The sequence below is a fragment of the Barbus barbus genome (assembly GCF_936440315.1).
Source record: "Barbus barbus genome assembly, chromosome: 20".
In the NCBI taxonomy this organism is placed as follows: Eukaryota; Metazoa; Chordata; class Actinopteri; order Cypriniformes; family Cyprinidae; genus Barbus; species Barbus barbus.
In genome coordinates, this window is record NC_136748.1 from 28,137,656 (window position 1) to 28,263,175 (window position 125,520).

General features: G+C 36.8%; 11 protein-coding genes and 1 pseudogene across 16 annotated transcripts; 8 read left to right on the forward strand and 4 right to left on the reverse strand.

Annotated features, from left to right (window-relative positions):
• Positions 1-11,639: 11,639 nt before the first annotated feature.
• On the forward strand, positions 11,640-16,785 carry LOC306886600 (centromere protein O-like). Its single transcript, XM_079443855.1, has 6 exons — positions 11,640-11,799; positions 12,796-12,944; positions 13,119-13,257; positions 13,353-13,621; positions 14,074-14,236; positions 15,222-16,785. Exons 1-6 carry the CDS (start codon positions 11,769-11,771, stop codon positions 15,329-15,331), a joined length of 861 nt encoding a protein of 286 aa, XP_079299981.1. The 5' UTR covers positions 11,640-11,768; the 3' UTR covers positions 15,332-16,785.
• A 393-nt stretch (positions 16,786-17,178) lies between these two features.
• tp53i3 (tumor protein p53 inducible protein 3) lies at positions 17,179-20,136 on the forward strand. Its single transcript, XM_079442841.1, is given in 8 exon segments — positions 17,179-17,257; positions 17,610-17,653; positions 17,848-17,947; positions 17,950-17,969; positions 18,036-18,306; positions 19,187-19,399; positions 19,487-19,683; positions 19,793-20,136. Coding segments are annotated over 7 exon segments (1,002 nt in total). The 5' UTR covers positions 17,179-17,257; positions 17,610-17,635; the 3' UTR covers positions 19,976-20,136.
• An 868-nt stretch (positions 20,137-21,004) lies between these two features.
• Positions 21,005-26,742, forward strand: LOC306885917 (dnaJ homolog subfamily C member 5-like). 5 transcript variants are annotated; one of them, XR_013785582.1, is made up of 8 exons: positions 21,005-21,208; positions 21,615-21,748; positions 21,839-22,052; positions 22,839-22,995; positions 23,131-23,187; positions 23,600-23,641; positions 23,795-24,481; positions 24,528-26,742. XR_013785582.1 is itself a non-coding variant. In XM_079442732.1 (7 exons), exons 2-7 carry the CDS (start codon positions 21,636-21,638, stop codon positions 23,815-23,817), a joined length of 630 nt encoding a protein of 209 aa, XP_079298858.1. In that variant the 5' UTR covers positions 21,005-21,208; positions 21,615-21,635; the 3' UTR covers positions 23,818-26,742. The 5 variants fall into 5 exon arrangements, 2 of the variants coding, with proteins under 2 accessions (XP_079298858.1, XP_079298859.1); XR_013785583.1 differs by having other exon boundaries at positions 23,771-24,481; positions 24,528-26,740; XR_013785584.1 differs by having other exon boundaries at positions 23,771-24,066; positions 24,699-25,368.
• Positions 26,743-27,617: 875 nt separating this feature from the next.
• On the reverse strand, positions 27,618-29,312 carry LOC306886778 (putative deoxyribonuclease TATDN3; the record flags this gene model as incomplete). The annotated part of the gene is made up of 7 exons (XM_079444085.1): positions 27,618-27,761; positions 27,830-27,910; positions 28,263-28,375; positions 28,460-28,515; positions 28,605-28,699; positions 28,991-29,053; positions 29,307-29,312. The coding sequence occupies 7 exons, from the start codon at positions 29,310-29,312 to the stop codon at positions 27,618-27,620; spliced, it is 558 nt and encodes a 185-aa protein (XP_079300211.1).
• A 491-nt stretch (positions 29,313-29,803) lies between these two features.
• On the forward strand, positions 29,804-36,844 carry LOC306886707 (plasma alpha-L-fucosidase-like). Its single transcript, XM_079444036.1, has 7 exons — positions 29,804-30,065; positions 30,893-31,080; positions 31,515-31,854; positions 32,481-32,691; positions 33,538-33,728; positions 34,011-34,116; positions 34,922-36,844. Exons 1-7 carry the CDS (start codon positions 29,872-29,874, stop codon positions 35,057-35,059), a joined length of 1,368 nt encoding a protein of 455 aa, XP_079300162.1. The 5' UTR covers positions 29,804-29,871; the 3' UTR covers positions 35,060-36,844.
• An 8,944-nt stretch (positions 36,845-45,788) lies between these two features.
• On the forward strand, positions 45,789-57,069 carry LOC306886168 (transcription factor HIVEP2-like). Its single transcript, XM_079443075.1, has 8 exons — positions 45,789-45,990; positions 47,790-47,881; positions 48,031-52,233; positions 52,341-52,483; positions 52,575-52,750; positions 52,826-52,921; positions 53,100-53,806; positions 54,761-57,069. Exons 3-8 carry the CDS (start codon positions 48,295-48,297, stop codon positions 55,193-55,195), a joined length of 5,496 nt encoding a protein of 1,831 aa, XP_079299201.1. The 5' UTR covers positions 45,789-45,990; positions 47,790-47,881; positions 48,031-48,294; the 3' UTR covers positions 55,196-57,069.
• Positions 57,070-58,770: 1,701 nt separating this feature from the next.
• LOC306885972 (gap junction epsilon-1 protein-like) lies at positions 58,771-60,638 on the reverse strand (annotated as a pseudogene). The gene is made up of 3 exons: positions 60,600-60,638; positions 59,825-60,007; positions 58,771-59,160 (listed from the first exon to the last, which is right to left on the reverse strand). The product of its transcript is annotated as a gap junction epsilon-1 protein-like (transcript).
• A 2,199-nt stretch (positions 60,639-62,837) lies between these two features.
• On the forward strand, positions 62,838-70,994 carry LOC306886238 (beta-taxilin-like). The gene is made up of 10 exons (XM_079443188.1): positions 62,838-62,931; positions 64,790-65,009; positions 65,144-65,235; positions 66,010-66,180; positions 66,464-66,658; positions 67,676-67,795; positions 67,991-68,065; positions 68,145-68,237; positions 69,042-69,137; positions 69,460-70,994. The coding sequence occupies exons 2-10, from the start codon at positions 64,802-64,804 to the stop codon at positions 70,000-70,002; spliced, it is 1,593 nt and encodes a 530-aa protein (XP_079299314.1). The 5' UTR covers positions 62,838-62,931; positions 64,790-64,801; the 3' UTR covers positions 70,003-70,994.
• Positions 70,995-71,919: 925 nt separating this feature from the next.
• slc22a3 (solute carrier family 22 member 3) lies at positions 71,920-78,080 on the forward strand. The gene is made up of 11 exons (XM_079443174.1): positions 71,920-72,597; positions 73,142-73,245; positions 73,374-73,528; positions 74,134-74,302; positions 74,462-74,579; positions 75,259-75,365; positions 75,512-75,726; positions 75,812-75,920; positions 76,761-76,873; positions 76,961-77,060; positions 77,137-78,080. The coding sequence occupies exons 1-11, from the start codon at positions 72,205-72,207 to the stop codon at positions 77,216-77,218; spliced, it is 1,665 nt and encodes a 554-aa protein (XP_079299300.1). The 5' UTR covers positions 71,920-72,204; the 3' UTR covers positions 77,219-78,080.
• Positions 71,923-90,853, forward strand: afdnb (afadin, adherens junction formation factor b). The gene is made up of 22 exons (XM_079443173.1): positions 71,923-71,997; positions 79,314-79,423; positions 79,530-79,678; positions 80,348-80,410; positions 80,495-80,682; positions 80,794-80,939; positions 81,026-81,120; positions 82,789-83,051; positions 83,198-83,341; positions 84,347-84,542; positions 84,641-84,732; positions 84,957-85,031; positions 85,520-85,585; positions 85,665-85,738; positions 85,859-85,977; positions 87,598-87,795; positions 87,869-87,948; positions 88,049-88,207; positions 88,914-89,630; positions 89,711-89,786; positions 89,874-89,934; positions 90,326-90,853. Exons 5-22 carry the CDS (start codon positions 80,614-80,616, stop codon positions 90,441-90,443), a joined length of 2,748 nt encoding a protein of 915 aa, XP_079299299.1. The 5' UTR covers positions 71,923-71,997; positions 79,314-79,423; positions 79,530-79,678; positions 80,348-80,410; positions 80,495-80,613; the 3' UTR covers positions 90,444-90,853.
• On the reverse strand, positions 90,776-93,211 carry dusp23b (dual specificity phosphatase 23b). The gene is made up of 3 exons (XM_079443175.1): positions 92,982-93,211; positions 92,059-92,335; positions 90,776-91,041 (listed from the first exon to the last, which is right to left on the reverse strand). The coding sequence occupies exons 2-3, from the start codon at positions 92,326-92,328 to the stop codon at positions 90,853-90,855; spliced, it is 459 nt and encodes a 152-aa protein (XP_079299301.1). The 5' UTR covers positions 92,329-92,335; positions 92,982-93,211; the 3' UTR covers positions 90,776-90,852.
• A 9,781-nt stretch (positions 93,212-102,992) lies between these two features.
• Positions 102,993-116,367, reverse strand: LOC306885890 (transcriptional-regulating factor 1). The gene is given in 16 exon segments (XM_079442694.1): positions 102,993-103,559; positions 103,561-103,728; positions 103,822-104,003; positions 105,386-105,502; positions 105,793-105,906; positions 106,868-106,956; positions 107,560-107,635; positions 107,715-107,818; positions 108,284-108,423; positions 109,106-109,160; positions 109,320-109,602; positions 110,874-111,074; positions 111,162-111,309; positions 112,327-112,373; positions 112,456-113,831; positions 116,117-116,367. Coding segments are annotated over 15 exon segments (3,060 nt in total). The 5' UTR covers positions 113,668-113,831; positions 116,117-116,367; the 3' UTR covers positions 102,993-103,435.
• Between the last annotated feature and the right edge of the window lie 9,153 nt (positions 116,368-125,520).

The window sequence follows — 125,520 nt, forward strand, 5'->3', positions numbered from 1 at the left end:
TTGACTCAATGAAATGTTATAACAGTGATTTTATAATGTTTTATCTTGAATTCTTCAGTAACCATTGAACAGTGCTGTTTTACAGCTTAATAAGGCCATTAGTGGTCTTCCGCTGCCATCTAGTGGTTATAAAAGCCAATTTTTCATACAACACTGTGTTTTTAAGCTTTTTACCTATAATAGTTTTATTTATTGCCCAATCTCTATTAAATTATAAAAAAAAATTGATAATCATTGACCCAGGGAGTCTAGAGAACAGTACTGCAATGATTTGATTCATTTTGAGTTAAAAACTGAAGGCTAGTTGACAAAAGCATGTTTTTTAAGTAATCTTAAATACTTAACAGTTTGATTGACAGCACTGATCCTAGAGGCAAAGTATATCAGAATGAGAATTAAAATAAGTGATAGGTAACAAACCTTATTGCACCTATTCAGTTTTTAAGAGTTTAGATGTCATTTTCAGGTTTCACTGTAATCATAATCTGGCAAAATTATAAAAACTGATATGTCTGTATGAACAAAATGGTAAACTTTGACTCAATGAGGTTTAAAAGGTTATAACAGTGATTTTATAATGTTTTATCTTGAATCATTCAGTAACCATTGAACAGTGCTGTTTTACAGCTTAATAAGGCCATTAGTGGTCTTCCGCTGCCATCTAGTGGTTATAAAAGCCAATTTCTCATACAACACTGTTTTTAAGCTTTTTACTATAATAGTTTTATTTCTTGCCCAATCTCTCTTAAATAATCAACATTTTTTTGATAATTATTGATCTAGAGACTCCAGAGAACATCACTGCTGTGGTTTGATCGAGATTGAGCAAAAAAACAGAGACTAGTTAGCAAAAGTAGGTTTTTAACACATTTGTAAATAATTAATGAACGATTTTATTGACAGCATTAGTCCAAGAGGTAAAGTTGTTCAGAATGAGGAGATCTATCAGATGATATGAAGATGTAGTGTATAAGTGAATGTTATTAATATTTTATTGCAATTTGAGGTCATTTCCCTTAGAAATACTGTTTCAGAAGCCCTTTTTCACTGTTAAAGCACCACCTATGGTCCGATCTCCATGAAACTTTTCATGCTTGTTAACGGTCATGTGTCACATGTTTTCACCAACATTTGTAAAGTTTCAAGTTTTTGTTTACGTTTTATAGGCTGTCAGGTATGTGTGGCCACGCGTCCATTTTTAAATGATCCAATTAAAGCTAACCAAAGGACAAAATTCAACATTTTTTCGATAACTATTGATCTAGACAGTCCAGAGATTATTACTGCAGTGGTTTCATCGAGATTGACCAAAAAACCAGAGACTAGTTCGCAAAAGTAGGTTTTAGACATATTTCTGAATAATTAATGAACGATTTGATTGAAAGCTTTGGTCCAAGAGGCAAAGTTGTTCAGAATGAGGAGCTCTATCATATGATATGCATTATGTGTGGATATGTAAAACACCACGTGATCACTAGGCCAAAAATGTCGTTAGCGCCAACTTGTGGCCGATTTCTTTCAAAATTCTTACAGACCTTTAGGGCCATGAGTCGAACATGTCCACCGAGTTTCGTTCCGATCGACCTCCGTTAACCTTGTCTAATAAGTGCTCAAATTTTAATGGCCGATGGCGGCCATGTTTTTTGAGATACGCCAATGTCCTCATAGATATTTCAGCCACGTCGGACAAAGACACTGCATACCAAGTTTCAAGTCGATCGGACCAATGGTTACCCAGTTACAGTTTTTTCGATCTTATAGCGCCACCAAGTGGCAGATCAGTGGTATTTTTTGTTTTTTGACCAAAGTTCCTACTGCTATATATATGTACCAAGTTTGGTGAAGATATCCCATTTCGCTCACGAGTTATAGCATTTTTCGTAAAATAGGTCCTCGACTTTTAAACGTTTTTGGGCCCCATTACAAAAATGAGTGGACATTTCAAAGATTTTTTTGATAATTATTAATAAGCCCTGGACAGAGAACATTTCGGCAGTAGTTTGGTTGCGATTGGGTGAAAAACCTACGACTAGTTCACCAAAGTAGGTTTTAAACCTAATTGCGAATAGTTAAATAACAGTTTGATTGACAGAAATGATTCTAGAGACAAAGTTGTTCAGAATGATGAGATCTATCATGTGATATGAATGACTTATGTATTTGTGAATATCTAAGATGTTTTTTTTACAGTTAATTTCATGTACAGTTGAAATATTGTATTTTTGATGGCTTTTCTGACTGTTATAGCGCCACCTATGGTCCGATTTTGATGAAACTTTTCTTGCTTGTTCACAGTCATGTGACACATGTTTTCACCAACTTTCGTAAAGTTTCAAGTTTTCGTTTAGGTTTTATAGGCTGTTGGGTATGTGTGGCCACGCCTCTTTTTTGAAATTAGCCAATTATGGCTAACCAAAGGACAAAATTCAACATGTTTTCGATAATTATTGATCTAGAGAGTCCAGAGATTATTACTGCATTGGTTTGATCGAAATTGAGTGAAAAACCAGAGACTAGTTCGCAAAAGTAGGTTTTAGACATATTTCTGAATAATTAATGAACGATTTGATTGACATCTTTGGTCCAAGAGGCAAAGTTGTTCAGAATGAGGAGCTCTATCATATGATATGCATTATGTGTGGATATGTAAAACACCACGTGATCACTAGGCCAAAAATCTCGTTAGCGCCAACTTGTGGCCGATTTCTTTCAAAATTCTTACAGACCTTTAGGGCCATGAGTCGAACATGCCCACCGAGTTTCGTTCCGATCGACCTCCGTTAACCTTGTCAAATTGGTGCTTAAATTGTTTTGGCCAATGGCGGCCATGTTTTTTGAGATACGTGAATGTCCTCATATACACTTGTGCCCCTTTGGACCAAGACGCTGCATACCAATTTTGAAGTCGATCGGACCAACGATTGCCTAGTTATAACCATTTATATGTTTTTTCTGTGTTATAGCGCCCCTAAGTGGCAAAGCTTCGTAATTTTTTTTATTTGACCAAAGATTGAGCTCGTACATACTTGTACCGAGTTTGGTGAATATAGCTCATTCCGTTCCAGAGCTATACTTCCAACAACATTTGGCTAACGTTAGCATAGACGCTAATTGGAGTACTGTATCGCCCGAAAATCAAAATTGCAACTTTTTTTTGATAATTATTGATATTCAGTGTCCACAGAATATTTCTGCACTGGTTTGGTTCCGATCAGGCGAAAAACCTAGGACTAGTTCGCAAAAGTAGGTCTGGGATATAGGTCAATTTTAGGGCAAGAAGGAAGCGTCGCAGCTCAAAAATTTCGGACTCCACTTTTGTTCGGGCTAACCCAAGGATTGCAACGATGTAAAGTTTTTGAGTCTACGACACACGGTTTACGACTGTGGGCCAAAAATGTCTGAAATTTTAGGTTTTTGCGCTGTAGCGCCCCCGTTTGGCCGATTTGGCCGATTCTTTGTATCTGAGTAGCGAGCAAGACTACTACCTTCTGACCAAGTTTCAGCTCTCTAGCCCTTACGGTTTGGGCTGCACGATTCGTTTTAAGGCAGAATAATAATAATAATAATAATAAATATAGCTGCAAGCAGCGATTAACCGGGGTTCGTGAAATTGACACCCTTTAAGGTTGGCCAACCTGGATGTATGGCTGACAGTTAAAAACATCCAGAATGGAGAGCAGGCTCACAGACACACAACACTCATGCACACACAGTGAAATTAAATGATTAAACTGGCCTATTAATACTCTATGAACATATTCACACACACACACACATTTAAATGAAATGGTCAAACGGTCACAGTAATAATTATTAAGCCTGCTTACACACACACTCACACATACAAACACACACACACAGAAACACTCATACACGGACATACACGCACACACATTTTGTTGCAGATATTTGAAATAAGTGATAGGTAACAAAGCCTATTGCACCTATTCGCTTTTTAAGAGTTTAGATGTCATTTTCAGGTTCCACTGTAATCATAATCTGGCAAAATTATAAAAACTGATATGTCTGTATGAACAAAATGGTAAACTTTGACTCAATGAGGTTTAAAATGTTATAACAGTGATTTTATAGCATCTCCATAAGCAACTTATGAACAGTACTGTTTAAGAGTTTAATAAGCCCATTAGTGGTCTTACGCTGCCATCTAGTGGTTATAAATGCCTATTTCTCATACAACACTGTGTTTTTGAGCTTTTTAACTGTAATAGTGTTATTTTTTGCCCAGTCTCTGTGAAATTATCAAATTTTTTTGATAATTATTGACCTAGAGAGTCTAAAGAACAGCACTGCAATGATTTGATTGATTTTGAGTTAAAAACTGAAAGCTAGTTGACAAAAGCATGTTTTTCAAAATAATATCAATCTCAAAATTATTAAACTAGCCTATTAATACTCTATAAGCATATTTACATACACACAAAAACACACATGCACACACACATAGAAATGGTCAAACCATCACAATAACAATCATAAAGCCTGCTTACACACACACACACACACAAACACACTTGTATACACACACACACACACACACACAAACACACTTGTATACACACACACACAGAAACACTCATACACGGACATACATGCACACACATTTTGTTGCAGATGCAGATATTTCAAATAAGTGATAGGTAACAAAGCCTATTGCACTTATTGGCTTTTTAAGAGTTTAGATGTCATTTTCAGGTTTCACTGTAATCATAATCTGGCAAAATTATAAAAGATGATATGTCTGTATGAACAAAATGGTAAACTTTGACTCAATGAGGTTTAAAATGTTATAACAGTGATTTTATAATGTTTTAACTTGAATCCTTCAGTAGCCATTGAACAGTGCTGTTTTACAGCTTAATAAGGCCATTAGTGGTCTTCCGCTGCCATCTAGTGGTTATAAATGCCTATTTCTCATACAACACTGTGTTTTTAAGCTTTATAACTATTATAGTGTTATTTTTGGCCCAGTCTCTCTTAAATTATAAACATTTTTTGATAATTATTGATCCAGAGACTCCAGAGAACATCACTGCTGTGGTTTGATCGAGATTGAGCAAAAAAACAGAGACAAGTTAGCAAAAGTAGGTTTCTAACACATTTGTAAATAATTAATGAACGATTTGATTGACAGCATTAGTCCAAGAGGCAAAGTTGTTCAGAATGAGGAGATCTATCAGATGATATGAAGATGTAGTGTATAAGTGAATGTTATTAATATTTTATTGCAATTTGAGGTCATTTCCCTTAGAAATACTGTGTTTCAGAAGCCCTTTTTCACTGTTAAAGCACCACCTATGGTCCGATCTCCATGAAACTTTTCATGCTTGTTAACGGTCATGTGTCACATGTTTTCACCAACATTCGTAAAGTTTCAAGTTTTCGTTTACATTTTATAGGCTGTCGGGTATGTGTGGCCACGTGCCCTTTTTGAAATGAGCCATTTATAGCTAACCAAAGGACAAAATTCAAACTTTTTTCGATAACTATTGATCTAGACAGTCCAGAGATTATTACTGCAGTTGTTTGATCGAGATTGACCAAAAAACCAGAGACTAGTTCGCAAAAGTAGGTTTTAGACATATTTCTGAATAATTAATGAACGATTTGATTGACAGCTTTGGTCCAAGAGGCAAAGTTGTTCAGAATGAGGAGATCTATCATATGATATGCATTATTTGTGGATATGTAAAACACCACGTGATCACTAGGCCAAAGATCTCGTTAGCGCCAACTTGTGGCCGATTTCTTTCAAAATTCTTACAGACCTTTGGAGTCATGAGTCAAACATGGCCACTGAGTTTGGTTCCGATCGACCTCCGTTAACCTTGTCTAATAAGTGCTCAAATTTTAATGGCCGATGGCGGCCATGTTTTTTGAGATACGCGAATGTCCTCATAGATATTTAAGCCACTTCGGACAAAGTCACAGCATACCAAATTTCAAGTCGATCAGAAAAACAGTTACCCAGTTACAGTTTTTTTGATCTTATAGCGCCACCAAGTGGCAGATCAGTGGTATTTTTTGTTGTTTGACCAAAGTTCCTACTGCTATATATATGTACCAAGTTTGGTGAAGATATCTCATTTCGTTCACGAGTTATAGCATTTTTCGTAAAATAGGTCCTCGACTTTTAAACGTTTTTGGGCCCCATTACAAAAGTGAGTGGACATTTCAAAGATTTTTTTGATAATTATTAATAGCCCTGGACAGAGAACATTTCGGCAGTAGATTGGTTGCGATTTGGTGAAAAACCTACGACTAGTTCACCAAAGTAGGTTTTGAACCTAATTGCGAATAGTTAAATAACAGTTTGATTGACAGAAATGATCCTAGAGACAAAGTTGTTCAGAATGATGAGGTCTATCATGTGATATGAATGACTTGTGTAGTTGTGAATATCTAAGATGTTTTTTTTACAGTTAATTTCATGTACAGTTGAAATATTGTGTTTTTGATAGCTTTTCTGACTGTTATAGCGCCACCTATGGTCCGATCTTGATGAAACTTTTCTTGCTTGTTCACAGTCATGTGACACATGTTTTCACCAACTTTCGTAAAGTTTCAAGTTTTCGTTTAGGTTTTATAGGCTGTTGGGTATGTGTGGCCACACCTCTTTTTTGAAATTAGCCAATTATGGCTAACCAAAGGACAAAATTCAACATTTTTTCGATAACTATTGATCTAGAGAGTCCAGAGATTATTACTGCAGTGGTTTGATCGAAATTGAGTGAAAAACCAGAGACTAGTTCGCAAAAGTAGGTTTTAGACATATTTCTGAATAATTAATGAACGATTTGATTGACAGCTTTGGTCCAAGAGGAAAAGTTGTTCATTATGAGGAGATCTATCAGATGATATGCATTATGTGTGGATATGTAAAACACCACGTGATTACAGAGCCAAAAATCTCGTTAGCGCCAACTTGTGGCCGATTTCTTTCAAAATTCTTACAGACCTTTAGGGCCATGAGTCGAACATGCCCACCGAGTTTTGTTCCGATCGACCTCCGTTAACCTTGTCTAATTGGTGCTTGAAATGTTTTGGCCAATGGCGGCCATGTTTTTTGAGATACGTGAATGTCCTCATATACACTTGTGCCCCTTTGGACCAAGATGCTGCAAACCAATTTTGAAGCCGATCGGACCAACGGTTGCCTAGTTATAACCATTTATATGTTTTTTCTGTCTTATAGCGCCCCTAAGTGGCAGAGCTTCGCAATTTTTTTTATTTGACCAAAGATTGAGCTCGTACATACTTGTACCGAGTTTGGTGAATATAGCTCATTCCGTTCCAGAGCTATACTTCCAACAACATTTGGCTAACGTTAGCATAGACGCTAATTGGAGTACTGTATCGCCCGAAAATCAAAATTGCAACTTTTTTTTGATAATTATTGATATTCAGTGTCCACAGAATATTTCTGCACTGGTTTGGTTCCGATCAGGCGAAAAACCTAGGACTAGTTCGCAAAAGTAGGTCTGGGATATAGGTCAATTTTAGGGCAAGAAGGAAGCGTCGCAGCTCAAAAATTTCGGACTCCACTTTTGTTCGGGCTAACCCAAGGATTGCAACGATGTAAAGTTTTTGAGTCTACGACACACGGTTTACGACTGTGGGCCAAAAATGTCTGAAATTTTAGGTTTTTGCGCTGTAGCGCCCCCGTTTGGCCGATTTGGCCGATTCTTTGTATCTGAGTAGCGAGCAAGACTACTACCTTCTGACCAAGTTTCAGCTCTCTAGCCCTTACGGTTTGGGCTGCACGATTCGTTTTAAGGCAGAATAATAATAATAATAATAATAATAATAATAATAATAAAAATCTTAACAAATACAATAGGGTTTCTGCACTACGTGCACGAACCCCTAATAATAATAATAATAAAAATCTTAACAAATACAATAGGGTTTCTGCACTACGTGCACGAACCCCTAAAAATCTTAACAAATACAATAGGGTTTCTGCACTACGTGCACGAACCCCTAATAATAATAATAATAATAATAAAAATCTTAACAAATACAATAGGGTTTCTGCACTACGTGCACGAACCCCTAATAATAAAAATCCTAACAATTACAATAGGGTTTCTGCACTACGTGCACGAACCCCTAATAAAAATCTTAACAAATACAATAGGGTTTCTGCACTACGTGCACGAACCCCTAAAAATCTTAACAAATACAATAGGGTTTCTGCACTACGTGCACGAACCCCTAACAATGTTATTGATTTAATAAATGCAACCTTAGTGAGCAGAAGAGACTTCTTTCAAAAGCATAAAAAATTTGAACAATAACCAAACTTTTGAACGGGTGTGTATTTCACACACTCACACACCTATATATATATATATATAAACGTGACAGACAAATTACAATATATGCAAATTACTGTTACACATATATATTTAAAATATATATCTATATACCTAAAAGAAAAAGGAAGAACAGACAGAGTAAAGGATAAAAATAGAAGAATAGAAAGAATGTATGCAAAAAAAATTAAATTTTACTGAAATATGATCTGTGAAATACGATCGCTTCAATCATCATGCTGTTACCTGAGAGATGCGCTGAACAAACACGCCACAAACAATCCAGGAAGTTTTGTAACATGTCCATGACAAAGTACAGCACCATCTGTAAAGTCAAAGCACATCATATAAATTCACTATTTATATCCTCAAATTATAGAATTATATGGAGTATGCAGTCACATGACTGTTGTTCGGTGCTATTAACCTAGTCTTTGGACGTGATATACTGCTGTTCTAGAGGGCTGTTATAACCGTAGCAGGCGTACATGACCAGCTCCATCAGACAACTGAGCATTAAAGCTACCTGAAGACAGGGAAACACCATATAGCAGGACCTGCACGAAAACACATGATGTTTTGTGACACATACATTCATCTGAGAGCCTTTAGGTGGTTTGCACGAGAGTAAAAGGAGCACTTACATGATGGCTTCTCTCTCTGTACGAGAACTGAGGTATCTCTAAACCTGAGCCTGGTTCACTCCATACAGAGACAGCATCAGAAACACTCCTCCAACACCTAACGTCCAGAACGTGTGTCTCAGTGTTGGGTCTGGATTCAGGCTGGACAGACACAGCCAGTCAATATGAGTCAGTCAATAGCATTCTGTAGCACTAACAGAATGGGACTACCACGCAATAAAACAAAAAAAATGTACTTAAATGTATTTCCATCTCATAATTCTGAGGGGGAAAAGTCAGATATAAACTCTGAAATTCTGAGAAGAAAAGCCTGAATTGTGAGAGAAAAACACAATTACTTTACTTATTTATTTATTCAGTGGCAGAAATAATTTTTTTTTGCAATTGAAAGTTTATATCTTGCAATTCTGAGTTTAAATCTAGAAATTTATATTAATTCAACTTTCAGAAGATGGAAATCATAAAATTAACACATTTGTTTTGTTCTATTGACAGTCCTAGTTTTAACAGTAGAAAAATCTGCATATGGTTTCTAAAAAAAGTGTTTATCTTTGGAACAATGTTTATTTTGAAAAACCAACTAACAATCTCACAATATAAATGGACTTTATACATGTAAATACTGTAAACAGCTGCCTAACCTCAAAAAGGGACCATCATCATATTTGGGGGTCCAAACCATTTGAAAACTCTTGATTTGATAGATGCATTTATGGAGTCACCTGGTGGTTAAATATGCTGCCTATCAGCTTTTAGGTCATTTAAACCATTTAAAGCATACATACTCAATCCCAGAGATGCGTCCACCATCTCTGACTTTCACCCAGGCATCAGAGAGACCACCAGCCTGATGAACGCTAACAGTGATGACGGCCAGCTGACCAGTAAACTTCACTACAGTCTGGAAAACATCGGTCCAGACCACTGCCTTCAGCCCACCCTTCCAGGAGGAACAACATGCAAAAAGAAAAGAATGACTTCTTTGAGACAATGAAAACAAAGCATCCAATCAATATGAAATGACCTGACAAAAGGATATTTAAAGCTGTAAAGTCTAACTTAGGAAATAACAGGCTGAAAAATCTATTTTTTGTTGAAACTGGCTGACACCCTGGGGTAGTGGACTATAAATCTGAATTGAAATTGTTCTGTGGAAACAGGGAGTTTCCTTTTTAGAGCTATGCAAAATCACAAGTATAATATGAGATTTGGAGGGCTTTTATAATGTAATGCAACATCAGATCGTCTGGAAACTGGCTGAGTGACACCCTGGGGCAATGGACTGTCAATCTGAATTGAAATTGTTCTGTGGAAACAGGGAGTTTCCTTTTTAGAGCTACCTAAAAATCAAAGACAAAACTGGTCATATATGAGTTTTTGGAGGGCTTTAATTTTGTAATGCAACATCAGATCATCTTGAAACTGGCTGAGTGACACCCTGGGAAAATGGACTGTCAATCTGAATTGAATTTTTTCTGTGGAAACAGGAAGTTTCCTTTTTAGAGCTATCCAAAATCACAGGCAGATCGGGTAGAATATGAGATTTGGAGGGCTTTTATTATGTAATACAACATCAGATCGTCTGGAAACTGGCTGAGTGACACACTGGGACAATGGACCGACTGTCAATCTGAATTGAAATTGTTCTGTGGAAACAGGGAGTTTCCTTTTTAGAGCTACCGGTCATATATGAGTTTTCGTAATAGAAAATCAGACAGTCCTGACATTGGGCAAATGACATTCTGGTGTAGTACTAATCAAAAGTGAAACTTTTTTGTGGAAACAGGGAATTTTCTTTTTGTGAGTTTACAGATAAATATGGTTATATGCAAGTTGATGAAAGGCTTTTACTTTGTTATTTCTCATCAGTTATTTTCATATTATTTGGAAATTCTACATGTAATATTACTCAACATTTGAAGTCATTTTCATTTTATCAGACCGTTTTTTAAACATTTGTATTATGGAAAATGTATTTATTTATTCGTTCATTAATTCATTTATTTATTCATTATTGACAGAGAAACTGGTTTAATAAATGAATGCCAGAGATTTTTTAATTTTTTATTTAAAAAAAATAAATCCTGCTATTTTAGCATAGTGTAATATATAATATATCGCTAAAAATACTGCTATTTTCACTTAGTGTAGATAAAATCCATTGCTATTTGAATTGAAGAAAAATGACCGCAATTTCAACTGAGGGGGGCCTATAATCAGTCCGTGCCCAGGGCACCTCTGCGTCATGATCCGTCCCTGCGTCAATCAGATCAGCTGGAGCTCCACACCCTTCATGCGTGTCATCCGGGGGCCAGACAGAGAATGTCAGTGTCGCACTCCTCCCAGTGTTACAGTTTCCATCACGCCTGAAGGTTACTGAGCGACTTTATGAGTCAAAAACACAGCGTGCACCTTACAGTTTACTATCTAAAGCTGATCACTGACAGTTACCCGTGTTTACCAGCACACACACATGCAGCTGTTTTTCTCTACACGTGCTTTTTTAAAATAATTGGCTTAATATTACATTTAATATTAAATAATAATAATAATATGCGCATTCCAATAAAAAATGCAACCACGTGGGGAGAAAATCGAGAAGTCTTGAGCACTGATTCTATTAGGTGGCTGCGCTAACAGCGCGCAGTGGTGATGCTCTAGAGCGCTGTTTGTGTTTTAGCTTCCGAGGTCGAGCTTGACACAAAACCGCGCGCCAGAATTCGAAACGTTCTATTTACAAAGAAACAAATGAGCAAAAGTAAGAAATTCGCGCGTCAAGAACAAAGTAATGGACAGCCTAATGGAAACAATGGAGCAAGGTAAACTTATGAGTCTGTTATCATTAAATGTGTCAACACACTTGGCTAAATTTATTCTTCTGTTCTACTGTTTTCTAGGTGTCTTAAAAACATTTTGCGTTTAAGTGTATGCTTGCATGGAATTAATTTAGTAAATATAACGTTATACAACTCAACTCAATTTATTGTCACTACATTGCTTCTAACACAATGTTTTCATCTGACCAGCACAAATTCAGCAAGTATTGTTATAGCAAACATCCCATAATCCTTGAGTTTCCATAAACATTCCCACTTATCTCTTATTCATGAAGACAAACAGCGCTTGAAACCACACAGTCGTAAGACTAAACAACAGTGGAAAATAAAATAAAAAACAACAGTAATATAATATAAATGATTAATCAATGAAGTCATTGAAATTAATATATAAATGATTATAAATGATTATATGATTAAATAAGTGATTATAAATAAATGAATATACAAGAAAGAAAGTAAAACACAACGCAAATGTATGATTGCTCTCTTGAAGCAAAAACACACACAGTTTGCTTTTGAGGAGTGAATGGGTGCCGTCAGAATGAGAGTTCAAACAGCTGATTAAATTCCATCACAATAGTAATCCACAAGTAATCCACACCACTCCAGTCAATCATCAGGATGTTTTAACTTTAAATTATTATATCTGGCCAAAATAATGCATTCTGATGGCACCCATTCACTGCATTTTTGGGTGAATTGTTCCTTTAAACTCTAAAATTTAATTTTCTTTTATTAAAATATGATATCCAAGGTGAGGCACAATATCAAGCTAAAGAAAAGATTAATATCTTTACAAAATGGTTTATTATTATTATTATTAAGGTTTTCACAACTTTGCAATTATTCCACAATGTGAAAAATATTCCTAATAAAGAAAGAGTAGCTGTGTCCAAAAGTTTATCTTGTAGTGTAAGTGTATTTCCCATACGCTGTATTTTTAATGCATACTGTGATTGATATATGATATGTCAGGTGTTCTGGGTCACCTGATGGCTTTAGAGAGGGGAAGTATGGGACAGCAGGACCAGCATGACTCTCAGAGGTTAGAGATGCTCAAAGTCAGAGCCGTGACCCTCCGTGCCAAAAGAGATCAACTCAAACATCAGAGAGACGCAGTCAAGGTGAGACAGGTTTGAAATGGTAAAGAGACTTTGCAAATTTGCAAATAACTTTGTCATTGACATGATAATGTAAAAATTCAGTGTCTTTATATTGGTTCAGAGTAGCACTAATATTCATAATTCTTACTCTAAACCTATGAGCTTCATTCTCCACGTTTTCTCATTGCACGGCAGATCCTGAAAGATAAAATCAGCAAAGATCTTCCACTGGATGATGCTGCTGCTCCAGGCGGCTTCATTGAACTACAGAAGTCTTTGTTAACAGCTTGGAGAATGCAGCTGAAAGACCTTCAGTATGCTCATCACTTAATTGGTAATTTTCTACCAATAAATCATATTGAGTTCACGCCCAGATCATCTGTGTATTGCCTGTGTTTCAGGCCTTATCGATTGTGCTGTCTTTGTCAGGTGGCTATGATTTGGTGGAGTGTAAGGAAGGGAAAAGCGTGTGTGTGTCATTTCACACTGCCTTTGAGGGTGTGTATTTGGAGACGTATAACATGGAGCTGGATTTGACGCGCACCGTGCAGATCTCTCGCCACAACATCCCCCCGTCATTCCCACTCGAGAGTTACGCCAAACAGAACCTGCAGAAAGACCTTAAAGCCTTCCTGCAGACCCTCAGCCAGAACCTCAACGCTTTAGCTGCTCGCAGACAGCAGGTCTGCCTCCTAAAGGTATTCAGGTTCCCTGCATTTATTGTATATACCAGGGTTTGGGGTCGGTAAGATGTTTTTAATAGTTTTGAAATAAATCTCTTATGCTTACAAAGGCTACATTTATTTGATCGAAAAATATAAAAACCTTTAATATTGTTAAATATTATTAAAATTTAAAATCACTGTTGTCTATTTGAATAGATTTTAAAATGTATTTCATTCCTGTAATGCAAAGCTGAATTTTTAGCATCATTACTCCAGTCTTCAGTGTCACATGATCCTTCAGAAATCATTCTAATATGCTGATTTTCTTCTTATTAATGTTGAAAACAGTTCTGCTGCTTAATATTTTTGTTGAAACTGGTGGATATTTTTGATGAATAGATCTCTGATTATAAATGTCTTTATTTTCACTTTGATCAATTTAATGCATTCTTGTTGAATATAAATCTGTCTTGTCTCTGCCACAGGAGCTCGTTGGTTCAGTGGAGGTGATGGAGAGCAATCAGTTGTGCAATGTTCTTGTGCTCATGTGTACAGCACAAAGCGAGACTCCCAAAGCTGTTCTATGCACACTGGAGTACAGAGATCTCACACAATGTCTGCCGACACGGGTTAGCATTGAGTGTGAAGGTATGACACATCACAATTTAACTGATCCTGGATAAGCTCCACCCCTTTGTTTATATTCTTATTTAGAACCAAACATTCATGTGGCTCAAACAAGACATCATGGCATTTGCAGTGCCAGTCTTTTGAGTTTTGAAAAATGGACAGGTTGAATCCAATGTAAGTCAATTTGGAAAAAAACAGATGCAAATGTAACAGAATGTGAATGAATTAAAGAAATAGTTCACCCAAAAATGAAAACTGTCATAATTTACTCATCCTCATGTCATTCCAGACCTGTATGACTTTGACTATCTTTGAAACACAAATTAAGATATTGTTAATGAAAGTCCAGGTAACTAATACTTACTTGGAGAGTTCAAAAAGGTCATAAATATGTCATGAAAGGAATTTATAATAATTTTAATCCAAGTTTCGTGAAGATACCGTTACTTTATGATGAACAGATTCCTATGGTTTCATTTCATGATGCTTTTGGAACTTTTTGGATCTTCTAAATTTTGGTTACCTGGACTTTCAATGAAGCCTCTCAGGTTCCATTAAAAATCTCTTTATTTCTGTTTCGAAGATTAACCAAAGTTTTTTGGTGAGGAAATGATGTCAATTTCCATTTTTGAGTGAACTATACCTTTAATAATTTTTGGTGAATTTCACATGAAGGGGTAAATATGGAATGGATATTATTCTTACATGGGCTGGAATGAAGTGTGAGATTACAAAATATTTTTATCAGTTGATTTTGTGTTAAATTATGCAGTAAATATAAAAAGATGTAAAAACTAAATCAAGATCAAGTTTAAAAAAAAAAGAGAAAATCTTTGTTGTCGTTGCCATTTAATTTATTTTGGAGTAAATGTATGTTTTTTACTGACGTTCATTTGGAAATGAGGGCAACAGTGTAATCAAAGCATGCTTTATTTATCTTTAAAGATTTGAAAAGGGAACTGGGTTACATTAATTTTGTATTTATTTGCTTTTATTCTTGTAGATAAAACACTTTCAGAATCTCCACAGTGGAAGAAAAACCAGTCTCTGCTCCTGGAGTCTCCAGCTCATACGGCAGTCCTGACCATGAGGAGGATGGGAAGCATCGCTTAACGAATGTGACAAAATCAACACCTTAATGTAAATAATGTTCTGTTACAGTGCAGTTAAAACCTGACCGCTCTACCATTGGGCCCATATAACCTGAGAGATGCACAGATCTTTACATTCAGAGGTAGATTAACGCGTAAGAACTGACGAAACAAACAACTATTTAGCCTGATTCATTAGTTCAAAAAATGTTCATGCATACATTGTCAAATGCTCTATAGAGTTGAGAAAGCTCCTTATTTTCTGTTGTAGTTTTTCTCTCTGCAGTTGTTTCATTGTTTCTTTATACCATCGGTAATACTCTTCCTGATACTTCAGCTCTTTCTGAGAGATGCTGTCGATCAACGCCAGGTCTTTGAGCTGTAGAATGGAAAGCGGACCGTTTTCCGAAGCTTTGAATTTCTCTGTGACTATCATAGATGGAGATGAATCATCTTGCTTGACAGAGAATGATGCTGATTTAGCAAACCTCTGTTCTTTATCATCCTCGTACGTTTTCACCGAGGATAGAGGTCTGAAAGCTGGAGCGGATTTTGAAAATCGTGTCTCGTTCGCATCGTTTGTCATCCTGACCTCTGATATGGCTCTCATTGTTTTGTTTATGGTTGCGTGCGGTTCGCAAACCCTTAAATTCAGCAGCCGTGTGTGCTCTTTTAGCACTAGCTCTCGTTCCTGCTCCAGCAGCCTGAGGTTGAGTCTGTATTTGGCGCTGATCTTGTGTAGTTTCCACTGAAGATGGACGTCCTCTTTGTGGTTGAGCAGTCTCACGTCCATGGGACGGCAAGACTTGGGTCTCTTAATGCTTCGCTGTGTTGACATTTTGAGATGTTTCTTTGAAACAAATAAAGGGAATGAAACAACCAGATTGTTTCAATGTAAATTTATTTAAGAAAAACACACTGCTCAAATACATACATAAAGTGGGTTCAAACTTCTCAGAAGCTTCAGACATTTGAAACCCAATTGATGTTTCAAAGCTAATTTATTTTGCACAAATATGTATATTGTGTATAAATAATAAATGTAAATTTACTGTACCTGAAGCTACTGCATATGGTTTCTCGTCTCGTGTGAGCATGTAGACTTAGAATCTGCTGCTATGACACTTAAACATAAAAACAATGTCTTGTTCTGTCAGGTTTCAGGGTTTTGAATGTCAAAATCATTAGATCACATGATCACTGTGTCAATAATGCCAAAGTAAAGATGAAAGGTTGAACTCTAACTCTCCATTTAATAGCTCACACCTCTGTGACTAACTACTTTTCTAAAAACGTTTTACGAAAGATTTTATATTTCAGTGTTGTCTGGTGTCTCTGAGTAAGATTATCTAGTGTTTACTGCAGCAGTACACACGTCATTTGTTTGTTTGGAATTATTTTATTGTATTCTGATTTATTTATTTCTTCCCCAATGTGTTTATTGTTGTCTTTTACAATAAAACAGGGATGAAATCATTATTGTCACAAATCAGTATTATATAATAGCCTCTAGCCATCAATTTGGAGAACTGGTTGATAAAGTTTAATATATTATTGAACAAAATATAATATTCTATATATATATATATATATATATATATATATATATATATATATATATATATATATATATATTATCATAAATTGGGCATATTTATGCTATTTGTAATGTAAAAACCTAGGATGAGGAGTATTACAACTACAAGATCATAAATTAATAAACGATCTTGAAACTGTTTAAGGAAAGTCAGAATGTGGTTAATTTAGAATTAAGTTCTAATATGGTAATATTCTAATATTTTTCTATAATTACTATGGTATTTTGGAGGGGGGTACAACTTTTTATTTCCAGCATTTTATTTGCCTGTAGTTAATGATCAGTTCAGACATGTGAAAGACCAATGTCCAGTAAACAACATTCACAGCATCAACACACCGATTTAATGAGGTAAGGTACATTTAAAATGACTTTAATTTGATTTCGTTAATGTTTTCTCTCGCAGGAAGTGTAAATGATTGACACAATGTCAAAGTGGGTTATTTTAAGTATAGTTTGAATGTTGTCAGACAGCAGAACTAAAGAATTAAAGTCGAAGTTGTGTCACAATTTGTGTAATTCCTGCAGAAACGAGCTCTTTTCAGTGATGTGCATTGTGTTTTTATAATCGTGTCAGAAGTCATGCGTGTTGAAATTGCGCAGAACAACAGTGTAGTGTTTTTGTGATATGAAGCTTTGCTTAAATTTCCAATTTCTTTTGTTTTAACTTTAGGTTTTAAAATAAATGTCCTGTTTGTTTTAGATCGCATTTAAATGTCAAAGCAATAAATGCAAGAAGAGAAAACAGTAAGTAATTTGTTTTTAAGTCATGTCTTTATAAAACTTTGAAAATTAGTATTCGATTATTAATAATCAAATGACTTTAAAGTCCCTTTTTATATTTATAATCACATTGCCAATGTATGTATGCCAAACAACATTAAATGATTATAGGCAAATTAGAAGAAGCATGGCAAACAGATTTTGTTCTTCATTTCTAGTCAATGCAGGCAGTGTGTGTTGATGAATCAGGGAAGCTGGATTTGAAACCCATTCCACGGCCTGAACCCAAAGATGGGCAGCTCCTCATCAGAGTGATCGCAGCAGAGCTGACCTGCTACAGGTATACCATAAACTCCTGCTAGTGTTTGTGCCTTGGATCTCATTGATGGCTTATTTTAATTGACAGAAAAGGGGTCTTTACCCTCCTCCTCCTTCTGGAGAAAGTGAGATCTTGGGTCTGGAGGCCAGCGGTGTGATTGCTGGCATCGGTCTTGGGGTCAAAGGGAAATGGAAACTTGGAAGTAAAGTAATGGCTATACTCGGAGGAGGAGGCTATGCAGAATATGTTGCTGTTCCAGAAGAACACGTCATGCCTGTCCCATCACCCCTCACTCTTTATCAAGCTGCAGCTCTTCCTGAGGCCTGGCTGACTGCCTACCAACTTCTGCACTTCATAGATAGCATGATGTCGGCTTGCTTTGTGTTTTATTTTCTTTAAATATGACTTTTTAACCCAAAGTGAAAATTAGCTGAACATGTACTCACTCTCAAGCCATCCAAGATGTAGATGAGTTTGTTGCTTCATCAGATTTGGGGAAATGTAGCATTATATCACTTGCTCAGCAATAGATCCTCTGCAGTGAATGGGTGCCGTCAGAATGAGAGTCCAAACAGCTGATAAAAACATAACAATAATCCACAACTAATCCACAGTTCTTCAGTTAATGTCTTTTGAAGAGAAAAGCTGCAAGCTTGTAATTAAGAGTTTTTTGACTTTGACCTTTGCTTCTTGCTAAAATACGAGTCCTCTGTCCGTAATATTGTTTTCTTGAAAAAGTTGTCTTGTATGAATCAGGAAAGAAATCTGCACAATCACAAATCAAGCACCATTTACAAGCAAGAAGACAACCGGGGATGGACTTCTTCACTGAAGGAAGTGTTATTACAGATTATAGACCCATATTTTGCACAAAGCAACTTAAAGATAAAACTCCTAAATTATGAATTTGTCTACAAACAAACACACAGCTTTTGGGTTCACGGGATGTTAACTGATGGACTGGAGTGGTGTGGATTATTGTGATGTTTTTATCAGATGTTTGGACTCTCGTTCTGACGGCACCCATTCACTGCAGAGCACCCATTGGTGAGGAAGTGATGCAGTGCTTTATTTCTACAAATCTGTTCTGTTCAAGAAACAATCTCATCTACATATTGTATGGTCTGAGAGTGAGTACATTTTCAGCAAACTTTAATTTTTCGATGAGCTATTTCTTTTAAGCATCCAAATGCATTTTAAGGCCATAATATTTCCATATGCTGCCATTTTTTTTATAGCCAAAGTGAAGCCGAATGAGACGGTGTTGATTCATGCTGGAGCGAGTGGAATCGGCACCGCTGCCATTCAGCTGGTTCGCTTGAGCCGTGCGATTCCAGTAGTAACAGCAGGGAGTCCTGAGAAGCTAAAATTTGCAGAGCAGATGGGAGCAGCTGCGGGAATCAATTACAAAGAGGAGGATTGTTCCGAAAAAGTACTGCAGTTCACTGAGGGTCAGCATTTTTAGTGTTCTGAATGCGTTTATAATATTATCAATATTAAAATGAGCACATTTAATTTAAATTCTGTGTTTTTTGCAGGCAAGGGAGCTGATGTAATTCTGGACTGTGTTGGTGAATCTTTTTGGGAGATGAACATTTGTAGCCTTGTGATAGATGGACGATGGGTGCTTTATGGCATGTTGGGAGGTAAAACGGCTGATGGGGATTTGCTTGGCAAGCTTTTGAGGAAGAGAGGCAATCTTCTTTGCAGTCTCCTCAGATCAAGAAGTTTACAGGTTTACTAGTTACTTCAGATTTTCTTCATAAACTGTTGACTAAAAGCAATATGTTTCTGTAGCATTAAACATTATGCACTTTGCATTTATGATTGTGTTTTATTTCTAGTGTAAAGCAGAGCTGGTCCGGAGTTTCACAGAGCAGGTTTTGCCGCACTTCCAGTCAACAGATCCTCCCTTGTGGCCTGTGATAGACAGCATGTTCAACATGGAGGATGTTGAAATGGCTCATCAACGTATGGAGGCCAACAAAAATATTGGAAAAATAATAATCAAAATAGCAAACTCCTGATCATATACAATAATCAGTGTGTAGATCGTCAGCACCAATAGCCTAGTGGGTGAGTGCAACCAACCTATAATGATGTTGCGTTACGGGCGTCCCATGTTCGAATCACTGCTCTTTTTCTGCTCTCCACTGTTGTATCATATTCATAATAAAGGCAAAATGGCAAAAAAAATAAATAAAAATCTGCGTAGATGTTTAATTTGTAATTGACATAAGACTGATACTTTAATAATTCTGAATGGAGTAAATCATTAAGACCACTTACAAAATCTATTCATTTTAAATATTGCATAAAAAGATTTCTCACAAATAAATACCTTAAAGAAATTTATAAGAGATACAGCTTTAGGGTGAAAAAAGGTATTTTCTGCCTGTGAAGAAGATTGGATTAATGAGATCACATTTTGTAAAGCTTCATATCATCTGTTCTCCTAATTATGTGTATTACTTTAAACTGCTGTCTAGTTTAATCCAGTATCCAGAAAATCTCTAAATAGTCTTTAAATATATGAGGGCTATTCTTTTTACTTTTAAATTTATAATAAACATTTGTATTTTATATTTTTTTTTTAAAGAGCTTCACTATTGAAAATAGTAGAAGATTTGACCCCTAAACGAAAGTAGCTGACATGACATTTAAAAAGTGTAAATCTAAAACTATTTTTGATTACTATTTTTCATATGATTTATGATTATTATTCATACCTTCTAAAAATCTTTTGCTGAAGTTGTTTGAAACGTCCAGTTATTTTAGTTTCAAAGATGATTTATGAGTTAACATTCATAATTTCATAACATTCATTTATAATTTTGCAAACATTTAATATGTTCTCTGAAAAAAAAAAAGTTTCATGAATTCTAAACGATTATAATTCTAAATTCTAAATTTAGAATTCTAAACGCTTTGTGCTAACGTTCTGAGAACATTATTAAAGAGCAGATTATATTTATCTGGAAGAACGTTTGTTCATAACTTATGTTCTAAGAACGTTCTTAGCCGGGTTTTTCAAACTAGGTGCGGCGATCAAAGCCAGATGAGTTACTTTCACTCTTCACCTCTGCACTGTCTCAATGAGCTCTCGCGCTTGACGCAGGAACTTGATTTCCTACTTCCTGGTCTAAACTCTGCTCAAGATCAATGGCTCCACTTCACTTTTCGCCGTTTAAACTCTGTGCATATTAGTAGAAATGAATGCACAAGTAACTTTATGAAAAATCGAGTACTTCTAATAAGCGGTAAGTGATCGATTTCATTGATTATTAGTTGTCGGTCAGGTGATGATCTCTTAACAGGCCTGACATAAATAAACATTTCAAAATGCTTTCGTAATAAAGCGAAAATATAGTATATTTTTAAATGTATTAATAATATTACGTTATTTCATGTTTTGTTTGGTTGTATTCCATGTATGCCCTATTTGGACTCTTAAGGACACACTTTACATTTGTTATTTTTCTTTATTATAATTGCTCAATGTCTTTTAATCAGGTGATTATTAGTGGATGCATAATGTTAGTTCACATTTTGCTTTGATATGTTATCTAATGCAATGGCATCCATTTTTAATTAGGCATAAGTGTCCAAATACTTTTATATAAGAATAGGAAATATTTTGAAAAGATGGCATATCTCCATTTTTAGTGTTTTTAGCAGAATTTGACAATGGCAGATACAAGCCGCCCTCAGCGCAAGCTGTCCCGAGCTGGAGAGAGTTTATACCTGACATTAGGCTTGGTGAAAGGAGCTACACCTGAAGATATTAAGAAAGCATACAGGTATGCTGGTTTATAGCTTATATTAATCAAGAAATCACAAATGCAACATCCCTCTAAAGGCTTTGTTTTCTAAATCCAAATCACCATAAGAAAACTGGCACTGAAGTATCACCCAGACAAGAACCCCAACAACCCCGAAGCAGCGGAGAAGTTCAAAGAGATCAACAATGCTAACACCATCCTCAACGACGACACCAAACGACAGGTCTATGATGAGTACGGCTCCATGGGCCTCTACATCGCAGACCAGTTCGGAGAAGAGAGCGTTAAATACTACTTCCTCATGTCCAAATGCTGGTTTAAGGTGAGTAGTTTGTGTGCATGTTCCTTTGTTTTTATTTTTACTTTTCTATGCAATGTAAATAATAAAGCTCGTGACAGGGTGAAATGATCACTATAATTACATCCCTGCATTTATGAAAAAAATAAATAAAAATCTGCTGATTTGCAAAACAGGCCTAATACAGTATTACACGATTTGATGATGCTGAGTTGCAAAACATCAATAAAAATGCTAAATCACTTTTTTTTTTTGACAAAATAAGAATAAAGATTTTTCAAATTATATATACAGTATGTATCTGATTTAATGCACTTATTAAAATAACAAAAGCAGTCAGAAAAAGCAATATTTTCACAAAATCTGTCATTTTCTGTTGCTGTTTCGATGCAGTAATTATCTGCAGATGTAGCCGAAAACCGTATTGTTGCCTAATGTTTGCATTTTCTTCTGTCACTGGCCATTAATTTGAATCTTGAAAACAATATTAGGCATAAAATGTCTCCAGAATCATTGAAAATTGAACAAGTAGTTGTAAACCGGTTCAGAGGAATATAGGAATTGTGTTTTTGTGGCAGCTATTTTGCTGATTCGGGGATAATACAAGACTTCTTCACCTTACTAATGGTTGTCAAAAGCAAAAATGCTATTAAATGCATCTTATTTTGTAAGAAAGTGTGACATGCTCAAAACAGGCACTATTTTTGGAATCAGCAGCCCAATATTAGTAATAAACACGTATTGGATTTCATTCAGCAAATATGATGACGAGTGGTGTAAGCATTTAATTGTTTTATTTTTTCGGTTCAGACGCTCATGGCATTGGGAATGATCTTCACATGCTGTTGCTGCTTTTGCTGCTGCTGTTTCTGTTGCGGTAAATGTGGCGGTTCGGAGCCTGAAGACAATTTTCAGTATGTGGATCCAGATGAGCTGGAGGCGGAGATGACAGAGGAGCAGAACAGAGGTGAGGAGTGGGACTCTTTTCAGCTCTGGAGACTGCAAACATAAGCTTACCAGATTCTGCCTGTGCCTGCAATTGTTAATAAAGAAGAGAACACTATAAACCATGCAAATCACTGTATTTATTTGTGATTTACAGGCAATGACACAGTAATAACAGGACAGCCTATTCCCAGTCCAGCACCTGGAAATTCAGGTGAACAACAGATGCATTATTGTGTGATAGATTGATAGATGGATGGATTTTATTCATCAAGGACACATTAAATTGATTAAAAGTGAGGGTAAAGACATTTGAAAATTCAGCTTTGATTGACAGGAATACATTACATTTTAAATTATATTCAAATAGAAAACAGTTCTTTTAATTTATAATATTTTTCCATAATATTACTGTTTTTATCAGTACATTTAATGTGTTTTTAATCAAATAAATGCAGCCTTGGTGAGCATAACCCCCAAATGGTAGTGTATAAAAATAGGGTTTATATGTTATCATAAATAGTCAAATTAATCAATTATGAAACACTCATTGGTCATTGAAGTCACGGTCTTGCTAATATTGCTAACTGTTCTTATTTTGTTTCTTTCTTTGTTTTGTTTAACAGGAAGCACTGTGATTGTAGGAATGCCCATTCCTGCACACTCAGGTGAATATCAGCATCAGTTATTAGCATTAGCATGTTATATTCCGTGTGATGCTATGTATTTTTTGGCAACAAAATGCGTTCAAATTCAGATTCTGAGGGTTATTTTGCTGTGTTCTCTTGCAAATGGAGACACTTCTGTACTGATCACTCCAGACGTACATGTGGCACAAGAGTAGAGCAAACAACAACCACCAGACTGAGAAGACTAGAGAAGAAGAAGGCTGACTCATCCCTGTTTCTGGCTGTAGAAATGAAGACACTGCTGTAAAAATTGTGTCAGTGGTTTGTATTTCACAGTGCCTGTGCAGTTTGTGTGGCTCATTTGATTCCAAACATAATGCAATTTCTGTTTACATAATTTTATAATTGCATTTTGGTTGTTTGACTGTCTCATGATTTTATTGCATAACCTTTTTTTTTGTAATGCTTCATTGATGCACCATTTAAAGCAGCTGTATGACATTTTTGAGACTTTGGAGCCAGAGATTGTCTTGCTATAGGGAGATGAGAGGGTCTGTATTACTTACTATTGGAGAAAGCGTAGCGGTCAACTTGGATCACGTGTGCCTTACTTACCAATCACATTACAGCCTTGAAGTCATAGAGTTGTGCGACACTCAATCTCCATTTACGGATACCATAGGAATGAATGAAAAGTGTTGTAAGATGAATCCCACCTGTCACAAAAATTCAGTGACTTCTCTTCGTGGTAAACTCTAAAAATAGTTCAATCCAAAAGTATTGTTAAGTGTAAAACATGTTTAAGATTAGCCGATAGGCTGTCGATTCATTAAATGATGAGATGTTTCCTCTAAAAAGCTGTTTATTCAGTAAAGTGAAGCCTGTCTTCCATTGACATCCATTAAAAAAAAGAAAAGGCCTCTAGTCTCCTTTCCCACGTACTGCTAAACCGGAAGCGTTAGCTTTAGCCGTTACGCTTTTTTGGCTTATGGTTGCAGGCTAGGTATTCGTTTAGGAAGAAACAGAAGCCATTCACCTCATTAGAAGTCAGAATGATTTTTAAACTGATATTTCAAGGTAAAAAACATACATACAGTTGCTTTAAATGAAAGTACAATCCAAAATATCTTGCATAACAAAGTCAAAGTAATGCCATAAAAATGTTCCGTTGATAACAACACAAGAGTAATTAATTTGCTAATTTTTTTTTCTATTTATCATCTTTAACGTTATATAGTACACCATGTTGTTCCAGCGAAACCTATTATGTGCACTTTGTGTGCTTTACGTCTCAGTAATCTCAGTTTTTATTATTAATACAGCAAGGCTCCAATACATGATAATGAATAAATACAACAGTTTTTCTTATCTGTATATGTACATAAACATAGATATTTTATCTAACAGACAACTATGTGTGGTTTATTTTGCCACCGTTGCAAGCAAACCTTGAAATAACCTCTGTGGAACAACTATTTTATGACATATGATAATTTGGTATGAGGTTAATTTTCAGAAGATTCAAATGAATGTATATAAATAATGAACATTATGCAATATTCTTATTAAGGCAAGGGTTCAGAGTTTAAAGGCACGCTGAAATCGAGTCTCACTGGTGGTTTGCAGGTGAATGTTTTGTTTATTGTGGTAATATTGCACAGCCTCAGGAAGGGTTTTGTCTGAGATAAAAATGTTTTGTTTATAATTGAAATTATATGATTTGTGTGTGGAATTATAAAAGATTAATAAATATAGCGGATTACTGTATCTACTCAAGCTTTTTATGTCAGTTTATTTGAATCGGTACAGCAGTAAAATTGATATGCAAGCAAAACAAAATATGTTTGAAGTGTTTTGCTAATGTTCTGAAAATGTTATTTCTGGATGTTCTCAGAATGTTCAAAAGGGTTTTTCTTGGTTATGTGAATGTTAAAAAGAACATTTTATTTTGCAAACATTACAGGAATGTTACTTTTGAGTGTTGTCTGAACCATCTTACAAGTAGTAACATTTAAAAAATATAAGACAAATGTCCAACTGAAAAACATTCCATGGATAATCTACAAATAGTGTTTTTGTGTTAACGTTTGGATAACATTATTAGGGACATTCTGTGAACATAACTTGAAGAATGTTTGTTCATAAATCACCTTTCCTGTTCTGAGAAGGTTCCCTGTTAGCTGGGATGTGCAAATGTGAGCATATATTTTTCCAAACCCTCCAGTTTTTTTCTTTCTTTATCTCTAGTTTTACAATGTGACCTTGCTGAAATCTAAACATGGTTTCACCACACCAACACACTTTTCTGCCATGTTATAACAGCAGCGTGTGAAACAGCATATGGCTTTAGATGTTTCATATTCGTTTATCTACAAAACATCATTTTGTACAAAACTCGCATTTCTCAAAACATCTTGAGAATATAATCTGTCCTTTAATCTACGAACACTATTTATTGAAAGGATTTTTTTGTAAATTGTCTCCATGATGAATTTGGAGAACGTGCAGGACAAGACCTTGACCGACTTGCTTGAATTTTTGGGGTAAGTCTCTCAATCTCAGTTAATCAATCTGACTTCAAGTGTTTGATCTAGATTTCTTCATTTTCTTTCTTTTAGTCTTCTGGATAATTCAGAGGATGAACGCCCCAGCACTCCGTTTGAGTGTAAACATGACACTCAAGCGTTTCATTGTCAGAGCCTGAAAGAAAAGCAGCAGGGCAAAACACAGGCCTGGAGGAAGTTACTCATGACGTGTGCTGTGTGCTTGATCTTCATGATCAGAGAAGTCATCGGTGCAAGTGCATGCTCTGTTTAAAGGACCAAATCTGCTGTATAACCTGCTGAGAGCCTAACAGATGCATTTGAGACTTGTGCATTGACGTTCTGCTCTTGCAGGTGGTTACGCTGCTCACAGTCTCGCTATAATGACTGATGCCGCACATCTTCTCACTGACTTTGGTAGCATTTCGATCAGTCTGTTCTCGCTGTGGATTTCCTCTAGGCCACCGTGTTTTGTTTTGCAGTGGTTACTATGTCCTATTTGTAGTGTTATTTTGGTCAATTGTATTAAAACTTGTTGGGATCCATTTCACTGCAAATATCATAATTAATAATAAAAACTATTGAACCCCAAATTACAAAAACATGTATTGTTTTGTTTTATTAATCATAGATGTAAAAATTCAAATCTCAATATTTTGACCACTGAACTAGGAAATTCTGGTTTCTATTATCAAAAATCTGGTCAGTTTACTGTAGTTTTAACCCAAATGAATGATTTATTTTCCAGATGAGCAAACCAACCCAAAGACTGCTGATGGACATGACCAAACTACTTCAGACACAATACGGATTCAGCAATATCACCATTCAGACAGAGACGTGGCTTTTTGCTTGCAGTGCCAGGACCCCATGGACTACATGGGATTTTAGCTTCTCATTATATTAATCTATACAGGTTGAATGTAGTGCATGTATGAATATAAACTTCAGAACATAGTTATTCGGCACACATTTTGTGCATGACACAATGACATGATTATGAAGTTTTCGAAAAGCAATGTTTTATCGAAGAACTAGTGCTGTCAAATGATTAATCGCATTCAAAATAAAAAATTGTTCACATAATATGCGAGTGTATTGTGTATATGTATATATAAATACACACACATTCAGTATATATTTTGAAAATATTTACATGTATATATTTATATTCATATAATTTATATCATATATAAATATATTTAATATATAAACGTAACATTTTTCTTAAATATATACATGCGTGTGTGTGTGTATATATATACATATAATAAACATGCACAGTACACACACATAAACAAAAACTTTTAATCCTTTGACAGCACTAGTAAGAACATTTGTCAGTATATTATTTCTCAAACACTGCTCAAAATGTAAAAGATCACTGACGAAAATGATTTTCAAACCCAGCATACAAGATGCTCTATTCACATTTGTTAAGAACCGCAGCTTTGCAGAAGACCCTTTTAATGTCAAGCTTTGATAAATGTTTTTAATTTGGGGAAGAGGTGCAGGGCATTCTGGGTAATGACCTCCATGACCTTCTCCAAGGGAAAACCTTTGATTTTGGCAATATATTCTGCACTGATGCTGATATTCCTTGGTACATTCCTCACCTTAAGTAAAAACACAGATGTAAATACATTTCAGAAACATTTCATGTTTATGACAAAAAAAACTGCACCTGCTTTTCAGGCCCGAGCGCAGGAGCATCCGTCTCTAAACACATGCTCTCCAGAGGAACCTGCTTCACCAGCTTCTGCTTCTTATAAAAGGTAGACAAACGTGACGTGTGACTAATACATTTGATTTAATTGTATAGATTTTACACAAACAGATAAACACTCCCAGTTACAAGTTTGGACACACATTATCAGGAGATTTTCTTGTAAAAGCTCCTTTTAAAATCAGTTTGTAGACATATTTTGTAATTTATATATACATATGTGCACTAATTAACCAAACTAAAATCAAAAACCTCATGAATTTGGTTGAGAGAATGAAGTAGAAGAAGTTTAATTTGATATTATAGTTTATTTCTGATTGGTAGAATGTCTGTTAGTGGAGCACATACTGGCATGAGAAGTCAAATGATATTAAACATAGGTTAGATTTACCTGATCACTTCTGACAATGGATGGAGGTATTGAGAAAAAATAACCAGCTTTTACACCCTCCATCGCAATGGAAGGTTTTCCATCAAATGCATGAAGAAGTGCATTCTCTACACCTGATTGAAATGGCATACTCATGAAAAGCAAACAATTTATAAATAAACACTATGTCAATGCATGCTTTGTTACTGTATGCATACCCAACTCCTTCAGAAGATGGATGGTTGGTCTTCCAGCAGATCTTGAGTGTACATTCCTAATAAACAAAATGCAGTGCTATATGAAAGATCATAAACCACAAAAATACAAATCCGGAAAAGCGACACATAGAGAGGCAGATTCTACTGTTTTGCAATCTCAGCCTGTCGAATGAGCACCTGTCTCTGACCGTCTTTCCCAGCATCATTGTTGACTACACGTGGTGTGAAATCCAGACCGACCTGTGATGAAACACATTCATGAAGACTTCATAACACTAATAACTGGATCCATTGGTGAGAAAGTGATGTATTTGAGTGCTAAATTTCTCCATATCTGTTCTGAATGAAGAAAAACTCATCTTCTATTGTACGATGGCCTGAGAGTGAGCTGTCAGCAAATTTTCATTTTTTGGTGAATTATTCCTTTAAGGGATTAAATCCACATAGCTATATAGCCCCTATCTACAGTCCATTCTCCATCTGGCTATAACCCACAAGAACAACTAGTTAGAGATGCAATACATGTCGAACCTCACCAATAGCCACAATATGCTCTTTGTATTTGTCGATCAGTGGTAATGCCGCGTCTAGATCCTGTGGGGAAACAGTGTCAGCTCTAAGACCATAAACATATCTTTATATGCACATATTTCAGACCTCAGGTAAGGCACCCCTGGGTTGGGCTGGATTTTGGGACAGGATGAACTTCAAGACATGGCATAACAAATCCTGGGAACCTACAGAACATTAAAGCTATTAAATATTTAGTTTGCTAAAAAATATATGGTGTAGTAAGATATCACATATACCAACCTCTGTGAGAGCTTTATAATTTTCTCAAATTCACCAGCATGCTCTGCTACAGCAAGAAGGGCAACAAGCCCGGCCTAAAAATGAAACAATCAATATTACTGCACTCTTAATATGACAGCATCCTGAAAGGGAATGCAAATTAACAGCTACCTTTTTAGACTCCTGAATAACATCATCAATGTCCTAAAATATAAAACACAATCATTAAAGAACTCCTCAGATGGTTTCAGTTTCATAGTATTACTGAATGAACCTTGCACCTATATCTCTTACGCTGTCAAAATCCTCGGCAGATATATGCCTTGCATGGGTTTATATTTTTCAGATCGTTTTAACAACAGTCCACACGGACCAGCACTGAACAGTAGCCTGTTACGAATCCCACTGCGGCGAAGGTGTGTATCATGAATATTAATTAGGTAATCCAGCGTTGCTGCCGTTCAGCCAATCAGAACTGCGAACGTCGTGGTACGTCATTAATATTCATAAACCAAGCCTTCGCAGTAGAGGCGTTCACGCAGGCTTGTAACCAATCACGTGTTTATGTAGATAACAACATCATGTGATTTGAAACAACTGTCATATGATTACAGTGAATAATGGACACAATGTATCAGTGGAGTGTTTTCCCTCTTTGTTTACTCTTGATTGGCAGCTGTGTGGGTCAATACGAGCCCACGTGGGAATCCATCGACTCAAGACCTCTACCGGAATGGTTCGATCAAGCCAAATTCGGTATATTCATTCACTGGGGAGTGTTTTCAGTTCCCAGCTATGGCAGTGAATGGTTCTGGTAAGTCTGCAAAAAAAGCATCAGCACGAAGACAGTGTGACTGACTCTAACAAAAAGCTCCAGAAACAACACAACACCAGGGTACTGTTTGAAAAACCCTGGATTACTATGTAAATGATAAATATGCTTATCAGTTACAATATGGTATATTAGATTTTACCATCTGATATCCCACTGTACTGTGGTACTGTACTATTTTGTAAGGAGAACAACAAAAGGTTTGAGTGAAAAACATCAAATCAAATCACCACTAATGATGAAATACTAATGATGTGTCAAATTGTCAAGTTTTTCCTTGTTATAGTAGTAAAAAATAGATTTTATGCGTTACATTGTGCATAAAAATAATATCAGGATGCAAAACATCCGAATGGCCCTACAAAGTGAACTTCGTTTTCTGTAATCAAACTATTGAATTCAAGTTAAATAGCCTTGACAGGTACACCATTATGAAAAGGAGCCATTTCAGTGAAGGTTGGTCACTTTGTCAATGTGCAGAGGTGGACAGTAGTGAAGTATTTTTACTTTACTCGAGTAAATTTAAAAAGTATCTGTACATGGTTTTTACCTTTAATACTTAAGAACATTTCAAATGTAGTACTTTCTTGTACTCAAGTCAAAAACTAGATTTCTAATGTAATTAAGTATTAAATTATATTATGCTTGAATGTTGTGAAGTAAAATTTTCTAATGAAAATCACTGATAAAGTACAAAAGTACTTTTACGGCAGAGTAAAAAATACTTTACTACTTGTGTCCGCCTCTGGTTATGTGTTTATATACTGTATTTGAGGTTAGCTGTATTTAATAGTTTTGTTTTCTAACAGGTGGTACTGGCAGGGCCAGAAACGCCCGTCTTATGTGAAGTTTATGGAGCAGAATTACCCGCCTGGCTTCACCTACGCAGACTTTGCTCCTCAGTTCCGGGCTGAATTCTTTGATCCTAAAGAGTGGGTCGATATTTTTGCCTCGTCTGGAGCCAAATATATTGTCCTCACAACCAAACATCATGAAGGTTTGTGAGAAATCACTGTATTTATTTTTGCTCATCTGTCAACTGTAATTAGTTTACATACACTGTAATGTTTTTAAGAAAAATATTGTATAATTAGTAAAAAAAAACTATTTACCATATACAAAGAAAATGGTTATACAGTTAATGGTTTAACATGACATTCTATGCAATTCTACTCTAAAATACTGCCTTTTTTTTTTTTTTTTTTGGAAGTAAGCACTATGAATTATACAATTTATTGACATTCCAAGGAGTCATCTCAGGAAAATTAATTAGTAATAATACAAAAATATATAGAGAGAAGATGCATCATTTTTGTCATGAATGCACAATAATATAACAATGCTAAAATATTGTTTTTAAATGCTTTTTGACAGATATAACCCAAACGTGGTTTTATGAGATTCAGTCACAAATATGTTTCAATTCCTCAGGTTTTACACTATGGGGCTCGAAGTACTCGTGGATGTGGAACGCAGTGGAGGTCGGGCCGAAGCGGGATCTGGTGGATGAGCTCGCCACAGCTCTGCGGGCACACAGTCATTTGCGTCTGGGTCTCTACCACTCTTTATTTGAGTGGTTTAACCCTCTCTACAGAGCAGATGTTGATAACTACTTCGAAACCAATGTGTTTCCTACGACAAAGACCCTGCCTGAGCTGTATGAGATCGTCAACAAGTACAAGCCTGAGGTGCTGTGGTCTGATGGTGATGGAGATGCACCTGCCTCTTACTGGAACAGCACAGGGTTCCTCGCCTGGCTTTATAACCAGAGGTAAGGCCTCATGTACAGAAGTGTTGTGGTTACGCAGCGAGGTTGAAACCGAGAAGCCAACAGAGAGGGAAAAATATCCAATTCAAAGTTTATTTCATTCCTTTAACCCACTGGTATTCTGGTGTAATTGTGACCCTTGTGGTCAAAACAGACTATAGACAATAAGCGGAACATTTTTGAGAAGATTTCATGGTACTAGATGATATTCACCTTTAAATTGTGCACCATTTATTTCTATGTAAAATAATACAAATATTAGAAAGCAAATTCATATTATTTTGAATTAATACAGTGTTTAAATTAAAAATATGCAGCAAAGGTATTTAAAATCCATTGCTTTTTTAAAACGATCACTGATAAACATCTACTATAAAATCATTGTTTTGTGATTTATATGCTGCTTGTGATTATTTTTTATTATTATTTTGTTCAAATGCATGGCTATTTTTGGAGCACAATGCAGAATAGTGTAGTTTCAGCAAGCTAGTCAACAAGATGTAGATGAACTGGAAACTAAACTACAAGATCCTCAATTGTGAATTTATCTTTTGTAAATACTAGAACTTTCTGAATGAGAGTGACTTTGCTGTCATGTAGCCTAAGTGATGGCTGATGTGTGTTTTCAGCCCTGTGCGTGACACTGTTGTGACCAATGACCGCTGGGGATATGGCACTATATGTAACCATGGTGGATATTACACCTGCTCAGATCGCTACAACCCTGGACACCTGCTGAAACACAAGTGGGAGAACTGCATGACCATTGACAAGAAGTCATGGGGCTACAGGAGAGACGCCAAACTCAGCGATTACCTCACTATTGAACAGCTGATAGCAGTGAGTTTACGTTTACATTCATTTAGACGCTTGTGAGCAAGTGACTTACACATGAAGAATGCAGCAGCAAGCAGTGTCTGTCTTGATCTACAGTACATTTAAATTTTTAATGCCTGGATCCATTTGTAATTGTGATGTATTGAGGAAATTAGTTAGTACAGTTGAGGTAATTTTACCGTAACATGCTGTAAGAGGCACTACAAGGACAATAAGAAAGTAAAATTTGTGTGATTATTATAATAAGCCATAAGCAACATCATTATTATTGCTTATACTTCAAACGGCTTATGAGTATATTGTGGGTATCAAAATATCATTAAGACTTGGGTGACATGGTTTTATCTATTATGACAATATAAAAATCTAGTTTTTATATGATTTTAAAATGAAATGAAAGGGTAGAAAGTGAATTCACGTAGTTTAGAAAATACGCTAATGTTCAAAGCTTTGGGTCTTTTTTGTTCACCAAGGCTGCATTTATTTGATCAAAAATACTGAAAAACAGTAATATTGTGAAATAGTTTTAGAATTTAAATAGCAGTTATGAATATATTTTAAAACGTGATGCAAAGCTGTATTTTCAGCATCATTACTCCAGTCTTCAGTGTCACATGATGCTTCAGAAATCATTCTAATATACTGATTTACTGCTCAACAAATAGTTGATACAGTTTCAGGATTCTTTGTTGATGTTAAAAAAAATAATAATCTTTTGTTACATTATGAATGTCTTTACTGTCACTTTACTGAATAACAGTATTTATAAAAAAAAAAAAAAAAACTCTTTAAACTGTACTGTATTTATGCACAATCTGAGCATTGAGACGTCCTCTGTTTGTCTTCCAGTCTCTTGTTGAGACCGTGTCCTGCGGGGGGAATTTGCTGTTGAACGTGGGTCCCACACACGACGGCCGCATCATGCCCATCTTTGAGGAGCGTCTGCGACAGATGGGCCAGTGGCTCAAGGTGAACAGAGAGGCCATTTACAACAGCAGCGCATGGAGAGTTCAGAACGACACTGTCACTCCTGGAGTCTGGTCAGTTACATTATCAGTTCTCTTTCATGTATTGTTCAGACTGAGTCTGTTTGCCTAAGCCTTGTGTTACATTTCATGCTTTATCTTTTTCACCTTTATTTGCTTTTAAATAAAAGTATTTCTAAAAGTGTCACTTTCACTTTCTTTACTTAGCCTATGTTTTTTTACTTTTATGTTATATGTTTGGTCCATGGGATTCTGTTTTTGGCACATGTAAACATTGTCACATTCTTTACTTGCATAATAAAAAAAAATAAGTGTGGTTTTGTTTTGCCCTAACAGGTATACATGGAATCAGAAGAACGCAATCTATGCTATTATCCTTTCATGGCCCGCTGATGGCTATATTGTTCTGAGCGACCCAGTTGTATCATCATCCAAGGCGCAGGTATGGATATTAAATTAATTAAAAAGAAGTTCTTATTGAATAATTGATTGTTGACTAAGCCCTGCCCTAAAACATTAGCAACCATGCCCAACTTAGCAACAGTTTTTTTAAAGAAATTATTAATTTTATTCAGCAAGACGCATTAAATTGAACAAAAGTGACAGTAAAGACATGTATAATATAACAAGATTTGTATTTCAAATAACCTATTTTTTTACTTTCTATGCATGAAAAAATCCTGAAAAAAAAAAACACTGATAAATCTTCTCAATTCCAATTTTTTTAAAGTTAGTATAAGTTTGTATCTTAAGTTTGTGTCTATCTCACAGTTTGTATCAAATTCCTATGCATTTTATGTGTTTTTTTAAAAAGAAAGCACATTTGACTGCTTTTTGCAGAAATCTCAATTTCATTTCTATTACAAAGATTTTTTTCAGGGCAAACTTTGAAGAACTTATTTTGTAAGATAGACCCAGAAAAAGTTTTTATTAAATGTTCATTTAAGATATCTTTTATAGAGTTGTATATAGAACTTTTTTTCTAAGCTGAATTCTTAAAAATATTTTTATTTATTGTAATTGTATTTATTATATGATATTGTTGAATTTGTATCTGTAATGGCGCGTGAAGCTCATATGCTAATACATTTAAATACAGCCAAGCTATGGGACATTCTAGTGACATCTGCATTCACAGCAGTAACCAGAAGGGCAGAGCTTAGTGAAGGGTTGAATAATTATTCAGAACTGGTTTATGCAGAAGTTTCAGTACATTTTTCTTGTTTCAAACCTAATTTCTGTATCAGGTGGTGCTGCTTGGATATCAGTCCCTCTCGTGGGAGTCCATGAGACCCACCGGTCTAAAGGTTCATCTGCCCCAACTGGCCCCCAGTCAGATGCCTTGCTCCTGGGCCTGGACCCTGCGACTGACTGGTGCGGTGTAGCCAGAGGATGGCGCCACAGTTAGCTGTTGCCTTTAGAAATAATGAAGTACATGATTGAAGGCACTGTGGGGTTTTTATCCACATATTTGACATTTAAAGACTCCCTGTGTTGACAATCATCGTGTTTTTCATATGCTTAAAGACAAACCATGTGCAAATTATAACTGCATTTTTTGAGATTGCGATGAACTAAAATGAGTGACAGCTAAATTAATAAATTTACATTTATTAATTTAGCAGACACTTTTATCCAAATAGACTTTTCAGCAGTTGAGAAATATAACAAGCGATTCATCATAAAAAGGCAAATTAGCCCAGGAAGTGCTCGTAATAAAACATTTCAGACTTTGTTCAGATTACTACAAGCTAGACTGGGAGGGAATTGAGGAAAGGTTTTTTTGGATGCAGTCAAATGTTAACGAAAGAGATTAATTTTCAGCTGTTGCTTGAAAATTGTCAGGGTTTCAGCATTCCGGATAGGGCTGAGAAGATCATTCCACCAGCCAGGAACGGTGAACGAAAACATTCTGGAAAGTGATTTTGCGCCTCTCTGTGGTGTTACCACGAGGCAACGCTCACTTGTAGATCTCTGGAGGGGACGTAGAGGCTTAAGAGCGAGTGGAAGAAGGAGGGTGCTGACGGTGCATCAGCATAGCAATGGTAAGAGAAACCATTTGGCTGTATGATGGGTCCCAGTGATAGTGTATGTGGAGAAGATGAGGGGTCCAAGAACTAATCCCTGAGGAACCCCAGTGACCAGCTGATGTGCTTTGGACCGCTCCCCTCCCCAGGCCACCCTGAGAGACCTACCTGTGAGATAGGATTCAAACCAGAGAAGTAAAATCCCAGTGATGAGAGGGTGGACAGGAGGATCTTATGATTCACAGTATCAAAGGCGGCAAATAAATCCAGCAGAATGAGAACTGATGATTTGCAATCAGCTTTCGCCATCCGCAAGGCCTTAGTGACTGAGAGTAATGCAGTGTCAGTTGAATGGCCACTTCTGAAACCTGATTGGTTAAGGTCCAGTTGGTTATTCTGTGAAAGAAATAATGATACCTGGTTGAAAGCTACTTATTCAAGTGTTTTCGCTATGAATGGAAGGAGAGAAACTGGTCTGTAGCTATCTGCAAGTGAAGTGTTTAATGTAGGGTTTTTTAAGCAGTGGGGTTATCGAGCCTGCTTGAATGCAGTGGGGAAAAGGAGATGTTGATGATATGTGTAAGCGCTGGTAGAAGTATCGGAGAGATTGCTTGGAGAAGGTGTGCGGGGATAGGGTATAAAGGGCATGTTGTAGGATGGCTGGAGTGGAGAAATTTAGATACTTCTGCCTCAGTGAGGAGACAGCTGAGGTGGTGGAGGGGGAGAGAGGAGAGAATTGAATGTTTTGAACACATTACGTGGAGCAGGTCCGAGCTGCTGTGATTGAGTGGAGGCGGAGACTCAGCATATTATTTGTTGCTAATGCTAAATGAGTTGCACTCTGTTAACCACCTGCTATCATGATGGTGACTTCTGCATAAGTATAATGTTTTCTTATGAATCAGAACTACTGTTTTTGCAGCACCTATTGTTTGTTTGTTTTTTTATGCAGTGTTACATTTGAAATGTTTAAATCAACACTTTTTTAGCATTAATGATATTTATAATCAAAATATACTTGCAAATAAAACACCTTAAATATGTACTGTATTTAAAAAATAAAGGTCTTCATGTAAAGCTAGATGTATTAATTTGTTTGCACAATTATTTTCTGAAATGAATAAACATTTAAATGAAATTGTTGTTAGCACTGCAGTGTCTGTTTTTAAATATTTTTTGTGTTCCAGAACATCCACACAAACAGGTGAGCAAAATGTTTAAATAAATCTATAATATATATTGTTAAAATAATATACGTCAAACAATATTTTGATGATCATTTATTACATGATTACTTACATACTATTAAAGTGTTTATTAATATTTTGATTTTTTAATTATATTTTAATATTTTATAAATATTACATTTTATATTTTTTGTTTTATTTCTGTTTAGTTTTTATTTTATTTTAGTCTTCAGTTTATTTTACTTTATTTTTCTATTTAATTTTAATCTATTTTTTATATTTTACATACAGCTTTATTTAAATGTACACAATTTTTAAATAGTTTTTGTTAACAGTAGTTAACTTTAACAGTCTTAATATAAAATGTAAAGGAAATGAAATGTGTTCTGTCTTTTGAATTAGATTTGACACAGAGACGTGTTTGTTTGAATAGAGCAGTGTGTGGCAGCCTGAGTTACCCATAATGCTCTGCTCATGGCCGCCTTTGGAACCAGAGAGCATCACATGCTGCATTCAGACACACGTGCCACTGCTCCCATATCAGAAACTCCCTATCTGAGTTATTCAGGGCAGCTGTGCCAAGAATAGTCCTGCACTGTTTATGAACATCACAGCCGCTTTAACTCACTCTGCAGGGGGGAAATTCACAATTAGCAACACAAGGTTCCTCACATATGTGAGATTCCCTTTTTGGTCTGTTTTCCATCTTTCATCATGTTTTCCAAATGTATGTGTGTGTTTTTGCAGGTGTCCGGGTGTCTGGTCTGAGCGGGGTGAGCCTGCCGCTGGGAGGTAAAGTAGGAAGGACCTTTGGGCTTCCAGAGCCAATCTTCCATTACGTGTCGTACAACAGAATGAGGGGTCTGCAAGGGGATTTCGTCCTGATTTTTGCATGTGCATCACTCAGAAAAAAGGTACAAAGCTGTAGTAGTCCCAAGTATCAAAAGCTAAAAGGTACATCTTTGTACTTTATTTACTCCTAAATGGTACATAGTAGAACTTTTTTAAAAGTTCTTAACTTTTGAAAGGCCCCCACTATTATTAGATTTACAGAAATGCCATTCTGGTTGCTTAACAAATCATAATATGTCAGGGGATGCATTATGCATTATTTTTAAAGTTCAGCCTTACATAAATTATTTTTTAGTCTTTATATTTACTCACCATGAATATTCCTTTATTCCTTTAATTATTTGATTACAATTGGAAACTAAGCTAAGTTAACTAAAACAAAAATAGTGACATAATGAAAACAAAATGAAATAAATTTTTTTTTTAGTGTAGCTTGAATTACTAAAATAGTTAAATGCAGCTCTGTATCTTTAGGCTGTAAATGAATGTCACGGCCGTTTAGACGAGCAGACCTTCAACAAATCACCAGATGCATTGAAATGCAGGTGTAGATAAACTCAATACACCTTTATACTGATTTTTCAAAGTTATAAGTAAAGCGTATCAAAGTATGTTTTACAAGAAAATACTATTTCAGTTTTGCTACTTTAAAATTGTATGTTTGATTCAGTGGGATACATGCCATTTCTAATTATTTGTAAATCTGTGATTAGCTATCACAACTTAAAATTCAAGATTAGAATAAGTATTAGTAGCTTATTGATGAGCGTACAGTTTTTCCCTTGTGGATAATCCAAACTGGCCAGTTTTGCTGATGCTGATATTTATATGGGAAAAAAGTAAGATGAAATTCTGATAGTTTATAGCCATGCAAGCTTATATTGTAAATCACTGAGACCTTTATGACAGTATACTACTTACATAAAATCATATAAATATCAGTTGTCACTCTGTCTCCTATAATATGTCTTAGTAACATGATATTTAAATGCTTAGTGTTATGATTAAAACCTAATGCAATGCAATGCAATGATGATTGAAAGATGAGCAAATAAACGTTCTTCAAAAGCATGATGATCATAATTGATACTCACATTTGAACAAGATTAAAAAAAAAAAAAAAAAAAGTATAAAGTAAACCTAAGTTGCTTCAGTCCAGTAAGTGTTCATCTTAAAAAGTTACTAGTATAAAAGTCAGATTTGACAGAATAAAGACACATACCACAAGCTGAAGCGAGAAGCTTTTACAATTATACTAAAAGGCCTTTTACTTGTTAAAAAAGTGTGAACCATCAATCAGATGACAGAAGGTGTGTAGTAGATTGTGAAAGACTTAGTAATTTAGTAGCCTTTAACAGCATTTTTCTTCTCATGCAAGCACTTCAGAAAATGTATAAATCTAGTTTATGGTTCATACTTTGTTTAGTTTGTGCACATTGAGCAGGATGGCGCGCTGCAGGTGTGATATTCTAAGCTAATGTCCTTGCTTTCTTATGTCTGTGTTCATCTTCCGTCTCAGATTCCCTCCGGCTTTCCCTCCCTTCCTCTGCGCTGGGATCGTGGCGCTCCGGAGTGAGCAGAAATCTATTTCTGTCGATGTGTATATTCCTGCCGTTGCCAGCAGCGTGTTGTCACGGTGATGGACATCAGCCCTCAGCCAATCAACATGCATGTGTTTATGCCAAGAAACATGATCATTTTCCACTTACTTCCCACTGCTCCTGTGAGTAAGTAAGGTGCTGTAGCTGTGCCTAATGGAGAGAAGTCGGTGTAAAATGGGAATTTTGGCAATCACACAGTGAGGATGGGAACTGCACTGTTTAACCTGACCTGAAGGAGAGCAGTGGCTTTAAATGAGAAGATCTGGCCAGGTGAGAGAGAGTTTGATGTAAACTGTGATCTGAACATGGTAATGTAATGGCAGCGTGAAGGCGTTTCATCCTGGCATGTGGTTAGGATTGGTCTTTTGGTTGTATTTGGTGGTCACATCCTTGTTAGTGATGCTCTGGAGACCTTGTAGAAGAGATTTTAAGCTTTTCATTGAGTATTGGATCATTTTTTGTAAATATCTCTCTCATAGTTGTGTTTAAGGCAACATTGTGCCCAAAAATATGATTAATTGAGCACCATGTAGCAATTTTGAGCTGGTTACATTCTTAGAATTAAGAGTTCTTCATTGGAATTGTTGAACCTTTAAAGGGATAGTTCACCCAAAAATGAAAATTCTGTCATCATTTACTCACCCTTGTTCCAAACCTATATGAATTAATATTTTCTGTTAAACCAAAAAATTAAATATTTTGAAGAATGTTAATAACCTAAAAGTTGCTGGTAGCCATCGACGTCCATAAGTTATTTTTTTTCATACTATGCACTCTCTGGAAAAAAAAAAATTACATGTACAAAAGCTGTTACTGGGGCGGTATTTTTTTCAAAAGGTACAATGTATGTTTTGGGTATTATTATGTACACTTGAGGTAATAATGTGTTCCTTTAAGGTACCAATATGGACAATTTAGTTGCAAAGGTGTATCTTTTGAAAAGGTACCGGCCCAGTGACAGCTTTTGTACCTTTTTTTTTTTTTTGAGAGTTTGGTTACCAGCATTCTTCAAAATATCTTATTTTTTGTTCAACAGAAGAAAACAACATTAGGGTGAGTAAATGATGACAGAACGTTCATTTTTGGGAGTACTATCCCTTTAAAATTCATGGAACCTTCCCATTCCTCAAAAAGTTCTTTATAATATTGTAAATTTGTTCTTCATACCAGGAAAAAATGGTTATTTGAAGAACTATGTACTGAAAGGTTCTTTAGGGAATGCAAAATGTTTCTTCTATGATGTTAAAACTCTCTATTTTTAAGAGTGTAGTATAAGCCAAAACTGTCCGAAATCTACCGGCTGCCTTTAGATTTTGTGTTTATCTATATTCATAGTGAATTTTGAGTATATATTATATATACTGGTCACTGGACTTGGCATTGGTCGGCAGAGCTTGTATGGGCATGTTTGGACAAGCGTTAACTCTAGCCAGACATGTTATAATGCTTCTGATTGTGATGATTGATATGTAGTCCTAGTGATTCTAGTCTTTCTCGCACACTTGAATCGAAGCCTATTCATTGTTAGTTTTCACTGTGAAATAGCACTTAGAATGTGTTGCCATGGTGATCAGAGAACACTGTTCATCTAACACTGAGAAACTCAAGGCATTTATTTTCAATCTGAAGCTCGTGACCTTCTCTAGTCGGAGAAAGAGTGGGAAGATGCACACAGTGAGAATTGAAGTTGTTACATTTTAGAAACAGAGCGCCTGAATATCCTGACATTTGCTCCAAACCTGTAAAACAAACCAAAATCACCTTTATAGAATAATAACTGTAGTGTATGAAACTTGTGCACTTTACACTGAGAAACATTTGGTGTAGAAATAATTTGCATGCAGCAAATAATAGTTGTACACTGAAAACAAAAATTTTCACTCAGAAAAATGATAGAATCTTCAAGTAGTACACTGAAATTCTGACACACTGAAACAGTTTGAAGCATACTACAATAAACTTTGTTTTATTTACAGCTTTAAATTTTTAATTTTTACACTATAGAAAACTATTTTATTTCACAAATTGCTAGTTAATTTCACTGTTATTGCAAAGAAATGTTAAAGTGAGACTTAAATATTTAGATCATATTTTATTGTAAAACAATCTCCAGTTATCTTTGTTTTATATACAACCTTGAAAAATCATTAGTAGTTCATCATCATTTGAAAATCAGTGTAGTTACACAGTACCAGAGTCAAATATTTTATTTGACTCAATTGACTGACTTAAATTTATGTATTTTTAGTTAATTAATCCCTTCCACCACAAACCTAAACTAGTGAATCATATCTGTGTTGTTTTGAGATTTGAGAGATTCAGATGGACTGACTACTTTAAAGGTGTTTTGCTCCTTGAAAATATTGAACATTCTTCAAAATTTCTACTTAGGTGTTCCATAGAAAATATCAAAGCATGCAGGTTTAGAACTACGTGGAAATAAATATAGATACAATTTTCATTTTTAGGTGAACAATCCCTGTAAAGATGTTTTTCTACAGTACAAAATCATAAAAAAAAAGTTATTTATATTAAACCCAGCACATTTGTAGGTTACCTGTAAAAGATGCATGTGATTTTCCTGACTCCCATCTGTTGTGTGCAGTGATTGCATGTAAGGGGCTCTAGCGGAGCATGTGATGTCACAGGTGCAGGAGGGGTACTTGAGGATGCCTGTTGGCCTATTCAATATCCACTTATGTGAGACAAAGAACGTGAACGCAGCAGGAATAGTCGTTTGGTTGCCATGGGAACATTCCTCATTTCTGCACAGCACATGCGTGGTGAGTGGCATTTACAGTATAATTTCCAGATCAAGGCCATTTGCATATGGCACACTTTTAGTGCCATTATCAAACCTGTCTAACAGGAATCTGCACATACTAGGTAATCACGAGCATGCATTAAATTGTTCAAAAGTGACTGTAAAGATATTCATACTATTACAAAAGGATTCATCAAGGAATCCTGAAAAATATGAATTATGGTTTCCAAAAAGATTTGATCTGTTTTCATCATTGATAATAAATATAAATATCAGCATATTAGAATGATTTCTGAAGGGTCATGTGAAGACTAGAGTAATGATGCTGAAAATTCTGCTTTGATCACAGGAATAAATAGCAGTTTTAAACATATTCAAATGGAAAACAATTATTTTAAATTGTAATAATATTTCTCCGTATTACTGTTTTTACTGTGTTTTTTTAAACGAATAAATGCAGCCTTGGTGAACCTTTGAATCTGAAACAACATGAAAAATATTTGTTGACATTGTCCATAGTCTACCTTGTCTATTGTCTACCTTTGACCTTTAAGCTAAAAGGCCAGTTAAACCAAAACACCAGCATTAACAAGCACACCAATGCAAACTAATGGTAAAGTAAACACAGGGGTCAATCCTCTGGTTTATGACTCCCATAACAGACTCTGACATGCACAGACAGGCCGTATATATTATATATATATATAGAACACAAGGCACTGCAGCTTTCTGTATTCTGCATTAAGTATACTGTAGAACGGCCCTGAAATGGCTGATCCTCCACAAGCATTGAAGGTCAAGTCTCTCGTCTCTCTCTATAAATATGATGGTCTGTCCCAGCGGGTGCTCCATACCGCTGCTCGGCTTTTCCACTGTCTAAGGCATACGCGTTTGCTGACCAGCGGAAATCTGCACATTTGCATGTGATTTGATAGCATGCAAACGTTCCTCCGCCGCTGGCTGCTCGTGTCACTATGATGCATTACTGCATTCTGTGAAAGTAAATAAACTGATCTCCAGGACTGCTTCTGTACTTGAACATATCTGATAAACTAGACATCCACACAGCTTTCTTGACTCAGCAAAATATCATTATTCAAGCTCAGAGTGGTAGTTGCCGGTGCTGTTTCTGACGGGTTGTGCGGGAGTTTTTAACACTTTTCTATAGCTTGGTTCCTTTCTTCAATGCGAGTCTATGGGATTTCTTTGCCTTGTTTTATAGTCCACCAGGTGACAACTGTACAGTGCAAGTATTTTGTCTTTGTTTCCATACAAATATCTATACATTACATTACATTTTAAATCATCTTAAATTTTCAAGAAAAGTTTGTCATTTTGCTTCTTAAGTAAATGCATCTTGATTTCAGAATGTTTAGATATTTGTGAAAAAAGTCAAAAATACTAAGCAAGAAAATCATTTTTTGATGTGTAAGTCAAGACTCAAGATTTGAGTTAATATTCATGTCTTTAGCTTAAAACCACTTAATATCAATCTTAATCTCGTCATTTTGCTTCAAAATAAAAAAAAGGATCATAATGATGTGCATTTAAGCTTATAAAAAGAGAAATGTCTGCCAATAAAGCAAGAAAAAAACCTTAATTTAAATGAATTTCTTTTTCTTTTATTTTCCTGAAGAAAAAAAAGATCAAAATTAAGTGTGTTTAACCTTAAAAAAGAGAAACATATCTGCCAATGGGGTCAAACCTAATTGAAAGGGAAAACAAATACTTTTCTTACTCAATTGGTGTCAGTCATCTGTTGTGTGTGTCATGTGTTCCCGCCTCATGTTTTGGTTTGTTTCCTGTCCTTGTTATATGTAATCTTTAGTTAATCCTTGTCCAGCTGTGTTTGTCTCGTTATCTATGATTTACCGGTGTATTTATAGTCCTGTCTGTTCAGTTTGATTTGGTCTGGTCTACTCGTTACCCCCGGTGTTTCCTGTCTGTAAGCCTTGTCTTGTCCTGCCGTGTCTTATCCTGAGGTCTACATTAAAGACTATTATTTGAGTTTACGTCCTCGTCTGCGCGTTCCTGTTTCCTCCTCGTGTGTGCATCGTGACAATTGCAACTATTTTTTTCTTGCCTTAAGCCCAAACTAATTTTTTATAAGACACGACTTAATATTTGTCATATGTGCTTCTTAAGTAAATGCTTCTTGATTTATGAATGTGATATTTGTACTGGAAAACAAGGCAAATATACCAATTAAGAAAATATTTTATTGCAATGTAAGTAAATCTTTAAGATTTGAGGAATCAAAATGAGTAGCTTGCCAAAATGTAATGTTTGGGGTTTGGTCAGATTGCAAACCCTGAGCAATATGAGCAGTAGTAATAGTGACGCTTGCTTGCTTTTGTAATACTGGAGGGCTCTAATGTTACTTAACAACACACAGACGGTATCTGTACTGTATCATGTTATCCTGACCCCTCCGCTCCTCTAATGCGGCACCCAGTTGTCTTCCCCCACTGTAACTTAAGATGGTCACAGCAGGTCAAATATTTTTAGCTGTGTAAATTGTATTGTGTTGAAAGGTCAAGGTTACAGGCCAATGGACAAGTAGTGAGGATTTACCACCCTGAACAGGGCTTGATTTCTGTTGCTTGTTTACTTAAATGAGATGTAAAATGTCAACATCCGCGTGTTAAAGCGTGTACGCTATATCCTTCACAAAAATCTTGAATGTATTATTTATGGGGATTATTTATTATTTAAGGATAATTTAAGGATATTTAAGGGGAAAAAAGCTGCACATGACTTGATGTTATTCATATACAACCAATTTTTACAATAATCATTAAACATCTTAATTCCTGTGAAAAACTACAATACCCATGATTCTGCAAAGAAATCTCCACCAATCAGAGAATCACGGCAAGCAATAGAACCGCCCACTTCCATGAAGAATTGCGAATAATATAATCTCTCAAATCACTTTAATAACAAAACAAAACTATAATACATTGTTTCAACAAAGTCAACATCTGTAAATCCATTATTTTATACTTCACCATTGTTTTTGTTTGATTCTGTCATTTGCAATGCTTTATGGGATCGTAGTTGCTTCAAATCAAAGTTTATGTTGTGATTTCTCCTCGTAGTGGTTTGGTTTGATTCGTGGCTTATAACTCTCAAACTAAGACTTTAAAAATCCCTATGGGAAAAACGAATGGGAAAAATAGTTCCGGAACCAGCGCTGCTGAAAAAGTGGCGCCTGATTATGTTTTAATGAAAGCACAAACTTTGTTCTGGAATGATGTGCATCATTAAATCGTGCAAAATAAAGCCTGTAACATGCATTTTAAATTTCATGTTGCTTTTAAGATGCTGTTGATCATTTATCACACCCATGAGCTACATGACTAATATGTGAACTTTCAGGATTTTCAGTCCCAGTCTAACGCTGTGTTTGGAATAGCATAAAATTAGCACACTATTTGCTGTTTCTGCTGTATATCACAATCCTGTACATAGCTTGAATCTTTTATTTCAGTGCAGTTTAGGTTTTATGCTTCATTCTATGCTAAACTTTCTTGATTCCAACTCCTTTTCACAAGCAGCATGGCCATTCACTTCTCCTTGAGCTGATGCAAAAGTCTTCGATTGTGGCCTCGATTGTGGGCCGTTGCATAACCCTTTGCAGGGCCCCTTTTCTATTTTTGTTCCTGGATACGCATCTCAGTGAGGTATTTTCTGTGGTGACTCGCTTACATCTGTAGCTCTTCTAATGTACTCTCATTGAGCAAGACATGGATGACTGTTGAGACTTATTCCTGGCACATTTGTCTTTTTTTGAAGGTGATGTACAGCAATACGGGAAGCAGGAATTATGAGAACATCTGCATTTGACTGGAGACATTGGACAAGGCTGAATTTGGACACCAGGTTTGTAGATTGATGACAATCACTGTGTTGTACGTCTTACTGGGACTCAAAAGCAGGTGACTTGTCAAAGTCAGTCCTTGACTGCTCTGCTTTTTTGAAGCACGATAAGCTCTTCTGTGGACATTTTGTTCCCTCTGTAGTTTTAAGATGCAACACAGCTGTATTTCACGAGATGCCAGGCATCCCGCCGGTTAGTGATGCCAAGGGGGGCTGATATATGACGTAATGACATTCTCTCGAGTCTGGTTATATTTTCCCGCCTCTGGCTTTGACATGTTGCACCGGTTGTTGTAGATGCGTTAACGCAGATGCTTGTCTGGTCATCCAACGGATGATTCGAAGGTCAAACTTGGACACTTGCAGACTTTCGATGTTGTTCTTAAACAATGAAATCGCATCGTTACTTGGACAGATCTGATGCCATTATTGCCTTGTGTCTGAATACCGAACACCGCTGACACATTTAACTCGTCAGCCCAGTTTTTAAAGGTGCATTTAGCCTCTGGCAGGTTTATCCACCATATTTCTCCTCCAATGTGTTGAGGACAGAGCAGGATTGAGATTGACCTTGAAAAAAGCACATCTGATCGCTGTGATTTGTCATTCCTACATCAACTCTTTCCTCTGCTCACTATCTCCAGACAGACCGGCTGTTTAGATACTAACTCGACCCGTGGGAAACATTTCACTTCATTGTAGACCATGTCAAGATTCGGTTTTAGATTTTATAGCCTGGCGGAGCTTGATATTTCTTCTCTGATTGCTTGAATGTCCTAGTTAAGAGGTTTGAACCAGATAACCTTATGTAACCTCATTATGCAAACTCTGATGTATGCAAATGGTAATTATATTTGCACATGCCCATTCAAAGAATGTAGGCAGATGTGGTGTAAGTTGCAATATTATTGATTAATATTGTTGCACTACCTGTTGTCTTATTTGATCAATAAAATTTAAACTTTAATGTAATAGGTCACACATTTGTGTTGCATAACGGATGTAGATTCATTGGTTCATTCACTAGTCTTTAGACTCTCTTTAGAGGGTATTTTACTTTACAAGGTACCTGATACTGTATATCAAAAATACAGTAAAACAGTAATATTGTGAAATATTATTACCATTTAAAATAACTGTTCTATTTTAATGTATTTTAAAATATAGTTTATTCGGGTCATGGCAAAGCTGAATTTTCAGCATCATTACTCCAGTATTCAGTGTCACATGATCCTTCAGAAATCATTGTAATATGCTGATTTGGTGCTCAAGAAACAGTTTTTATTATTATCAATGTTAAAAACAGTTGTGCTTAACATTTTTGTTGAAATCATGATACTTTTTTTTTTATTCTTGACTGAATAGAAACTTCAAAAGAGCAACATTTATTTCAAACAGTTCTTTTGTAACGTAGTAAATGTCTTACTGTCACTTTCAATTTAATGCATCCTTGCTAAATGCATAAAATTAAACTAAAGTTTTTTTTTGTTGTTGTTGTTGTTGTTTGTTTGTTTTTTCAAAACTTTTGAATGGTAGTCTATATTATTCAGTTTATCTTCATTCATATTTCAGGATTAGCACCTTGGTGTGTGTATAGATATTGTTTTAAATGCAAGAGTTTTCCTTTGAATAGCAAAAACATTCCAAATAGAGATTAGAGTGCAGAATGATTGATGGTGTTACAGAGATAAATTGCATTGCACCCCCCCCCCCCCCCCCCCCCCATTATGCTTGCACAGCCATGTACTTGTTGTACTTGTAGTTTGGTTAATTCTCTAATGGAGGAATTCCTGACCTTACAGTTTGAGACGACCTTCACATCAATCACAAACCTCAGATAGACAAAGAGATGGTGCTGGCAGACTGCCTTCAGAAACACTCTGCTCAGGGCATGGTGAGTTTATGGGCCATTTTGGCTTCAAGATGACTTTTGTACTTAAATAATTGTCTCAGCATTTTATTATACTCTTCAAGTTATTCTTCACTATGCTTAAAACATTTTGAATATGTTTACTGACAACATGTTTTTTTTTCTGTTTGCAGACCATTTGGATTTGGTGCCCAGGCTTAAATGTATATAGGGATGGAGACCATTTATAAAGAACTTGACTGAACATATGGACATTATTACTTCATCATTTTGAAAATTATGCTGTTGGACTGACTGCTGTACAATCATAGGGGATTGTTTAAAGCACTGAAGGATTAACCATTCACGTTAAAAGAGAAACTTTCATTGAAGCAAGACGATGTTCATTGTGACAAAACCAAGGGCAATGTAGCAACTGTAGATAGCAAATCCTTATCATGGAGGCTGCTAAAACCTCAGGTGATGCGGAGCGTTCCAAACTGATTATCGGTTTCAAAGATGACGAAAAACACCTGCCATCCGAGATGACCCAAAGAGGCCAATCCTCTGGCACAGAGGACAAAATAAGACTTGCGGAGCAACCCCAGACCCCAGCTGTAAGTCCATCTCCTGGTATGGAGTCACAGGTCCTTGCTTCAGGAAATATCCTTACCTCAAAATCTAGAGAACAGTGTCACATCCAGCTCAGGAGGAAGAACGTTCCTCTCCCAAACAAACGATATCTTCAATCGGAATATGAGCTGCTGTCAGAGGGCCTTCTCAAAAAGGAGCAGAAGTTGGTTAAGACTGGGAAGTATGTATGCCAGTATTGTGGCAGAGCTTGTGCCAAACCCAGTGTACTGAAGAAGCACATCCGTTCTCATACTGGCGAACGACCATATCCGTGTATTCCTTGTGGTTTCTCATTTAAAACTAAGAGTAACTTGTACAAACACAGAAAATCTCACACCCATGCAGTGAAAGCAGGATTGGTTTCATTTTCAGAACAAGACAGCAAGCATATGGATGAGGAGTTGGCGGTGGCAGAAGGCGAGATGCATTCTGATGCTGAGCAGAGCAGTGACACCAATGAAGAAGTTGTGGAAGACTTGGATACAACAAGCCATATCAAAGAAACAGAGGGATTTGTGCAAGAAAAAGGGAGTGTTTTGGCAAAAAAGGATGCCACTTTATCTGCTCAAACTTCACTCAAAAATGAAACTGGGTCATCAGGAAAAGTATCTTTATGGCAATTCCGAGAAATTATGGCACCTGCAGCTATTGCTCAGGTGGACCAAATGGTTGAGTTCTCCACCATCAAGCAAAAACTGGCACTTCGGCTTTCGGAGAAGAAAAGTCAAGACTCTGATCAGTCTCTTTCTCTGCCCAGTTCATACAGTAAAGGCAGCACTGATTCAGGATACTTCTCGCGTTCTGAGAGTGCCGAGCAACAGTTCAACCAGTCGAGCGCAAGTGCCAAATCGTATCAAGAAATTATGTTCGGGAAATGTTATAGGCCAACAACAAGGCCAAAGCAATCAATCACTGTACAAACCTGCATGACAGACATAAATGAAGCCACATCTAGCTTCATGATTACGTTGAACAAAGGCATAATGCCAGGTGACACTGACTCCCCCATTCACAGAAGCAAAAAAGATCTAGTGCGATCAATAAAAATTGATTCAGAGTCCTTCCAAGAGGAAGATTACCAAGAATGTCAAATCTATAGCTCTGACCTTCTGGAAACGGCTTCAGATAGTAGTGTATTCTTGCGCAGCAATTCTCTTCCAACCTCATCTAATTCGAATCTGAACGCACCACAAGGGCTAAGAAGCAGTAACTCATTTGATGAGAGAATGACAGGTGCTGATGTCACCTACCGGGGCGCAATGGGTATGAGAAGACTCATGCGGCAAGCTGCGTTTGAGCACACCGCTACCGAAGGACACTCTGAATCAGACTGCTACGCTCATCTGGCTTGTAGCTTAAAATCAGACTTGATAATTCACAGCATAGATGATTCCAAAATGGGTGCTGAAAACTATCAAGAAACTGAGTTGTGTACCATTTTTCCAAGCCATTTATCAGAATCTTCCACAAGGAAACGAAGAAAGGACAAAAATGCCATGGAGGAAGATGACTTCCATGTGCAAAATAAGCCTTCTGGACACTCAGAGGACACTGAGGCAGAACCAACTACTTTAGATACTGCCTTTTCTGACACTGAGAGAAGGGCTGGCAGCAATGTTATCTCTGTCATTCAGCACACAAATTCATTAAACCGACTAAACTCTTCAGAAAAGTCAAGTGATGCTAGATCATATCCCTTAGACAAGATTGGCATTTACAGATTCATGGAAAAGGACCATAGCATGGAGGGTCACAGAACAGAAGGAACAGACTGGCAATGGAGATGCAGTGGTTTTCTACACCAGAAACTTCATATGAGTAAGCAGCCAATATCTCAACCTAGTATCCAAGTTCCAGAGATTAGAGTCACTGTGGAGCCAGACAGGCCAGAAAAAGTTCCGGAAGTAGGGGTCAAGCAAAGGGAAAAGCATGCTGAAGAGTTCCAGTGGCCACAGAGGAGTGAGACCCTATCACAGTTTCCAATGGAAAAGCTACCGCCCAAAAAGAAACGCTTGAGATTAGCAGAGATGGAATGTTCTTCTGGGGAATCTAGTTTTGAATCTGCTTGCACAAGTCTCTCCAGAAGCCCAAGTCAAGATAGCAATTTGTCTCACAGCTCAAGTTTTTCCCAGTCTCTCGACAGAGAGGAGACCATTAACCTTGTGTCTCAAACCAACCCAGATGAGTTTAATAAGCCGTTGGAGTTCTTATCTGTACCAGGAAGTTCACAGAGTCATCACCGAGAGATGAGACGTTCTGCTTCAGAGCAAGCACCTTATAATTTACTCTCAGAGGTTCCAGGATATCGAAGCAAGTCTTTCGATTATGGTAGTCTTTCTCCATCTACATCTAGGCTAGACGAGGTTAAAGAGCGAAGAAGGGCCTTCTTGGTTAGGCAGGCATCATTAAGTGGTGAACCCGAGATGCAAGGCGGCACAGTCTCAGATGAAATGAGCAAGAGAACAACCTCACCAAGCAAACCATGTACACTTGAGGGATCCACTGAGAAAATGAGGTATTCTTTGATTTCTGGTGGGCCTTCTCCCCAACACAAACAATATAGCGCAGTGCAAGCCTCATCTCAGTATGCTAAACCCAATGTTTATGACATGGATAGCGTAATGCGTTTTATAAAGAAGGAACCTGAAGAATCCAAGGTAGCTGAATCTTATATTAGCTTAAGAAAACCCCAAGAAGATTGTTCCCAGAGTTTAGGCAATGTTTTGTCAACAATAGCAGTGCTTTCGCAAGCTCAGCAAGCATTAGCCAGTCAAAATATGTCCAGTTTGCTAGTTCCTGTTAGAAATCAGATGCAAGTACCATCTTACGGGAACGTAACATACACTAGTATATCTCATATTCTGGATTCTCAAACACAGAATCCTATGTCATACATAGAACGCAAAATATCCTCCTGTCAAAGCCTTGCCATAGTCATGCCACAAAATAACACAGGTTGTGAACTATCTCCATTATCAGGGCATCCTAGGCAACTACTGAGCAGCCCACAGGCATCACCAGCAAAGTTAAATACAGGCATACCTCTATCCTTGACCTCCAAAACCATCTCAACTACAGAGGCCCCCAGTGGTGGAGCAAACAAGCGCATGCTCTCACCTGCAAGTAGCATTGAACTTTTCATCGAAGCAAAGCAGCAAAAACGAGTCAAAGATGAGAACATTTATGGCCAGATTGTTGAAGAGCTTAGTGCTGTGGAGTTAGGAAATCTTGAAGGTGAAAAAGAAAGTCCCAAGAAAGCTTTCAAATCAGGAAGCACCCCAGAGACCTGTGAGCCCACGGTGGAGGTAGATATGGACGAGCTCAGCCGAGACTTTTACAGCAATCCAGAGTTAAAATCTCCTACCAGAATTCCTCAAGATGCTGCTATGATGGAACAAAAACCAACCCCTGAACTCACGATGGCTAGTAATCGTCCTGGTTCTGGTATAAGTGCAGTGCCCTCGGCAATCACTGGTGCTTTACTGTTCTCCAAGTTTCCAGGTCTTCACACTACTACTTGTGTGAGCTGGTGCTATCTCAACTCCACTAAGCCAAATAGTACCCAAACAGCTGCAAATATTTCAGAGTATGCCTCGTGGTTTGTGAGATGCCGTAACCCTAACCCACCTGATCTTTGCACTGGGATGGTTCTTGCTCTTCTCCGATCCAAACAGAGGACGCAGGATGCTATTTATTCAATCGGTAGCATGTATCAACCTGGACTACTAGTGACCTCCAGCCCCTGGAGACCGAAGCAAGAACAAGTATGTTATCTGTTGTTGGTTTTTACTGATTTGCCACTTGCTGCTGTGCTATATTTACCTGTACGTTATTTAGCCATCTGTCCATAAGGTTTGTTGCACTATTGCAGGTAACACTGGACTACAAAGAGGAAGATACAAAACAAGATGTGAGGCTAAGAGACATTAGCCAGAGGTGCAAATCTTTACGAGAAGATGTGGCATCCACCATACGGCAAGCAGAAGCAGTCCGTGTGAAGATTTTTGAAGGAGGGTATGAATTTGTAATTTGATCATACTGATGTGCATATATGACTGTAGTAACGCATCAAAATGAAAAGGTTCTGGTTGTTTTTCTCTATCAGGTATAAATCCAATGAGGAATATGTGTACGTGAGAGGCCGTGGTCGGGGAAAGTATATATGTGAAGAGTGTGGTATTCGTTGTAAGAAGCCAAGCATGCTCAAGAAACACATACGAACACACACTGATGTGAGACCCTATATCTGCAAGTGCTGCAACTTCGCTTTCAAAACTAAAGGTTGGTTTTACCACATTCACATTCAAGCATGATTGCAAAATATTGGGATAGAAAAATAACCCCTGTTATATTTAGGGAATCTCACAAAGCATATGAAGTCAAAAGCTCACATGAAAAAATGCCTTGAACTTGGAGTTTCACCCACAGCCATGGACAATACAGAGGATGCTGGTAAGAACTTTTTTTGGACTAGGCCTATTTTTTTCACGCAGATGTAAAAGACAGGTTTCAGTCTTGCTTAGTTCATTTTTAAGAGACTTAAGGCCTCAAACTAGTTCCAACAGTGTTCTAAATGTTAGGAGAATGTTAGAAGCACTAATTTAATTTTCTTCTCTTACTGCTTGTGTAGATGACACAGAGAAGTCCTTAGGCGTCATGCCAGTGGAAACAACTGTTAAACATCAGTTCTCAGATGCAGACGATTCTGATGGCGTCGATGAGGATGAACCAGATGATGATGAAGAAGATGATGAATGTGATGGTGATTCTACACCAAAAACATTGTCCAGAAGCACAAGTCCTCTCGCCTATGCAGTCAACAAGCCATGTCTGTCTGGCTGTCTCCCTAAACACTTTGACCCAAGCCGCAATCCACCGAAGGAACAGCTTGGAGTTTCTTCTCCGAGTATTGATGATGATCTGACCTTTGAGCAGTCAAGCAGTTCCTCTGAGCCTTGCCCACTTCAACTGCTGTCGCCTTGCTGGGATTCACCTCGCCAGAGGTACATGTCCCCGAGAGGAGATCTCTCACCACAACGTCACCTGTTGTCAAGCCGTGATTCATTTCCTTTAAGGGCCGTTTCTCCAAGGAGAGATCTGAGCATCAGAGGGGATTTTTCACCTATCCGGCAGCTGTCACCTGCAAGGCCTATAGGTTCGGACCTATCAGGGCAACGAGCACAGTCTCCGCTGGGTCGACAAAAAGGGGTGCTCAGGGCCATGTCCCCACGGAGGGGGTCTTATCAGCACAGGACCCACATGGATCCGGGAAGGAGTGTGAGATTTCAAGCTTCTCCCCTTCGATCAGTCATCGGAGTGCGAACAGACACCAGAATGGCATGCTTTAAGATTTATATTTATGCATGTTTTTATCCAATGTGACATATGTGACCCTGGACCACAAAACCAGTCTTAAGTCGCTGGGGTATATTTATAGCAATAGCAATAGTATGGGTCAAAATGATTGATTTTTCTTTTATGCCAAAAATCATGTTCCATGAAGATATTTTGTAAATTTCCTACTGTAAATATATCACAACTTAATTTTTGATTAGTAATATGCATTGCTAAGAACTTAATTTGGACAACTTTAAAGGTGATTTTCTCAATATTGTTGTTTTTTTTTTTTTGCACCCTCAGATTCCAGATTTTCAAATAGTTGTATCTCGGCCAAATATTGTCCTAACAAACCATACATCAATGGAAATCTTATTTATTCAGCTTTCAGATGATGTATAAATCTAAATTTCGAAAAATTGACCCATATGACTGGTTTTGTGGTCTAGGGTCACATATTGCATTCAAGGTACACAATCAGTTCTTGCTTTCCTTGGGAAGTGAACCTATTTGCCTATTTTATTTTACATGCATTTTACACATTGCTTGTGGAGACAAAGTGTACCTTATAAGTTTTAAACTATTAACCGTTGATATATCATTTTATTCATATTGAAACCTTTTGGCATCAATGATATCAAACCTGGCACCAATTTTTTTCTTTTTTAATATTGTTTTTGGTTCTTTCCGACAGCCATGGTCATTATAAACTTTCTTTGTAGAATAAACATATTTATGATAGAATATAATCTGCATAAAGAATGTAATGCCAGAATAACGCCAGCATTTTTGGGTAAAATATTGCTATATAGTCAATTCTGGTGCCAAACAGAATAAATATATATTTTTTAAAAATTCAAACCAAATCTACACCAAGTCCGATGACTTTATTTAATTCTCTGAAAATATCAGAATGAATTGGTCAGCATTATGATCAACATCACTTTATTTCAGGATCAAGGGGATACTCCTCAGAATCTGTATGTTCCTGTCGGCCTATGCAGCAGTCAAGATCTGTCCACAGCCCTGCAGCCAGACATCTTCAGCCATTTGCCTTTGCATTCTCAAGGACAGGTGCCAACGCCTGTTCCGATGATCCCTATTGGGGGGTTAAGAATGCCCACCATGTCGACATCTGGTGCTGCTGGGGAGAGAAATTTTCTCCCGTCAAATCCACAGGGGAACATATTAGAAACAGCTAGTTCTGGCCGGACCTCAGCCCCTGTCCTAGATCCTGGAGTGGTATACAGTGGAGAAATAGCAACCTCTTCTACTGGCCTTCCTAGCAAAGACAATAAGAAGGAGGAGAGCGTCTACATCTGTGCAAAAGCTATTGCGTCCCTCAGAATCACATCCGAAGATGCCGCTGATAAACCACCTAAAAGCTGACTTCGTAAGCACTTCTAATCGCATTCAGAAGTAAAACTAAAATTCAAGCTCAGACCAGAAACCTATTTTATGCAAGTATTCAGTGGTTGCTTTCAACATACATTATGTGGGTTCTTGTGTTGCACTGGCGGTAGCAAACTTCTGCACTCAAGGGGGCGATAGACTTACCTTTACGTGTCCGTGCCATTAACCCAGATGTTTTATTCTTCAGGTAGCCTAGCTGCTGTAAACATGCCAAGTTTAACAAACTTAAACTAACTTGCTCAGTAGTTGACCTTTAGCGCCCCCTTGCAGTCTGACACATTTCGGAAGACAAAGATGCACAAAATCAAACTTGCTTAGAGTGTGTTTTTGGCTGTCTGACCAAGGAGTTTTGATAACATAGGCAGAAACATAATACACAGAATATGCATTTTAAGTTCAATGCACATGCCATATTCTCCTGCCATTTCAGTTACAACTATAAATATGTACAAGCTACATATTTGTAACAATACATGCAAAAAAAATTTAAACTATTTGTTTCAATATTTCATGAAAACTATAGTTCTGAGTTTCACAGAACTGGAAGTGCATCATTTGCGTCCCAAGTATACAAAACGCCAGTCGCCGATCTTACTGAAATTGTCTTTGACTTTTGCTTGTGCCTTTTAAGATGTTTGCAAATCCCTCGATGAGAGAAAAAGTCATTCAATGTACCCTGTTTATGCACTTAACAATAGTGGTGGTCTTTAAGTTGAACTAATATGAGGTACCGTGGTTGCTTTTTGAGATTGCATTTATTACGTATGTTAAAGTTTGCATTAAGCTGTGCTATGACATTGCCTTGTATGCTGTTGTATATTTTTGCTGGCACCTTTATAACTTAACCGCATTATGTGAGTTCAAGATTATGAACCCAAAAGTGTTGATAAATTGTTTAAACCTTCTCCACCGTATAGTATTTTTCTATATGTATCATACCTCGTTTCCTTATTTAATCTTTAGATTTTTCTGCACTTAAGCAAAGAAATGTCATTACAAGGCATTTTTAATATAGACCTGCATCATGTTATTATATAAAAAGCAGTAAGTATCGTACATTAAGATGACTATTCGAAGCACTTTCTAGCGAGCTGATAGACTGAATGCCGTGTCTTCAATATTGAAGCTCTTTTAAATGATTTTTCATTGAATTAATCATAATGGCGCAACATTCCAGTCACTGTTAATTCAATTATATGTGCACATACATATGTACGTGTTCACAAACACATATATGCACGTACATATTTACACAAACACACACACATAATTGCTATCATGTACTGTAATTATTTTGAAGAGTGGCTTGTGTTGAAGTAAACAAAAATGAATTGTATATTTGAAGGGATAGTTGCTTTTTCAGGTTTTTCTTGCCATCAGATGAAGGGGTCTTGTCTGGTGAAATTGTCTGACTGTTTGAATGTATGAATTTTTAGCCTAAGTCATTTTAAATGTCTTTAAAGAAGGTATAAGTGCTATCTCATATTAAACATACGGATATCATATGAAGTAGCAGTCAGTTTATGGTATTTATATTAATAGTCTGAGTATTTAAAAAATGCTGAGATGGTGAAGTTAAACTGAGTTTATACTGAAGGAACTTTCATGTCATGTTTACAGTATTACATATTAAAGATTTTGAGGTATCTAGGTTGAATTTATGGCATTTTAGAAATTACAACTGTTATTTATCTTACGGACTGGTACATGGTCATCATTTATCGAAGTTCATGAATATCCCTTTTGTTTTGCCCATAAAGGCAGCTGATTTCTTATTTAATTGTTTGTTTTTGTTTTACTCTGATTACAAGATGTCCTTTAGAAAAAAACTGAAATTAAAGTTCTATTATAAAAACTTGTTGACAGTGTTCTTACCTCAAAATGAAATATGCATATTGATAATAAACAAACCAGAGAAGTAAAAATATTTTAATCTCTAATGTTTTTAAATATCCATATTATTTAGCACATAATCATGCTTCTTTTTGCATTATTTTGTATTTTTCTTATCACTAATAAGCATAACGATTTCAGTGAAAAGTTTATTTGGACATTTAATATTTGTAATGAAACATACACTCACCTAAAGGATTATTAGGAATACCTGTTCAATTTCTCATTAATGCAATTATCTAATCAACCAATCACATGGCAGTTGCTTCAATGCATTTAGGGGTGTGGTCCTGGTCAAGACAATCTCCTGAACTCCAAACTGAATGTCAGAATGGGAAAGAAAGGTGATTTAAGCAATTTTGAGCGTGGCATGGTTGTTGGTGCCAGACGGGCCGGTCTGAGTATTTCACAATCTGCTCAGTTACTGGGATTTTCACGCACAACCATTTCTAGGGTTTACAAAGAATGGTGTGAAAAGGGAAAAACATCCAGTATGCGGCAGTCCTGTGGGCGAAAATGCCTTGTTGATGCTAGAGGTCAGAGGAGAATGGGCCGACTGATTCAAGCTGATAGAAGAGCAACTTTGACTGAAATAACCACTCGTTACAACCGAGGTATGCAGCAAAGCATTTGTGAAGCCACAACATGCACAACCTTGAGGCGGATGGGCTACAACAGCAGAAGACCCCACCGGGTACCACTCATCTCCACTACAAATAGGAAAAAGAGGCTACAATTTGCACAAGCTCACCAAAATTGGACGGTTGAAGACTGGAAAAATGTTGCCTGGTCTGATGAGTCTCGATTTCTGTTGAGACATTCAGATGGTAGAGTCAGAATTTGGCGTAAACAGAATGAGAACATGGATCCATCATGCCTTGTTACCACTGTGCAGGCTGGTGGTGGTGGTGTAATGGTGTGGGGGATGTTTTCTTGGCACACTTTAGGCCCCTTAGTGCCAATTGGGCATCGTTTAAATGCCACGGCCTACCTGAGCATTGTTTCTGACCATGTCCATCCCTTTATGACCACCATGTACCCATCCTCTGATGGCTACTTCCAGCAGGATAATGCACCATGTCACAAAGCTCGAATCATTTCAAATTGGTTTCTTGAACATGACAATGAGTTCACTGTACTAAAATGGCCCCCACAGTCACCAGATCTCAACCCAATAGAGCATCTTTGGGATGTGGTGGAACGGGAGCTTCGTGCCCTGGATGTGCATCCCACAAATCTCCATCAACTGCAAGATGCTATCCTATCAATATGGGCCAACATTTCTAAAGAATGCTTTCAGCACCTTGTTGAATCAATGCCACGTAGAATTAAGGCAGTTCTGAAGGTGAAAGGGGGTCAAACACAGTATTAGTATAGTGTTCCTAATAATCCTTTAGGTGAGTGTACATCTACTATAATACACAAGACGGTGACGTTTCATTACAACACAAGTCATTGATTATTTTAGAGAATAAGTAAAATGAACAGATTATTATTGTGCAAAATCTTTACAAACACTTATTTTTATTATCTCACAGTGAGGTAGAAAATAATGCCAAAACACCTGGATGGAAGGCATGCAATCATCTAGTTTGATTCTATGAAAAATGTCTGTTATACATTTGCATTTTTTGTGTGCTATTTCAAGCTGGTGATTGTCACTGATGTGTTAAATAGCCCAGCCTTCTGCAGAGGATTTTAAAAAATCTCAGCCATACACAAAATCATGGTGATAATGGTGAAAATGTACATTGCACTGAGGAAGAGGGTCTTTTCAAAGTGCTCAGGTACCATACACTTGGTGAAGTTGAATGTCTTGTCCAGTGGCATCACAGAAGAACAGCGAATGAACCAGGAATCCAAAGAGACGACTCTGGAGCCAGAATGCTGCCACCTCCAGGACGATCCGTAACAGTACAGAAATGATGTAGAACACTGTATGTTGGTCGTTCCAGAATATCCTCTTGGGCAATGCTTTTATATGCTGCATACAGATGGAATACGGCCCCTGGAACAAGAACCGTCACTAGCTGCAGGGCCCAAAACACCTGCCAAAACAAAAGTTTTCCACAATTAATAATTTGTAAGGAAGGTTAATTTTTGTAAATAGCTTTGTAAATCTTTCTTGCAAAAAAAAGGGAGAGAAAGAAAGAGAAGAAATAAAAATAACCAGAAATCTTTTGCAACATTATAAATGTCTTTACTCTGACTTTTGATCAATTAATTGCATCCTTGCTGAATAAAGGAATTTTTAATCTTATTTACCCCAAACTTTTGAATGGTAATGTATCATGATTTTCATAAAATATTAAGAAATAAAATAAATACAATTATAAATATTATACACTTAAGACTGGAGTAATGATGCTGAAAATGATCTTTGTGTCACAGGGATAAATTACATTTTAAAATATATTCAAATTTAAAAACAGTACTTTTGAATTGTAATAATATTTCAGAATATTACCGTATGTTTCCTAAATAAAACAGTCCGATAATGGGGCTTTTTTAGATATTTGTTTAAATTGAAATCAAACCATAAAAATGACTGTACAAATAGTTTTAAAATTATAACATTTAAACTGTGACAACTTGTTTTACATTAGATAAATCTCTGAGAACACTGTTCAATCTTTCTTGACTCAAAACCGAAGTTCTTTTTTTTTAATCTCACACTCAATTAAAGCTTCCCATCTGTTTTTGCAATATTACCTGCGGAGTTACAGGTCTGAACTGATTGTAACAGAAGAGGTTGAGCTCCCTCCTGTCGGGGTCGCAGCTGAAATGAAGGGCCTCATTCCCATAAACCGCAAATCCCAGAACGCCCAGGAAGAACATGCACACAGAGCCAAATAACAAGGTGTGGAACTGACCAATCACAGTAGGAGGCCTGAGCTACAGAAACACCGCAAATCAAACAAGATAAAACAAAATAGGTTTGTCAGAACATACATAGCCTACAACAATATAATTTAAAGCAACTTAAAATCTTAAAATCCTTACCTTAAAATCTAGGGGGTGGAGATGGGTGGGTTTAAGTATATGTAAGGTGGGAGGAGTTGGATCTAGATCCAACCTCGCCCCCTGGATCTTGTGTTCTGCAGTGAGGACCATCTCCAAAATTCCGCTGAAAAATTCCCACGAAATTCCACGATTGCTTTAGGCAGCAACAAATGCACATAGACAGCTACACGACAATGAATTCCACTCAACATTAGGGGGCTTTAAAGTCGCACAAAGACACAAAACTACATACAGTTGCTTTATGACCATTGAGGCAAACAAAACTGTTGAAATCAACAGTTCTTTAAAACATGAAAACAAAATCTGTTGACTGAATTTTGTCATTAGTATGAAACATCCATTAAAACTAAATAGGCCTATATTAAAATGCAGAAAGCCTAATGAGGTGATTTCTTGATTTTGCCACAAAAATAATGAAACATCAGAAAATAAAAATGCAACCGACATTTATCGTCTTACTTACACATCCCTCATAGAAGTTCTTGATGTAGTTTAAGGACATGATAATGTATTTTTTCTTTAAGTTGAATTACTCTGTAATGCTTGGCCCTCATGCCTTCTTGAATCTTTGGCTGAGCTCCAGCTCAAACACTGCCGCTACTGTTGACCTGTGCTGAATATTTCCCTTTCATCTGCTCTACCTTCCTCCATTTACCCATGAGGTACAAAAAGACAACAAAAAGGGAAAAACAAAAGGACTGGACATGTGGTCCACACATAATCCCCATTCAACTACGTCAGCAGAAAGAAAAAAGCAGGCCTTTGAGGCATAATGGGGGAACAGCTGACAAAAATACAACAAATGCAAGGCTTAAAGTGAAATTAAAGAAATGTAGACATGGAAATAAAACAAATGCAACAGCTGATGTTTTCAAAACAAGCTTGTAAAAGTTTTTCAAAAGTTGCACGCATATGCAAACATGCATGCATACATCCAGTCATTTGAGCATGTAGCATCTTCAAGTCTGATTTAAAAAGCATCAGCAGAATGAACAAACAAAAAATAAATTCATTTTGATTATATTTTGTAAACTTACCAGCCTGATCCCAAGTGGACAGTTTGTCCTCATTTAACCAAGCATAAAGCAAGACCTCATGGGAAATAATTGTCTGTCCCAGCGCTGTCACATATCAAAGCTGATGAAGTCACTAATTAAAAGATCAGCATTTATCCATGTGGCTTTCATATACGATCTGTGCAATCCCATGCAAACACAGGGTCATACCGTGCGATCCTGAAAACATGCCGCTCTGCTGATAGACTCTTTTGACACTGAGATTAATGGAGGTTTGGTCAGAATATCTGGGCTGCTCAGAGCATTGGTTATAGAGCTGCAGTCGACTGTATAATAAAGAACTTTTGAAGTAAATGTTGGAGTTATGCTTATACTGTGTATGCACACGTTCCAAATTATATGGTCTTTTTATCAAAATAATAATAAAAAAAAAATTTAATATATTTTTTAAGATTTTGCATTTGTTATATTATTTCATCACAGTTAAGCACATTACTGCAGAATAGTAATTTTTCATTTTAAATCATCATAGACTGAAGGTAGTAGCATGTGTACAAAATATTATATTTTTCCATGATTAATTCATGAGAATTAGTTTTTTATTACATGACAATGATGGAAAATGGCAAGAAAATATCCTTAGTTGTTACGAATCAAATCCCACAATACAAAAATCAATCAAGTGAAATAGCCTATGATATATTCTTGACATTTCTTGAGATTCACAATTTCATATTATAATATCATTTTAAATAAATTAAGCATTAATTATTTTATTTTATTTCATACAAATTGTTGTTAAAACAAAGGGAAAACACAAAACATTTGTGAAATTAAAGAATTTAGTTTGCATACGTTTTAATAGCATACATGTCTGGTAACAATTATCAGAGAGTCACTGCAGTCTCCACCAACGACACTCACCAGATCCCAATCCCCTGATTTCTGATCACCGCCACCTGTCAGCACTAATCAGCCGCACTATATCCCTGCAATCCTCCCGTTCATTCACTGTCTGGTCTCTAACATTCTATGCTGACTAACCTGACCCACTTACCTTTTGTCTACCTACCAGTTGCTCCACTGTTATCTCCGGATCCCCTGGTAAAGGAAAGAGGACATTCCCCCTCAGATAAGCCCCTAGAGACATTTCCATTCCCCGCCTGCTTACCTGGACATCCTGCTCCTCTCATTCCCCTCTGCTACTACTCAATAAACCTGTTGATTGTATTGCACTGATCTCTGTGTCCTGTATCTATCTGCTGACAACAATATTGTGATCATAACAATATTAATATTCTTTTTTAATAAAACACATTTGTATGTGTTTTTCTTGTACAGTGAAAAACTAAAACTAAAAAACAAATACAAATGTAATCAACCAACCAACCAACCACACACACACAAAGTTATTAGAGTGAGAAATTGCGAGAAAATATGCTTAATTTATTGTTCAATGCAAAAAAACAAAAGGTAAAATAGACCTGGACTTCTTGACATTTCATGAGATTCACAATTTCCTATTATAATATTCAATTTCTAATGCCCTGATTTGTTTTGAAACATGTTTGCCTTTGTCTTTCATATCTACAGATTTCACAACAATCAGACAGCGTTTGACAGAATTCACACAGATCTTCTCAATCTACAGAGCATGATTTGAGTCTCAGCCTCCTGATTATTTTGAGGTCTGTCTGCCTCCCACAGCTGCTGCGTTTGTCCTGTCAGCCGCTCTGAGAGCTTCTGCTCCTCTCACTCACTGCCTCACTGCTCCTGCTGGTAAGTGTTTCCTCACATCTCCTCAACATCTCATGCACTGTCTTCGTAGCTTTTAAAATGTGCACTGGTTTGACTGCATGTTTGACTGTCATACGGTAAAGTTAAAATATATCGACATGTGTTCAGCATTAAAAGCATGTTTCAGTGTAACGCAGCATGTGTTTTTAGACTGAATTTCTGTGTTAAAGTCTTGTGTGTCTGTTCCTTGAATATCTAATCCTTGAATATATCAAGAGCAAGAGGACTGGAAATACATTCAAATGCATGAAGGTTCAGTGTAGGTCAACTGGAAGGCAGAAAAACATTATGATAGATCAAAATATTTTGCATTAAAAAAGCATTTTTGATTAAATGTGCTATGCAGTTTTACAACATATCATTTGAACACTCGTGAATGCTTACATGCTGGAGAATAAACAGACAAGTTGACCATATTAAGAGTCTCTTGAAATAGACTCCAGGCCATGAACAGGTGCCATGTGCCGTTCTTGTGAAAGGGGGAGTAATCAGCCTGGACAGAGCGGCTAAATTTAACCAGATGAACAGGGTAAACAGACAGTCGCTTCGTAGCTCAGAGGACAAACAACCACAAACCTCTCTTTACAATAATTAAGAGCAAATACACAAGCAGTCATTGCACTTCATGATCTGATTTGAGTGTGCACTTTTAAACATATATGGGTGATTAAAGATTCCTTTAAAACTTTAGTTTTAAAGTTTAAAGTATATTCTCAGAAAGTTCTGGCAAGGGCCTCTCAAAGTTATGAACTAACGTTCTTAATAGAATGTTCATTTAAAGTTATGTGGTCTTTAATAATGTTTTCAAACGTTAGCACAAAAACAGAATTAATGGAATGTTTTTTTTTTTCTAAAATGTTTTAGTTGGATGTTTATCTTTCATTTTTGAAATGTTATTACTTGTTTCAGAATGTTCAGATTCACATTCAAACGTAACATCCTCATAATCTTTCCAAAATGATCAAATGGAATGTTCGTTAACATTTGCATAACTAAGAAAAAACATTTTTAAAACATTTATGAATGTTTTGAATGTCCAGACAACATTTACAAATATTTTTTTTTTCATAACTTAATGGAAACATTAAAAATGTTCTGAAATTATTTTTTTTCAGCTGGGATCATGCCTAACATTTTACAAAATGGTTTCGTTTTTACAAAAAAATATGAAAAGTATGAATTTCTATAATTAATTCACAAAAAATATAAAAATATGTATTTCTTTGCATTTTATGAATCAAAGTGAACTAACTTCTAAATAAAAAGTTAAATGTTTTTCTCCAAACACAGAAAAATCATTAACATCACATTGAACAATATCACTTTTTTTTTATAATTTCAAGCATACTGTATAAACTGTATTATTTTTCAAAGTTCAAATAAATTAAAGATTACTGGAGTACATTTTAGAAAATTATTTCAATCATTCTAGTTCAAATTAGTTTATTTATATAGCACAGTTTAATACAACTCACGTTGCCCAAAGTGCTTCACAATCACAAGCTAAAAAACACAAGAAGATAGCAGAAATAAACATATCCACATCACATAAGCATGAACCCATTTAAAGAAGCTCTCCATTTGAATTTAAAGGATGATGTTTTAACATAGCTTTGAACATTGGTGAGGATTTGGCAGATCAAATAGATTGAGGGAGGTCATTCCACAATTTAGGGCCTGCTCGAGAAAAAGCTCTGTGACCTCTATGTTTATATTTTCTCCTGGTAGTGCAAAGCAGTTGTTGATTTTCTGATCTCAAGGATCTAGAGGGGGTGTAGATTGCCACCAAACCGGACAAGCCAAACACAATAACATCGTCTCTATCATTTCTCAACAGCAGATTTCCATCAGAATGGAGAGCTGTTCCCAGTCTACAAACGGTGACACCAAGGCTGAAGTGACCCATGACTTCACCGAGGATCTGAGTCAGCAGCTAGAGGACATCATCAGCACCTATCAGGTCAGCGAACAGCCAGATGAGGCCGAGGAGGTTGAGGAAGAGGCCGTTCCAGACAAGACCAAAGACCAGAAAATGGAGAAGAAGATGCTGAAAGGCCTCGGTGAGTCCCATGCAAGATATTTAACCTCATGTTACTCTATTTGAAATGCCATTAGTGATCAATTAAATCTAATTATTTTCCTACTTAATGCTATCAAACTGTCTGACCAAAGAATATTGTGTCAATAATCACAGGGAAGGAAGCCATGCTGCTCATGCAGGGCCTGAATAAACTCGGAAGCCCTGAGCAGAAACTGGAGGCTCTCATTAAAAAACACGCTGAACTGGTGAGTACAGTCTTCAACAATATTCTGCCTTTGAAACATAAAAAAAACAAATGACACTTTTTAACAAGCTACCTCACTGTACTATATGAAAATGAAATTATACTATATGAACTAAAGAAAAAAGGTAAATATTCACACATGCATTTGGAAAAATCAGCCCTTTTTTTTTTTTTGACTTTGTGAAAACATTTTAAGTATATATATATATATATATATATATATATATATATATATATATATATATATAAAAAAACATGTTAAAATTATTTAATATTTAATAGAAATTTAATAGAATTTAATAGAAATATTTTCTATGTTAAAATTATTTTATTTCAGTGGATTGTCCCATAGTAATTTAAATTTAAATAGTGATTTAATATACCGTTAAGTATAATTTTAAGTATATTATAAAACAGAAAGACTTTGTATTCTATGTAAAATATATTTTATTTCAGCACAGTTTTGTTTAGGGTTGTCCTTTATTAGGCTGTCTTGTATTGTATATTTCCATTTAATTAAAAATATAAATAAATAAATAGCTGAGGCTCTCACCTTTATTACTTTTCTACCTTTGCAACATTAAAAAAATAAACTTAAATATTTAAATAATAGTAAAATAAATAAATAATAAAACACATAAATGAATCAGTAAAAAACGATCATATTAAAAGTAATTTAACAAAACTTTCTCTAAGCTGTCTTTTCAGCTTAGATAGTTTGAGATATTATATTAAAAGAGATCATAATTATATAATGTGTACATGTAATCTGCAGTTGGATGAGTACCGCTCGGACCAGAAACAGCTGAAGGTCCTGCAGAAGAAACTTCTCCAGGTGCTGAAGGAGAAGGATCAGCTTCAGAGCGAACACAGCAGAGCCGTTCTGGCCCGCAGCAAACTAGAAGGCCTGTGCAGAGAGCTGCAAAGACACAACAAAACGCTAAAGGTGACAATATCATGGATACGATTGTGTTAAAACATCTGAGCTTGTCTGAACCACTGATATCTGCTGATGAGTACAAATAAAAACCCGCAAACTATATTAAAAAGTAAAAGTGTGTCAGCACAAGCGTTGTAACATTCTATTATTAAACATTCTATGAGCATTCTATAAGAATGTGCACTGAAATCAGTTTTTTATACAAATTCACAGTACACTGAAAAAAAAGATTTAGTGTTACTCTACACTAAAAAAAATGATACATTGAATTTACACACTTTTGGTGCAGGAGGAAACTCTACAGCGGTGCCGTGAAGATGACCTGAAGCGCAAGGAAATCACCACACATTTCCAGAGCACGCTGACGGACATCCAGGCCCAGATCGAGGAGCACAGCAGCCGAAACGACAAACTGTGCCAGGAGAACAGCGGCCTGGCTGAGAAACTCAAGGACCTCATATCTAAATATGACCAGCGAGAGGCGGTGAGGGAAAACTACAGGACATCACACTGGTTGGACCTGAGATCACATCACTTAAAGCATTTATTGTTATTATTATTGTTATAATATATTATTTTAAATACTTTTTTATTTTTTATTTTCATTTTATTTTTTAAATAAGTCCATATAGTTTTTTATTCATTTTTATTTCAGTGTTAGTTATTTTATCACACCAAGATGCAGATGAGTGTGTTTCTTTATCGGAGCAGATTTGGAAAATTTTAGCATTACATTACTTACCAATGAATCCCTCACCAATGATCCAATGGATGCTTTGCAGTGAATGGGTGCCGTCAGAATGAGAGTCCAAACAGCTGATAAAAACATCACAATAATCCACAAGTTATCCACACCACTCCAGTCCAGTCCATCAATTAACGTCTTGAGAAGCGAAAAGCTGCATGTTAAGAAACAAATCCATCATTAAGACATTTTTAACTGAATCATGAGAGACATATGCACAGTTCAAGGCAAGCACTGTTTACAAGAGAAAACAGTCCAAAACCATTCTAAACACATATGGGTGGATTTTGATGTAAGAGGACAACAGGGGAAGGACTTTTTCACTTTAGGAAGCATTATTATGGATTATGGATTTATGGATTATAAACAACATTTTAAAGCTAAAATGCCTTGATGATTCATCTTGATGGATCTGTTTCTTACAAACACGCAGCTTTTTGCTTCACAAGACATTAATTGATGGACCGGAGTGGATTATTTGTGGATTATTATGATGTTTTTGTTTGGACTCTCATTCTGACGGCACCCATTCACTGCAGAGCATCCATTGGTGAGCAAGTGATGTAATGCAACATTTTTCCAAATCTGTTCTGTTGAAGAAACAAACTCATCTACATCTTGGATGGCCTGAGGGTGAGTAAATTTTTTAGCACTCAAATAAAATTTTTGTGGTGAACCATTGCTTTAAATAGCATGTGGATTGCAATAAATACATTTAATAAAGACTGAGAGGTTGTGTTTTTGGCCTTCATGCAGAATCTTGAAAAAGTGTTCAAGCACAGAGACCTGCAGCAGAAATTACTGGAGACAAAACTCACACAAGCCAACATGATGCTCAAAGAAGCTGTGGAGAAACACAAGCTGGAGAAGGAACATGTGAGTAAAACATCTCAAGATTTCATATAATAAAATATATTTTTATTGCACAAATTATATTTCTGCTTGCTAGAGTCCAATGAAGTATAAACAATACATTACTGCCATTGTGCAATGCAGGTAACTCCTGAAATAAGTTTACTGTTGTTTTCTGGGATTGTTTACTTACTTTCGATCTAATTTGTTTTTCTCCAGTTACTGAAGCATACCGCAGAGGCCAAAATACAGGTTAAACTTCTGAAAGAACAAGAGACTGACATGAAGGCACAGGTAACTTCAAATAATACACATTACTATTGTTCTCTCGAATCATATTTGTTCTGAAATTAACAAATTTATTTTCTGTCAGATTGCTGTATATTCTGAAAAGTTTGATGAATTCCAAGGAACGGTGTCTAAGAGCCACAATGTGTATGCCAGCTTCAAACAGGACATGGACAAGGTGTGTATCTCTGATATTATAAAATATTTTCTTCAAATTTTTTTGATACCTTCCTCATACATACCTCCCCCCCCCCCCCTCCCCCTAAAAAAATATGTATTGAAGCTTCAGCACATACTTTTCAGAAATGTCCAATAATATTTTTTTTTCAAACTTGTCTAAACTTGTTTAGAGTCTCACATAAAATGCATCAATGTTTAGTGTGTCTCTCAGACCCTGAACAGAAATTTAGGGTTAATTATTCCTAGCATGTTTAATCAGGGTTATTATTGGTGACTAAGACTTACAGTATTAAAAACATTTTTGTTAAAATGAGAAATGTTGCATTGGCAACAAACTAAAATAAGTTTAAGTTGAAGCACTAAAATTACTAACTGGAAATGAATATAGACTAAACTATAACTGAATTAAAAATGAAATTAAACCTAAACAGTAATATTTAAAATAATAGTAATAAAACTTTAACCTAAAATGAAAAAGAAAACTGAAAATTTTAAATAAAAGCCAATAAAATATCAACAATTATATCAAAATATGAATAAAAATGTGATGTGAAATGTGAAAATATGATACTACATAAGATGATGAACTGACTTTAACTGAAACTGAGTGTTTGCTGTTGTCCTTTTGTATTATTACACACTATGTTTCCTATTTAATACTGTAAAACTGCTTTGATGCAATCTGTATTGTTAAAAGTGCTATAAATAAAGGTGACTTGACTTGATAAGAAATACTAAAAAACCCACTAAGCAGCTTGCTGTCTATCTGATGTACATGGTAAGATGTTGATTTGTCTTACAGATGGCAAAGAAGATGAAGAAGTTGGAGAAGGAGGCAGTGGCCTGGAAATCCCGTTTTGATGGCTGCAATAAAGCGCTCATTGATATGGTTGCAGATGTAAGTTGCTCAGGTTATACATCAATATTGTTGAATGCAGTTAACTATATCAGGTTCTCCAAAGAACCTTTTAGTAAATAGTTCTTAAAAGAACCCCGTTTAACCACTTAATAATCTAAAAAACCTTTTTGCACTGTAAAGAAACTTTTGTACTATGCATGGATGTTAAAGGTTCATCATTGAACCATAGATGCCAACAAAGAACCTTCACTTTTAAGAATTTATCAACCATCTGTACAATGAGAATGAATCTTCACCCAAATAGTACTGCTGAGACTTCATAGTAGATACAGATTAATACGATCAAGATTTTCTCACGCAGAAAGCTCTGAAGGAGAAGGAGTTTGAACTCATCACGCTGAAGACCCAGAAACTGGAGAATCTGTGTAGAGCGCTTCAGGACGAGAGGAAAACCATGTATCAGAAGCTCCACGGGTCCGAACAGCCTGGAGCCGAAGATACAGCAGCTACCGAACCAATCACTACTGAGGAAACTACCGAGGAAGTGGCAGTAACTAAAGAGGAAGTGACAGTCTCAACAGAAGCGGTCACTAAAGATGCAGACACCCCCATTAAACCAACCTGTAAGAAACCTCCTGCAGAAGCGACGCTGTTGACCAAAGAGCTCACCAACCTGAAGGCAGAGAAAGCTCGGCTACAGGAACTCTCGACAGCGTTCACCATCCACCGCCACCTGCCGCCAGAGGCCTACGAGGACACGAACAGCTGCGTTGAGAGCACAGACGACACTCAGAGTGAGCAACAGGTTGACACAGAGTTCAACTTCACAGAGGAGACTATCACAGACACACTGTCTGAAGAACAACAAGATCTCAGAGACAAAGACATGCAGTCAGTTGATTAGACAGACTAATCTCAATGCCAGTTTGTCAAATTCACAAATAAACTTTATAGCCTACAGCTACATCCATGTGTATCGTGCTTGTTTGAACTTTGACACCATGCATTCATGTAGTATGTATTTTATGATCTAAGTGCAAATAGCTATAGATTCTATGTACACTATGTTAAAATAGAAGGATTTTCTATTTATACTACTTGTTGCAAATAGTGCAATTATCTGCACTTAAGTATTGTATTACATTATAAAACAGTATGCAATAATAACGTATTGAGTGTAAATTATGATTTTAATTCAAATTAAATGGATGCCACCTTATTGATACAATAAAGCTCTCCCTATACCTACCCGATACTTTTTCAACTTTTTGGTTATTTCCTTAATTTTTATTGAAAATAAATGCCTTTACGCTGTGATATGAGATTTGAAAAGGGAGAAAAAAAAGTTCTGCAAAAGCCGGGTTCCCGGGTCGATCGCATCAAGAAGACCATAGCACTCATTTTACCATCTGCACCATTGGAGCTGATGATTCATAGCCGTTTTTTATAATCTTGACGGTCCCAATCACATGTTGGTGGGCGGAGTTAGTGTATATAGCCTCTGCCAACAAGGCGGGCTATTTTTTTTGTTGAGTCATTTTATTGGGTTATTTTTTTCTACCTAACCATGAGCTTGTCTCCGGGGAAACTTCTCAGCGCCGCCGCCGATTTGGTGCACTCTTTCGGAGAAATAAAGGTTTGTATTCATTTTATTCCATTGATAAAGTCTTTAATGTGAGAATTAGCACTATTTCGGTAAAAAGCGATTACAAAGAACGGTTGAATACACTTAAATTAAAATGTTACTTTTAAATGTGCCTTTTTTATTTCTAAAATGCTTGTTAAACGAGTTTAAATGTATGCAATATTGTAAACTATGCTGTATTCACCCAAATAAATTCAATTTGTCTTGTATTTTGTCCATGGGTGTTGCTTAATAAATGTTAATCTTTTGTTTATTGCTGTTGCCTCTAGTAATTCTGTGTGACTTTTGATTTCCAGCCCATAATCATTTTAAACAATAAATTAAACAACCCAGCATAGTGGGTAAAAACGTTTAACCCAACCAGCTGTGGTCAAAATAACCCAAGTTGGGTTGTTTTAACCACAGCATTTTTTTTAGTGTAGAAAAGTAATAATTTATCTGCTTTTTATTTTTGATAGCCTATAGTATTAGTTACTTAAGCTAAAGCCTACAGCCAATTATTTCCAATTTCATTCATATATTTGTGAAATTGTTTTTTTTGAGTTGGCAGATGAGAATCTGTGGATGAACGTTGGTGAGTATAATTAGAAACCCATGTCAAGTACATATTACACTACAAGAACCATTAGGGCCAGCAATAAAAATTATAAATCATAAATCATACATAGGATTGCATTGTTTTTGAATAAAACTTTTAATTGGTCAAATCATTTTAGAGGTCTTAAATAGAAAAAAAGACGCAAAACTGACAAAAAAAAAATTAATTTTCTAGTCTAAATGGATTAATCTTCATTTCAATGTTTCCATAGCCTATCTAAAGAATGTAGCTATATTTGTTATTGTGGGTGTTGGTCTGTATGGTGAAACTACAAACAAATACTGTTTAACTGGATTTACTAGATTCCCAAATTATGTGATTTCATTTTATGGAAGGTTACTTAATTGCTTTTTTTGGGAGTGGCACATTTGGTCTAAAAAGTGGTCAAGAATGCAAAGGTCTTAGAATGCAATTTTTAGCTATTTGTATTTTTTGTACACTCTAACACTGCTATAAGAAATTTCAGGCAATTACACGCCATTTCTTCCAAAGCCCCGCCTCCAAATATATGCCAGCCAATCCGATCACAGCAAACGCGAACGCGTTCTTGTGATTCGCTAAAAAACGCGGGCCGCTGCTCTGTATCTAGTGTGTCCTAACGGTCGTAACAGAGTCAGCTGATTCATCCCGACAACTGTTTGATTGATAACTGTCAGGTAAAATACATATTTTATATAAGTTAGTATTACATTTTTTAAACATGATTCAGACATGACTGACGCCTAGGAACTTTGAACAGGTTCGTAAGGTTTCTTAACTCCACCTCCTCAGCCTTTAAATGCTCGTGCACGGCCTAATCTGAAGTATCTTGCTGTAAACCACCCCAAACTGAACAGAAACCGCTTCCACCGACCCTCATAAAGATGTCTAATTTTGACGAACTTCTGCAACACGCTGGTGACTTCGGGTTGTATCAGAAGAGAATCTCTCTTTTAGGGTCTTTGCCTGTTTTGCTACTCGCGTTTGTGCTAATAGGAGTTGTGTTCTTAGGATACACACCAGACCATTGGTGTAAGACCGCGGGTCTCCAGGAGAAATGCGCTTTCTCAGAGGAGCAGGTCCGCGATCTGACGGTTCCGCGCACGGGGTCGCGCGGCGCGTTCAGTAAATGCGTGAAGTTTGACGCGCTTTGGAACAGGAGCGCGCTTACATGTAATATCTCCATCGACCGGTCCATGTTCACCAACAGCACACATCTTGCGTCTTGTAATGAAGGCTGGACCTTTAATGAGAACCGGAGCACCATTGTAACAGAGGTGAGAGTTGCTATTGTGCTAGCTTTGCTTAAGAATTGACTTCAGACTGAAGTGAAAGTAACAAATCATTAACATGCATTTGCTTGCTTTGCATTTGCATGCTTTAAAATGTAACTGATCCGTGTTTAAACTTGAGCACAGCTCTAGTGCTGTCAACCGATTAATCACATCCGAAATAAAAGTTTTGTTTACATAATATATGTATGTGCAACTGTGTATATTATATATATATAAATACACACATGAAAAATGTTAATTATATATAATATATTATTTATATGAATATAATATATACATGTAAATATTTTCAAAATATATACCACATGTATGCTTTTTTATATGTGCATAATAAATATACACAATACACATATATATTATGTAAACAAAAACTTATATTGGATGCGATTAATCGTTTAACAGCACTACTACTTGATATAGTGATTAAATATAGATTGATCTCTTTGTGTGTTCATGCATGCATTTTTTTTTATTAGTTTTGCAGTCAGATCATTGTTTATTACCCTAATCTGAATGTTGTCCTCAGTTTTCATTGGTTTGTGAAGACTCTTGGCTTGCAGACCTGAACCAGGTATCCTTAGCTGGAGGGTTTTTTATAGGTGCCCTAGTGACTGGATACCTAGCTGACAGGTATTTTTCATCTTTCATGTATCAGCATGTTATATTCAAAGTGCATCAACAAATCGAGTGGCATTTACTATTATGGTATAAACACATTCCAGACATGAGCATGACAATAATAACATTTTTCTTTACAGGTTTGGGAGAAAATCTTGTTTTATTGCATCAATATTTGGCCTTGCAGTTTCTGGGATATGCATTATTTTTTCACCATATTACCCCCTCTTCCTGTTCTTTCGATGTTTGCAAGGCTTTTTTGCCAAAGGAGCATGGACCGCCACATATGTGTTGGGTGGGTACATAAGATGCCATACTATAGCTGTTATTTGTTGAGTACATGAATTAACATCAGACTAGAGCTCTAAATCAGTTAAATATAACTACTTGGTCATTTAAATTTTTTAAAGCAAATACATGTCTTGTAACATTACCAATCCAGTTTTGAGGTTCAAGTGCTTTAAGCTTCAGACCGAGCTTTAAGATTGCAAACTTGTGTTGCTTATATTGCATTCATGCATTTGCCAGACACTTTTATACAAAGCAACTTGCATTGCATACAATTATGCATTTTATCAGTTCATGCATTCGTTGGGAACCGAACTAATGATCTTGGAGTTGCTAGCACCATGCTTTGCCGTGCGAGCTACACTGTAAAAAAAAAAGTCGAGCCAACTTAAAAGTTTAAGGCCACCAGCTTCAGCAGATTCAGAACTTATTTTTGTAGGAGAAACTCAACTTTTTGTTGTATAAACTTAAAACAACAAGTTGAGAAAACTCAAAAATCTGCTGAAGCTGGTTGCCTTAAAATTTTAAGTTGGCTCAACTTTTTTTTTTTTTTTTTTTTTTTACAGTGTACAGGAATGTGTTTTCTTGATATATTTTCCTTTTTCGAAACAGTTATCGAATTCTTTGGATCAAACAACAGGAAATTTGTCTCCGTTATGTCCCGTACTCTGTACTCGTTGGGTCTGGTGCTCCTTCCTGCTCTGGCGTATTACATTCCTTCATGGAAAAACCTACAGCTGGCAATGACTCTACCAACATTCATCTTTCTGATCTATCACTGGTAATTGCTTGCAATGGAACAATAACATTAATGATTGATTTTTAATCACATTTGAAATAAAGGTTCTCTTTAGTCATTTTACATAAGTTATTGGTATCTTTATATAAGATTCTATCATATATCATTTGCTGGATATGGCAGATATTAATGTTGTAACAGGGTTATTCCAGAGTCTCCCAGATGGTTGCTGTCACAAAGGAAGACAAAAGAAGCTGTAAAAATTATCGAGAGCATTGCCAAGTGCAATAAAAGATCACTTCCTGAAGACTTTCAAGAGGTAATTAGACTTGTTGCTATAGTATAACCAATGTTTGTTTGTTTTTACTGCCTTTAAGTCCTTCTGGGAAGTTCGACATATGAGTTTGGAAGTCATAATTACAAAATGATATTCAAGATTTAAATATATATATATATATATAAAAAAAAAATATATATAAAAATATATATATATATATTAAAATAAAATAAATATATTAAATTATATTAAGTTTTTATGTTACATTACACATTACATGTGTTATTAATGCTTAAATATTTATTTTTATCATTTACACGCTGCCATAAACAAGTTTGCAAAAGGTTTTTTGTTGTGGAAGACTTGTGGCTTTATAAACAGACTAAACCGGTAGTATTTTTAATGAAAATCAACAGCATGCCAAAATGCGTACAAACCAAACTCTAGTCAACATTCACAATTAAAATCTAATTTTGACACATATGATTCTGTACTTGAAATGCCTTCCAAACAATCCTTTTTTCCACTAAAAATAACATTGTGGTGGAACCATACAGATGACCTGGAATTTCCTTTTTGCTCTATTTATTTCAGTTCACATCAGGGATTAGTGCTTGTTGTGTCTGTGTATGACAGTGTGTCTCAAATAAGTCTACACCAGTACTCCGAAAAACACTTTTATTATGTATTAAAAAGGAACTATTTTGTATTGATTTTTTAGATGGATCTTCTGATAGAAAAACAAGAGGAAATTGTTCGCCCTTCATATAAAGATTTATTTAAGACTCCTAATATGAGGAAACACACCCTCATCTTGATATATGCATGGTGAGCTTTCTTTATATGTCACTAAATACACCTTTTTATGCAACTGTTTAACAGTATAAGTATCAAAGTAATCAAAACCACTATTACCTTATTCGATCAAATGCACTATATACGCTTATTGTTTTTGTTGCTGCATCTTCCTGCAGGTTTACCGGCGCAGTGGTGTTCCAGGGTTTGGTGTTACGTTTAGGAATCACAGGAGATAATGTTTTCCTGGATTTTCTCATCTCAGCTGTGGTGGAGCTTCCAACTGGAATTATATTTTATTTCTTAGTTGACCGTATTGGCAGACGCCCTCTCATGGCAACAGTCAATTTTATTGGAGGGGCTGCTTGTTTGGCGGTGCCGTTTATTCCACAGAGTAAGCTACACCCCCTGACATGTTTTGCCATTTTTTTGTATGTTTAAATGTTTCATTTACAGTTTTCATCAATCTATTGTTCAAGATATTTCATGGCTGAAAAGAACCATTGCGATAATTGGAAGACTGGCTGTTGCTATTGGGAACGAGACTGTGAATTTTGCCAATACAGAACTGTATCCAACACCGCTCAGGTATTTATCAGTCTTTTATCAATTAATATGAAACAGAAAGTGTGTTAATGCTGTTTTTAATCACATAATCCACTAAAATTAAAGCCAAATGTTTGTATTTTGATCACACTTTAGTTTGGGGACCAATTGTCACTATTAATTAACTTTGCTGCTTATTAATAGGTAGTAGCTAAGTTTAGATATGGGTACTAGGATTAAGGGATCTAAAATATGGTCATGCAGAATAAGGTATTAATATGTGCTAAGTACTAATAAACAGCCAATATGCATGGTAATAAGCAACTAGCTAATAGTGAGAATTGGTCCCTAAACTAGCGTTACCATATTTTTTAACACCTCAATACCATCATTGGTTGTCCTGCTGTTGTTTTACAAATTTGGGCTTGGGATTTTTCAAAATCCTCTGACCAAAACTTTATACAACTTCTTCTAGTTCAACTTTTTTTAGCTACACATTAAAATTGACACAGTCCCCATTTCTGATTTGGTATACTTTACCTTCTATAAGTCAACAGTCTTAAGGTTTTTAATTAAAGGACAATTGAATATCCCACTGATTTATCTATTAATACCATAGCAATTACTCTAAACACAGCAGTACAATAAAAACTACTCACACCACATTAGCAACCACATAGCAATGCATAAACATATTCAAACTCAATATATGTATATCTATTAATATCTATATCTATATATTAATGTTTAAAACAATTGAGCCTTGAAGTTTGTCTTCCTTTTCTAGATTAGTATTTGTTTATCTAGGTAGTATTTCTTTAAATAGGCATAAAATGTTTCTCTTTTTTTTGACTAATTTACTTATTTTCTTGTGTATTACAGGAACTTAGGCGTATCTGTGTGCTCCTCAGCCAGTGACATTGGGGCAGTTGTTGCTCCGTTTATTCTGTACAGATTAGCTAATATTTGGCAAGAGCTTCCCCTCTTCGTCTATGGTGAGAAGTCATTTCAATTTCAGAAATCGAAACAAATAATTTCCTTGTGTTTCTTATCGACTCATATTTCTCTCTCTGTCCCCACAGGGGCCATGTCAGTTCTGTACAGTGGACTTGTGATGCTTTTACCAGAAATGAGAGGTGTTGATCTGCCAGAAACTGTGGATGATGTGGAAAATATGAGAAGGTAGGTTCAGTTTTTTGTTTTTTGTTCACAAATAATATAGTTGTTAATTTAATATGTTAATAATGTTCTTTTGCAGGCACAAACACAAGGAAAAAGATGGGCCTCAGTTCCCTGAAATAAACATTGTTCCAATGAAAGCAACTGATAGAACATCCTAGAAATTATTTCATTTGCAAACAATAAATGTTATCAGAACATTTATGGTTGATAGCATATCCAATACTGTAATATTAACATAATATCATATATCCAATATGCATCCAAAAGAAAAACTAAAAGTATAGGTGTGTTCGGATGATTTTTAGACATTTTAAATGACATATTCCTACACATTTAATGCTTTATTTGTTGACTATATTTCTTTTGTTCATTAAATGTGTCTCTTCGTATTGAATATCTAACGTATTTTTTCATTGTTCACGTTCTGGGTGATGTGGCCTGTTTTATATTCATGGTCATAACTCACATCCAGCCATCCATGAAACTCACTTTTAATGAAGAAATGCTTTTATTGACACACAATAGTTTGTTAATTAACGTGTGGTGACCTGTAAATTCTCTTTTATTATGTTATACGTTAATGCCTGAGTCTGAACAAAAGGGTAAATTCATTGTATTCCTTATTTTGGGCACATTCAGCAACACCCAATCTAGTCATTCTAGTTCAGCAGATAGTTAGTTTACTGAATATATTACACACACACAACAGTTTACAATCAACTGGGCACTAAAAAGTAGAGCATTTGCTTTAAATTAGGCTTGAATGGGCAAATTATGGCCCTCCCTATTTCGTTCCTTAGTGTTACGGTGGCCCTATACATTAGGACATCATGGGAAATGAGGTTAGCCTTTCAACTGCTGTGTGTTAATGGGTCAAACAAACTCAAACAATCAACCATCGGTCTGAATGTTAAACAGGCTGGAAAAAAAATCAGTGCCAGGCATTTGACATGAGAATAACGTAAAGTTTAGTGAGCCTCAGCAGCTCTGACTGATTCATTTTGATACCAAGTTGGTTGATTATTTAAAACAAAAAAAAATAAATATCTGATAAGCTTATCAAGATATGAAGCAAAAACAAAGAAATGCTATTGATTTGGGTCATGATGCTGAGACGAATCTAAAGGAGCGCCGGAGACTTCAGGAAAACATCCGGCAGTGGAATTCAAACCGACTCAGCCTGTTTGAGATCACTGAACCTGATGAGGTGAACACTTTTCTTTTTAAAGATTAGACTTTTACAAATAGGTTTAGTAATGTTAGAATTACAATTTTACCTTTTCAAACTGTTCAGACTGTTCATTAAACATGAATAGCATCAGAAAATGTAGCATTTGAAGAATTTGATGCGTCGTACTGAGATCTTTGACTTTCGACTAAAGACTGGTCTCTTGGCAAATCTAAGCACATTTTGATGGGGTCTTTCTCTTTGGAGAAAAACGAGAAGTAGTATTGCTGGTAGGATAAATAATTGAGATGAAATTTCATTTGATTTATTTGTATTTTTTATTTATTTAATATAATTGCTGTCTAGAATAAAAAATATTAAAGAAATTCCATTTTTATTTTATTTTTTTTTCACATTTTTCAATGGAATCTCATTGCTTTCTAAGAAACAATTGAGATGTTACAGAAATTTATTGCATGCTTTATTTATTTATTTATTTTTATTTAGGTTATGTTTCATGTTTTCAATCCTATTGCTGCTATATAATAAATTGAGATATTAAAGAAATTAAATTTTTTTATACTTATTCATTTACTTTGCTTTGTTTACAATTTTCATTGAATCTCATTGCTGTCTAGGATTCAAAATTGAGATATTAAAGAAATTTCATGTTTGGTTTTTATTGTTTCATTTACATTTTCTATTTAATCTCATTGCTGGTAGGATAAATTGAGAATAAAAAAAATAGCTTGCTTCTTTATGTCTTTGCAATTTAATAATATTTTTATTCTTTAGGATTCTGTATTTCGTGGAGTTATTCGTTTCCACCTCCAAGACCATATTTCAGGGAACTGTGCCACCAAATGCATTTGTATCTCAAGCGCTTCTACCACACAAGAGGTCATTGAAACGCTGCTGGAGAAGTTTCAACTTGATGGGACCTCACAGCCTTTCTCATATTCATTGTTTGAGGTCTTACAAAATCAAGGTGACAGCAGGACTGAATTTAACTTGTGTTTGTAGACACGCTTCTGTTCTCAGTCCTTGTCAGAATTTACTTAATGTTCTGTGTTATCACCATTTAGAAGAAAGAAAACTGGACCTTTCAGAAAAGCCCTTGGTGGTTGAACTCAACTGGAATAAAGACACAGATGGCAGATTTGTCTTGAGGAATGATAGTTGTGTAACTTTACAGGTGTGCGACGTCCCTATCATTCTACTAAATCCATGAGTTGTTATATCAAATAAGTAAGTTAAATATAAGAATTTTGGAGTGGACTCAAAAATAACTTTTTTTTTAGGATGGCTGTTTGGAAAATAAGGAAAAAGTTGGAGTACTTGAAAATTTCAAGAGGACATTATCAAAGAAAGAGAAGAAAAATAAACAGAAGAAAAAAGTTTCTAGCAGTCACACGTTAGAGAACAGTGTCTCTGGCAGTAAAACTAACAGGTAATCACTTTTTTAATGGACATAGAAAGACGTTCTTAACCTAAAAGAGATTTTTGTGCCCAATCCTGTGATGAAAGACTTGTATTCATTAAAGAGAGTTTTTTGAGGTGGATATAAATATAAGGCTAGATATTAAAATCTAATTGATTTATTGTGACTTAAACCACTAATCTATTTTAAAAGAAAATCAGGCGTCTGATGTTTGAGTGTGCAAATATTATAGCAAAGGTTATGTAGACACCAGTGAAAATGTCACAGCAATTGTTTTTACTTTAATGTGAACGTGAACTGGTTTGGAGCTCTAAAAGCTGTTGTAAAGAAAAATAAAAAAATATATAATAAAAAAATCAGATATTTAGGTGTCTGCATGTAATAAAACATAATATAACAGCATTTTTCTCATATTATAAATTACACTACAAGTAAACTGTCACTTTAACATGCTCATGTAATAGTTGAAGGTCATATAAAATCATAACTAATTAATAAATTCATAGTTGACTGCTTTTTTGGGACAAAATTTGGCATTTGCTGAAATCAGTAAATCTTTCCAAACTATTTTCTAAATGTATGCATGCTATACAAAGCTACATTAAGTATACCAATAACATTATATTTTGTATTTAATATTTAGTAAATAATAAGAAGTATATTTTTTCCTTCTTACAGTGTCACAAGACTACTTGGAAGTAAACTGGAATCTCCCGCTCAGCATTTCTTTAAAGGATAAAGGTACAGTTATCATCCAGTATGCACAATTATACAGTTCTCTCTGCTCTTAGGTCATTTCCAATTTGTCTTTGATTTCTGTTTCAGATGAGGATTCTTTCTTGCTTGCTGTGATAAATGACATTAACAGCTCAAAGATTCACTTTAAGCTCTCGTCTGCGTATGTGTTTTATCTGGTTGGGCGATTTTTAACCAGCCATACCCCTATGCAGACTGAAGAGAAAGTCTGCATGATATTTGACAAGATTGTGCACTTGATTCAAGGCGTCATTCAGGTATTGAAGACTGTAATTAGAAAAATTTGACTTCAAGATTTTATATATGTCCTGGAAATCACAAGTTAATTCCCTGATAATTTTCTTGGTTCTTATATGTTTCCCATTTAGAAACAGAGGAACATCGCAGTGGCTCTTGCCTTCTGGATGGCCAACACATCTGAGCTTCTGAACTTCATCAGACGGGACAGAGATCTGTGTCCCATCACGCTCCAGGCTCAAAATACTCTCACTCAACTTGTGCAGCAGGCTTTCAGGTATGATGAAAGCATGATTGCATTGTGATATTTGCAGGAAGGGCAATGTATTTTGAGTGTTTAATTAGGCGTTAATGTTTCCTCAGGTACCTGTCACATCGGCTCCAGGTTGATCTTGAAACTCAATTACCTGCATTCTTTGCTGACGTAAAAAAGGAAATGGCTCAGGCAAAAGAAATAGGTAAAATGTTTAGTAATGGCTAAATATTTTCAGTGTTTACTGTGCAACGGTTTACACTGACAGCTGTGAGGTATTTAGAATGCATTTCTACATCTAATTCAGATTTACCTGAAAATAAATCAGTTCAGTTCAGTCAGCACTAACGGCAAAAAAAATATTTTCTTAGTCTTTTTGTGGTGTTTTCCAGTACAAAACATTCTTAAATCAAAATATGTTAAATTGAGAAGCAAAATGACAAGATATCTGTTACGGGGCTGACGAGACGTGAGACGTGCGGATCCATGTGCAAAGCTTTATTAAACAACATGGTCAAGACAGGCAGGGTCAGAGATCGGCAAACAGGTATGGTGGAGGCAAGACAGAGCAATCCGTGGAGCAAGCGTGGGTCAACGATCAGCGAACAGTATCCAAAGGGGCAAGGCAGAGAGATAATCCAGAGTCGAGAGCAATAATCCAAACGGGGAGCAAACAGAGTCCAAACGGCAGAGGCGAAGGGTAAATCCAGGAAACACGGGCAGGGTCAGACACGGCAGGAAAACAAGGCAAGACTAAGGCTAAGACTATAACAATGGCTCTGTAAAGTAGCTATCGCTGGGTGAGTGATAAACGCTGAACAATACTCGGCCCTGAGCAAGAGCAAGTCCCAGGCTTATATGGTGTGTGGTGGTGATTGGAAAATGGTGATCAGGTGTGTGTGATGTGTGAATGGTGACAGCTGTGATCTGTGCAATGGATTGTGGGAAATGGAGTCCAATGTGCTGTGAGTGTAAAAGTCACTGTGGTGAACGGGTGACCTCTAGTGGTGGTTGACAGGGAGAGCATGGACCAGATTCGTGACAATATCAGGTCTTGTCTTTTTTTTTTTTGCTCACCCTCAGGTCATCCAAAATGTAAATGAGTTTGTTTCTTTATGGGAACAGATTTGGGGAAATGTAGCATTAAATGACTTGCTCACCAATGGATCCTCTGCAGTGAATGGGTGCCGTCAGAATGAGAGTCCAAACATCACAATAATCCACAAGTAATCCACACCACTCCAGTCCATCAATTAACATCATGAGAAGTCAAAAGCTGCGTGTTTGTAAGAAATACATCTTTTTAACTTCAAACTGTTGCTTCTTGCTAAATAGAGTCCTCTATTCATAATGTTGCTTTCTCCAGTGACAAAGTCATCTCGTCTGAATCAGGACAGAAATCTGCACAGATCATGCACTGTTTACAAGTGAAAATAGTCCAAAACAGTTCTATACAAGTGTGTTGGTGGATTTTGACGTGAGAGACAACAGGAGATGGACTTTTTCCATTGGATGAAGTATTATTATAGATTATTTTCTCATATTTAGATCAAAAGCAATGGTTTAAGTTAACGCTGTAATTATGGATTTTTTTCTACCAAATATGCAGCTATCACAAGATGTTAACTGATGGACTGGAGTGGTGTGGATTACTTCTGGATTGTAATGTAAGTGATTTAAGTAAACAAGTGATGTAATGCTACATTTCTCCAAATCTTTTCCATAAAGAAACAAACTCATCTACATCTTGGATGGCCCGAGGGTGAGTAAATGTTCAGCAAATGTTAATTTTTGCATGAACTATTCCTTTAAATTGCTTCAGATGATAAAACATCTGGATTAAAGATGGTGATGTGTGTGTACTGTTTCTTAGAAGGCGTCTTGAACACTCTCATAAAGAGCATGAGCTTGCTCCGAAGGTGTCGGGTCAACCCTGCTCTGAGCATCCAGCTTTTTTCTCAGCTCTTTCACTTCATGGGGGCCTGGATCTTGAACCGGCTCACCGCGCCGGGATCCACGCTATGCTCAAACTACTGGGGCAAAACTCTACGGCAGCGTCTGATGCACGTGGAGGCCTGGGCAGAAAGACAAGGGCTGGAGCTGGTCGTTGACTGCCATCTCAGTCGTATAATCCAGGTAGTGTATCTAAAAAGAAGATGATAAGAAATACAGCATGAAAAATGATGTAACTGCTGTTTTGAACAATATTATTTAGATCTTTATCAACGTCAAAACATCTGACCCATCTGTGGTTATTTCCTTAAAAATGTTGCTCCCTTCAGGCGACAATGCTTCTAACCATGACCTCTTACTCTACACGAGACGCCCAGATGATTCAGTCCACATGCTACAAACTGAACTCACTACAGCTGAGAGCACTGATGAGCAAATATCACTACGGCCCAAATCAACCCCACTTTTCAGCCGTAAGTGCATCAAGAAAAATGGACGTTCACCAAAATCAAAACTGCTACAAAAGTATTTTTGTCTTATCATCCAGTACAAATATCTAAACATTCTTACATAAAGATAGCAAAATGACGTAAGATATGAAGTCTTGTTTTTTGTTTTATTAAATACATCAAAATGAAGTGAGTTTAAGCTTAAAACAAGAAAACAATATGATGGTCAGAAAAATAAAACTATGCTCCAAAAAAGAAACATGTTTTCCCCGAGTTAAATTTACTGCAAACATTTTTCATAATATTTAACTTAATATTTTTGTCTTTTGTCCAGTAAAAATATCTGAACATTCTAAAATCAAGAAACATTAACCTAAAAGGCAATGTATTAATGAAGATAACTGTCTTGTTTTCTAAAATTAAGTGAGATTAAACTTAAAAATAATATTTCAGTTTTTTCTATTTTTCTTAAACCATTGGCCGATGTTTTTTTTCTTGTTTTAGGCTTAAATATTTTAACACAATAAATTTTTTTTTTAGAAAACAAGCATTGATATCCTACTGTATCTTGATTTAAGAATGTTTAGACAGTGTTTTTGTCTTATTTTCCAGAACAAATATCTAAACATTCTTGAATCTACATACATTAACTTGAGAAACAAAATGACTTAAGATAAAGTCTTGTTTTCTGAAAAATGTATAAAAATCAAGAGCCTTTTACCTTAAAAAAAGGAAATGTATGGTCAGAAAAATAAACTTGTTTTCCCTTTGAATCAAGCTTATTTTCTTACCCCATTGGCAGATATTTTATTCTCATTTAAGCTCATTTCGCTTAATTTTTATGCATTTTTCAGAGAACAAGACTTAATAGTTTCTTAAGTAAAAGTATCTTGATTTAAGAATGTTTAGATATTTGTGCTGTAAAACGACAATAATACTGAGGAAGAAAATCTTATTTTGCACAGTAGGCATAATTGTTCTGTAGCCCCCACTGAAAGATAGTGTCTACTTAGAGTTTGTCATTCATAGGCACTGATAGAGCGTGTAGCCGCTTTGGCAGAAACCACAACAGATGTTCTGAGAGGAGAGGGTGGAGAAATCCGTCTGGAAGAAGAACTGGACCTTCACCTGCCTTTCCTGTTGCCTGAGGATGGATATTCAAGTGATTCCATGCGTGGCATTCCTAAGGGATTTCAGGAATTTTTAGAGCCCATCTGTCGCAAAGGTACTATAGCATTATCTGTTCCTCTTGTGATAGTGTAAAGTCAATATATAGACTTAAATCATCAATAGTTATAGATACATATATCTGTAATTCTCTAGGTCTTTGTAAATTAATTCCCCATGCCAACTGCGTTGGGACTTGGACCATGTTCTTTGGCCCACTGGATCACTCCGCAAAGGGTTCAACTTGGGTATGTTGCTGATTTACAGATGAAATTAAAGTGATTAATTCCCATAAAACAGCCAAGAGTTAACACTATACGAAGTAGTAATGAAACCCGTCCTCATCCATCAGGCACATCTGGACTACGGAGGAGCTGTTAATTTTACTATTGAAGCTTTTCTTTACACTCATTATAATTAAACAGACATGTTTAACACTGAACACAACAGTGGTTTTATTTTGTCAATACAGAAACCTGAACCAATGAAAATAACTCTAAAGAAACCTTTGCATGGTGGAATGGGAGTGAGCATTGTAGCCGCCAAGGTAAGATCAAGCGGGTTTCATTTATTTACATTAGTTAACATGTAGTCTTAGTTCATGTGAATTTCAGCATTTAAATCATTTTTAAAATCAAAAGTTATTTTAATATTGTTTAATGTCAACTATCAAACAAATAATGAACAACTGTATTTTTAAATAACATTAAAAAAGATGGTAACACTTTACAATAAGGTTCATTAGTTAACAATATTAGTTAACATGAACTAAGATTGAACAGCATTTATTAATCTTAGTTATTGTTAATTTCAGCATTTACTAATGCATTATTAAAATCACAAGTTGTGTTTGTTAGTTAATGCACTATGAATTAACATGAACAATGAACGACTGTATTTTTATTAACTAACATTAACAAAGATTAATAAATGCTGCAAGAAATAAACCACTAATTGTTTGTTTATTTTAGCTTATACATGAACAAATTAGACAATTGTCTGATCTAAAGCGAAATGATTTATTATATCTTTCAGGGGGCTGGACAGGATAAGCTTGGCATTTTTATCAAATCTGTCGTCCAGGGAGGAGCAGCAAATGTGGTCAGTATCATTGCCCAAATAACATAAGTCATAATGTGCCTGTTTGCATCATATAATACACTGTTGTGTTTTGATGAAGGACGGCAGACTGAATCCAGGAGATCAGTTACTGAGTGTGGATGGCAAAAGTCTTGTGGGAGTGTCACAGGAAAGGTGAAATAATCTTAATATAATTTAGTCATTTCGTGTTTTTGAGCCTCTTATGTGTGTGGTAGGCATGACTTGATCTGTTGCATGTTTGGAAGTAAAACTGGTTTTAATGATCCTATTCAGGGCTGCAGAAATAATGATGCACATTGGGTTGGTTGTATCACTGGAAATTGTCAAGTTAGCAGCTGTATATTATGGTTTTGAGGGAATATTTACCCAGTCGCCACAAACAACCTGTAAAGGTAGTGAATGCTGAGCACACAACATTATAATATACATTGCACTGCACTACAGAAATGACTTTCTTAGTATTTTTGCTTTGTTTTCCAGTACAAATATCTAATTATTCTTCAATCAAGATAAATTAGCTTGAGAAGCAAAATGACAAGATAGTTTTGTCAAGTCTTGTTTTCTGAAAAATAGGTCAAAATGAAGTGAGATTAAGCTAAAATATCTGCTAATCCAGTAAGAAAAATAAACTTGTTTTCCATTTGAATTAATTTTATTTTTCTTACCCCACTGGCAGATATTTTTTCTTGCTTTAAGCTCAAAACTCGCTTCATTCTGATATATTTTTGGAAAACAAGACTTATATCGTAAAGGGGTAATCGGATGCCCATTTTACACAAGTTGATATGATTCTTGCTATGATATGATATGATTGATATGGTCTGTAACATACTGTGGTTAAAATTGAAAAGACACCTTCTTTACCCTGTCAAAATCTTCAGTACTCTGATATAGTTCATGTTTCTTTAAATGCTAGTGAGCTCTGCTGACTCCGCCCCTCTCTTCCGTGGAGTGACGAGCAGACCATAGATATGTGTAGATTCCCTGTTCGACCGCTCCAGATACGTTGACGCGTCAGCCATCTCGCATTCACCATAATAATCAATGATTATTCAAAGATATACAAGCGTTTAACTTGCTGTTGTAGACGCACACAGTCAATGCGCTCAAAGATTTGCAGAACGTTCCAAAAATGGCGGAGTCTTGCGTATCGCGGCCCATAGAAACAGTTGATAATGAGGCATCTATGTATATATATCTATGGAGCATACTAAACTTTATCCGCGAAACTGGCTAACTAGCACATTATTAGGAAAGGCGACTTGCACCTACATTTCACTGCTGGTTATACTCTGTATAATTGTGTATGTGACAAATAAAAAATCTTGAATCTTGCAAAGATTCATAAAAACCCTCATACTCACTTTTGCTGTAGATAAAGCTGGATCACAAATGATTCGGGCGAACATAGATGCATTTATGTAGATCAGGGATCGGCGCATTCACTTCAAAGCGAACGTAACGTTAATCCTCTGCGTCTTCAGCGGCTCAGATGTCGGGAGTTAATGACGACTGCTATATTTATTATTACATCCAACAACTAAACACTTCAATCGCTTAATCTGAAATATCTTGTCTTCCCCTGCACCGGAGACGGACAGTTCTCAGCTCACTCAGGGCGGGTCTAAGGTAAGACGGCTTGGCAATCAACTGCGGTCTGTTTAGAACTACGTCATTCTGACAGGAATCTCAGAACAGCCTTATTTGAGAGAGGATTTTAAACTAGGGATTTAAAAAAAAAACATTGGGTGGATTTTTATCATTATAGGATGGATGTGTACACACACTTCCAACACATTTATGTTCAAACAACTTGTAAAGTGAATTTAGCATCCGATTACCCCTTAAGTCATTTAGCTTCTTAAATGTGTTTTGATTTGAGAATGTTTAGATATTTGCGCTGAAAAACAATGTCTTTTGCGGTGTGAAATACTTAAATTCACTCAGTATTTGTATAGCCAATATATAATTTATGGCTTTGAGCATATGCATGCTTGTTTCACATTTGTTAGATCCTGATAACGATGGACCATCCAAGCAGAACTCCAGTGTCTCTGATCTTCATGACAGTGCCGGACCATCTGTTTCTGCTCCATCAAGACCATTAGAAACCTTTAGAAACCAGCACACAATCAGCAGAGTGAGCACAAAACAAAACCAGAAATGGCTCAAGCAGAAACTGGATTATCGTTCCAATCCAAACCTGGCATGTGAGTGTTTATATTTACACCTCATTTTTTGTTTGTTTATGGTTTAAGCTCTTTTTAATTCAATATCCGTCAGATAACCAGGAAATGCCTGCTGATTCAGTTCCTCCTGAAAAGATGACATTATCCTTCTCCATTGAAAATCTCATGGATTCTGTAAGTACAGACCAGTGTTTTTTGTTTATTAAGATAATCACCTTTATGAACTTTCCCATGTTTTTTACTATAGACCTCATTATTTCACTCGTCACCCCAGGGGATACAAAGAAACGCTCTTTCAAACGCTGAGACTTTTCACAGAGAATATCTGACCCTGCCAACATCCAAACCGCACAGCAATAAAACACCAAGAACCACCGAACATCCTCCGCATATTGCTCCACTCTCCAGGGATCAGCAAAAGATCGACTTTATGGTATTCGTGTGTTGCATTTCCTGTCTGTTTTATTGTTGTGTTTGATATTTTTGCTTCCATAAGCTTTGCATGAGTTTGTTTGAAAGCAGAATCACCTGCCAAATAGGGGAAGCTGGGGTTAGTTGTCACACATTTTACTCCACTGAATATATCTCAAGGTTTCTCAAGACACAAACATTTAAGTCTTGACAGAAAAAAAACTTGTGAACACTGTTATTCTTCCCCCTTAAAATCTGGAAACGGTAATAAAAAGATTTATACAAAAACATCATACAATTGTTTTTGCCAATGGATTAACTTTAATAATACTTATTATTATCAGGGTGTGATTTGTAAAAAATCATAGGGGGTATATTCGAACATGAATGTAATCATTCAAATTTTAATGTCTAAATTTTGGATATAAATGTTCTGTGTAATTCACATAAAATTGTATTTTTAAAAACATTTTTAACAGCTTATTGACTATAAATGTATTCATAATATTTACAGGCCCCATGGAGCATTAAGATCTTGACAAATTTGTATTTTTTAATTCCATCTTAGTCTAGGATAAGACTAAGTTCACATTTTATATATATATAAAATATATATTAAATGGATTTCTACATTTTCTTTTTTAAAGTATACCTGTGTGTGTGTGTGTGTGTGTGTATGCATATATATATATATATACAGTATGTACAAATTCTAATGCATCTCATAGAAACAGGCACTTTCTCAAGACAATCTCTGGAGTGAAGAGAAAGGAGGTCCTCTAGTGGACAGACAGAGGTATTTAAAGAAGCAGCCAGATCTGAGCAAATGGAACAGCATTGCAACCATAAACCCAATGGATTCCAGTTTATCCGGCCTGGGACACAGAAACGGACTCTGGAAGATCCCGACAACCACCCAATCCGTGCCTCTATCACAGCCGAAACGAATGGACGTCCCATATACACCACAAGCCAACAGTCTCTCATTCAGTACGTTCCGCCAGCCTGTGGAGACCCACATTACGTCTCCAGCACACCATCAGTATCAAAAACAGAGCAATGCATCACCGTCTCACAGACCACAGCAGGTTCTCAAGAAAAAAACAGTCGTCTTTCAATCATCTACGCAGACATTGCAGAAAAGCGCAGCCTCATGTCTAATTGTGAACCCTCAGCAGAAAGGGCCCGATAAGAGCAAAAAGCTCTCTGTTGGAGATTCATGGAAGCGGGATGCTCAGGATGAGCAACAGACTGCAGACCTGCTGCAACAGGAAGTGAAACAGCTGCAGGCCAAAGTGCAGCGCAGCATAGAGGAGAGTGAACGCCTGCGCAGACTCTCTCTAGAGCTGCAGTTCCAGAAGAGACTGGAGGAGTTCCAGCAGGATGATTATGAGAGCAATTCGAGGGCAGAACAGAAGTGGTTTCAGACAGGAAGTGATGTAGTGGTGAGTTGTTAAGTGTGCACTGAAACCTCACAATGATTACTTGTATGCATGAGCTTTTATAAATCATTTTGTCATTCTAGAAGAAATGTGAAAACACTGAAACACCTGCTGACCAGCAAAAGGAAAGCCCCTTTACTAAAGAACCCAGTTTGAAAGGTACTGGAGAATATTTCATAATCAATCACTGATTAATATTATCTCAGACTTGATACATTTGTCTAACGTTGATTTATGGAACTGCAGATGGAGTCAAATGTGAATCTACAGGACTTGACAAAATGTCATCTGAGAAGTTCTGTTCTGGGTGGGTCTCAACTATGAATGCATAATTCTTTACACCAATTCTGTTTTTTTAACTCTCAGAATAGGGAAGAGTGGGGTTTGTTTTCAAATTTTCAGCCTATACTAAGTTTATTTTAAAAGGTATTTTAATGGCTTTTCAGCTCAATTTAACTACATAAGCAATTATGAAGCACAAAAATGGTTAATGGATTAGCCAATAAATAATGGACAATAAATGCTGTAATGAATTCTATATTATAATACTTTCATAATTTATGTTTTAATGTAAGGCACCCGTCAAGACACTGAAGGGCTGCTGCGATATTATTATTGTAGAACCTAGTTCAATTCTGTCTTATATTGCTCACTGTTGTTTTAATGTATGTTGGTGTTTTGTATATATATTCTTACAGTGAAGTAGAGCACAAAAGCTTCAAAACACGACGATCCCCAGAGAATCTGACCTTTAAGGAGCGTCAGCAGCTGTTTTCTTTGGCAATGGTCACTTCAAGTAAAGTCAAAGTGTCCTGATGAAAAGGCAAGCCTCAGAGACTCTCAATCATTTGGACTATAGTGTCTTAAAGGATAAACAAGGTGGAATATTTCATGATTTGTTTCTAGACCCTCCTAAGCTGCATGCATGCATAAGGTAAATTCATATAAACTGAGCCTCTTTTTCATTTCTGTAACTAAAGATGATCCGCTTTATCTGAATTCACCAGTATGGTTCATTCAGTGTCATAAAAAATATACTCTAGGAATGTATTCATATTGAAAGCAGGGATGTTGTAGTGACTTTACCAGATATTTAGGTGATAGCAACCTATATAGCCTTCAAGTATTCAAAAATAAAAACATACATTGGAAATAAATCATTCTTTATTGCTTTGTATAACATTATTCATAAACATCAGCATCATGAAAATAAATGTTTCTTATTTTACACCTTGTTTTGTTGATAAAACTGCACCACCATTTGTTCCTGTTCTCTGGTTTCAATAGACCCTTGGCGTATGCTTCTTATCTCAGTAATGGCATCGATTCCGGTGATCTTCCTGCTCTTCACCAGGTAACAGGCGAGCATCGTCCCTGTCCGCCCAAAACCATGCATACAGTGCACCGCAACAGCCTGTCAAAGACAAACAGTGAACCTGGTCAGTGTACAAAATATGTGATGCAAAATGTTGGTTCGTGTTTTATTACAGGTACTCTGGCATTCACTTTTTGCTTTCAGTTCGAGGTTCAGTCGCTTGAAGATACTCACTGCATATAGTATTTTTGTGTTCACATAAATTAATTATTATATTTTGCTGTATTCTCTTTTGAGTATTCAAACAATCCACCAAAAACATCTTAAAAATGCTGCTGTAATGTTGGTTTTACATAATCAAAATTGTGTATTATCTGATGAATATGCTAACATTAAAAGCTCTCGTTATGAATTATGCATATTTTAGCCACCATAACTATAAAAACTTCAGATGACATGAAGCTGTGGTCAAAAGTGGATCATAAATGCAAGAGAAGGTTGTTGTCTGCTGTTATGCCCCCCCCCATGTCAAAATCAAACCTACGCCCTTGAGTATTAGCCTGGCCTTCTTTAATTAATTAATCAGATATGATGTTATTATGTGCAGACGAATGATAAACGCATGCAATTTCCTGTGAAATCTGTCCCTAAAAAGTAGTGTAACTTACCATAGTGACTTAGGGTAAGGCAAAAACACAGTTTGGAAGATGTTTTTTGTCATGTACTCACTCATTATTTAAATTTGGTTCCTTTTTGAACACAAAAACATTATTTATATACAGTTCATGGATTTTTTTTTTTCCTGAAACTTATTAGTTGGACATTTGTCTAACATTTTTTAAATGTTACTACTTGTTTCAGAACGTTTAGAGACGTACCATAATCATAATATTTGTAAAATGATCAAATGGAATGTTCCTCAATGGTTGCATAACCAAGAAAAATAAAAACATTTAAAAAAAAAAAAAATTGAACATTCACAAGCAATGTTTTCATAACAGGAAAGTTATCAAAACATTCTTAGAACATATATTAGATATTTGTTAGCTGTGATTATGTAGCTTTAATAAATATTAGAAAAAACATAGATATGCATAATTAACTGGCCTGTTTTACCTGTCCTCTCGCATTGGCCTCCTCCACTATGGACAGGAATCTGTTGATCTGATCAAAGGTAGGCGCGCAGAAGTCGTGGATCCTGATGTGATGAAGGGTCAGGTCTGGACAGGTGTCATGGTAAGGAGGTTTGCGCTCGCTCAGGGTCACCAGGTGTTTGATGCCGTTGTTCAGCAGGTACTGATAGTGGGCCGTCATTCGGGGCATTGCCAGGCCTGCAACCTTACCAGGATCTACCCAGGAGAAGTTCGGAGGTTGTGCCGAAGCCATAGTTTTTCTGATTCGTGAGTAACATTAAAACATTGTTTACCAGTAAACAACAGCATTTCTGCAACATTAAGGAAAAACTGTTTAATATTTACTATTAAGTTTACGAATATAATATAATTAAAACCAAACCTAAAACCAATTAAAAATAAATAGGCAAGGCAAGTTTATTTATATAGCACATTTCTCACACAATGGTAATTCAAAGTGCTTTACATAAAATGAAGAAAAATAATCATAATAAATATTCACAACAATAAAACAAGGAATTTAAAAATGGATTTAAAATGAACTTAAAACAGTTAAAAATAGGAAATAATTATATATAAAATACAGTGCATAAATAAATAAACAACTGTTACTTGAAATAAATGTCAACTATATAAATATGAAACTATGATTTATAAAAATATTTTTACCTTTTAAACTTGAAATGCTAAAACATAAAAAATACAAAACAAAATTACTAAAACTTTGACTAAAATACAAAAAAAAAAATATTAATAAAAATAAAGTATATAAATTATACTAAAATATCACTGGGTTTCAAAAAACAGCATTATATTATGTTTGTGGTCTACATTGTATCATCTACAGACGTGTGGGGTAAATTAATCAAGCATATTGATTGCAAATACAAGTAATTTGCTCTGTACCTTGTTTAGTTCAGTGTTTACTCGACGTGGTCCATATCAGTTCTGAACACCCTGAAAATCACACACTGCTCCTTTTCTCTACACATGCATTCATTAATATATTATTATTGTAGCTAATAAAATGTCATATATATATATATATATATAATGCTCAAACTCGACAGCTGCAGACTGAACAGCACGTACCGAACAGTTCCAGAGACCGCATATACCGCATATATATATGCGGTCTCTGGAACTGTTCGGTACGTGCTGTTCAGTCTGCACTGAAGCAGCTGTCGAGTTTGAGCATTGGGTGGCACGCGATACTAACTAATCACTGAGTCTGTGTTACACGCGGATCTTCCTCCAGGGGGCGACACACAGCCCATAAACCCGTATTCTCTATTAAACCACAAGAGTGTTCTATCTGAGTGGAAACAGCTTTTTCATTACAAATTAAATATTTTAAACATATCAATTGCAACTACTTGCAGTTGATATATGTATGGGGGAAAAAAATCGACACAATAAAATTGCTAAAAAATAAAGTACGTTTTACTTTAATCATAAACGACTGTGATTGGTCCATTACGCCCAGCGCTGAGTGAAGTAACTTTTGTCACGTGATCTGGAAAAAATATAATCGACGCAGGAACACTGCAGCAGTCATTGAATCAGAAATACATTCAACGAGCTAAAATAAGAGAATCTATCTTTAGGCATGTAGTAACTTACCTGCCAACATTACTAATTTCTTTAGTATTGTTAGGGTGAAATTTGACGTTCAAAGACACTGTTTCCTAGCAGGTGCTCACCAAGACCTGGGTCCGAATCCAGCTAAAAGACACGTTTTTGTAATATTAATTCATTAAAGGAAGTTTCAAGGTTAATAAAATGTACATATGTACTTTGTTGGATATTCTTTCATGAAAATTAAAGTATAGCAATGGAAATGTGTTTTTGTTGTTATTATTAGTTATTTAGTAGTTGTTGTATTGATATTATTTATTCTTTTTAGGTTACATTCATTCAAGACATCTGTTATTTCTAATGAAAAAGATGCAAAATAATTCATATGCGGAAAAATGTCTTTGACAAGAATGACAAAATGTACAAATTATCTTGTTTTATTGCAGTGTAGGCTACTGATAAAATAGTGTTACGAAAGTAAAAATAAAAGAGCAATCATTTGCCAATTTTTTTTTATTTTACAATTATGCCAACAGAATAGTAATGAATATAAAAAAATAATAATTTTCAAACAACAATAAATTTAAAGGGAGATAAAATGAAAAAGTAGAAATCAAAAAGCAATAATTTGCCAATTTGTTTTTTATTTTACAATTATGCTAACAGAACAGTAATGCACATTAAATAAGTTTTCGAACAACAGTAAATTAAAAGGTAAATAAAACGGTAAATATCAAGTTTTCAAAAACACTAAATAAGTTAAATGAAAAGGGTTTAAAAACAGTAAATCAAAAGTTAAATAAAATATTAATGTTTAAAAAACTAGAAGTTAAATAATGTTCAACACAAACATTAACAATAGTGAACTATATTTAAACAACTATATACAACACAGGCTGCGTCCGAAATCGCATACTTCCCTACTATATAGTATGCGAAAAACAGTATGCGAGGCGAGTAGTATGTCCGAATTCATAGTATTACCCGGATGACCTACTACTTCCGCCCGAATTCTGTAGTAGGCATACGATGGACACTTTACTATCCCATGAGGCCACGGGAGAGGCGTCATATTCGAAAAATGGCGGAAAGCGGCGACGCGGCTGTTTTCAAGTACAAGTACCTCAAGGGAAAACGTTGTCATTGTGGTTAAATTGCACTTGTTTAAAATAATCAAAGTAAACGGCTGACTTATGAAAGTTTAACCGTTGTAAATCGATGAGATGACTTCATGAACATGGCGGATGTAGTATGTCCGAATTCTATTCATACTACCCTCATTCATACTATATAGAACGTACTTTTTTAACGGTCGAGAAGTACGTTTGAATTCAAATGTAGTACCTACACAAGTAGTATGCGATTTCGGATGCAGCCACAGTGTTAATTTCGTCGACAAAGACGACGACGAAAAATATTCGTCAATGAACCTTTTTTCTGTGACTAAGACGAGACGTTGACGAGCTAAAACTAATATCTGATGATGAAAACTATGACAAAATTTATGCGCGTCTTCATTAACAAGACGAGACGGGACTAAAATGTTATTTGAGGACTACCGGACATTCAAAATGCATCCTATAGGCTAAGTTAACTGTCTTGTCGAACTAGCGATCTGAAACAATGGCCTCAGCACCCGAAGGGTTAGGGAGTGGGTGACCAGAGGTCCCGTTTTTCCCGGAAGTCAAAATTCATTGTCGATTAACTTAAAGTTAATGAAGGTGCGATAGGCGGAAACGCGCTGATAGAAGTGCTCTCTCTCGCGCATGCTCCACTTCTTCAGTTCTCATACAGCGCGCGCGATCAGTTCTCAGTGCTCAAATACACACACAGCAGTCCAAATGTCTCTCATGTAGAGTATCTCACGGAAATACAGTCCGTTATGGTTTAAGTTAGCTTAAACAGGTGGGTGAAAACTGAATGCATGTCAGTAGGCTATTACATACATACCTTACGTCTTAAATGGACAGCATTCCTAATTATCTGTCATAAATGTTAACCAACAAAAGATGTTAAATAAATGTATACTTGTTAAGTAAACCTACTGTATCTGAAAAATGAGTTTAATTTATATCTCTACCAAAAAATGAAAATTTATTCCAGTTTTTCCAAATTCAATCCTTGATTCAAATTTCTCATAACTAAGCTTAATTGATTTGGTCTAAAGAGAGAAGAATTAATGACTATTTTTGTTTGAATACTACATATAAAATAGCTACCAAATTAAATGTTGGTAACTGCAGTTTGACTAAAAGTAATGACTAAAAGTTGACAAAAATGTAATGACTTTTCGTCGACTAAAACTAGACTAAAACTATGAAAGGCTCAAATGACTAAAATGTGACTAAGACTATTAAGCATTTTCGTTTCAAGATAAAGACTAAGACTAAATCAAAAATGCCTGCCAAAATTAACACTGATACAACACTACAATAAATAAAAATAAAAAAAAATTACATTTACATTTAGTCATTTGGCAGAAGCTTTTATCCAAAGCGACTTACAATTTGGGAATACAAAAAGCGATTCATCTTGAAGAGGCAATCAGACAGAGGAAGTGCTCGTAACACCAAGTCTCAGTCATTGTTCAAATAAGTACAAGCTAGTAAGGGAGGGAGAGAAAGATAGAGGGAAAGAGTTTTTTTTTTTTTGAGTTTAGGATGAAGTCAAGTACTGCCGAAAGAGATGAGTTTTCAGTTGTTGCTTGAAGATTGACAGGGATCCGGCGTTCCGGATAGGGGTGGGAAGATTATTCCACCAGCCAGGAATGGTGAACGAGAATGTTCTGGAGAGTGATTTTGAGCCTCTCTGTGATGGTACCACAAGGCGTCGCTCACTAGCAGATCTCAGACTTCTGGAGGGGATGTAGGTTCGTAATAGTGAGTGGAAGTAGGAGGGTGCTGAGCCTGTGGTAGTTCTGTATGCAAGCATCAGTGTCTTGAACTTGATGCGAGCTGCCACTGGTAGCCAGTGCAAGGAGATGAAGAGAGGTGTAACATGCGCTCTTTTGGGCTCGTTGAAGATCAGTCGTGCCGCTGCATTCTGAATCATTTGTAGAGGTTTAATTGTGTTTGATGGCAGACCAGCCAGAAGAGCATTGTAGTAGTCTAGTCTAGAAACGACAAGGGCCTGGACAAGAAGTTGTGCAGCATGCTTTGTCAGAAAGGGCCTGATCTTTCTGATGTTGTGTAGTGCAAACCTGCAGGATCGAGCAATCTTTGCAATGTGCTCTTTGAAGGTCAGCTGGTCATCAAAGACTACACCAAGATTTCTGACCGAAGTTGATGGGGTAATCATTGATGAGCCTACCTGAATCGTGAAGTCATGCTGTAGAGTCGGAGTGGCAGGGAAGACAAGAAGTTCCATCTTTGCCAGGTTGAGCTGTAGGTGATGTTCTTTCATCCATGCCGAGATGTCCACCAGGCAGCCTGAGGTCCGTGCAGCTACCGTTGGGTGATCTGGTTGAAAAGAGAGATAGAGCTGCGTGTCATCGGCATAGCAGTGATAGGAGAAGCCATGTGCATGTATGATGGGACCCAGTGATGTAGTGTATGTGGAGAAGAGGAGGGGTCCAAGAACCGATCCCTGAGGAACTCCAGTGACCAGTTGATGTGGTTTGGATACCTCCCCTCCCCAGGCCTAAGATCTACCGGTGAGGTAGGATTCAAAGCAGTGAAGTGGAATCCCAGTGATGCCCAGTGATGAGAGGGTAGACAGGAGAATCTGATGATTGACAGTGTCAAAAGCAGCAGAAAGATCCAGTAGAATGAGGACTGATGATTTGGAATCGGCCTTTGCAATTCGCAGGGCTTCAGTGACTGAGAGTAGCGCAGTGCTGAAACCTGACTGTTTAGAATCCAGTTTGTTGTACTGTGAAAGAAACCGTGAGAGCTGGTTGAAGACAACTCGTTCGAGTGTTTTCCTTACGAATGGAAGGAGAGAGACAGGTCTGTAGTTTTCTAAAAGAGAAGTGTTTAAATGTAGGTTTTTTGAGCAGAGGGGTTACCCGAGCCTGCTTGAATGCTGTGGGGAAGATGCCTGTGAGGAGAGATGTGTTGATGATGTGTGTGAGTGCCGGTAAGAGTGTGGGAGAGATTGTTTGGAGAAGGTGTGAGGGGATTGGGTCGAGAGGACATGTTGTAGGATGGCTGGAGAGGAGAAGTTTGGATACTTATGCCTCGGTGAGGGGACAGAAGGAGAAGATGGGAGTTAGAGCAGTGGATGTGGTTGATTGAGAGGTCCTGTGGAGTTGAGAACTGGTTACTGATTGTTCTAGTTTTGTCTGTGAAAAAAGTGGCAAAGTCATCAGCGGTTATCGAAGTGGTGGGAGGTGGAGGAGGGGGACAGAGGAGAGAATTAAATGTTCTGAAGAGATTACGCATGTCTGGAGCGCTGTTGATCTTGTTGTGGAAATGTGAGGATTTGGCAGTGTGGACTTCAGTAGAGAAAGATGAAAGCAAAGACTGATACCTACTCAGGTCCGACGGATCGTTTGATTTGCGCCATTTTCTCTCTGCCACTCTGAGTTTGGTCCGATTCTCACGAAGAACATCGGATAACCAGGGGTTAGAAGGGGCAGCCCGTGCTGGCCTGGAGGAGAGAGGACAGATATCATCTAGACAAGAGGTTAAGGTAGAGCATAAAGTGTACCTTGACTTCATAAAAACCCTTATATTCACTTCTTCTGTAGATAAAGCTGGATCACGAATGATTCGGGCAAACATAGACACATTTATGTAGATCGGGGATCAGCGTTCCCTTCAAAATGAAAGTAAAGTTAATCCTCTGCGTCTTCAACGGCTCAGACGTCAGGAGTAATTGACGACTGCTATATTTATTATTACATCCAACAACTAAACAATTCAATCGCTTAATGATGTCTTCCCCTGCACCGGAGGCAGACAGCTCTTAGCTCACTCAGGGCGGGTCTAAGGTAAGACGGTCTATTTTTCGATTTATTAAGAAGTTAATAGTTAATAAGAAACATTGATTTCTTGAGTCAGGACTACCCTTACTATAGACTGGTGTGTTTTTGTATCAAAATACTGGTTACTCTGACCGAGTTAAAGAACTCAGAGAAAACGGCCCTTCTGGACGCTCCCGTGAATCCTTCAGGTCCTTAGGTGGTGGAGACATTCACGGAGCGCTTCGTTCAAGCGCAGAAGCAGTCGAAAGCCATTAGCCACTTCCTTCCAAAGCGCTCCGGCCCGAAACCTCCTGCGCATTCCCGCTTTTCCTCAGTGCAGCACGCAGGAAAACCGCACGCCTCTTCTGTTCCTGTTCGGTGTGAACAGGAGCCGGCGGTGAGGTCAAGACAACCGTGGCCGAAGTGCCATCAGGGCTCGAATGGCCAGAGACCCTGCTCTGACAGAAACAGCGGACCACCGGCACCGGAATCGAAGCCGCGTTCCTGATGCTGTCTCTCGGAGGAGGAAAGCTGCACCCAGCGCCGAAGATGAGCCACTGAAGAAGTCCGCTGTGTGTGCTCACCACGCCCCCCCGCCTGTTGTGGGTGGCGAGAGCAATTGTCATGTGTTTTGACTGTTCCACTATGCAGTGCAATAAAGTCGAAAAACACAAAACTCACCTCAATATCAGGACAATTTTCCTCCTCTCACTCCTCTCTCCCCCATCACTCACTCTCACACTCGTGTGATATTAAACTCCCCGCCCCCCCAACGGCAAGTTATCCCTCACGGTACGCAGTCCGCCTCGCCCACTATCACAGTTCACAGAAGCGTGGCAGGCACTGCCAGGGGTATCAGAGTGGGTTATGAAATCAATAAAGAACGGCTACACACTTCAGTTCTTCCGCAGACCGCCCCGCTTCAACGGTGTGTTAATGTCCACTGTACGGGATTGGAATGCCTCAGTTCTGCAAGAGGAAATACACAATCTTCTCGCAAAGTGCGCTGTAGAGACAGTGCCCCTCACAGAACACAAGAGCGGCTTCTACAGTCGTTATTTTCTGGTGCTAAAGAAAGTTGGCGGACTCCGCCCAATCTTGGGCCTACAACCCCTGAATCGCGCGCTTTCAAAGCATTCGTTCAAATGATTATGCTGAGACAAATCCTCTCACATATCAGACCGGGAGATTGGTTTATCTCCTTGGATTTAAAGGGTGCTTATTTTCACATTCAGGTAGCCCCCCGCCACAGGCGCTTCCTGAGATTTGCATTCAAGGGGATAGCGTACCAATTCATGGTCCTGCCCTTAGGCTTAAGTCTGGCCCCTCGCACGTTTACGAAATGCATGGACGCTGCTCTCTCTCCTCTGAAGCAGAGCAGAATGCGCTTCCTGAACTATCTTGACGACTGGATAGTCTTAGCCCAATCAGAGAGTGCGCTGCTCAGCGACAAACTCAGACTCCTCGCTCATATTCAGAGCTTAGAGCTGACTGTAAATATACAAAAGAGCATGCTGGTACCGAGCCAGAACATCTCCTTTTTTAGGAGTGGAACTGAACTCAATCAATATGCGAGCGCGTCTGTTGGAGGAGCACTCACAAGAGAGACCTCCTTCTGTGGGCAGATCGACACCTCCTCTCCATCCGGGCAGTACATGTCCCCGGACGCCTGAACTACGGCGCGGATTTACTGTCGAGGGGCGGAGTAATCCACGGGGAGTGGAGATTACACCCTCTGACAGTCAAAATGATATGACACCCAAATCCAGAGTCATGGAGCCTTCATGTCTGGCCGCTCGACGGAGCTTGCCAGAAACAGATGCACTTCCTCAGTGCGTGTTGAACACTATCTCTAAGGCTAGGGCTCCTTCCACGAGGCATCTTTACGCACATAAATGGAAAACTTTTTCAAGTTGGTGCGTATCGCCGGGCGAAGACCCAATCAACTGCCCAATACCCATTTGAGCCCATACAATCAGCGAGCTTGCGAGCGCTCTCTCTCAAGACAGCGCTCCTGCTCGCACTGGCCTCTGTTAAGCGAGTTGGAGACCTGCAGATGCTTTCAATTGACGACTCGTGTATTGAATTCGGGCCAGGTGATTGCAGACTCACCTTGAAGCCTAGAAAAGGTTATGTGCCTAAAGTGCTTTCGACTCCATTTAAAGACGGCGCTTAATACACTCCTGCTGTGCCCTGTATGTGCGGTGTGCACTTATATCGAGCGCTCTAGACAGTTCAGACTCTCGGAGCAGCTCTTTGTATGTTTTAGTGGATGCACAAAAGGACTGCCTGTGTCCAAGCAAAGGCTGTCACACTGGATCGTCGACGCAATTGCTTTGGCTTACAACTCTAAGGGCTCGGAATGTCCGATAGGGGTTTGGGCCCACTCAACCCGCGGACTTGCGTCCTCCTGGGCCTTGGCAAATGGCATGTCTATTCAGGACATTTGTATGGTGGCAGGCTGTTCGTCACCCAGCACTTTTGCAAGGTTTTATAACCTAGATGTGTCGTTGCTTGCCTCGCATGTGCTGTCAGTGTGAGCAGCGCACTCGCCTATTCAGCCTCAGCTATGATCTGAGATGTGTATCAGTGGTTTCGACTAGGTCGCATACACCCTGTATTGACGCACCACCAACAGCACCACCAACTGTCCCTAACAGTTTATCACAATGTTATGATGTGGTTCACCACGTCTTTTAGGACTTGATCACCATCATACTCTGTTTATTGAGCACCGCTACGGCCGTGCATCATTACACATGATTTCATTGGAAATTAAACAATTTCAACTAATCTATACGTGAAAGCGCCGAAGCCGCCGCCATTTCACATTCTCTGTTTCACCGGAGTTAGCTCCGCCCGTGGTGTGACACGACATCATCTAGTTGCCGCGCCCCCCCCTGACTTTTACATGGTTTCGACTAGGTCCTGTAGACCTGAGCTGTGTTTACTAAGCGCACCAATATCATTGCCGCTCTCATTACGGCTCCGGATGTGAAGCTTGACATACTTAGTCAAGCCAGGCTCCATCGCTTTGACACGGTGGGATTTTATACGTTCCCATAGCAATGTAGAGTGACCGAATTGAAGGGGAATGCTCTCGGTTACTTACATAACCTCGGTTCCCCGAAATGAGAGAACGAGACATTGCTCTTATTGCCATATCACCGAGCTCAGGATCTTAGAATGCAAGTTGCTTCAGTCAAAGATTCTGAATGGATGACGTACAAGCACTGCCTTATATAGAGTGGGATTCCCACTCATATTTCGCGTGCTTGAACGCCATTGGCCAGTTTCACTGCCGTGATTCAATAAGGCTTCAGTAGTATTCAAGGAAAATGTATTTCCCATAGCAATGTCTCGTTCCCTCATTTCGGGGAACCGAGGTTACGTAAGTAACCGAGAGTGTTTCTATGGGCCGCAATACGCAAGCCATCCGGCATGTTTGGAATGATCTGCGAATCTTTGAGTGCATTGACTGTGTGCGTCTACAACAGCAAGTTATACGCTTATATATCTTTGAATATTCATTGATTATTATGGTGAATGCGAGATGGCTGAAGCGTCAATGTATCTGGAGCAGTCGAATAGGGAATCTACAAATATCTATGGCCTGCTCGTCACTCCACGGAAGAGGGGGCGGAGTCAGCAGAGCTCACTAGCATTTAAAGCAACATGGACTAAAAAAATGCTGAAAACAGAGTTGATTTTGACAGGGTAAAGAAGGTGTTTTTTACACTACCATTGAGAAATTTTAACCACAGTATGTTATAGACTTTTCATTAAGACCCTAAAGAATCATATCAACTTGTGTAAAATGGGCATTCGATGACCCCTTTAAAGCTGTGACAGTTGAGTGCATGAAGTGTCCAACATTCCACCCTTATTTTCAGTTAAGTATATAATCCAGATATGTACAGTTCACCTTTTCTTTTTGGAATTTTCAGTGTTAACACTACTCACACTATTTATACTACCAAATGGCATAGAATAGTGCACAAGTACACAAATCGGGATGTACCTAATTTTGTCAAAACATTTGCTCAGAAACATCGTTCATGAATGTTTTTACCGAAGACATTTTCGTTGGATTTTTTTTTTTTTTTTTTTTTTAATGTTACTACTTGTTTTAGAACATTCAAAAGTAACATTCCCATAATGTTTGCTGGTAGCATTGACTTTCCTTAGTATGGAAAATACTATGGAATTTAATGGCTACCAGCAACTGTTTGGTTACCAACATTCTTCAAAGTATCTTCTTTTGTCTTCAACGGAAAAAAGTAATTCATACAAGTGTGGAAGATGAGGGTGAGTAAATGATGAAAAAGTTTAAATTTTTGGGTGAACTGTCCCTTTAAAATTCTCATAAACATGAAAACACATTTTTAATCCTGGATGTTTTGAACATTTAATGAACATTCAGAAGTAACATTTCATAACATTCAGAACATGTAATTAGCTGGGTAGAGTCTAGGGTTGCAAAAAGTTTGAAAATTTCCAGTAAATTTAGGAAACTTTCCAGAAATTTTGGAATCTTCCTGGGATTTTTGGAAAGTTTACGGAAATTTTCCACCCCTTTGCAACCCTAGTAAAGTCACACCGCTGATGAAAAGCGGTTTTGTAAAGTCGACTGCATTGTGAATTTAATCTGTTGCTAATGTGAGTGTTTGAGAATCACTGACAAACCAGGTGGTTTAAAAGAAATATGAAACAAAAGCAGATAATACACAACAGGATATCAGATGCAGGTAAAACAAAGAACATTACATACTTTTTACACAAATTGTGCCTCAGCCTTAGTTTTAATATACATAAATCTGTGCCATTTACATGAAGGAGTCCATTATAGTCTACAAAGAATTTACTTATTCGTCTTCTAACTTGGAATATAGTCAAGTGCACTCTGTAGGACAGGAAGTATCTTCAGAGGACAATCGATTTCCGGCACTGACTCACTGCACATGTCATTTATGGATGCTTTCACCTCCTCAGTTCTGTCACGTTAAAGAATGAAGGCTTATGTGTGGTTTTAGTGGTGTAACAGGAGATTCAGGTGTCACCATCATGCGATCTTGCTCAGGAACCCTGGGGAAGTGCCACAACTGTGTGTCCTCCTGCTGCCGGTGTGTCTTCATGTGGGCATTTCGACTTTTCACCTTCAAAAACACCCTATGAAATAAGGCAATCGTGAATCAGACCGCAACCACTGTGATTCATAACTGTATAAAGATGTTTCTGTTTTTGACTCAGGACGTGGCTTACTTTCCACACTCGTTGCAGGGAAAGACGACAGCTGAATCAGTATCTCCACTGGTGGTGCTGGAGGGAGAACTTCTCACAGAAGCCGAACCCAAAGGCAGGGTCAGCGTGGACGCTCTGTTTTCAGCCGGAGAACTACAGAGCAGCCGGAGATTGGTCTGGGTCCACGTTTCTTCATTCATTTGCTGTGAGAAACATAGTCATTTTACCCAAAAACAAATGGTCTGTAATTACTTACTTGTTCCAAATCCATTTTTCCATAAGACAGCAGTTAATAATTTGCAAAATGGCCAAGGAAACACCATAAATCTTAACATCTATGCAACATATGCACTATATTCCAAGCCTTCCAAAGTCATATGATAGCTTGGTCTGAGATTGAACTTGGAAGATTATCTGTTGGAACTGGTGATTTTAACATGTTATTGTTTCTAATGTTTTTGGAGATTGACAGAAGTCATTTTATAGAACAGTACACTTTAGAATACCTTCCAAATGAGTGCTTATTATGGAAATAATATATTTTAAAAGGCTACATTTGAGTGTTAACAATGTAATGTTCAGAGAATTAATGGCATGTTTTTTGCAATTACAATAAATTAAAATTTATTCTAGTTTTAATTGATTTTAAATGCATTAAATTGCAATTAAGAGTTTTTTTTTTACACACTTAAGTAGAACTTAAGTACATCTTTGTTTGTAATTTTTATAACTAATTTATTAGTCTTTAATATGTGGTTACTGACAAGCGTTTATGGTAAATTAAAATATACTTTAATTTCAAGTTGCAATTAAAATGTTTTAACTTTAAATGTAATATAAATAACACACTAAAGATTAAGTACAAGTGACAACAGATTATTAGAACATAATTTGGAATGTACTTTAAGTTTAACATTTAATTTGACATTATTATAAAGTGCACTTCTTAAAGTGTACTTAAGTGTGCTAAGAAACATAGTTATGAACGTGTCTCTTAAAGTACACTTAAGTGGTCTTTTATTTAATTTATATCATCAGTAAGTACAGTTTTTTTTTTTGTTAATATAAATATATTTTGAAAATTTAAAGTACACTACAAGTGTACATCTAGTACCACTAAGCACACTTATTTTTCAGAAGTGACCTGTGTGACAAAATGTATTCTTTTGTGCTCCACAGAACAGCATACGGATTTGGAACAGCTTGAAGGTGTGTAAATAATAATAAATAATGATAGGATGTAATTTTGGATTATTATTCTCAAATCATCTTGTGTAGGGAGATTTGTTTTTTAGGTTTTTTTAAGAGTTTGAATCCTAAACTGAATATCAGCTATTGTATATAGTTAGCATAGTGTCTTCTCCATTATTAGAAACATGTCACATTGGCTTTTGTAACATGTTTCTAATAATGAAGACATTATTAGGCTACTGTATACATATCAGACTACCTAGATTAATACACAGTACACATTTGAGAGAATGCAAAGGCAGTATACAGCATAATTGAGAGAAAAGGTGTGAGCCTACTAGTAAATGACAGGAAGTGGAGAAAGCACCTAGAGGTTTCAGTATCACATACTCACAGAGTTTGACACTTCACAGACAAACACGGCACTGGAGTTTTCTGGTATTTCAGGCTCCCTGGTTTTGCTGTTGGCTTCTTTATTTGATTCTGAAGTGGTGTTTATCAGCCAGTCTCCCTAATTCATGAAATATATAAGCTATGCATGAAAAAATATTTGAAAATCACAATATAATGTAATAAGTGTGATCACAGAAAGTATGTGCACACCTAAATCACACAAAAAAATACCTGAATGTCATTAAATTAGATAACTTATAAAAGCGAGTGTCGTTTGCACTCTTTTTTTTCAAATAATATTTTCTTTTCTAATGCAATGCAGTGTCTTAATTGTTCAAATACTGTCAGGTGAAAGTGGTGACATGAGATTCTGATGAGTATGACCAGTAAAACTGTGCTGTAACTCACCCGCTGGTCTTGAACAGGTGTAGACAGAGCCGCACTCACTCTCGTACCCAAACGCAAAGGCTTTTTCCATGTGTAATAGTATTCAACACACTGAGACACTGACTTTGTCTTGACCTAAATAATAAAATAACACATTCTCACAGTCACTACACCACAGGGGCACAAATTATTGCTCAAGTATTAATGGAGAACCAAAGATTAAATGAATACAGGGTTTCTGCAGGTTTTAAAAAGTCTTAATTCGTCCTTCCACAAATTAAGGCCTTAAAAAAACAGACAAATGCAACAGCAAAAAATAAATATCTTCCTCAATATTGTTTTGTTATTAAATATCTAAACATCCTTAAATCTACAAATATTGAGATGCAATGTTGGAAATGTCAGTGAATTTATGCTTAAAAAAAGAACAAATATCTGTCAGTAGGGTATGAAAATGTTTCCCTTTCGAATTAAGCTGATATTTCTGAGCCCATTGGCAGATTTTTGTTATTTTAATCAACTCACTTTATTTTGATGAGTCCTTGACAAGTAAATGTATCTTGATTGAACAATCTTTTGCACTGGAAAACAAAATAAAAATACTTTTTTTGCTCTAAAAGCTATTTCCATATTCCATTGGATTAGCAGAGCTATTCAAGACTTAAGATATTTCTGGTTACACTTTATTTTAAGGTGTCCTTGGTACAGTGTAATTAAACATGTAAGTACTGAGTAATATTAATTAACTATATGTACTTACTATGTGGTTAGAGTTAGGATTAGGGTTTAGCTTAGGGTTGCATGCATGTAATTATGCATAATTAATTGTTACTATAATAGTAAGTACATGTAACGTGTAACAAGGACACCTTAAAATAAAGTGGTACCGTATGTCTTTGTAAAATGAATTAAAAAGTAATGGACATCTCTTTTGAAGTGTCTAATACGAGACATTTACATTTAGAGAACACAGTATTGGCGCATTATGTTCCATTCAATTTATTCCTTAAATTTTCTTTACTTGGTCCTGAAAACATCTTAAACGTACCTTCATAAAACCTGCACAAACCTTTTAATATTAATTGACCACAAATACCATTTTCTGGACAAGATAGAAATCTTTGTGATGACTTAAAAGAGCTTTGTTCAGCTGGCGTTTTTCCTGAAGTGTCCATCTGTCTGATCCTAGTTGATGAGAAGAGGAGAAGAAAAGCTCAAGCATTTAGGGCCAGATTTACTAAGCACACACATATAAAAGCACCGATAGGAGTGGAAAGTTCTGCGGCTGATCTACTGACAGAACGCAGATTAAAGAACACAGATCTTTTCTGTAATGACCAATGTAATCTACCAAGAACAGTTCAAATTAGTGTCTGGTTTAAGACATGCTTTTTTTGGGGCTGGAAACAATAGTGCAAATACCAGTAAATTGACTGGGGCAAACATTAGTAAATCACATTGTGTGAATCATTTAGATACTTTCCTCCCATGAATTTTGCATCTGAAAGGGAAACTCCTACAAATGCATATACGATAAGATCAGCCACAAAAATGTCTGTGTCCACATCGATTCAGCGCTAATCTTTCACTGCGCGTCTTTGTTGTTTAGTGCCAAAAGAGGGTTTGCTCTGGTGCAAGCTGTTAGTAAATCTGACCCTTAATTTGTAGTCTTCTATATATAATTTAATATTTCCTCAGGAAGGAATACTTGCATATAAGAATCCCACAGTAAAAAGTATTTTTTACCACAAAAATAGTCTTTTTTGAGGGTAAAAAAAAATAACGCACCTGCATAATGATAGTCTGTTTTGGGGCTAGATGTGTTTCTCGGCGGCGTTGGCAAGAGAAGCTTTTCAAGGGTATTCTGGAACATGATAGATATTTTAAGGCTTTTTAGAAAACGAGCTTTAGAGCCAGGAACCGATAACAGGCAAAATACTAACCATAATATCTCCTCTGCACTCAAAAAGACAGTGCAGGACATATTCTGTGTTTGCTCCGCCGCCTGGTAGCACACTAGAGCAAGCCATTTTCAGAAGATTGTCCACTAAAAGGGGGAAAAAGTCAACAGTAATCAGATATTGGTGCTTTTTTTCCCCTTAATGTGCACAAAAATAAATGAACCATTTAAAAATTTATATTTTAGACTCAAAAACTTGCATATCATAGTAATGGGGTAAATATCTATTTTAGCCTGCACTGAAAACACTGAAACAATTTAGACTCAGAAATGGAAAATAAATTTCACTCAGAAGAGAACCTGCGAGTAACACATTGAATTAAATGTGAAATTTTGTATTAGAAAGAATCAAATAGCGTTTTCTTGCAAAACGTACTCACATAATTTTCAAAAATATTTTTTTTCCAGTGTATAGTGAACCTGCTTGGCTGAAGAATGATTTTATAATGTTATGCTTTGCATCATGCCTAAGAATGCCCGTTCTGCATTATAAAATCACCACATGTCTCCTAGTTGCTGCATTTAACTCAATGTGATTTTTGTGTATTTTACCTTTCTGCTGGTTATCAGGGGTTTCCAGGTCTTCGGTAGTCGACCACAGAAGAACAGCATTATGGGTATCTTCCGCTGTGAGGGTTTGACTCTTAATGTCTGGGATCTTTGCTTGAAATTCCTCTCCAACATTTATCCGACTATAATGAACATAAATACAGTTATGGATTATTCATTTTATATTTGAACATTTTTAATTAATAAATCAACATTAATCTACAAAGAACATATAAAATACAGTTATTGATTATTTTTAAACATTTTAATTATTTAATCAAGTAAGAAATTGACAGTAAAATGATGTGCAGTAACACATTGTTTTGCTGGCGTAGCTTAAAGGTGAAGAGTGTTTCGAAACACTTTTGTGAAAACGAAACCTCAGATCATGTGGGTTTATTGAGAGGAAGTGTGATATTACTTTAGTGAATAAACTCACTTTTAAAAAATGAAAAGTGGGGGAAAACAGTAAAGCTTTTTCATTTGCTGGAAAAAAATTTGGTTTCTCCCACAAAAAAAAAAGTATGTCTCCAAGAACCTGCATTCATTGGTGAAAGTATTGTGAGAAATTCAAAATTTTTCAAGCAAATGCAAACTTTCTCGGGAGAACAAAAGCATTGAAATATATATATTTTTTTCAATATTTTGCCAAGAAACAACTACCTACAGTATCAACACCATACTAACTTCATAGCAACACCCTGGCAACAGACCACAACCCGGGTAACTTTGGCCACCACTTATGTAACACATAGTTTAATTTGTTTTTGCTAGTGACATTGAATTTACACACAAATCCTCAATTAAAAACATTAAAATGCTTACGGTGTTACATTAACCACTTTCTCTCTTGCAGTCTCACCACAGTCATCCATATCACCTGTTGTAGACAAACATGGATAATGCATATTATGATTAGAAAAATACAGCTACTGTATCAATGCATCTAAAATAATTAAGTAAAAACAACACTTTAATCTTCGCTAGTGTCATAAAATATTTAGATATCATGCTGATAACTTTGACTGCATTAACTAACCAGCCCCATCTGCAGCAGACTCGACCCCGCTGCTCTTCCCTCTTCCACTGATGGCGCTGAAGAGGCCTGATCCCGGGCGTATGGGGCTGAGCATGGGTGGAGGGGTGTAAGGCACATCGTCCCCCATGCTGCTCGCCGTCCTGAGCTGACTGCAGAAGAGCACGGCGCCTCTGGACTCCTGACCGGCGCTGGGTGGAGGAATCATCAATGGGACCAGACAGTGGCGGTACCTCTTTTTCACCTGCTTTGGTGCACATTCTCCATCCGAGACAGATCTCTTTATCTAGAATGTTTTTTTGTGGGGGGTGAGGTTTAGATAACATTACAATCTGTCAGATTTACATAAATCAGTTAAAGGTATAGTTCACCCAGAAATAAAAATTCAAACTGGAAAATTGGCAACCAAACAGTTTCTGGTAGCCATTGTTTCTGGTAGCCAGAGTCAAGCTTTATATAGGAACATTATCGAAACTCTTTGGTCAGTTTTGAGCGAGATGCTAATGGTCTAATCCGATTCAACGATTTATGCTAAACTAAGCTAAAAGTGCTACCGCCAAACCCAGAGATTGGCTGAAAGTATTCAAAAACGGTAAAAATCAACTGTTTATGTCACGAATCTGGTCCATGCTCTCCCGGTTAACCACCACTAGAGGTCACCCGTTCACCACAGTGACTATTTTCACTCACAAGCACATTGCACTCCATTTCCCACCATCCATTGCACTCCCTAATCACGCACAGCTGTTCTCAATTATCACACCCACACCTGATCACCATTTCACAATCACCACCACAAGTGGTGGTGGTGGTGATTGTGAAATGGTGATCAGTTTAATGGTGATCACTCCACTTTAAACAAAGTGGAGTGTTCCTTTAAAATAAAGTGTAACTCATTCTACTCTATCGATTAAATGCTATGTAAAGCATACAATTTCAGTTCAGCCAACTTCAAAAACACTTATCAAATATTTGATTGGTTCACATTTGCCCTACTTAATTCAATCTGGTAGATTACACATTTTAGAGGTTTACATTAACTGAAAGAAATCAAGTTTAGAAGAGAAATATAATTTTGCTGTGTAGATCACAAATAATATGATGGAATTGGACAGGGTTTGTGTTCCCATTTTTCCGTATTTGACTACCTGAATTGGAGGCAGTAGTCAAATACCTAGTAATTTCATTTGTAAAGCACTTTTTTTCTTTATTTTAATACGCATTTCTTATTAAAACAGAGCTGGGCAGGATGTATTAAAGGGCTCATTGCATTATTTTTCACAATGAAATCAATTTACAGCTCTTGTTTTTTTTAAATGGAATATTGCTGTATTTATTGTAAATTATCGATCCATACAAATTGCAGCATTCATGTGCCCCTTGTAATTTCTAATCAAAACGTCAGCATAAGAATGAAGTTTTACATTTAAAAAACATTTTGAGCATCAGCAGTCTATAAATTCTTAGGATGTTGAAGTGATGTTTCAGATCTCGTTGTTAAAGCTTTAAATTTCTAAACAGCTTTTAAAAATAACTATATGAATGCCAGAAACTCACACAGGAAGGGTGGTTTCGTACTGACGGGAGGGGTGACTGTGCACCAGACTTAATTAAACCGGTTTGTTCCTCATCTTTCTGCTGGCACAGAAGGCTGAGCTTGAGCTTGGTTGGGATCTGGTAGTCCTTGACAGGTATTGACACAGGTAAGATGATGGGGTTGCTTTGAGCAGCCTCAGACAGATGAATGTGCCCGTCTCTCTGTTAAAACAAAGAAAGAAATACCAAGCAAAGTCAGCATGCAAGTTTTCACAATCCACTGATGATCAAAATGACTCTGGTTCATACCATTTTGAGGGATGCGGGGTGAGTCCGCAGACCTCCATGTGAGCGCATGTGACCGTTCAGAGCCGGGAGACTTTTGAACTCCCTGTGACAAACAGTGCATCTCATCTTTGCATGAGATCCGTCCTCTCTCGACAACCCAGGTTCTGCTCTACAGAAATCCAAATCCACATACTATATTATATATCAATAATAGGAGTGGAGCATTGAGTTTCTCATTTTTTTGCCACAGTTGCATTTGCTTGCATACTAGAGGACTAGAGATATTATGTATTACATAAAAAAAAAAAAATGGCGTGGAAAAAGTTTTCACTCAGACACTGCTAGTAAATTTGACAAAAAAGACAAAAAGCATCAAGTAACACAAGTGAAATTTTAAACATACTCCAATAATCCAATGCAGCACATGACCAAATATTATTTATGGTTGTCACTACACCAAGATGTTATAAATCCAATAACAATTGAATAACAAGACCAGAATTGAATAATATCACCAGATGACGAATTAATAATAATCAATAAATTATACAATTAAGGTAACACTTAAAGCCTTTATGTATAATGCATTATAAAAGTAGTTTAATGCATTAATTATGCCTTACATTATAATGCACTACGATCGCATGAATAATTGTAATCATAGTTCCATATTATAACACTTATCAATTCAATTGTTACTCTATGCATTTTAAATTCGGTAATAATTTTTTACGACAAGATACGTGTAATGTATTACAATGCACATTAGGAATAATTACAATGCATTATACTCTTTAATAACACTTTACAGTGCATTATACATAAAGGCTTTAAGTAAAGTGTAAGTATACCCAACCTTTACATTACTTTATATATTGTATCCAACTTTTTGTTCGCGAAATGTAACTATATTAATATCCAGCTCTTTATATAAAGCAGGGTATACTGTATATATGTCACATACATTGTATATAGCAAAATCATTGTGTAATCGCCACAAAATGTAAACTATGTTATCACCCAGCTCTAACCTGCTAAATGTGATTATAAGGCATTAATGTACTGACTTTATCAACATTAACATCACGATTTTCTGTAAATCTGCTTTGAAATGTGTATTTAGAACACGCTCTATACAAATAAGCTTGATTTGACTAAATGGATAGAAGTAGGGTTGGAGTCAAACCTGAAATGAGGTGAAATGGCCTCATCTTGAATATCTGGTGAAGGTGCCTGCAGGTATTCATGAGAAACCTTTAGCTTAAATGAGCTCAAATGAGTCTATAATGAAGTAATAAAATAACAAATACAGTACCTGTGACCACTGAGGAGCATGTGCTGTGAGATGATGAAAAATATCTCCCCTCATAGTCATCTGTGGAAGAGTTTTACAGACCCCTGAGTTCTTGTTTTGGTAGAGCGGACTGCAGAGGTCTTCACTTCGGTGAGGGAAGTTGAAACCAGATTGATCTTCTTTGGGACTTGAGAACACAGGTGTGTTGGGTGCCGAGTGACGAGCATCACTAAACATGTTGTTTTGCTTTGCAGGGAATGATTGCACGTGATCTTGCGCAAGGTATGGATTGCCGGGTTGGGAAAGCAAACGAAGATGTTGTTGGTCTTGGTAATGGAAGATCTGCTGCTCTGGGACTTTGAAGTCTTGACGGTGGTCATAAGTTGGCGATTGAGCAGGTTCATGAGAATCCAGATGAGTTTTGTGTGCATAAATCCCTCTTTGTTGTTGATTCAAGGCCATCGGATATGGCATTGGGTGGCTTTGATAGCCATGCCAAGAGCTCTGTGGTTTTTGGAGACTCCTGTTTACCTGCTCCATGTTGTTTAATTTCTGTTTGTGTTGCTGGTATCCATAGTGAAACTGTTGATGGTTTTGGTAAAGGCCGTGCATTGAGTTTTGGCTTTCTGATGGATGGAAGCCAGTCTGATCGCATTGACCTTGAATGACCATTGGGTTAAAAACTGGAGACTCCAAAGGTTGCCTGTCTGATCCTTCTGGGAGACTTTGAGGTATGTGCAAAACCCCTGAATTGTGATTTTCTGCGTGCTTATCATTTGTATTGTTACTATCGCCAAAGAGAAGTTCAATGTTTTTTGTAGGGAAGGCCTTTGAGAACGAGTCCAGCCTTTGAGGATGAGAATCACTGCCGTTGTCTTTGCAGGTCATCGATGAGTTGCTCTGACACGTGATGTTAAACGGATAGATTCGAGACGTCTCGGGTAGTTCTTCGTGAAGAGGAGATCCCCAAGATGATGTCCTTCCAAACTGATTATATTCCCAAGTCCCGCCACTGTTTGGCATCTCAAGCATTGGAGAAAGATCATGTCCTGGAGTGCCAGGAGATGTTAGCTGCTCGTGATTGAGTCGAGGAGACATTGGAGATGATTGGATCGAGTTTATGTTTGGTACACCATAGTGAGGTGCACCCAGTGTACTTGGGCTGTGCTGAAACAAATAGGTCCCGTTGGTGTGGTTTGTGAACTGATTTGTCTCATACTGGTTTTCTGTCATCTTCAGAAAGATTAAAATGCCACTTCTGTATTGTTAAACTAATGGCTTGAGGGCACGCTATTACATACTGGTTTGAAAGTCACTATAAAAGAGTTGAATGCTTTTTCCGTCATTCGTTGTTTAATCTCTCAAATTGTTCGGTTGATTTCAAGAATAGGGTTTTCCTGTAAAATGAGATAACAAGTTGTTATACAATGCTGAAAATGTACAAAGACAATCATTTTTGTCTTTTAGGAATAACCTGCACCATTTAAATATGCACAATAAGACTAGAAACCTGTGTTAAGATGTATGCTTGAGGTTGGTAAGATATTAATAGTTTTATCCAGCAAGGGTGCATTCAGTTGATCAAAGGTGACAGCAAATACATTTATAATGTTAAAAAAGATTTATATTTCAAAGAAATGCTTTTGATCTATCTTTCTTTTCGTTAGATCAAAAGCAGCAAATCAGCATATGGAGCTAGATTGTGTCTAAGCTTAATTTGTTCATTTTTCATACAGAAAGGAATCTGTCTTTAGCAAACCAATAATATCTTATTTTTCCGCCCACAGCAGATACAGTAAATTCACACCATGACTCAGTCTGAGGCTTCCTCTCACATCTAGAATATGAAGTTCAGACACCATCTTATCACTTCCTGTCACATGGTCTGCCTAGAACATAGGATGGCAGTTTGATCAATATCTAAACTCTTTGAAAGATGCTGCTGTCCTAAAAATAATTTTCATGTAGAAAAGTTTTCTCATAAATTCATCGCCAGGTGAATTTAATATATCTCAAAGCAAAACTCTGGTGTTTAAATGCCTTAAAAATGTACTTGCAAAAACATTTTCCACCTCTATAAAATGTTACCAATCTGAGGTTTGTTTTCTAAAACAGTATGCAAAAATGCATAGAAAAACACATGCATGTACTTTTACCCATGTGTGCTTTAGAAAGGCCAAGTGTTGTTCGCGAGTGTGTTGTTTGAAAAAAGTCTGCAGACAGATCATTGGTTCACCTCTCTGAATCAGATTAACACAGCATCTCAGTGTCAAAGGCTCAAGTGCGCTTTGTGGTTTCGAAAGTTTCCATCTTCACTTTAGTCTGTTTACTGAGTGTGTGAAGCCGTCAGACTCTGACCAGTGAGTGGAACAAGCCGACTGTTAGACCTTTAGAAATAAACTTAAAAGCAATGCGTGTATGTAGCGACAAACAAAGACCTGTACCATCTCAAAAAATGACACTACTGAGGTACAACATCAACTTTTTTTTTTTTTAATTATTAGCTAATCAGCCTTTAAGTTAGTGCCAATTACATTTACATTTATTCATTTAGCAGAGGCTTTTGTCCAAAGCGACTTAAAAATGAGGATAATCACTTGCAAATGAAGGTTTATAATTTTTTTTTATTTTATTTTTTATTTTATTTAATTTTATATTTTAATTTTATAAAAAAAAAAAAATCCATTTTATTTATTTATTTATTTATGCTTTTTGATCCTTTTTTTTCTTGGTGTAACACATTCAACCTCATTGCATGATAGTGTAGTGGAGACGTAGTGGAGCTGCATCTCACGTTTGCTGTGGCACAGTTAGAGTAGTTGCACCAGTTGATTCACTAGTAGCAACAAGTATCAAATTAGTCTTTAGTTTTGAGTCCAGTTGGAATTTGTTCTCTGTCAAATTGTTGTAGTGGAATGTTTGAATTTACCATGATAAAGAAAATTCTACAGCAGTATCAAATTATTATTACAGTTCAAAAGTGGCATTTGTCATTGCCTTTTTCTAAGCATAAAATTATGGGTGACTTTTCACATTTATCCTGAAATCTGCATTATTATTAATAGAATCAAATACTTTTTTTAAATTAGACAACATTTTTAATTAGACATTTTCATTTAAGAATACTTTGCATGAAATTTAAATTGCGTAATTTCCTGTGCGCGCCCAGGCACAAATGAGATGACAAAAATAATATCTGTTTTTATGGCATATATGACTGTTATTTGTTCATTTCAACATTAGTTGAGCAACATGTTGAGTTGCATCTCAAAGGTTTTTACGAGCTATCTGAACTTTATCCACTCTTGAGGTAAACCCAGCTTACCTAGTGTTCATAACAGTACAGTCGGCTGTTAAAAACTCATGTGATGTGTTTTCAGTTACAACCATTTTTAGAAACTGCACCTTGCATATATGGCTCAACAGAGACTCATTACCATGTCATTCTGTGCAATGGTTGAGTTCTTTAAACCATATCTGTACATATAACGCAATCAAAGCTGGCAACATCAATCCGCAACCCCACTGAGGTCAATGCATGCAACACCATATAGACTGACAGTATGACGTTTTATTCAATTTGCTGTCTGTATATAAATTAGTCTTGACATCTTTAGAAGATGCACATGCTGCATGCATTTTTGTGATTGAAAGTGTGATAATGACAAATAGTAATGCTTACCTCATTTCTCTAAGCACTTTTTTAGAAAAGGCCGTCCTCTCAAACTCACCCATCAGGATGCACTGAATACCATGTAAGACGCTCTGGATATCATAACAAATGTAGACGAGTCAAACTGCACTGCAGATAAAAAACAATAACTCAAAGGCACATCAGAAATAGGAAGTAAGTTCAGTTCATACTGCTGACTAAGGAATTATGCCTGTGTCCTCTTATAGCTACAGCAAGTGTCTGAAGGCCTGAGAGGGTTCAAGGAAGTTCAGGAAATGTCATCTTTCTCTTTAAGCCGAGAGACTTCCGGGCTTTAACCACAAGCTATTTTCTCAACCTGATATTTTTTGTCTCATACATTTGTTAGCTGTAAACTGAAGGAGTTTTTCAGTGTAACATTTTGCATAGAAATCTACATTAGTACGGTCAGATGGAATGCCAGTCCATAACGGCAGTGTTGTTGTACATGGTATACTGCACTGTGCGTCTTTCAATCCAATCAAATGTAAATGTACATTATGGTTGACTTATTCTTGTTTTAGCACGTATTGTCAGCTTCATTTCAGGCCACAATTCTTCGTTCACACATGTTGAGAAAGGTCACCGTTTCTGTGAATGTGTGCTGTGGTGAACGCATACTGGCAGAGATTTGCTGCATCAACAGTTTCATATAGTGAATAATAGTATGATATGAAGTCATAGTCTCCTTTAAAGGAATAGTTCACCCAAAAATTAAGGTTTGCTGAAATGAACTCACTCTCAGGCTATCCAAGATGTAGATGAGTTTGTTTCTTCATGGGAACAGATTTAGAGAAATCCATCACTTGCTCACCAATGGATCCTCTGCAGTGAATGGGTGCCGTCAGAATGAGAGTCCAAACAGCTGATAAAAACATCCCAATAATCCACTCCAGTCCATCAAAAAACATCTTGTTAACCCTTGGTTCCATCTAAAATATGAGTCCTCTATCCATAATATTTCTTTCTCCCATGAAATAGTTGTTTATACAGTATACTGTACAAAAAATAGCTGTAAAAATACAGAGAATTCTCTACAGTAATGTACCGTTCTATGTAAATACAGTTAAATACTGTAAATGATGATAAAATATTAACAGCAAGCTACTGTTCAGTCTTAATGGTATAATACAGTATTTTTTTAGTCTAGTCAGATATGTGACGTTGTTGCTTGAGCCCGCTAATAACTCATCTGAGCATGATGCATCAGCTCCCATCAACAGCCAAGAGGTGTGCACTCCTGCAGGTTTAAATTTACTGATCTACAATATTTTATTAATGAGAGAAAGAAGAATAAGAAGCAGAATTAAAGACGATTTTTGTGAGCTGCCTGCATCGAAATGGACGGCTCATTCTGCTTGCTTTTCTACTCGCCGACTAAGGTAATTGCGTTAATTGCAAATTGTTATAGTTACTAATAACAATTAAAAAATTTTTACTTTCATATCCAATGAACGGTAAACAAATCAGCTAACTGAGGTAGCAAGCTTGTTCATTCAAGTTTAACTTTTGTTATTTTGCAATCCAATCAAATGTCCGTGGTATATGTGATCATCCACTGAATTTTTTTGTAAAATCTGTGTGATAGACTGGGGTTTATTTTACCATTTGTTGTGCGGTTTATTGAAATGTGCACTAAAGTTATGCTAACAGTTATAATTATACCATAATAATTTTATTCAGAGAGAGCCTTAAAGATTGTCTGTATTTTGTTGTTACGGTGTGTAGGCTGATACCTATATTTCGTAATGTTTCTGAACATTAACTATCGTTGTTGTCTGCGTCAATTGCTGGTGATCACAGTCACAATTGGAGGTTGGATGATCAGTATTAAATGCCAGCTACTGCCTTCAACTTACAAAACCAAGAGAAAGCTACAAGGACATTGGAGTTTGTTCGAAGGTAAATATTGTTTGATTCTTTTGCCCTTCTTCCCAGCTTTGTTCAGAAATAGTCGTTCTCTCTTTTTACCTCCCACCCCTCCTCTCTCTTTCTTTATTTCTGTCAAACACAGTAGGTCCGGATACAGCTCTTTTCATGCAGTGATGCCAATTAATCTTTACTTGCCACTCCTTACATCCCATATTTCTCTATTAATACATTTTAGGCACTTCATTGGTGTAAACCACGAGAGGGAAACAAAGGCCATGGTGTCGAAGAAGACAGGGCAAGGTTTTATAAAAACCTCATGAACTTTGAGTGGGACAGTATTTAGTAAGGTGAAGTCACATGTTCTGCAACCAGAAGTCATAGCTTTAATTTTAAAATTACTTTAATAAATTTTACAGTAATAAAGAGCTTATGAAATTACAGTTGGGATACTAAAATAACAGTATTATACTGTAAAGCTTATATTTTCTATGGCGCAGTACTGTAATTTTTTTTTACAGTAATAAACTGTTGTTGCAGATTACAGTAGGTACACTGTAAAATTATATTGGTGAATCTTGCTGCCAGTAGTTTACTGTAACATCTTGATGGATTTGTTTCTTACAAGCGCATAGCTTTTCACTTCACCGTATTAACTGATGGACTGGAGTGGTGTGGATTACTTGTGGATTATTGTGATGGTTGGACTCTCATTCTGGCGGCACCCATTCACTGCAGGATTCGTTGGTGAGCAAGTGATGGAATGCTACATTTTTCCAAATCGGATGAAGAAGCAAACTCTTGAATGGCAGTACATTGTTAGCAAATTTTCATTGGTGAATAAACTATTCTTTTAATTTAAAGCTGCAATTCGTAACTTTTTTTGGTTAAAAATTATCCGAAATCAATATTTGAGCAAGTACATAACCAGCTAGTGTTCAATACTATCGCCTCATTTTAGCCCGATTCACAACAGTTAGCTTATTATAACGTTTTCTAATTTGAGTGGTATGGGTAGGTTTCTGCGGAAAATTCGAGCATGGCACTGCATCATTACGTCACGTCTGTAAACATAAAGAAGTTGTCCCAGCTACTAGGCTATCGCATGTGAGGATCCCGCAGGTAGCAGATCGTTTACAGACTTTTCTCACAGCAGCTAGAATAATTAAATGTATCATTTTGATGGCGGATAGTAATCCAGAAAGGAATATGTGTTTATGAAACACATGTGAATGAAATGAAATTATATTCCAGTTTTAAATGTGCTTCTGATTAGCCTACAGATAGCCTGGGATTACACAAGATTTGTATTTAAAGAAAAGCAGTTCGAAGGGAGCATAGTTGTCACGGTGCACACACGAGGGAGGAACCAGGAACACGCAGACGAGGATATAAACTCAAATATGTCTTTACTGAGGACATCAAGGCAGGGCAAGGCAAGGCAAGGCAAGGCAAGGCAAGGCAGGGTAAGACACAGACATCAACAGGAACACCGGGGAGTAACGAGTAGACCAGACAGCACGAAACTCAACAGGCAGGAACTTAAATACACACGCTAATGAGACGAACACGGCTAGACAAGAATTAACTGATGATTACATATGACAAGGACAGGAAACAAACCAAATATGGGCACAAGGGGCAGGAACACATGACAGACACACAACAGTTCCCTGACATAACTCCCCCCTCCCGAAAGGCTCGTCCCGAGCCTTAACAGTTCCATCGGGGAGGGGGGGTGGGCGCTCTGGAGGCCTCTCAGGACAGACACGGACCACAGGACGGGGACCTCCAGAGCGGAACAGACAGACAGGACCCATGGCGGAGCAGGGAGCTCAGGAGGCCATGGCAGGTGGTAACTGTGGCCATGGCATCCTTCTTCGGCCCACCCACTCCACCCAGAGCTCTACTACCCCCCCCCAAAATTTCCATGGGGAATCCAGGGGGTATCAGGAGCCCTCCGGGGCTAGACAGACAAAACAGTACAAGACACGACAGAAACCCTCCAGGGTCAGACAAACACGACAGGACATCCCACAGGAACCAGAAGCCCTCCTGGGCTGGCTAGGAAGCTGAGTCTTCCTCTGGGCATGACGAGGAGTCAGGGGCCCTCACAGGGTCCCTCAGCGACCTCCTCCACTTCTGCGACAGGGGGGGCAAGCGGCTGCGACTGGCCTCCATGGCCACAACTCAAGGAGCCGCCTGCCCCAGACGAGTCTCCATGGACAAGACATGACACGACAAGGTAAGTTTAAAATGTTCCTGTGGGCACAACGAACACAAACACGGCTCTCCTGGCCGTGACATGTGGACTTGATCCACAGAGAGGGTATCGGCGACCGGCAGGCTTGAGTCAGCGGCAATCCGGTGGGCTTGAGTCAGCGGCAATCCGGTGGGCTTGAGTCAGCGGCGGACCGGCGGGCATTGAGTCAGAGGCGGACCGGCGGGCATTGAGTCAGAGGCGGACCGGCGGCGTGCCCAGGGGAGCCGCGGACGGCGGCGTGAACAGGGGGAGCCGCCGACGGCGGGTTGGCTTTCCCCGCGGACGGCAGCGTTGATCTCCCGCGAACGGCGGGCACGGTGAAGCCGCCGACGGTGGGTTGGCTTTCCCCACGGACGGCGGACTTGGGTGAACCGCAGGTGGCGGCGTGAACTCCCGCGAACGGCGGGCTCGGTGTGCCGCGGACGGCGGCGTGAACTCCCGCGAACGGCGGGCTCGGTGTGCCGCGGACGGCGGGCTCGGTGTGAGCGGCGAGGTTGGGATAGCCGCGGACGGCGGCGGATATCGCCCACGATCGGCGGGTAGGATGAGCCGCGGACAACGGCGAACTTCTCCCGCGATCGGCAGACTCGCCGGGCTCACGGCCAGCGGACTCGCAGCACTCGCGGCAATCCTGCCGAACTCCCACGCCCACTTGACGCGGGCTAGGGCAGAAGGACGAGTGGCGACTTCCATGCCGCGAGGGACAAACAGGAACAAACAAAAAACTTTTTAAAAAAAACGGCAAACAAAACGAGGTGAAGGGGCGCCGCTTACTGTTAGGGTCTGGTCTTCTGTCACGGTGCACACACGAGGGAGGAACCAGGAACACGCAGACGAGGATATAAACTCAAATATGCCTTTACTGAGGACATCAAGGCAGGGCAAGGCAAGGCAAGGCAAGGCAAGGCAAGGCAAGGCAAGGCAAGGCAGGGTAAGACACAGACATCAACAGGAACACCGGGGAGTAACGAGTAGACCAGACAGCACGAAACTCAACAGGCAGGAACTTAAATACACACGCTAATGAGACGAACACGGCTAGACAAGAATTAACTGATGATTACATATGACAAGGACAGGAAACAAACCAAATATGGGCACAAGGGGCAGGAACACATGACAGACACACAACAGTTCCCTGACAATAGTTTGCTTTTTGGGTTAAAAAGAATTTCTTAAAATGAAATTCGAATGGTATGACAATTAGAGATTAGACTGTACAGAAATTGAAATCTACACGCTAATACACACTATACTCATATTCACGCAATGCTAATGTTGTTAACATTAATAATTTGAGAATAAAGTGTAACAATAATAATAATTTGCACGGTTTGATGTGGTATGAGCTAACCGATCTTTAATTAAATCAACATATAGCGTGATTTATGGTAATGCTTTTTTCCTCAGTCGGTCAGAACAAACGTGGCAGACTTGTTACTTAATTTTTCAGATGACAATATACAGTGACAATTCTTATTTGAGTCATATATTCCAAGACGTAAGCTAGAATCTGTGATTGCGAAGTACAGTAAATATCCACTCCGGTGTGGTCACTGACAGCTACGCACCACACTGGAGCCGTGCCAGAGTACAACCCACTTAATAAAGATAATTACGCAAGTAACTGCAATTCCAGGTTTTCAAACAGAGATGGCGACAAAGAGGCAAAATTTACAGACTGCAGCTTTAATTGAATGAATTCTGTGTGCTTTAAATGTGAATAAATCATGTATGTATAACTGAATATAAAGTTAATATTTGTTTTAGCTTATGTTTGTGCTTCCTCATGTCCAGAGAACAAAGCCGTTTTACTACTCTCAAACTACTAGGTTAAAAATATACAATGCATACAAGTATACAATCTTTAGATAAATACCCACCACATCCGTCTGTAACTGATCGCAAAAGTGATGTCACAGGAATCTTGCACGCACGGTCTTATATATATGGTCGAGAGCCATTTGTGTTATAAATAAAAGTGGCATTAATTAAACAGGCACTGACTGTGTTAACATGCATGAGAGTTTTCCAATATTAATCAGAATTAGGTCATAATATGATTTTGTAAGCAACCCGTTTGCTATAATGTGCAAATTATGTGCATGCAAACAAGGTCAATTCACAATTAGCTACAAGTGTCATTAGTTCTCAGCTATTTTCTGTCTTGTCATGTCCTCCAATGTTTTCAGTTAGATTTGAATTAATAATCTATTTATTGCGCAGCACCAAAATTTTTAAACTTCTTATAAGATTCCACAACTAGGCCTCATTAATTAAAACATTTGTCTTCAACTTCTTTTTTACTAGCAGTGGGGTTTTCATCATCAACATTTTATCTGATCATAAAGTGGCACCTGTTAACTGAAAACTTCTGTTTCCATCTGCAGTTAAATACACAAACTTCTGCAGTTTAGTGCAAATTAGAAGTTTAAATATTGGAAATAGTCAATTAATAATATAAAATTACAGGAAGGAGTAGAATTTGCATAAATATTTCAGAACACTCTAATCAGAGCGAAGGTTATAAAATTATATTTTTATGAACCTAAAGGAGATTTAAATCAATATACTAACCTGCTTCCATTTTTGAGCATCATTAAATATAGTGTTTGAGGTTTACAAAAACTGCTGTAGAAATGCAAAGTACTTACCATTTTAGAAAGTGAAAGGAGACATGATGAAGCTCTGAATAAAGTTCATGCTTCATCTTTCAGGTGAAGGATCCAATGATCACATGACACACACACACACACTGCCATCAGCTCTAAAAAAAAAAATGTTGTTTCCAAATAGCAGCTCAGTTTAAAAGAGCCAAAATCCACATGTAAAGCTATAATTCGGTCAAGAGATCTGCAGTGAACGTCAGCAGTGCCCTCTGCTGTAAAACACACTTCCGTATCAACATCCTCTAAACACAGTTTCACTATGACACATTCAGGGATTCAAATTAACTTTTTCATTCACCAGCCAATTTGGCTATTGCATTTTTAAGTTACCGGCCATTCATAACTTCTACCAGCCAAACAAAGTGCTGAGTGCTGGTATCTTAAGGACTGCCGTGGACAGCTGGCTAATATTCTGTGTGGTCAGTTCACAGCAGTGATAGAAATGAATCTTTTCCAATAAGTTTAAATTGATTTTTACCTTTTATGGGCATTTATACCTTAATAAAACTTTTTAGTGTGCGTCATCTTTTGAGTCAAATTCTTACATTTAATCAGTCAATTATAATAATACATTTAGGCTGTTACTAAACAAATGAAATCAGTATCAATAAAATTCCTCTTTACAGAAGATGCATCTGAAGTGGCATTTAGATGTATTTACACGCAGCTCAGAGGGACATGGAATGCTTTAACTTGCATTTAGAAATGCATAAATAATATTTTAAACATGAAATGTTGAATACTGATTGAAATTATTTAAAAAATGAAAAGATACTGTAAATGTGAAATTAAAACCGCCAGCAGGTGGCATCAAGTCACTGTTAATAAGTGAGTCATTGCGATTGAACCCAATAATTTAAACGATTAATTGATTCATTCAGGAACAAAACACCATCATGTTGCAGCAGAGACGCAAAAGAGCGCTGTGGCTGTGTTTGGAATATTTTTTTGTTGTCGAAATAGCACAAAAACAGGAAATATGGTGGCTAAAACGTAAGTCTCTTGATATTAATTTGTTTATTGAACTGTTGAATAAAATCAATATCACATTTGTAACCATGTTGATTTTTAAAGAAAAACGGCACTCAACTATATGAATTTATATAAATATATACATTTTCTGCCCCCTTATCTTGAATTGTGATCATTCTTAATGCATATTAATAGACTGAAGTCTATTAATAGTCTAACCCAGGTGTCTGCAACCTTCAACGTCAAAAGAGCCCATTTTGGCTCCTTTCCCACCGAATAACATTCACGTGGAGCCACAAAATATTTGATGCCCAAATAAAGATAACACGACATATAGCTAAAGTTTTATATTCAGTTATGTTACAGGGGAGTAGCAATCATTTCAGAAGTGAGGGGGACAGAAATGTCAAATGTAATAATAATTATAATATTTATTTATTTATGTATGTATAATTGACAAAATAATAATAATTATCTCTTTCATTTAACTGGCTAAGAAATCAAATACACTGCTGAACATTAACCAATAATGTGTCTTCTATAATATTTTTGATAATATTTTACTAATGACAGTTTTATGGTTATTGTACAATCAGTATATATACAAACACTTTTTCAATTTTTATCACAGAATAGAACATATGAAGAGTTTGATTCCAAAACGCTATAAATCCATTTAGATTAATTTGAGTAAAAATGTGTTTTCTTTACCAAGAAAGTGGCAAGATGAAAACCACTATTTTCTGTTTCAAACTTTCACATAGCTTCTTTAGGTTATAATAACATTAAAAATTCAAATCCAGATTTTGATTTTCAAAGATTTATTATAAAAACTCATCTTTTTTTCCCCAAAATCCATGACATTTTTTTTCCTTCAAAATGCACTAAATCCATTGAATCAATATAAAAGTTTTTTTTTTTTCAACTAAAAACAAAACCAACTTGTGAGGACATTCATGACAAAAAAATATCCTCACAAAAAATGGAAAAAATTTTTTCACAAATATTATAAAATGTTGAAAACCAACTTTTGAGGACATTCGCGATAAAAAAATATCTTTACAATTTTAGTAAAATGTTGAAAACCAACTTTTGAGGACATTTGTGAAGAAAAATAGTCTTACAATTATAGCAAAATGTTGATAATCAACTTTTGAGAACATACGTGAGGAAAAAATATCTTCACAAATACAGTAAAATGTTGAAAACCAACTTTTGAGGACATTTGTGAGGAAAAAAATGTTTTCACAAATATTATAAAATGTTGAAAACCAACTTTTGAGGACATTCGCGAGGAAAAAATATCTTTACAATTTTAGTAAAATGTTGAAAACCAACTTTTGAGGACATTTGTGAAGAAAAATAGTCTTACAATTATAGCAAAATGTTGATAATCAACTTTTGAGAACATACGTGAGGAAAAAATATCTTCACAAATACAGTAAAATGTTGAAAACCAACTTTTTAGGACATTCGTGAGGAAAAAATATCTTCACAAATACAGTAAAATGTTGAAAACCAACTTTTTAGGACATTCATGACAAAAAAATATCCTCACAAATACAGTAAAATGTTGAAAACCAACTTTTTAGGACATTCGTGAAGAAAAAATATCTTCACAA

Bases quoted from the DNA above. Each gene is read 5' to 3' on its own strand.
- LOC306886600 (XM_079443855.1), top strand. From the start codon at position 11,769: ATGGACAGCCTAATGGAAACAATGGAGCAAG. The intron at 12,945-13,118 runs GTGAGACAGGTT...ATTGCACGGCAG, and splicing joins ATCAGAGAGACGCAGTCAAG to ATCCTGAAAGATAAAATCAG. The intron at 14,237-15,221 runs GTATGACACATC...TTATTCTTGTAG, and splicing joins GGTTAGCATTGAGTGTGAAG to ATAAAACACTTTCAGAATCT.
- LOC306885917 (XM_079442732.1), top strand. From the start codon at position 21,636: ATGGCAGATACAAGCCGCCCTCAGCGCAAGCTGTCCCGAGCTGGAGAG. The intron at 22,053-22,838 runs GTGAGTAGTTTG...TTTTCGGTTCAG, and splicing joins TGTCCAAATGCTGGTTTAAG to ACGCTCATGGCATTGGGAAT. The intron at 22,996-23,130 runs GTGAGGAGTGGG...TGTGATTTACAG, and splicing joins GACAGAGGAGCAGAACAGAG to GCAATGACACAGTAATAACA.
- LOC306886707 (XM_079444036.1), top strand. From the start codon at position 29,872: ATGGACACAATGTATCAGTGGAGTGTTTTCCCTCTTTGTTTACTCTTG. The intron at 30,066-30,892 runs GTAAGTCTGCAA...GTTTTCTAACAG, and splicing joins TATGGCAGTGAATGGTTCTG to GTGGTACTGGCAGGGCCAGA. The intron at 31,081-31,514 runs GTTTGTGAGAAA...TCAATTCCTCAG, and splicing joins CACAACCAAACATCATGAAG to GTTTTACACTATGGGGCTCG.
- LOC306886168 (XM_079443075.1), top strand. From the start codon at position 48,295: ATGGAGGCTGCTAAAACCTCAGGTGATGCGGAGCGTTCCAAACTGATT. The intron at 52,234-52,340 runs GTATGTTATCTG...GCACTATTGCAG, and splicing joins GGAGACCGAAGCAAGAACAA to GTAACACTGGACTACAAAGA. The intron at 53,807-54,760 runs GCATGCTTTAAG...ACTTTATTTCAG, and splicing joins TGCGAACAGACACCAGAATG to GATCAAGGGGATACTCCTCA.
- LOC306886238 (XM_079443188.1), top strand. From the start codon at position 64,802: ATGGAGAGCTGTTCCCAGTCTACAAACGGTGACACCAAGGCTGAAGTG. The intron at 65,010-65,143 runs GTGAGTCCCATG...CAATAATCACAG, and splicing joins GAAGATGCTGAAAGGCCTCG to GGAAGGAAGCCATGCTGCTC. The intron at 67,796-67,990 runs GTGAGTAAAACA...GTTTTTCTCCAG, and splicing joins ACAAGCTGGAGAAGGAACAT to TTACTGAAGCATACCGCAGA.
- slc22a3 (XM_079443174.1), top strand. From the start codon at position 72,205: ATGTCTAATTTTGACGAACTTCTGCAACACGCTGGTGACTTCGGGTTG. The intron at 73,529-74,133 runs GTGGGTACATAA...TTTTCGAAACAG, and splicing joins GACCGCCACATATGTGTTGG to TTATCGAATTCTTTGGATCA. The intron at 76,874-76,960 runs GTGAGAAGTCAT...CTGTCCCCACAG, and splicing joins GCTTCCCCTCTTCGTCTATG to GGGCCATGTCAGTTCTGTAC.
- afdnb (XM_079443173.1), top strand. From the start codon at position 80,614: ATGCAGACTGAAGAGAAAGTCTGCATGATATTTGACAAGATTGTGCAC. The intron at 81,121-82,788 runs GTAAAATGTTTA...ACTGTTTCTTAG, and splicing joins GGCTCAGGCAAAAGAAATAG to AAGGCGTCTTGAACACTCTC. The intron at 87,949-88,048 runs GTAAGTACAGAC...TCGTCACCCCAG, and splicing joins TTGAAAATCTCATGGATTCT to GGGATACAAAGAAACGCTCT.
- dusp23b (XM_079443175.1), bottom strand. From the start codon at position 92,328: ATGGCTTCGGCACAACCTCCGAACTTCTCCTGGGTAGATCCTGGTAAG. The intron at 91,042-92,058 runs GTAAAACAGGCC...TGTCTTTGACAG, and splicing joins AGGCCAATGCGAGAGGACAG to GCTGTTGCGGTGCACTGTAT.